At 40.2% G+C, this 125380-nt stretch overlaps 3 protein-coding genes across 3 annotated transcripts; 1 reads left to right on the top strand and 2 right to left on the bottom strand.

Moving 5' to 3' along the window:
* Positions 1-37939: 37939 nt before the first annotated feature.
* On the top strand, positions 37940-42494 carry f9a (coagulation factor IXa). The gene is made up of 8 exons (XM_053323770.1): positions 37940-38086; positions 38320-38489; positions 38570-38594; positions 38928-39041; positions 39478-39612; positions 39713-40038; positions 41164-41287; positions 41491-42494. Exons 1-8 carry the CDS (start codon positions 37981-37983, stop codon positions 42078-42080), a joined length of 1590 nt encoding a protein of 529 aa, XP_053179745.1. The 5' UTR covers positions 37940-37980; the 3' UTR covers positions 42081-42494.
* A 1977-nt stretch (positions 42495-44471) lies between these two features.
* Positions 44472-65324, bottom strand: mcf2a (MCF.2 cell line derived transforming sequence a). The gene is made up of 30 exons (XM_053323384.1): positions 65206-65324; positions 60267-60335; positions 60036-60150; positions 59565-59655; positions 57894-58013; positions 57333-57449; positions 57014-57163; positions 56735-56850; positions 56434-56548; positions 55997-56116; positions 55726-55917; positions 55449-55640; positions 54925-55096; positions 53405-53481; positions 53204-53289; positions 53014-53080; positions 52798-52913; positions 51935-52004; positions 51743-51835; positions 51204-51296; positions 50757-50882; positions 50366-50587; positions 48663-48755; positions 48404-48482; positions 48035-48098; positions 46622-46722; positions 46117-46226; positions 45404-45516; positions 45051-45154; positions 44472-44948 (listed from the first exon to the last, which is right to left on the bottom strand). The coding sequence occupies exons 1-30, from the start codon at positions 65318-65320 to the stop codon at positions 44908-44910; spliced, it is 3339 nt and encodes a 1112-aa protein (XP_053179359.1). The 5' UTR covers positions 65321-65324; the 3' UTR covers positions 44472-44907.
* A 1316-nt stretch (positions 65325-66640) lies between these two features.
* Positions 66641-108166, bottom strand: atp11c (ATPase phospholipid transporting 11C). Its single transcript, XM_053323922.1, has 30 exons — positions 107649-108166; positions 92744-92863; positions 91190-91279; positions 86263-86343; positions 85008-85115; positions 84156-84284; positions 83737-83825; positions 83154-83204; positions 82660-82724; positions 82485-82566; positions 82248-82398; positions 81348-81545; positions 80073-80243; positions 79428-79633; positions 79169-79240; positions 78996-79069; positions 78801-78904; positions 78513-78694; positions 77570-77836; positions 77165-77342; positions 76962-77064; positions 76704-76849; positions 76337-76396; positions 75521-75648; positions 74973-75108; positions 74821-74886; positions 74561-74664; positions 74275-74431; positions 69800-69831; positions 66641-69520 (listed from the first exon to the last, which is right to left on the bottom strand). The coding sequence occupies exons 1-30, from the start codon at positions 107673-107675 to the stop codon at positions 69484-69486; spliced, it is 3414 nt and encodes a 1137-aa protein (XP_053179897.1). The 5' UTR covers positions 107676-108166; the 3' UTR covers positions 66641-69483.
* Between the last annotated feature and the right edge of the window lie 17214 nt (positions 108167-125380).

The raw sequence follows: 125380 nt of genomic DNA, 5'->3' as shown, positions 1-125380 counted from the left end.
AACACTGAACTGCTTCACAATGTGGCAGATAATTGCCATGACAACATCCATGGGTTGGCTGGAGTAGAAACATGTTGCAATATTACAGAAATCTGTCAAATGAGGCCGTTTTTCCCCATGGGATACAGGCTATTAGTGCAGTCGATACCTGTTTAATGAGGAACAATTGTAACAATTAAACATTAACTGCTACATCGGAGTTAACTGCCTTGATGCCTACATTGTTGAGTAGACGGTGAGTGGTCTTCACCTGCAGATTAGTGTCAGAGTTGATTCTCTTCAAAATACAGTTACCCATCATTCAAAACAAACAACAATGAATTAGTATGCGTGTCAGGATCCATATGCTGTTAGTGGAAGAAAAATGTGTGTACTGTTAACTTGAATTTTGCAAAACAAATCATAGATGACCCTTCAATAAACACTCCTGCTGCTCCTCTGCAGTAAATATCCTTGTCAACTACACTATGGTAGGCTTTGTTAAATATTTGATGGCTATATACATGTATGTGCAGCAAAGTGTCATTTGCAGCAAGTCTGGCTTTGGCTCAATCACTGCAAAATGCATTTGTACTGTATTTTACTGGCAACAAATTTAAAGCAATGACAAAAGACAAAAGTTTGTTAATGTTTCATTTAAAAATGGCACTCAGCATACAGAGGCCTAAAAATACTAAATAATAAAAATATTGAAAAAATTCCTACTGCTCTATTATGTTTTAATCTACAGTAATAAATACTACCCAAAGTAAAAGCAATGCACTTTACTGTAAAAACACAGCACTTATTTTATATCTCAGCACAGCCCTTTTGTAAAGATAATAGGCTTTTTAGTCAGCTTCATAGGTCAGTTTGCACTAACAGCAATGCCCTTTTGTTTCAACACAAAACCTAGCAGCACACTAGAAACAAATGCCACAGTGCTGCACCAGACCATGGAAAATGGCAATGAGAGAGAGAGATTCTTGATACAGAAACCATTTCCTCATGTTAATATGGTTGTATTTCTACAGGGCCAGATGTCCTATTCAACTGAGATGAAGAGATACTAAGAATAAACTCAATATTCTTGGTCCTTCATAATATTACTGCATGCAAACACATGTGGGGTGCAGCATCTGGATAAGGGTTAGGGGTTAGGGTTTTTTTATTTTAAGAAGGTAAGAAGGTTTATGTTAACCGCATTGTACAAACTTATTATATTAGTTGTATGTTGAGAAAGGTATCGAATGAAATGTCAATCAATTACCTTAATGCTGGGATTCTGTTTGGATCTATAACTAACAAAGAACTGAAGTCCCACCAGCAGTGCTCATGACATTTCAAATGATCTTTGATTCTACAACTAAATGATAGAAATTAAAAAAGAGAAAAAAGAAGGCCAGATGTCCCATTTACACATTGCAGGGCTCCGCTCTGTGAGCTCTGTATGCTCATGTTATAGTTTTATTTCTCATTCTTTAGTTATCCTGATCCTTCTCACAGCTCATACTGATCTCTGTCGAAGCTCATATCTTACGTGTCAATTGACACATCAGCTGTTCACATCACCTGGTCAAGTCTAACCAATAGCACGGTGACACACCTTCATTGTCAGCCTATCATATTGCAGCTGTCTTTTTAAATGTTCTTCCTCTATGCTCAGGTGCTTTCTTGATGCAGATTCCTCAATGCATCACTTCAACTTCATCAGCCCGATCAGTTTCAGCCTCAAGATGACTTTGTTGTGATTTGGCCCGAGATTGATTGATCGAAGTAATCAGCCACCACCACCAGTGTCTAGACTCCATGGGGGATCTATCATGCTGATGCTCAGGACTTTGCCAAATACTTTGACAATACCTAATCATTAATATCATCTGCATAATAAACATTGTTTTACTTCATTCTCTGGTCTCTCCTGATTGAAATACTGTTCTCCATGTGGAAGCCTTAGATCACAACCCTAATTAATGTCAGGGCACTCGGCCTCAGTCATGAAGCAACAATCAACATGCCACCACTGGTGATAGTATGTAGGAGCTTACAAATGTCCAGATCGTGCTCCCAGACTTACAGATGGCGCCTTCTCCACAGTCTATCAAGTTTAAATCTAATGCAGACTGGATTAGCCTTTGTCCTTCATATGGCCTAACCACAAACACTCCATTATGGCCCGAGGCCATAAAACCCAGTGGGACTGTAGTTCAGTGCATAAAGCACCTCTGGTCCAGTGCAATTCCCTGAACTGAACTTTTTCAGCGTAACTCTCGTTACAAGGGTACGTCAAAAATCCATTAGGATCAAGTAGCCATTCTGCACAGTGTGCTTCTCATTCTGACTAGTTTGCAATGACAGTCATTGAGCATAGAAAAACATGAGAGTGGAAGAAGGTATAATTATGGTAATGGTTTGTCATTTGATGATGTACAATACTGTACTCTGGGTCAGCCCAAAGGCAAGGTTTAATAATGTAGGTTGGAAACCAACAAAGGGAGCAGTAGTGGCTTTCAATGACCTTTGCCACTGCTGGCCTGTAGTGTCACTATCCACAGGGGATTGTGGGTAAGCAGCAAGAGATGATGGGAGGTGTCTTTCAGGATAGCACTATTCTGAGAAAGACAGAGGAAGAGGCAGGCAGACTGACTGACAGAGAAAGGCAGAGAAAGACAAGGAGACCTGTAGAAGTTACAGTAAGGGACAGACATGGAAAGAGTCAGCATGCTGACTTCAGTCTCTGCAAACTACAATTAAAGTTTCTTTGTTCTATCTATTGCACATGCAGTTTATAAATATTTGAAAATGCCATGCTTCTTATAAACAAATGACCTTTGGCAGAAAAAGAAGGGCTAAATATAGCACAGTGAGGCTGTTACCACAATGACATAATTCCTTTTCTGCCAAGACGTGGGAACCCACCCTTCCACCTGTCACACCATGGCACCTCGGAGGTCACCCAGAAGTACTACAACCTAAAGACTCAAATACTGCAGGAGCGATCAGGACAGTATCACGCCTTCCACCAACATTCTTCTCATCCTCTACATACCTCCAAGCCTAGTCAGTGGCCTGCCCCCTGACCTCTGCCGTAAACAGGTGGAGTGACACTCTTAAGGAGCAAAACTGTGAACATGGCATTCTAAGGTTGGGAGGCTGGTGATGGCTTAGCAACCAATAAATGCCTTAAATAAATCTGGTTTTGCAGTGCAACAGCTGACCACAACCTTGGGTTTGACAAGTAAAATTGATAGCAGGCTTTGACTGCTGGCAACAAGAGAGCTGAGTTTTACAACAGGCCAGAGGGGCCGTGTGAGCTGATGAGATGGTTGCAATTAGGCTTCTGACCTTGGGGAAATGTATAGAGACAAGAAAAGACATTGTATACTGCATGTAATGCTGGTGTTGAAAGTCAAACACAAAAGTGTTGAACACAAAAGTTATTAACTTATTTTGCTTTCAAAAGCATTTTTCATTGAAAAAATGTATGTATTTTCCTTGTTATTCTCAATTGCGAAAGAGTGAATCCACATTAACTGCAGTCCTCTTTTTATATTGCTAAACCTCCCTGTTAGCCAGGGTAAGGTGTAGACTGCCAACTGTCTCTTCTGACACATATGGACACACATATGATTCCTAAATGGCAACACAAAAATTGCTAGTTGTGTTTGATAGGGTGTCTGGCCAAGATAGAAACAGCCCTGCTGGGCATTTAACCTTTATCAGAGGGGGTGAGAGGTTTCACCGCTGTGCTATCCATGGTGCTGCAAAAAGTATTTAATCCTTTTTTTTTGGAGAGTCTAAATTATTAAGATTTCTTTTCAAATCAACTACTATGTATGAAATATCATTATATGTTTTAGCAAATTGCAGCACCCTCTTTGTGAAAATGTCCTACAAATTACCTTGATGTTACCCAAAACATTTACAGGAAATTGGTTTTAAAACTAAAAGCTGTAAAAAAAAAAATAATAATAATAATAAAACGTAAAAAGTATGTTTTTGGCAACACATGTAAATGTTTGATATAGATCTTGTCCATTAATTTCTTTATCTCATCTTCTTCCTCCACAGCTAGATGTCATTCTTCATGAGAGACACACAAATAGGGAAAGGATAGATATGATCAGCCCTCCGGTCCTCATCTGCACCCATGATCACATGCTCTGTATGTATTTTTCACCAGCAGTTGCAGAGATGAGATATTCACAGGTTAGCCCTCATCACCAACGTCATGATTCACTGACAGAGGCAACAAGAACCACAAGCCGCCTAAATATTGCTTACCCTCCTGCTTACATGTTACATGTTTTAAATTTGTCAAATAAAGAAAGAACAAAATCCCCCCCTCGCAAAAAAAAACATGGCAACATATTTGAAAGTGATCTCTTTTTTTTTGTAATATGAAAGTGAATCTCCAGAAATAGCTTGTTGTCAGCTCCATCCAGTTTAGCTCTCAGTCATGAATAATTCAGCGAAAAATTTACAGGTGAGAATGAGCTCCTCCACATACTGTAGCTCCTCCAGTGCTACATCAGAGGTGACAAAGATGCTGAAACATAACACACTATTCATACTTCCACAGCCGCACCTGACATTAAACACAAGGGCTCAGTCACATCACGTGTGCAGGTGGCACAAAAAAAATGATTAATTCCATGTTTATTTGCCATTTAGATACATGCATGCAGTGCATTTCCAAACATAGAATATATACATAGGCTATAGTAGCCTACATTATGACCTAGATGGGAGAAAGGGGGGCAGCGAGGAGATTTAAACACTGTTCTCTGTCTGCTGTCTCAGTGGAAGTGTAAGGCCCTCCTTCTCCGACACACTTAACCACTTAATGGGGCCTAGTTGGTGTCTGTGTGTGTTTGTGAAAGAGAAAGAGAGAGACGTTAATCCTATCTCCCTTGCCACCAGCAACACGACCACCTCACCAGCTACTAGGCTCAGGCAGAGAGCACGCTCATTAAAGTCAATTGCCCAACACTTGAGCCCCAGTGATTTGACAAGAGACAAGGCTTCACAGAAAATTGCCTGCTGCATTAAGGCATTTAGAAGATGGGCTGAGAGATGCAGGATTCTGAGACCTGCCATACAAGATGAAGGCACACTCATCTGGAATAACTTCAGTTTTGCAAGGTAAGAATGACCAGTTTGAGCTTAAGTGGACTGAGTAAGTGGGGTAGTCTGATCTGGTCTAATCTGGGCCGGGTTGTTCTGGGTCTGTCTGTTGACTGTCCCCTGCTCAGCTCTGCCAGTCTGTACCCAGAGGGCCTGTTATTTTGGGAGCTCAGCTGAGAAGAGATGACAACATCATGGACTGCTTAAGCTGCTTACATTTCCTCAAGCACTCCCAGTGCACCCTGGGAACTACACCCTTGTGTTGCTAGTGTTACTGTTGCTCCACATGCACTGATTGCGCGTGAACAAGCGAAACCTTCAAATAATTTTTTTCTTTTTCGTTATTTGGGCAACAGTCGTATGGAGTGATGTCACATCGAAGCTCGTGACTACCTGATGAATGTGTGGGGATCAAGCAGAGTGCAAAACAGCAGGAAAAGTCAGTGAGGCTTAAAGATGAGGGAATCTCAGAACACTTAAGTGGGTGACACAGCAGTGAGGTGATGGAGGTGATGGAGGGATGAGTGTGTGTGTGTGTGTGTGTGTGTGTGTGTGTGTGTGTGAGAAAGAGAGTTTAATTTATCTGTGCTATAGAGGCCCTTCTCCACAAGTACACTGGCAGGGAGAAAATATCCAGTGTTTAAATCACATGATATTATTCTACATAATAGTTTCTCGTGTTGGGAAGGAGTGTGTTTCTCTTCAAGTATCAAACTCTCATTGCTTTCCTGTTGTTTGACAAAAAAATATCAATTGGAAATAATGTGCAGGAATGCGATGTTCAATTTTTTCCACAGCTTAATTTAAACTTTTGATGCTATTTTAATTGCATGTTCAGCTATGTTGGCTATCACTCATTCTAACTGCCCAGTTCTTTAAAATATATCAGAAACAAATGCTTATCATGTCAATCAAATCACTTGATATGCATCTGAGGTTTGTGATTTTGATGCCAATTTAGTGTATATTATGCCAAGGGAATGTGCCTGCAATCAATGACAAGTAGAAAAAAGAAAAATAAGAGTTTATAGGCGCACTAGCAGTCCAATGTGGCTGTACTTTATCTAAATGCTAATCATTTAAAGTAGCTAACCATGTTCATAATGACAATGCTAACATGCTGATGTTTAGCAGGTATGATGTTTACTATGTTTATAATTTCAATTTAGCTTCTTAGCATGCTAACATGCTACTTCACACTAAATACAAAGTACAGTTGAGGCTGATGGGATTATGTTTTCCATATATTTGGTCACACACCGAACACCTAATGATGAACAAAATTAAAAGTTCTGATACTACTACTGCAAAATATCCATCCAATAGTTGGTGAGACATTTCACTCAAAAACACAAATATGAAGCTATGGCACTAGAGGACAAGTCAAAGGGTCACCATAGTCATTAAGATTGATCTTCAGGGCACTATGGATATTTCCATAGTTTCTACAATATCATGCCATGCCATGCTATGCAGAGCAGATGTAAGTGTTAACAAGGTTCGTGGAGTGAACTTTCAGCCACAGCTGCTTTATTACGTGAGCTGATATTTTAACAGCAGGTATAATGCCTGCATGCCAGGCCCAATCCTTTGCAGCTACTACTGCTCACCCTGCATTCATACAACCAGCCCCGATGCAAACTGCACAAACACGCAACTGTACAAAATCTGGCCGGGGATATTACAAGCTTGTTGGCCACCAGAGTGACATAAAAGTTGGCAACATGAAATCTAAGTGTCACTGAGGGAGGAAGAGGAGCTGTTGAACGGAGTGTTATTCTGAGTGATGTTAAGAGAGTAAGTTAAAAAGAAAGTGATAGAAGTAAAGTAGACAGGCAGAAAGATTTTAAAAAAGGAAGTACTAATGTGCTGCTAGAAGTTGTTTGGAGTGACAACAAAGAAGTAAGTGGTGTGAAGAGGAAGGAAAGATGAGGACAGAAAGTCTAGAAGAGTTTTCTGAGGATTATAGAAGTGGGTGTGTAACTGAGGCACTTATTGAAAAATCAGTGTGGGTTACTTCTTTCTCTCTCAATAAACTATCACTGAAATGCTCTTATGCTCTTAGGAATTATCCCCAAACTTAAACTGTTCATTTTCCAAAACTGCAAGACAAGCTGTTATTCTGAGCAGCTATTAAGTGCTACTTGTGTAACCTCCCATCACCCTGCTGAGGCTGTTAATTTCTTTTTCAAAATTGCCTGGCTAAAGATGGGTTAAATTTGAGGGGAGACAGTGAGATCAGTCGCAGGTTATCTGTGCAGACATTCATCAGCATTCAGACTGCTGTTGGCTCAGACAGCATCCTACAGCACAGCACGCTTCAAAGTGGGAGAGACGGGGAGAAGCGAGAGGAGAGAGAGAGAGAGGCCTCCAGCCAAAATAGTCACATGAAGTAACCTCGCAAGACCTCATGCACGGGCCTCTGCCACGCAAACCCTGTGCATACATACATACATAGCAGTTGCACAGCTCACGCAGGAGGATAATACAACTGTTCAGCATTAACTGGGTGCCACTCACATGTAAAATTTCTCCTACACGTGTAAGAAAACATTCCTGTGTTTACTTTTATTTTGTTTTCTGTTTCATTCTTTTAAATTCTTTTCCCTTTGCACACAGTTTGCTAGAATGGAAAAATGAATCCTATGCAGGCTCACTTTGAGTTCAGTCAATCCAGCAACCATAGATTATCTTTTGCACTGACAAAAAAATGAAATATGGAACCTCAGAAATCAGTAAAATATACAATTATTTGAAAATGATTGTGAGCATGTTTTCATTTAACAGAAGCAACACTGATCTTTAATAATCAGAGAGGTAACTCTGTGTCTCCAGATCCTGAGAATAAGAATAAGCATGAGTAGATTATTGTGTGTGTTGCCACAAACTGTGACTTCATTCACGCTACAATATTCACCCTAGAACACATACATGCAACTGACTGCAAACATTAATTTATATCAAATACAGAATGCACATGAACACACAGAAAGCTTTATCGTGGACTCGGTCAGACATGCAGACACTCACACTTTGTTTACAGTAATGAATTTTAAAAAAGTTAAAATTACCTGCCTGCTCTCCTTCTCCGTCCATGTTGTGTATTAGATAACACGAAGAAGCATGGGCCCCCCTCCCCACAGCCCAACACTACCCAGACAGATGGGAAAGCCATTAGGTCTACACTAGCTCACACAACCCCGGCATCTGAGGGTTTGCTTTTACACGGTCTGAGGTAAAGGTTCAAACACTGACACTTCAAAAGAGAGGCTCAGACTTCCACCAGAGATGTCCTGAGCCGATCATTAGCTTAGTATCAGGACTCTTTGCTGTTAGCACAGAGCAGTGTACAAAGTATTCAGGTAGCATTTAGCTGGCACTGTCTGTCGCTTTCACCAGTTAAAATGGTTGTAACTCAAATGAAAAGATGTGTCATTTAATGGAGATAAATATAAGAATCAGATCAGCCTTTGCATCCAATATTAAAGGACTCGGATTGGGATCGGAGTCAAAATGATCTGGAAATTTGAAAGTTCCTTTCATAAACTAAAACAACAAGCACTGAAGCTAGTCAATCCGATGCTAATAACAAAAACTGACCTGTGAAGTGGCAGGTTATTCTACACCGGGCACAATTGATTGATTCAGTTTGGTTTAGGACATTCAAACCACTCAGAAAAAAATGTAACCTTGTCATTGTTTAATTATAGCAGGTTCTGTTTTTCTCCCCCAGTGGACTTTATGAAGTTTAATCTTTTATGATGAACTGAACTGCTTAAATTCAGACAATTAGACTTGAAAATTGAGAAAGTTTCTGGATGGAAAAGAGTATCAAAATGAACTTAAAAAACTTCTCAAACTACTCCTGCTGCATAATACACTATTCCATTCTCCATCTGGGTGCTCAGTATGTTCCATCCCCAATTTTCCAAAATATGAGTAAATACACTGCTTTAGTGTCCCTTTATTGGCCTCCATAGAGCCATATTTTAGTGAATCTATGAGTCTTTCCAACATACTCAGTATACAGATGGACAATGAAGAAGTGGATTATACTGCAGGATTGTTTTGAGATATTTTAATGAACATTTTACAATGTTTTGTAAACTTTTCCATAATGAAAATTTGCTGCCAATGGAATCTAATTTAAGCTATCCACAGACACTGCTCTTAAAGGGGCAATCTACTAACATTTTAAAGCTAGGTTTCAAGCCTGCAGCTAATGAATGTTTGATAATCAAAAGAAATATGTTGAGCGTAGTATCTCTTACACTAGTGTTCTTACCCAATGAATAATAATATAGTGAATAAGACTCCAATGTGTAACAGCATAGCTCAATTTCTCCTTAAACTTCAAAGCTTCTCAATAGAAAGAAAACCTGTGTTGTCTATATCTGCCACAGGAGCCTTCAGAACACCCACACAACTGCCTGTTAACAAGCCTTAACTGGCTCGATTTAGAGACTTGTGCGATAGCCTCAGCGCTGCCTGTTAGAAAATCTGCCACCAACGGGTCATTTTTCCTCCATATTTCTGCTTTCATCTCTCCTTCAATCAGCAGGCAGGGTGCCGTGACACAACTACTCATTAGTAAGCAGCACTGGGCAGGCGGAGATCGCTTTGCAAAGACAAACAACTTAATTAGTGGCGGCACAGCTTTAATAAGTTCAGCTCAAAATAGTTTGGAAAAGCGGGTGAGAAACATAACATCACCAGCACTGTAATTATGTCTGAGCTTGATTTGAATTTCACATTTTAAAAGGGGAGGGCACCATTTTTGCGGCTGATGTTTATTAGGGCTTTACTGTATTGTTGGTATTCTCCTGGATGTGGTGTCAACAAGCCAGCGAGTGATGCAGCTGTTTATGTATGATTGTTAGCTTTCAGTTATATGACATTTATCTATACTGATATACTGACTATCTACACTAATGTGCACACAGAGAAATCCCCTGAAGTTTTACACCTCGTAGTGAGTGATTGTAAATGTGTAAATTCAAAGGATATTATATATCTGCATGTGAACCCAGATCCTCTGCTGAGTTTGTGTGTGTGTGTGTGTGTGTGTGTGTGTGTGTGTGTGTGTGTGTGTGTGTGTGTGTGTGTGTGTTATTTTATGCCTGTGTTTATACTAAGACTATTAGAAGGAAGAGGGAAAAGAGCTGCACCACATGTATATAATCCTTGCTTTTTATCTGTCTCAATATCTGCTTCATAAGAGAACAAACACAGAGACGATTAAATGAAAATACTTTTGCACCTTGACACACCTACACACACACACATGCAAATATATATATAGTGTGCCAAGGTTTTTAGATTTATTCAGAGCAGGATGAACAGAGTTGGAGCAGCAGTCATCAATTCTACCACAACTTGGGAAAATAACATTTTCCCATCATTCCACTGTCTCTATACTGTAAAACCTAGATCACTCAGGCACGATTTACACATATTTGCACTCCAGCTTTCATTCAATTTGTGCTCGAGATCTGGTGGTAATTAGTGCCTGATGATTAAGGTAGCAGCTAATTATGCAATCAGGGACTTGGACTGCCTTCTAACATGCAGTTCAATGAGATTTCTAACAACAAACTACTGTATAAAGTGGCGATGCTACTTTAGAAATAGAGATGCTAATGGAGATTCCAAAACATTTATGTACAAAGGCCACCGTTCATCTGCACCTGAGAAAAACGTATTTCTCATAGAATTTAAGTAAATTGTAATGCAATAACAGCTATTGTAGATATTTTAAAATAAAATTGAAATGAACGTGCATAATCATTTACAAAAAACACATTTCTTCACCAACAAGCAAGTTGCTTAACTGACAGAATGTAAGTTCATGAGCTCTTTTGATTTGTTTTAATTGATTATTAGGGCTATTGTTTTGTTTGTTTTAGAAGATATTTCATCACGATTGATGACAAAAGTAGTCCTGTTAATTGATTTTCATCATTGCCCAAAATATTACCAGAGATATGATATAGAGAGTTAGCATACTATAAACAATATTGAAAATCATAAAATACTGTGTACACAGTATTGTTTTATTGCACAATCCTAAATAAATGAGATTTCTGAAGAACACACAAGTTTTTCACCCTCACTACAATTTTTCTTCAAAGAGACTTGTTCCACTCTTTAATGTACAGAACCTGCAAACAAGATTAATGTGTGTTTAAATGTTTTAAGTACAATATAATGTTATAACATCAAAAGTATTACACAGGCTTTCGCACACTTGTAAAGTAACATGGTGCCATTAAGTTTAATGAAAAAAACCTGCTGAGCTAGTAGCCTGTCGCAGCGATTAGCGTGTTTGTTTGGATTCGAGCACGGGTCAGGTCACTTGCAGCAGCAGGGTTAGTGGTTATTGCAGAGTAGGCAGGTTGGTTACCCTGAAGGTAAAAGGAACCCAGATACTTCCAAATATGTTATGTGTGTGTGTGTGTGTGTGTGTGTGTGTGTGTGTGTGTGTCTGTGTTGTATGGGTGGTTGGATATCTATGTAATGCTGCGGCCAAGACAGGATGAAGACCCAGAGCCAAAGACAAGAGACCGGTAGAGCAACTCGCAATGAGACTGAGCAGCCATCTGTCCCTCAGAGCTTTACTGCATAGAGCACTGAACACCCACCCACCTCCACAAACATTACATACACACACTATACACAATTTCCACACATTTAGCTGATGGACACAATGTATTTTTACATATTTCACATGTTGTAAGCATCATGCTGAAACACTTCCTGAATGTGCGGGACTGATTACCTCATCATGTCCTGATCTCAACATGAGCACTCAACAGAATCCATGAATGACTGAATGAATAGATGCGGGAATGTGAAATCAATATACTGTATACATATACTTTGTTTGGATGTTAAGAGCTTTGGGCAGTCTACTACCAAAGTGAAAAATGTTGACGCATCACAGCCATTTTCATCTGCACCAAAACATGATGCTGTGTGCAGTCGGGCTATGGTAGAGGATGAATATGCACCATTAGTTTGTTATGGAAGAGTATCAAACTGTCAAGAGGTAACTTTTTTATTTATTGTCTTTAAAATTACAACCCAAAAACAAATAAAATACACAGGGAATAAAGTTCAAAGACCTGACAGACAAGAATAATATTTTCACTTTCCTGTGTCTCACAACAAAGAAGCCATGCAAGTGTTTTTTTTATGAGTGTGATGACTGATTCTGGAGCAAGTGTGAGGACTGCCTCCACACAGTGTTAACAACACATTCTGTTCATCCCACCAAACATGCCTACAGTGTCCAAATACAGTTTCTCAGTGGACACACATATGATATAATGGTTGCCGCGGCATCAATGTGTAAAAGTTACAGTGATATGTCACAGTTGAGAAGCTGAAACCAGAAAATGTTGAAAAATGAGTGAAATAATTAATAGGCTCCCAAAATAGGTGCAGATTAATTTTCTGTCTGGCTTCGATTCGATTGAATAATCATTGCAGGTCTACAGTACTTTGAATCAGAAACCAAGATGTATGCAAATAAACTGTCTACCTGTTATAAGGATGTGCATGTTTTAAAGGGTGCCATGAGCACTAAGGCATGTACAGTAATTATGTGCAAATGAGTGAGTGCATTCGTGTGTCCTTCATTATTCATGCTCCAATGTGAACGTTAGATTTTCAAGTGCATTGAAGTGCATCATGGGCAAGATTACACAATGCTATTTGTGTAGATGCATAAACATGAGTGTCCTCTCTCTAGACAACATAGGTGCAACTCAAGAAGGCAAGAAAAGGAAAGTGAGGGCTATGTGAATCAAACTGTCTGTGTAGATTCTTATGACAAAAACTATGTATATGCACAAACCTAGAAATATGAAAATTGATTATTTTTGCCAGATTTATGAAGCCATGCATACATATGGATCACTCCTTGTGGTACTAGACACGTATGTAAAAGCCTTATTTCACTCAACTCATTCAATTAGCCATAAATGGTTGAAAACACGCCCTTAATCACTCATTTGCATGTCAAAATGCTGCCTGATCCACCAGTCTTTAAACCTAAATAGATTTCCATTCAAATGTAGCAAAAATGTGAACCAACATCCTAGAAAATCAGTATATGAAATGTCAAATTAATGTGTGTTTCCATCTACTGCTGTTATGTAAATATGTGGAGTGGGGTCGTCATGATAAACAGCTGGTGTTGCTAATTTTCCAGTTGTTACCATCTGCAATAGCCCCAGACTACATGGCTATAATATATACATACACATATATAGGGTAGATCCATATATACAACACAATATGCAGCACGGAAAGCACTATGGCAATACACAAACACAAAAGAAAAACAATTCTAATCTGGGCTATAAACAAACACCAGATGCCTCCCATTCTGATTCACAGAGTACAGCTAAATACAGAGAGAGCAAAATCCTGAGATAACACTGGCAGACCAGACAGAGAACACACAAACACACACAGTCACATATAGACATGTACAAACAAACCATCATGTGAAAATGAGGACCCATCTCAGACTTTGTTGTTTAGAGGTCACAGTGTATTCCCCTTCACTGTCAGACATGTTCTAAAGGTTGCCGAGATACGAAAGGTCTTTGTACTATGAATAGTGTAACAAAGCACACAAACACAAGAAATATATAGAATGTGTTGGCGGTGTAATGCCTGGAAACACAACTGACTGCACAGCACACCCTAACACAGAGACATGATACACTGTAATGATCAGAAAGACAGGACTGACTACTCAGCGTTAATGAGTTTTTAGCAGTATTTCGTTTATACCCATGTACTGTGGCTTAGCTGCTGTTTTTAAATGACGAATGATATTCAGAAATAAAACTGCTACAATTACCATTGAAGGTATTACTGAGGTAATCACAGTAAGTGAAGGAATTGAAACAGTTTGATATCTTCTCTGTCCTAATTTTCCACTGTAACCTTTAAGCAAAGCTGAAGTGTTTTGTCGTCATTGCGCGTAACCTTTTCATCTCGCCTACAGCACTGTTCATTTTCTTTATGATGGCCAGTTCTGTTGTCATGGATTACTGTTAGATCACTGACTTCTCTCTCTCTCCCTCTCCCTCTCCCTCTCTCTCTCTCTCTCTCTCCCTCTCTCCCTCTCTCTCTCTCTCTCTCTGTTTCTTTGCATCTCTCTCTTCATCTCTTTATCTTTCCCTCTCTGTACTGCAGTGTATGCAGTGGCTTGTCTCATCTAATTATATTGCAAATGATGTGATTATTCACCACAGAGAATCTCTGATGACATCTGACAAAACAAAAAGAAAAGTTTGTCAGGTAGGAAACTGAAGTCTATCCAAGGGTCTTTTGACTGTGTAAAAAATGTACAGGGTAACTGTATAGTGGATCTTGAATGTTGCCTGTATTTATAACAATAAAACGTAATATTCGCCAGGAAATTACAGTTTTCCTGCCTACAGTGAATTTCAAACTGATTGCAAGCACAAATAGCAAATACTTGGTGATTTGAGACTACTGTATATTGAAAGAATCATTAGTTGTGTGAAAAAGAATGTGTGTTTATGCTTATAGAACATGAGGATTTTTTTTTGTTTTCACTCTTAATGCTGTGACATACTTCTCTGAGTTGCACAGAAGCAAACATGCACACTAGTTTGAAGTCGTTTGCACTGCTGTGGCTTTTGTATTTGTATGGATTTTGATGATAATATTCATGTGTCTTTTTTTCCTTTCTTCATTTTGAAGCTGACTCTCAGCAGGAGTTCTGCATTAAATCAGGAGAGACATTTACACATGTCTTTGCAGACGCACAATGGCAGTCTTAGTCTGGTCAATTCAGAATCGTAGAAGAACGTTTTATATACTACCTGAATCATAATCATAGGATCAAATGTTGAAAATCTCCAATTGGAATCTTCAGTTGAAAAAGTTCCAATTTTGTTTCTATTTGGATTTTGGATTTTCCTTTTGTCTACAACATTTATGAAATCAACTATTGTTTACTGGTGAAATGGATTCAAAAGAGTTACATTTACATTTTTTCATTTGGCTGACGCTTTTATCCACAGTGACTTTGGCAAGACTCAAACCTTAGAGGACAGTGACTCAATAGGAGCTGTCACACAAATGCTCAAGATGCCCAAGAACATGTGCAATGAGAAAGAGTGATAGACAGTATTTTTTTAAATATCAAAGTAATATAATAACATTATGTATATGTACTTATAATTTAATTGTTTTGTTGCAACAAAAAATTCAGCTTTTAGTCTTCTCCTTACAATCTTGATATATTTCACTAGGACACTGTGCAATCATACAGGCAGAAATCTATCACAGAAAAGGCAGCAATATGAATATCCTTTTGCTTCTACAGTGCCAGATAACAACAAACTGAGTGCCATCACACATCAGATGTGAGGTCTCAAAACTATATATAAAGCCAAAATTGTGTAATATGCATATCACATGTTCAAACCCCCAAAACATACACACACACCTCCAACCCCACCCCAGTGGACCACTCATTTACTGTTGCCTTCCCACCTTTTATTTCTAATCTAGTGTGTCTCTCCATACGGTATCTATCTCCCAGGCTCCGAGTGTATGTGTGTGTGTGCATGTGTGCAGGCATTCGCAGCACTGCAGCCCCCCAACGCATCAAGAGCGCATGTTAGGAAGGGACCTTGGTATCCACCCCCTTGTATCCACCCCCTTGTATCCACCCCCACGACTGACGACTCCCGTGCTTATTGGGGCTTTGTTGCCGTGGCAGCGTCTCATTATGTAAATGATGTCTCCCTGATGAGAAGGAGGCAGGCGCAGCCGTGATGTTCGCTGCTCCAGACTGTGTAAAATTGGCTTCAGGGACCAGTGAAGGATTGTTGCTATATTTAGCAGTCTTCTTAACAATGCCTTTCTTCCCTATTCTTTCTAACATCCTCGAAATAGAAAGCCCACTCACATTTAACACTTGCTTCTTCATTTTCCCACAGTGAAATTAGCACACAAACGCATACTAAGGCACACACCAACATTTCAGTTGAGAGGTTTACTACTTCAGGGTTTCATATATTGTGATTTTAACACTTATCTGAATTTCTTTTATCTTCTTTTCCCTGTTGAATATATCACTCTGAATGTATTACCCTTCCATCCTCTGTCCTCATCAATGCTGAATGAATGAGCTTTCTCTGAGGAATGGTACTAATGGCTTTCTGCTTTAAATCAACGTTCATATTCCAGCTCAAGAGAAGCCAATGCTAAGAGCCCCGGTCACTCCAGACATTAAACATGACCTGAAGACATATACAGTGCATATATGTGCCTTCAAATTAGGCACAATTCTTTCTTTTATCCCCTTCTCAGTGTCTAATAGTCATAATAGTCTTTCCGCTTTCTCTGAGGACGTCAATGATCATGTCCATCTTCATAACTGCACTAATGCACACCAATATTTAGTTTGTGATCCTCCTTCTTCCCATCAGCCAGGACACGTGGAAGCTCGAAGCACATGCACTACTTCTTGAATCCTCTGCCACAGTCTCTCGAGACTTTCTACATCTCCAGTCTAATGAAACAGCTATTTTGACTGTGTGACCCAGAGATCAATATGGTCAATAGCATTAACCTCCAGAATGCATGGCAGCAGAAGGTAGCAGGTTCAGTCAAGAACTTAATTAATGAGCAGCAACTGAAATTGCTTACTCTTCCTCATGCTTCCAACTCCTGCCATAGAGTGACTGCATCTTTTGATCTCAACTCGACAGCCTGTTACATAGCAACTCTAAACCTTACTGCATATATTACATGAATGATTTTCATATTCAACTATTAGGCATGATAGCAACAACATTCTTCTCAGTGTCTTTCCAAAATGTTTCAGCTGGATATTATAGCTGGATACACATATAGTTAAGGAATGGTTACGATTTGGCAGGATTAGGGAAAGAGTGAAGTCATTACTTAAGATGTACTAATATTTAATCCCATTTTCCTGAAAAATCCAGCCTAAAATAGGGAAATTTAAAGTTTTGGTAAAGGCAGTCAAATTTATATAAAGAGTGTAAATTACAAAATTCAAAAGCAGTTTTCAGCCAACAGAGGCACTTTAATGATGTGGTGCACCAGCACATTGTTGTTAACGTTCATTTAAAACTACTATATCTTTAAACCTGAACCCGCTGAACCCTCCCCTGCTCATTGTAAATGTGGATATCACTAACTGGAACGTCTGGCTGCAGTTCTGTTTCTGCTTCCACACACGCTACTTGCACGCAATATTGCATGTTAAGGAACAGATTCCAGCGTTTAATTGAACACAGTTAGGCATACCCAGAGCAACATAAGCTGCAAGAAACAATGGGTCAGGCCTTTGAAGCCATTACCAGTCTCCTAAAGATGACCTTGATGTTCCCAATACCTTGTCAGCTCAGGACGTCCCTCCTGCTTTCCACACTGATGCTTCTCCTCTTAGGAAGTGAGTACTGCTGAGGTGGAACACTGATGCAAGCTGATGTGAAGCCCTGTTCATAACTTGCTTGCAAAATGAGCTGCTGGATTGGGCGAGAGCAGGAAATGGGTAATCCTGTTAGCTATTCTCTGCATGCGTGCAGAGGAGATGGTGGTCTGAGGTTCCGGTGTCTTCCTGGTGAATCATCACTACAGACTCCAGGGCTGTGCTCAAAGTTAAGAAACTACCAATCACTGGTCTGCATTCTGTTCATACCACAAACATTTGCCTTAACCATTAACTCTACATTGGTCTGCCTGTAGCTCTTGTTTATTACCACCGGTCCAACCTTATCACCTCCCTTTCTTATATCGCCTTAATCCCCATTATAGTTTTTACCAACTTTAATTAGCTCATGTCCAGAGCAACTGTTAATCCTGAGCATGATTTAAAGTATAGAGTTCAGCAAGTCATAAAACCTTTGTACACTACATGATTTTGAGACCTTGACTTTGCTTGGAAATATTTCACCACATAATGTCCCTCCCTTTAATCTTTAGCAATACACAATAATTCCACCAGGCTCTGTGCCTCTGTTGTCTTGCGATGACGACAGCAACTAATGGTGTCTGCTGTAACCTTAAGATACTTTCTCTTCCCTCATAGCTCTCTGTGATGATTTAGTTGTGCATGAAAAAGACTCAAATCTATAATATATTTATGTTAAGTATGAGTGAGTTACTTCTATGTGTGTGTGTTTGTTATGTTTTCCAAAAGCATATTTGTCTGAATAGTCTGAGAGAAACATGATGAAATTTTCTTGAAGGACTTGCGTCATCCATAAGTACCGCACAGTCCTTCACAAAAATATCCAGTACAAGTTTTCCAGACCTTCAGTGGAGTCTCATTCTGTTTGGAGATAAATGAAGAATGAAGATGACATCTGTGGTATTCAGCTCCTGTGGCACATACTGTACACAGTCTCTCAGGGGGGTGTGAAAGCTTACAGACAAATGAGTCAGTGCTGCCACATGCTCAGTTGAACTGATGAGCTCTTCCCTTTATCTCAGATGGGCTTACAGCATTTGATCGGGGGTGATTCCATTAGCACTCAGAGTTAGACTGTCACACACCTGGCAAAGGTATTATGTGGGGACAAATTAATTCGGTTTGCCATTTGTCATCTCCTCTATACAATAGGTGTAAAAAAGACAATGCCATTACAGTGTGCTCTGTGCAGAGCAGCTATAGAGAGCAGATGAGATAAAGACACACTTAAGAGCCATTTTCTGCTGATGTCATCTTTGTCCAATTTAGAAGATAATAAGCCATTGGAAAAACTGTCATGCTTTTTCTTCCTTGTCCCATTAAACCCCTGAGCAAAGACGAGGACTACTAACCTCGATTTGGCTTCCAGGTATTAGCATTCATAGGACAGTGTTAGTGATGCCCATATAGTTGCTGTCACCGTAAAGCCTTATGTGACATAGTTTTGAATACGCAGGGAGAAGTGATTCCACTTCACTCCCACTGAAATATTCCAGTCATCTGGCCCTATGGAGGGACATCACTTATTGTTATCAAGGCAGTTTGACACACATAACCACAATTATGGAGGATTATCTTTCGATGGGATTAACTACTGTAGCATTGAGTGCATTTCTGAAAGTAACATTGCAGTAATCCAAAAACCCACAGGTAATAATCCCACACCTATTTGTCAGAGTTCTGATCTGCACCATTATATTGATGAAAGAAAATTAGATTATTATCATGAGCCATGTTCAACATCCACGGACCACAGACAAATCCGAAGCAGGCTGCCAGTGTTTGGCCCCAGTAATGTCCAGTTCAATGTTGTCAAAAGAAAAGTTGCATTTTGCGGGGTTTTTGTGAGATAACGCTAAACTGTAATTTACATAACTGTCTCTGCTGCTGTGTCTGCATATTGCAATGTTTGTGAAACAGCTGTGCAATTCAGCAGAGAGACAGATGTTTTTACCATCATGGCCATTTTGTGAACAAAGATTAAAAGCCTACAGCCCCTCTGAGTGATGATATTTGAAGAGGAATACAAATGACTCATGAACGTAGTATCTTCTGAGGGGTATTACCACATTAAGAAGTCACTGACTGAGAGTACGTACGAGAAACCAATGGCATGTGTCAGCTGCTTCTGTGGCATGGCAAATGACTCTCACAGGCCAGCATGTTCCAGTAGGCACTGAGGGAATAGTTCACAAATCCATTCACCTCAGAAGACATGCAGCTCTGTGGATTACCAGCAGCAAGCTGACTAATGCACCAGAGCAGTCAGGTATTTAGAGATTTTAGCGGCAGAACACTTGGTGATGACGTCAGACAGGGCATGATTCCCTTTCAAAGTAAAGAGAAAATGACGGGATGAAAATATCCTGCAGATATTACATCTACAATGAACTGATCGTTACTGAAGCACCTATTCATAACTTTGTTCTCAAAGAAACAAATTGTACAGAATCCCAGAGAACACGACCCAGCCAAGAAGCAGTAGCCAATTGCAACCAATCACAGGGCACCGGTGTCACTCAGAAACCTAAGTTGACAGAGGAATTGAAGAGACGGGCTCCCAACATTCCCAAACACAGATCAGTGTTCAAGTCAGCAATGGAGAGTGGCAGATCTCTGATGTGAGGTGAGCCAGTTTCCTCCAGGCAGTGTGGCCGGATCTGCATCAGTACAAAGAAAGCAACTGACAAGGAATGCAAACACCCAGTGCTTACTTTGAGCAAACTCTTTCAGTTGTGTTGGATGCATTATATGAAATATGGTACTGAATATACTGTAGCTTTTCAGTGAAGTACAGGTTCACATATTTTCCAAGTCTGTCTTAAAGTAATAGATTAAAACAGTTTTTTTTCTTGCTCTTTCTGTTCAACTGGCCATTTAAATATCACTTCCTATTGCACTTTCAATGTAAGTGATGGGGAAAAAATAGGCTAGCCTCATTTTGTTTCAAACTGTATTCTAAGGTCTGAAGCTAATATGAGTCTTCAGCAATTGGGGTTAGTCAAATCAAGAGAATAGCATCCAAAATCCCCCCAGTTCTACAAGAAAACACTGTCAAGAGAAACAAGAAAATGGAATTACATAGGAAAATAATTTAGCTTTGGAGGGTATCCACATGATTTGACAAACTCAAACAAGTTGAATCCTCCCAATGTCCAGTATGAACAGGAGGAATGATTACAGCAAAAAGAAAAAACAACTACCTGTTTTTGTGGATAAATGAAAATTGTGAATCTGGAGTTTAATTTTAACCTGACCAAAATAGTCCTCTAATCTTTCTTTCTAATAAAGAATACGTTAAATCTAAACACTAAGAATCTTGTTTTTGCACTGAAAAAGTCATGATGCATGTGACAAGATTGATATAACTGACTTGAAGTGGTCGTCCAAAAAACTTCACTCTTGAGACTGTATAGCCACTAAGAAGGATATAAAAGAAAAGAGCTTGAACTAAATTTTGTGTGAGTATCTTAGAGAAAGAAATGATTTTAAGCTGACCTTGTCAAATAGCAGGAAATCCTCTGAGCTCACTTGGTTCAAGATTTATTTGGAATCATTTTCCAAAACCGTGGGATTAGAATTTGAGGACCCCCACATGAAAATCTGCTGGCCTACAACAGTATGCGTCTGCAAGTGAAAACTGAATACTCTGTATTGCTGTAACTTGTCAATGTATGCACAGTAGGATGTATACATTGACTTGACAGAGAAAACAGAAATTAGGTGACTTATACCCTGCATACAGTTATGATGTATTTTATATCTTTTCACAGTGGTAACTGTGTTTCTACTTTACTAAAATGCCAGCAATGGCTGACTACTTGTGCATGTACTCTTTCCCCCCACTACATTTATCTATCAAACTTTCAGTGAAAGACGACAATAAAACTTGACAGTGCCATTAAATGGAAAGAATTTAACCCAGAAGGAAGTGTGTGGCTTTGCAGATAAGATTAGAGCAGGTGTCAGTGTTGTGGAGGGCAGAGCTGCATGCATTGTGATTAATGAAGCAGTTCCAAACTCCTCTCTGGGTATCTATTGATTGAGTTCTGTGGCCAGCCTCGCACTGAATTAATCCGCCTGCAAATATGCAAGACTTATGCCTTCGGCTCAGCTCGGACCTGCAATTTCAGGAGGACATGAATCCACCGGCTGACACTCATGACCCAATAGGGGAGTGTGTAAATGCAATGCACTGAAACCAAGTCTGAAGAGAAGGGCATGAGTACAGTAAAATGTATTTGCAAACAGGAAACACATGAAGAAAAGTTCTCATAAAACTAAATGTTGGATTAATTAAACTGAGTATAGCAATATACTGTTATAACATCAACCAGCTAAGGGAGAAACAACTTCTGGGGCAATGCATCAATACAGCCCTGTTAATAAGTGTAAACAAGACTTCATCAAACTGAGTTTCAAAGCCGAGAGAGTGTGAACGTCATGCTTTGAAACATCACTTTGTCTGCACAAGTTAGCTTCACAAGGACAGCGTGAATATAACACAATGTGATTCACTGGTGTTGATCCTGGAGCTCTGCTATACACACATCCCTCCTTCTACCTCACCATGTCTCTCTGTGTCTATGTATGACTACAGGATGAACTATGGCTTTCCGAGCAAGAGAGACAAATTTCTGTCACAAAACTGCAACACAGTATGCAATTCTAACTTTGTCAAATTTGCTGTACAAACATCTGGACAGAACCAAGTGTAAAGCAAGAACGTTATTCGTTCGTAGCTACCTAATCCTGTTTTGGCATTGTACTAATGTCGCCCAGAAGAACTTGCCCAGCAAAGTTGTGAACATGGCCAGCAAAATAATAAGCACTAAGCATGGGCTACAGCACTGGGGGGCAAAAGAACACACATTCTTGTCAACATTATTCTTGCACATTAAAACTTTCTACATGAATACTTCATAGTAGAAAGTAGGCTATTGCATATTCTGTGCTGCATTGTGTCTTATACTAACATTCATTTCTCATATTGTATTTTTATACTTTATAAGCACTGTATGACACTGCAGTCATACCTTGTCAGGCAATGACAGAAAGTGAAAAAATGTCTTTGGCTGCACAGTTTAAATGTCAGTTTTTTAATATGATTACTACTCGGACCACTAAAGAGGAAATATATTAATTCAATATTTTTCTATTTTCAAATAGAAACTTTTGAAAGAGTTTTCTAACCATCAAATTTAATGTCATGTTTTGTCTGCTCTATCCAGAACTGGAATCCGTCCCCACATGCACTGGGTGAGAAGAAGCAACTTGGATGCATCCTTACTATATCAGCATGCTTAAAAAGTCAAAAATATCTGGGGGCGTTTCAACCTCTAGTTTACCTTCAGTGTTTCCAAGATGTACTGTTTTTCCTAAAAGTCCAAAATGATCAGTATAAATGAAAGGAAGTGTGAGTATCGCTGCTGCTCTGAAAAAGCAGGGCAGTCCGAAGCTTCTGTAGGCCAACAGCTTGCAGAAAAAAAGCTGTGGAGATAGCAGGTGGTTCTGGCTTTAACGGACTGTTTCCCTGAAATAATTAGTGGGACAGGTGGTTGCCTATGTTGGCAGGGTCAATACAGATTTTCCCTGCGCAATTCCCTGCTCCGGTGCCATTCAAGTCTCTGATGGAGAGCCGCTGGCACCAAGTGACCCACTCAGTGATGCAGATAGTGAACTGCAGTTTTTTTTTCTGCCCTAAAATTGGAAGGCAGCAGACACACCAGCTTTTGGATTTAGATACTAAACTGTGCTTTGTTGAATCTTCTTGTTTAAAGTAAAGATTTTTTCTGTCTTATCTGGGAGTTTTGGAGATGGTGCTGCCCTAGGGCTCAAATGAGTCAGTCATTCACACATGCCATTGATTTCCAGAGGGAGATGAGAGGGGAAGTTGCGATGGAGGTTAATTTTAGAATCAATTCATATTTTGCTCACTGTATAGTCAGCACAAAATGCCAAGCTGACACCTCCATCCTGTCAGTTGTGTTTTATTTACTTTTAGCGTGATTAGTTTTAGCACATTTAGTTGTCAGGGAACATGTATAAAAGACAGCAATTGCATACAAAGAACAGGGACGCTCTGTACCAGATTTAATTCTGCAGGTCCTGGACAGGTAGAATACTCAAAAGTATGCTCAAAATTATAATAAAATAATTGTTGTCATCTCTAATACAATTAATGCAGCATAATTTAAATAAAAAAGAAGATGACTAAACATAAATGAAAGGTCGATGATGTAATCTTAACCTCAGAATATACTTGAATAAGAACAAGTTTTGACTGTTGCTGTACATTTCTTAAAAAAGTGACTAAAACAAACATGAAATTAAACTTTTTTTTTGTCTTGTAGTCACGGTTGATCGATACAGCAAATTGATGCCAGTAATGAGTTAATACTGCAACAATAAGACGCTTTACATTATACATTGTTAGTATTATCATTATTATTATTATTATTATCATTATTAGTATTATAATTATTATTATTATTATGTGTCCCTTCTGAGTGTGCGCTTACAGTATAATAGCCCATGAAAAGGTAAAACAATCTTATCTCAAAAGTTCATTGTCCATGAATAATTGGCTGCTCATAATTCTGGAAGATGATAACATGAATGGCCTATAAATGAAATAAATGTAAAGGGCAAGTAAATAAAGGTTTCTGTACATGCTGTGTGTAGTACTATCTGTAGTGTCACCATTATTGCATAGTATGTGCCACTTATAGTAACATCAACGTGCAACGTCATCACTTGGAGCAGTGCTGCCAAAATAAGCCAATTAGGTTTATTGATTTGTAGTGAGCACCTTAAACAGAGCCGGAACCTGACAACACTGGAGATCCAATTGAGCTGCTACACTGTAAATAAACAGGAAGGCTGCAATGGGCAAGCTGCCACATTGTAAATACAGGTTGTTATATTACACGCAGGAAAGTCTTGTTTGTACATTGACCATAAACATATCTTCAGGCAATAGAAAGTCATGATTTCTGACTTCAATAAAGACTTCAAAGACAATAGAACAATATAGTATTTTGGAGGGTGAGAACTGTCCCCTATAGAAACAAATTTACTGACGCAATAAAATGCTTCATTATCAAGCACCACATGCTCTATTTATTTATCTATTTTTTTCTTATTGTTTAATAGAGAGCCGAGCATCAAGACGATGATGCTGTAATGTGTGCGCCAGTGCGTAAATTGTCGTGCACATCCCTTGTGTATAGAGCAGGTTACGATGATTAGTCCCGCCAGGTTTCTCTGGCAACCCTGTCTCCGCTCTGTCTCCATGGCAATGGATAGGCAGTTTACTTTCTTTTTTTATGAGAGGTAAAAGGGTCTGATTTTTGTGCACCATATAGGTCATAAACTCGGGCTATACGAGAGCGAAAGGATCCGGCTCCGCGATTAGACAGATGTGGTGAGAATTGTGCGGCTCAGTATGCGGATAAGGTGCGAGCAAGGAAAACAAAGGGACATTTCAACAGGATGCCATTCACACAATGGGACATCCCTGTCAACATGTCAAAATGAATGGTTACTTTTTAGTGTAAATACATATTTTCGTATTCGCAAACTGTGACAACGTGCGACAAAATGAGCCTTCGCTTTGTCTATAATTGCCTCTTTGTGTACGATCACCAAGTCAATGCAAGTAAAGCATGTGATCTCAAAGCAACACATCGTGCAGCATATAGGCCTACAGCAGCACCTGCTTAGATCTTAAACAGCAGTATCCACATGCACCGTGCTGGAGATGGTTCACCATCAGTGGTTGCTTATTGTTTTCAATGACCTCAAAGGGTGATTTTGAGCACCATGCAGGGAATGAATGGGTGCGTGGTTCGCGTCAGAGGAGAAAAAAAACTGTGATTTAGGGGCAAAGCAGTCTTTGTGCATGGAAAGGCTCGCCTTACCCTTGGAAGCATCCTTGTCTTCTTTAGGCTTCGCCACTTTTCCGCTCATAGATCCCAGTTTGGATGTGTAATTCCCGATTTAGACAAGAATCGAAATCCTTTTAATTGCTGACTGTCCTCAATGAAATCCCTACCAAAGGTTCCAGGTGATGAGATAAGGGTTCTGTGAAGAGAGAAATATTTAATCATAATCATATTTTTTCTTTAATAACACAAGAGCAGCGTTTGATGTTAGAGAGGAGGATCAAATGACGAGACAATGGGATGTGGGAAGGTGTTTATCAATCGGATCTCAATGAAAACATCCAACTAGTTATTCTCTATGAACACATTCACACCACAAAGAGCCCATATAATAAACAGCAGGAATCAACCTATAGTGCATGTGTATCTTATCCTTTTCCACTTTGAAAACCACGCTTTAACCTACCTTATCTCCTCCACGTTTTCCGCTACATCAATGCACATTGATGAAAGGAAACGCTCACACCATGAATCCCGTTATGTTGCATACAAAAAAAAATCACGACCCGCTTTACTGTGACAAAGGAGAGGAGCACAAAAAAAGCTGCGAAATGGAGAGCAGGGTTTTGGTTCTTCTTTTTTTTTCCAGGGGGCTTCAGTCAACGTTGAGGAGAAAGAAGTCAAAATACTGGACCGTCCTATCTACAAACCAACCCCTGGAGAAATGCCATCCAGTGTTGCTCTTGCGACCAGGTTTTCTTGTCAGAGGCTTTTTTCCCACTGACGAGCTCTGCTCCTCTAAACGCTCGGCAGGCAGAATCAACAGGATACACAACGTGAGAGCGCCCCCCCCCCCCTCCCCACCACCACCACCACCACACACACACACACACTTTGACTTCAGTATCACAGACACCGTGTTTAAGTTGTGTGGTCGACGTGGTGAAAGTATTAAAACAGGAGGTTGTGTTGCATGGTGCACATCATCTTTGCTGTTGCTCTCATTCAGTTTGCCTTTGCACAGCTCTGCGTTCTCCCATTCACACAAGCTGCAGGCTGCGTATTTCCCTCTCATAAGATCAGTTGTTTTCTTTGGACTTCATGAAGTGCATGAGATGTTTGACTTTTTTGCAACTGAAGGACAACTTGAGGGGAAAAGGGATGAAATAAAACTCGCACTTTGTGGTTTATTATATAGACTGTTGAGTCAGTTTATAGTGGAAAACTTTGTTGCACTTCAGCGGGCCCAGCTTGTAAGAATGATTTATGCTGTCTAGTAAGGTTATGAAGTGTTAAAGCATGGTCTCAATCAATACTACTGTTATGTGAAACAAAATAACTTTGTAATAGTCATATTCGTGAAGATGACAATTTGGTTCAGTAAATGTCACCAAATCAGTCATAACCTTTCTAAAAGTCTATTCTTTGAGATTGCTGCACTTTTTTTTGTCAAAATATCAAATCGAAATCATTTTTATGATATCAGCAAAAATCCTCACACCTTTTTCAAAATTATTAAAACTCATGTAGTCTAACAGTAACATAATTACATTGTTGTTTTTGCACTTGGAAAAAATAGTACTGTATATTGCATATCACTAAGAGAGGTAAGCTTTAGTGTGTCATTATTGTTGTCTTAAGGTTTTCAGCGTTTCTTGCTCAGCCATCTCTGAGATTACTGCTGCCACTCAGTACAATGAAGGTTAATGGAGCTTCATTTGTGAGCACTGAAATTACCCCACCCCCTCCAAAAAACCCTACCATCCTCCTTTCTTTTGATAAACCACAGATTTCTTCAGAAGTGCCTTCCACCTAATGGCATGTGAAAACTTTTGACTGTGACTAGAGAAACTCTAAAATCAAGTTTTATAACAACAAAACAGTTTTTAGGATGTGTACACAAACTGTTGCTTCACAAGGCATCAGTGTAGGAAAAGCTATCTATCATGACCCTTTTTTTCAGTGTTACTATATTGACACTGATAATCGTGTTGACTGAAAATGAAAGCTATTACATGAACAGTAGGTGTTGCTGTCCAGCAATGTCTTTGATTTTCAACATTATTATCATAATTATTAACATTAATATCAGCGAGCTGAAGGTTTGTTTGTGTGACTCAGTGCAATTTACATTTGTGTCTCAACACACAGTCATGCAGGATCCTTACCTTTAAATCTGATAAGGTGAAGCCTAAAAGTGACACGTCATCCCTCATTTGTACTTCCAACAAGTGTCCAGCTCCAAACAGCCTCACTGACCCAAGAAAATCCAAATTGTTTTTAGGCTTCTTAATCCACAAAGGTTACTACACTTACACTACAATAATGAGTAATATTATTTTTCCTTTTTCACTGAGTGGCACCAGTCCAACCCCAGTCCAATCCCAGTCCAATCTTTTTGGGCTTAATGTCACATGTCTTGGCCCTGCAGGTCTGTAGCACTCGGTGGCAGCAGAGGAAAAAGACCTGCTGCTTGAGGGCTACAGGATCTACAGTATATGCTTGCTATTTTTAGAAGAAATTGGACTCCTTTCAAACTTTCTTCACATGCTCAAATCTTCCTGAGACATCTGGGCCACACTGTGGCCTGTTTGGTGTGTTTCAGTCTTTGGCTCTGCCTCAAATGATCAAATCATTATGGTTTTAAAACCACATTTTCTTTGAGTTTAGTATATTATTTCTCTATCTACCTATTACTCCAAACTAAGCGAAATGGATAACTGAAAACATGATGAGGTGCAGTTGTAATCTACAGTATATTGATCTTTTTTAATGTTGCATTGTAATTTTTTCTGTCATGCACCATTATGTGATGATTGAAATATATATAACATCAAACCTAAACAATTTGCAGGCTAAAATAGTTTAATCAAGAAGTTTACAACACAACAACATTGTTTATGCTATTTTATGTACACATTTTTCTTTCAGATCTCTTATTATTGTTGAATAAAAAAGACTAACTATCTTCTAACTTTTGTTTTACACTAATTAAGTAATTCACTCTGTACATCCAGCTTTATTTTAGCCTTAAATTGTATTCTTTAAGTCTTAAATTTATTAATGTCTCTTTGATAAAATAATTTGGTCCTTGTCCATGAGTCTTTTTATGATGATGAATAATGTAGATGTAACCATAATATAAACTAAACCGTAACCTTAAAAATTGAGCCAAAACTTAGTGGAATCCAAACCATATTAGCCATGAAAATCTGTATCACAAGTCATCAAGCTGTATATATTGTTGAGCTAGTAAATGATCATGTACAGACTGAGCAAATGTAGCAGAACACAGGAGGCAGAGGTAGTATGGATGGAAGCGCATTGTTTATCAAAATATATTTTAAATTGTGCATGCATTCCCAAAAATGTACATTTAGGGTTTTAGAGTATGTGCTTAGGTGACAAGACAAGATGTTTACAGAGGAATTGGTGAAATAATATCATGACAAATCTCCCAAAATGGCAGTGACTCCTTCCTTAACTGATGATTTGAGTTAAAGCTCTGGTTCACCAGCAGGGTGTGAGCATGTATGTGGGGAATGAGGTATATGGAGCGAGGGTCAGAGAGAGTGTAAATGTCAAGGGGTTGTGTTCCCACTGTGTCCATGGCCTGTGGCCCCCTTTGACCTTTCCAGCAGGGCATCACACCACAAACTACATTCACCTCCAGCCTGTTTAAAGCACTGCCCTGCAGCCTGGTTAGTACACCACAAACAAATGCTTGACACACACTCTGTCACCCCTGATGTCACATCACAGGCTGTGTCTAACAGTGCCACAGAATAACCCTGAATCACTTCTGTCTGTCTGTCTGCTGATGGCACGATTTCTGCAAGGAAATGCACCATCACCTTAAACTCACATGCACACAGTCAGCAAACCTATGCTGTTTTAGTTTTTCTTTAGTGTCACGTTTCATAATTGTTACACTAATACACATATACCTAACAAGCTCAGCAATGTTAGCTCCAAGATATGCAAACTAGAGAGTACAGTAGATAAAAAGCTGTCAATTACTGATTATCATGTTGTTTTAAAATATTCTATGAAACATCAGTTAAAATGTTGAGGGGCAAGATAATATTTTTTACTATAGGTATTATGAGACAGATATTTATATAAAATGACATAGAGTTGATAATAAGTATACAGTATAAATGTTTTTAAAATGAGATTATTCTGCTTACATGAAAATGTATTCTTAAAGATACACTCATACAGAGTGAGACAGATTTTTGAAGAGAATTTAAGATAGAAAGGAACTGAAGAGATGCAGTCACATGGGTTTCCTATGGATTAGAGATGTAACAATTAGTCAATTAATCAATCAAATTAGCATATATATAATCAAATAATGATTTTCATAATAATTTTCAAATCATTTAAGTAAAAATGCCAAAAACAATGGATTTGAAGCTTTGATGTGTCATATATGGTAGTAAACTGAATATCTTTGGATTTTGAACTGTTGATTGGATAAAACATGACATTTGAAAACACCACCTTGGGGCAAAACAGGCATTTTTCACTATTTTCTGACATGTTGTATTTTATACTAGAATCTCTTCCATGGCTCCCTGTTGTGTATAGAAGCCAGTTTAAAATTCTCATTCTAACTTACAGAGCTTTGCACGGTCAGGCTCCTGCATATGTGATGGGTCTAGTACACCCTCACTCATCAGCTCACTCTCTTAGGTCAAATGTGTCAAACTTGCTGTCTGTCCCAAACCCCCGCCTTAAGACCCATGATGATCAAGCTTTTAAGGTCATGACACCTAAACTGTAAAAAGCTATGCCCCTAGCCTTACAGTCTGTTGATTCTGTGGATTCATTTAAAGAGCACCATACTGGCATTTTATGTTTTTCATTGTGTATTTTTATTGCATATTTTAGTTTTGCGCCTCTATGGAGGCAATAATAATAACATTTACTTAGTTTATAGATCAAACCATTAGAGGAAATCACTGTCGGATTAATTGATAATAAAATAATTGTAAGTTGTGACCCTACTGCAAGTGCTATTGTTTCTTCCAACATTTGTTATCTTTGGGTCTGTTTTTCTTATATTTACTTGAATAATGAGAGGAAAACCCTTATTTTTTCACCAGATTCTTAATAAGCTGATTTAAACTTTTGCCACAGCAATTACTGTATATTACTGATTGCTAATGCCATGATAGTGAGGTCATACACTACATGTAATATAGTATAATCATAATGCACTGTATGCTTGTCATACACACATTAAGCAAAATTAATATATGGTGTTATTTTAGTACTGGATTTAACATGTCATGTTCCAGTGGCTAAGCCTGATTGTGCACAACAAATACTGTGGGCAAAGCAAATTAATTAAAGTTAGAGTATCAGGTTTTACAAATATTCATGCTATTTTGTTAATGCACCCTTCACAATATAGGAATTAGTTAATCACAATTGCAATCACATTATATGTCTTTGATCAGATATATTTTAATGGAAATTATGTACATAAAGCTTCTATATATTTTTAAACCAATTCAGACTCTTGGCTCTACTCACTCTTAAAAAGTATATATTTGTCATAGCAGTCAGTTCAAAATCAATTTGCTACCTCATCTGCACACACAGCTGACTTATAAATCAGTTGCATGGGATGGCATAGTAACACATGGCCAATAGGGAAGGAGCTGTTTGATTTGTAACTTAGCTAGACCGAAAATCACCCAAGGTGATATCTGTAGAGGAGCTGGTGTGAGTGCTGGGAGTAATCAGTCCTAAAATCATACTCTGGGAGAGGTGGTGGAGTGTTGGAGGGTGATTAATGCACCAATATTGTGAAGCAGGGTTATTTGCCTGCCTCTGATTGTAGGTGTTTGCCTGATTCAAGCTCTGAATCTGGCTGATAAGGTAATCAGGTCCTGGTACAGAAATGCTGTTGTCAGTGGATACAGGCTGGAGGTCTTTTTTGAAACGTGCCAGGTGGGATTTTACGCAACAAATGTTTTCTCTCACATACAAGTGAGTGTGCCTCAAGTTTTATTAATCACTGTATGTAATTCACTCTTATTAGAGAACTGCAGATTTACCAGTCATTTAGTTAATATAGGACATGGAAATGATAAAAGTTCGATTTTAAAAATAGTTAGACAGACATAAGATTATACAACACTATGCAGGAGAGGTGACATGCCATAGACCTCAAGCAAGGCAAATACATCTTGATATTAAATTAATATAATGGATAATATCAAACTATTAGCTCATTGATGTGTGTGTGTGTGTGTGTGTGTGTGTGTGTGTGTGTGTGTGTGTGTGTGTGTGTGTGTTCAAAGGCTTGGGCATAAAAGTGATGGATTTAATCAAACATTCATCGTAGGATATTTGCACCTACTAATTTTTTTCGGTGCACTGACCTCAGTCTCAAAGGTCAGAATTGGGTCAGCAAGTTATTTCAAAACTAAAGAGGTCAGGGTCGAAAGGTGCGACATGATGTCGTATTTCTGTCACATCTCCCTTTAACACACCACATAATTGACTTGGCTGCTCCCCAGATTGCATTTTTATATCTCTCATGACACAGAGTCAGGGTATATTTCAGCTGTGGGACAGATGATCTACATGTATTCGGTGCAGTGGAATAACAGCAGCTGATGCTCTGCCAATTACCTCTGGTGGTGAAGTCTTCATCAGGCCGCTGGCAGATGTGTTAATAACACCTGAGGCATGTTTTACTACCTTTAAAGTAATTTCATTTGATTTATTAATATGAAAAATTCATTTGACCCATTTCCACTTAATTTGCTCTGTCCAGTGTAGCTTTTTGCAAACTCATTTTTGACATTAAGCAGGAAAAACAGTGAGCTTCATGGGCACTTTCTGACCAGGAGGGATGGGAGCTCCACTTTTCATTAACGGTGGCTGAACATCCCTGAGCCGGCAGCGCCTGTCAGCTCGGCTGCATCACAGCACACAGAGCCAGAAATGGATTTGAGCTCTTATTTCATAGGAACTCACAATAGTACTGTGTTTCTGGTTTACTGAGTAAGATGGCTAATTACATGTAACCTAAATTTAACCTTATGTTAAACTTTTACCTTGTCACTGGCTCATTATTTATCACACACCCGCAGGTTGTAAACAACTTTGGATAAATACCCATAAATGATGCATTTACAAATGTAGCTAAACTCATGAACTAATTAAACCAAGCATTACTGGGTCACTGACCCATTTAGCTTTACCTTGTTTTATAAGCTCATAAGAGTGAGAATACATCTACTGCTTTTTACTGACATTTTAGTACATAAATTTACTTCAAATAAGAGACTTTTTGATCAGTCAGTTTCTGCAGGATTATACAGGAAGAAATCAATCCACAAAATATGAAATTTAACATGCTAAAATTAAATACTGCTAGACTGTTTACATTTCCAATACGATTACAAGTGCATTATGGGTTTTAAATACCCTTTCTTTGTATGTTTTACTGGCATGATTTCATCTGAAAAGCCTCCAGCAGGATCTATTTAAGACTATTGGACTGTGACTAGTGTTGTGAGCCTCTGAATGCAAACACTGCCTCTCTGTCTTCAGCAAAATATCAAGCCAGTTGTTAAAATGTCAGAGTGTTTGGCTTGGTGCGGACGCATGTGGGCAAGCGGGGGAATGGGTGTGAAACGTCAGGCTTTCAAATTACATAAATGACTGTACTAATTAACAGAGCGAGACTCTCAAATATCACATTAATGTCAATGACTTTATCCAGAGGAGGGGGTGATGGGGGGGCCGCGCTTTGAGGCCTGCAGTGCTTCTTCTTACAGCTCACATCATAGGAGCTCCCTGTGGATATTACTGTACAAGTTCACAAGACTGAAGAGTTGTGAGACACCCAGTAACAGAAGTCTAGATTCAGTTTCTGAGTATCAAACAGTATCATATTTCTCTTTAATTACTGCTACATAACTTATAACTGCCTGCCCCATGTTTCAATACCACAGAAACAGCCATAATAATGATAATGTCAACCATAGTTTCAGAGATGTACTTCACAGAGAAGAAACTGCCCTCTGAAAGTAGTTGAAAAATAGACAATTTCAGACTGAGCTATGAAATAGTCTAGTTATGCTAAATCACAAATTGTCATATTTGCACTTCTGTTTTTGTCCAGTCTTTTAAGCTACGATAAGCTAAATTAAGTGACTGCTGACTATATTTAACTCATATCTGACTTAGCTGACAAATAATACTTCAGAAGCACACACAATCTGTGATGAAACAGATGAATCAGCTTGACAGCAGCTCTTCTTCTTCAGACCGCCAGTGGGCTTATTATCTAAAACTGGCTCAGAGGGGAAAAAATGTGATGTGAGTGCTTGCATGTCACCAAGGATATAAAAAACTTAACTTTGTTCCCTTTCTTTAAATCTATATGGAGAAGCCCACACATGATATTAACATTCACATGTTATGACCCACAGAAGTCCACCATAAAACCTGAAAGGAATAGTTGAACTAATTAAACAGAACTCGCTCCCTGTTGCCCCAAGATATTCTTCTCTTAACATTGCATCATTCAAATGTCACTACAAACTCACCAGCAAAAACAGACAATAAAGTGTCTATGACTTTCTGCAAAGGTTAGAGGCAGCCCAGACACACAACACCCTGATTGAAACAGTATATGCCTTTTGTGAGGTTTTTCCAATTTATCGTTATACTGTAGTTATCAAAATAGCACAGTACTGAAAAATGTTGCAGCAACAATACTGTCTGAGATTTCTACTGTTCATCAACTTGAGAGAGATGTAGTAGGTCGCATTTTAGCCACGCTAGAGTGATGACTCTATGGGTAGAAATGTCGGTCTGTCATTCACTCTGATGGATAGCCATGAAATCTGGTGTGCACATTTTTGTATGTTCTGCTCAGGATGCACTGTGAAAGCTGTCGTGACCGATTGACCACTTTGTTGTAAGACCATCATGATTCAAATGTGTCCAATGTTTTGGTTTATAGCCAAATATCTGCAAAACTAAGACTAAGTCATAACAGTCACAGTCAGCCTCACCTGCAAATGTTAGCATGCTAACACGCTACACTAAGATGGTGAAGTTATACCTGCTGTTGTCATTGTGACCATGTTGTCAAGCAGGTGTTAGCATTTCTCTCAAAACACCACTATGGCTACTGTCACATGCTTGTAGGCTCTGGCTCATCTTTTAATTTGGTTCACGAATTGAACCTTTAAAAGGTGCAGTATGTAGAATTTAAACAGATTAACAGAGAGAAATGGAATATAATATTCAAAAGTATGTTATAATTCATGTACAATAAGAGTCGTGTTTTTGTTGCCTGTTGAACGAATCCTTTATATCTACAGAGGTAGTGGGTCTTCTTCTACCTAGCCCGCCATGGTGCACCATCATGTTTCTACGGTAGTCCAGAATTACAGAACAGAAAACTATCTTTCGAGTGTGACTTTCACATATTCAGCAGGTTTCCTGGCCACCATGGGTTCTCCTACATGCTTGGAAGGGGAGAATGAGGGCAAGGAGATGCAATTTCCAACCTTATCAGAAGATGCCACTAAATCCTACACAGTGGTCAATGAAATATCACAATATCAAATATAAATAATTCAGTTACTGTATTTGTACAGTTTTTCCAAAATTATGCTGTGCAACCACAGGAAGGTTTTACCACAGCAGAATGTAAGCTTTCTGCAAATGACACCGTATCCTAGGTGAAAGACAAGGATTTTTTTAATCTACAAGGCCCTGACTTCACCCCCCACTGTAGTGACTAATCTAATTGGAGCCAACACAGATTCCCAGCTGTGTGGTGCTGCCAAGGTAAGAGAGCAGATGTAGATTTCAGAGAGATCTTCATAAATCAATAGTCAGTCACAGACAGCTTTACTTGCCGTCTATCCGTCTGGGCACTCACACCGTAGTCTTGTTAGTATGCTCAACTCATAATTCATCACCTCAGTGCTGATGGCAAAAACAATTGTTACTATTTTTTCCTGTCCAGCCAATGGGCCTGTATCCACTCTGCTATTAAACTAAGCTAAGAGACTATGTGGTAAGTATGCCATTGGGGTCACAGCCTCTACACAAGGCTTAGAAACAGACTTAGAAATACACTGTGACTAAACAAGGACAGTGCGCAGTTCAGTTCATTGATGTTTTGAACCTTTCAACTTGAATACCTGTGAAAGTGTACACTGAGAAAACTGGTAAAATTATGTTTTTCAAGGCAGAGAGTCTTTTTGCGTCATCAGACCAAATGATAACATCAAGAGTGAACATATAGATGCCAAATAAATTCTTTACTCTGACATTCACCCTTGTGTGGAAATTATTTAGAAGGTCCTCTATTGAGCAGACAGTGTTGATTATTCAAGTATGAATTATTCAGCCTTTTAACGATTCAATGAAATATAAATGACTCCAGTCAATAGTTGCCAACACTCAAGAAGACTTTAGACTCCCTTTGGGGGGATTTCAGAACCAGTGATGGGTTGCATCTTATATGCCCAACCACAAAATGACACCAGAGTTAAATGTTCAGCTGGCATGCTGAATCAGCACAAGATGCACATCACCCTTGCCCACGCATCATCTTTGGTATTGATTGGCAATACTGTGCAATTATGAAATGGTATGGGGGTACCATCTGATGGTACTTGAGGGGTTACATCCCTGTTATTTTGTGTATGTGTGTGTGTGTGTGCTGATTCAAAACATTGCATATAGGATCTATTAATATATAAGTCATGAGGAAAATTGTTATAGGATTTACACCATTAGAATTGTGTAAGATTTGGCACACTGAATGGCTTTCTAGACAAACATATTCCCACCATTCCGTTTTCTTTTACACTTCTTTAACACTTACACAAACTATCTTGGTGTTTTGGATAGTGTTTGAATCCAACTCAAATTAGTCTGAATGTAAAATATAGAGGAGAGTAAAAGAAAGACTGTATTAAATATATCCATATCTCACACATAGCACACCCTAATAAACAGTTTGTCACTTCACTGCTTCTGATACTTGAAGTTGTTTTTTTTCAATAAACATAGATTTGGATTTATTTTTTTCCTCAGCACTGTTGGTAATGCATTCAGTTTCTGCTGCAATAATAAATAATGAGCCACATGATCTCCCCACCTATCTCCATTACTGTCCTGTTGTGTTGTGTTGAATGACTAAGGTGTGTGTACGCCATCTTGTGGTGAAAAGGCCAAAGTGTGTTTTATTAAATCATTTCTTAAGGGGCGCTTTCACACCAACAACAGTTGGTGCGCACTTAACAGTCCATTCGGACCAAAAGCTCTTAGTTCGGTTCGTTTTCGTTGGTGTGAAAGCATCAGTCGCACTCGGGTGTGCACTAAAGACACACTGAGACCTCCAAAGAGAGGTGGTCTCGGTCCGCTTCACTCCGCACCAAATACCGACCTACCGGAAGATGAGGGAACATCAATCGGACCAATCTTGATTCTTTTGCAGGTGTGAACGCGGACCACACCGCAGCCTGTATGCTACATAGTAACAATTTTACTGCCTGGTGCGGACCAAATAATCGAACTAGTGGTATGAAAGCGCCCTAGACATTACACTGTTCTGGGGAGTAGCTACTGCTAAATAGTAAAACCCTCCACCGGCCAAAAAAAGCAAGATTCATCATGAAAAGCATTGCTTCAGTTAACTTCATGTATTGTATTCCACAACCATGATCAGATTAATTTAAGGCTGATATCAGTCAAGATAACGGCATCTATACGAATGTAGTTTAATCTCAGATGTCAAGCAGAGACCAGACCACAGACCATTTAAATTCACAATGGGGAAACATTTAAAGAGACATGTTTAATATCCACATATGTCATAAATAAAGTAAAATATGACCATTCTAATAAAATACATAATTAAAGCTACTGTACATAAACAGAAGAATACATTGTATTATTTTTTCTATTTAAAATCACACAAGTTGACTAAAATGCTTTGTAAAAACTATATTTAACAAGGCAATCCATCTGTGATAACGACATTGAAATAATGCATGTAGTTTGGTTTATGGCTTATTTATAATGATGACAAAATGCCATGTTTTGGTCTGTTGAGTAAATGGTAACAGCTCAGCCTAATGGTTAAGAACTGGAGCATGAAAACAGACCATGGAAGGTTAAAATCAGGGCACACGTTGTCATAGAAACAAAAAGGTTTTTAGGAAACCCGTTGGGAACTTCCTGTGAGCTCTGTTATTGGAGAAGAAAATGTGGATTTAGATTTAACAAGCCCTGTTAACTGGCTAATCTTCCATTCTATCCCACTGCTTGGTAATATACAAATAAGCATGTGTAATAATCTAAAGGAAATTCCCGGAGTCTACTCCCACATGGTAATGTCGACACAGTGAGTCAGAATGTTTTTCTCTGAGCAAACATGCAACTTATTGTGAGTGTACATGTGCAAACACAGTTCTGTACTTTGGAGTGATGGCCGAGTGTGTGTCTGTTGGGATATCACAGCGCTGTCGAATGGCACCAGTCTTTTTGTTTTGCCTGAATTTGCTGTTTTTACACTTTCATCTGGGTACTGGAGGTATTATATGATTCTTTATGACTCTTATAAGTAATTTTTCTGTGATTTTGGGTTTATTTCAGCTGCTGGGCCGACAGTAAGTGGGCTGATAGTACATGTGACGTCTGTTTTATTTACTTTTTCACATACTAAAAGAATATTAATATATTTTTAAAGATTTTGTTATAACTTATAAAGAGAAGAAAGCTACTTAAACATGGACTCTGTAACTTAATTTTCCCTCTGGTCTGTAGGCCCAGTGTTTCTGTCTAGTCAAGCAGCCGACAGGGTTTTACAGAGACACAAACGCTACAACACTGGTGTGTTTGAGGAGCTGCTGGAAGGCAACTTGGAGAGAGAGTGTATAGAGGAAGTATGTGACCTGGAGGAGGCCAGGGAGACATTTGAGGATGATCAAAAGACAGTGCGTGTCATGCTATTTTTTTATTAATTTATACTATCTTGGTTGCCTGAATTTATCACAGGTTTTATTTTGTATTTTAGATGGATTTCTGGGCAGGATATATAGGTAAGAATGTTTAATAACTGACTTCTAAAACACACAGCAGAAATGTTGCAGTGGTAGTTTTGTCCTTTTTTGTCTTATGTGTATGTTTCTTACCATCATTTTCTGACTCCTGACAATATTAACCTGTGTGCATCATATATCATCTTTTCATGGATTTAACACTAGAAAAGATGAGACTTCTGCTTCCAAAGTACTTCATCTTCTTAGACATTTCTCAAGCTTTTGTGTACAGTAAAGATGTTTCTGCTTCATATTTCTTCTGTAAAAACTTTGCTCTAGAAAAAATGATATTAGATGTCTGTATGTTAAGGCACTGTGTCTGGATTTCCTCAGATGGCAACCAGTGTAAATCAAGCCCGTGTCTACACCAGGGTTCATGTAATGACCATCTTGGCCACTACACATGCACATGTCCGTCTGGCTTCACTGGAAGTAACTGTGAGATTGGTAAGCTTGAAAGTTTGAAAATACGATTAAAAGCAATCAAATTTTGATGCTACATAACCCCAATTTGCTGAGAACATGAGATCTGATGAGATCTCAGTTTCACAGAATAAACAGATGCCTGTTTTGTCTGTTTTTTATAAAGGAAATCAATGGCTCATATCCAGCATCAGTTCAGTTTTAGATTCTAAAATTAGATTGTTTTTCTGTTTGGATTTTCTAAAAACAGCAGCCAAGTGCCCTCTCTGTGAGAAGTGACTGCATTTACCAGAACACACTTATATTTGACAGGGCACTAGGTGCCAGTAACCACTCAGATAAATCATTCAGGTTTAACACTTCACATAACAAAAACACAAAAAATAAAACTAAAAATAACTTATATAATGCATGTTGTTGTTTACATGTAATAAAATTATTGGTTTGATTTTTTTCTCAGTGATAGCAAGAAGGTGTGATGTGGACAATGGGGACTGTATGCACTTCTGTGAATCAATGGGAACCTTTGGAGCAAAATGCTCCTGTGCAACAGGATACAGGCTGATGGAAGATGGGGTCAACTGTGAACCAGATGGTAGCGATATATTCTTAATGACATTTCTGATACATATTATAATAATTTCCTTTAATTCCACAGGATGTTTAATATTACTCTACTTTTCTCGCATTACCAGCTGAATTCCCGTGTGGCCGAACTGCTTTGACAACATTAAGTAAGGTATCTTCAAGGTCTCTCCTCCCTAGGGAGAATGCAAGCCTGGACAACACCACTTCACTGACCAACACCACTTCACTGACCAACATCACCACCACTACATCCTCTCCTTCAACTCCAGTCAGTACTACAGAGTCTTTTCCGGCCACAAGTGAGCCTGTAGTAAACCGACCAAGAAAAAAATTGCCATCATGGGTGTACGATGAAGCTAAGCCCCCTGCAGTAACGCCACATAAACGCATTGTAGGCGGTGAAGTGGTTATCCGAGGAGAAATCCCCTGGCAGGTACTGTATTAGGGGTAGGCCTTGTTAATGCATGTGGTTCACTGTTACAGGATTACAAGAGGGAAGATAAAAAGAGCAGTATGTTCAGTTACTTGTACTGTAGTTACTCCATAGACTGTATAAAAACAATGGATAGCCACCATGTCACCCACAGGTTTGTGGACTCGCATTTTGAAGCATCAAGTTTGGCATTTTGACTGTCGCCATCTTAAGTTTTTGAAGCCAGAAATTATGAGAAGTGACCATATTTTGATGAGATGGTGAAGCTGGGAGGGTGCCCATGTTCCCACAACCCTGTGTTTCCCCAGTTTAATAATAAAATAAAGTATTTCATCAGTCTTTCGAGCATTTTCATAGATGAAAATCAACAACACGTTATTAGGGATTGGAATAGCCATAGCTGTGCTGTGGGAATGTAGGGAAACATAGGGCCTAATTTTTAAGAGAGTATTTTTTCTTAGAAATGGGTGAACATAGGGCTGTGGGAACATCTGACCTCACTGTAGGGGCTTGTTTAGCACGGTGCATTTACAGTCTATGATCAACTGTGATAACGCTAAAGCTAATTTTCACTAGCGAGAAACGGACTTAAAACCATTAAAACAAAATAAACTCACCAAAAAACGGAATATCTGAGTCCTTAGAGGATCTTTTAGTACAGCCAAGCGCTGAAGAAGACTATTTTAAGCAACCAAAATGTTACAATTTACTTTCACAATGAATTGACAACTCACCTGTAGACCTGGGGTTCGAACATGGTGGCTACTTGACAATCACAACGGAGCCACGTCCTAAATCATGCCCTATATTAAGAAATTTAAGTTAAATTTGATCATAATTTACAAAATGAACACCATGCTCTACTGAAGAAGACTTGACTAGTGCAAACATACTGTGGTAATAAATCAGGTGAGAAGTAGGGTCACTTCCCTTTAGACCCAGTGGAGTTGCCCCCTGCTGGTTATTAGATAGAATGCAGGTTCAAGGCACTTCTGCATTGGCTTCACCTTTCAGACCAAGGAGTCTATAGGAGATTATTATTAATATTATGATATTATTATAGATTCCTTGTTTCAGACTACTTGCTTGAGATATTGACAGATGTATCCTCCCTTTTCTGTCTAGGTTGGCTTGATAGCGCATCCCAGTGATCATTTGTTCTGCGGGGGCTCAATTCTCAGTGAAAAATGGGTTATCACTGCAGCTCATTGCCTGGTGGAGACACATGGCCCCTTTTTCATCAGAGCAGGTAAGACAGTGGCACAGACTAGTTTTACCTCTGCTGAAGCATGATGGAGTACTGTAGCTCCATATAAGGTTTTGAGTGTTGCAGTTTTCAAGTAATTCTTGTTTATGCTGTCTGCTTTGGGGCACCCTACTTCATGTTTTGTTAGTAGACAATCTATTACCTATCATTGGATTGGCTGATATCTGTGTCCTGTCTACCTGCAGGGGAGCATAATATTTACACCAGAGAGGGCACAGAGCAGGATCATGATGTGTTGGAGCAGCATATACACCCACGCTACAACATCAGTGTAAGCTTGTACAACCATGATATTGCCCTACTGTACCTCAAAAGCCCTATCACCTTCTCCACATCAGTGAGGCCCATCTGCATAGGACCCAAGGCCTTCACTGAAACTCTGACAAGGGAGTCCTCTCCAGCAACAGTCAGTGGCTGGGGTCGAACACGTTTCCTTGGAGCCACAGCTAAAACGCTGCAAAAGGTTGAGGTTCCCTTCACAAGTCGGGTAGAGTGTAAGCGCAGCAGCAGTTCTAGGATCACTCCCTTCATGTTTTGTGCAGGGTACTATAATGAGGCCAAAGATGCCTGTCAAGGAGATAGTGGAGGTCCTCATACAAACAGTATTCATGACACATGGTTCCTGACAGGCATTGTGAGCTGGGGGGAAGAATGTGCAAAGGATGGGAAATATGGCGTATACACCAGGGTGTCCCTGTACTACAGCTGGATACGCCATGTTATGGGAATAACTAAACACAGGTTGGCATTTGATGTGGAAGAACCTGATAATTGAATTTAACAATTCTAGATTTGAAAAATATAACTGGTTTACAGAGGAGTTGTGTCATGTCAAATTAGGTATCCATTTTTGCTTGATGCTGGTTTAAAAATATATAAATATTTTAAAAATCACAAGATGGTTTGACTTGTATGTTCTTAAAAGAATTTGGCCAACAGTTCATCAATCTGATGGTGAAACGCCCAAACAGCTGGTAGGTCATAGATTTAAACTCTGCAACATTCAGTGTGTCTGTACCTGTCAGTGTCCTTTAAAGACACTGCCCAAGTGGCAACTCTTGGATGCAGTTGCTCTAAAAGTGTGCATGTGTGTAAGACAGATATTTAAGAAACCCAATTTGTTCATGTATAATTTACAGTGACTGTATTCCACAATTGCAGAAGGAATAAACAATTATATTGTAGAATGTTTAAGTTTGAAAGACACTTTCATGATTTAATATAATTTAATATTGTGTATTAAACGAATAATGAAGATCAACATGATAACATCAAATTCCTGTCACACCTACAATGCACTGACTGTATACATCAAAACACATCACTCCCATCTGCTGGTAAATAAATGTTTTACAAGCAGTGGTATTCAATAGCAGACACACAAGCAAGAAAGAATTTTCTCACCAAAAACTTCACAAAGAGAAAAATCTGTACAATTTTATTGTTTGAGTGGACGTTCATTAAAACAAGAAAACTGGGGAATTAGATTAAAGCCTGGTGTATAAAAAAGTGTGCAGATTTTCTTTCCAATTATCAAATGTACAGCCTTCTTCTCATATCACCATGTTAAAACAATAACTATTAAACATATTCAGTTATCAAAACAAATCACAATAATTTCAATAAATATTTTATTTTGTTTACTTGATTATTTTAGCAGAAATGATGCTGTACAAAAAACAAAAAGAAAAGTTTAGAACAGTGACAGTCTAACAATACAAACCTGCTCATTGTTGAGGTGCCATGCATTTTCATTTCAAAGAAACATTCAGCAACAAGTTTAGGCTACTTGGCTCAATGGGATACATAATATTTCAAGCAATTGTTTTGTTTGTTTTCCACACTGGAAAATCTGTGCAAAAATCTGCAGCTTTTTGGATTGAAGTTACAACTAAAACCTAATGTTGTCATACAAGCATAAAAGACAAATAAAGGCCGTGTTGTGCAGTCAAGTGTGGCCCATGTAAATATATGGGTACGTAGTTTCATCCGGGGCTGCAGATACCTCACAATATGAAGGAACAACATGACAGCAAAATAAATAAATTAACAACATAGGAAATGTGTAGTGCGAAGCGGCCCCTGCTGCTTTCTAGACTCATTTCCATTTCAAACGCAACGTATCAAAGGCAGCCCTCCGACTGGGGCCTCGATTTGATGTGGTAAATTCATATAAGTCTGCAATCAATATTTAATTAAGCGTTCGACACAGAGCTGGTATATTTCATGTTGGCTGTATGATCCCTTTTAATGGGGAACCCAAGTCTAACTGAACGGTAATGGTAAGGAGGAAACAATCTGCCTTTGTAATGGAGGGGCACACAGACCATCATCACTCTCTCTCCTTCTCTTACCCTACCTCACCTTCACTTCCGTACACCGTGACTGACAGTCGGCTCACAAAAGATCCTGAAGAAAATGAAGGTGTTTGGTGCTCTGTGGCGTGTGCCTCCCATTTGTCTGCAGCACACACTCAGAAATACACTGCCATCAATCTTCATCATGTCTGCCTGTGTCATACATTACCATCACATTACTGACATGTCACCTACTGCCTGCATGGCAGGGGTATGTCTCCCCTGCCTCCCTAACATATCATACACTCAAAAATAAACAAAGGAAATAACAGCATGAATAAGGGGAAATGCAGAGTAATAGAAGTAAAGCAGCAAGCAAAGAACACATTCACTTTTTCTCTCCATTGTCCTTCCACCTTATTAAAGTGCCTGTTCAACATTTGTGAGGTCAGGTTAAAGCATAAACAGAATTTTCAATACTGCAAACAGTACAAGAGAGGAACGACTCCAAAAGAGCAGGAATAAAAAGGCATTATGGCATGGCACATTTTGGCATTTTAACTCCTAGGCCGTACAGAAGAGAGGTGCCTCAAGGAATGAAATATAAGAAAAATACAATGAAGTCATATAATGAAAAAATGTCAACTAACTACACTAAAGATGAAACACCAAGATACAGTAAATGTTAAAAATGATAGCATTTCTGTACAAAACTTTCTGTTTTAAGAAACGTTTCAGGGAAATCCTGGGTAAGCATCCGTTCAGCACACATGGAGACAAACAGAACACACACACACACACACACACACACACACTTTCTTTGAAGATACAGTAATCTCAAGTAATAGCTGGAATGAGAGAGGGTTGAAAAATATTCAGATTGTGAAGTGACCCAGTCCTGCAGCAGAAACCTCACATCCTCACTACATGTGTGTTGTAGATGGAGCCCCAGAACGACAAGACATTGACCACTTATCAGAAAAGAGGAAGACCAAACGGGATCCAGGGATGGGCTACTGATTGTCCAAGAAAGCTTCACAGTTCCTATGCCTTCACTCTCAAAAATCACCATGGAGGCAAATTACTGGCCTGGGAGATCAAAATCTAGAAGAGAAAAGGGTCTGTAGATTCTCACTTTTTTCTTTTTAATGACGGAACTGTGCTGAGGAAAGCAGATGGCACCAGGGAGTGAGGAGTGGGTGGCTGATAGTGCATCAGTTATGAGACAGCTATGGCTCAATCTGTTTCTTCTGCCAGTTCATCATCCACAGGTAGATATTAGATTCACATTCTGTGCTTTCTTCTCTACGGGGAGCTGAGCTTTCTCGTCTTCAGGTTCCCTGGGTCTACAAGGAAAATATACAGACTTTTGAAACGAAAATCAAAGTAAAGAAGTACTATGGCTCAACATTATATTGTCATCTTGGAAGCCAATTCCTTTTCTTTACCCCCTAGTCTGGAGGAGTATCCTCGACTGCTGTCTTCTATAATCAACTGCAGGCTGGCAGCTGGGATGAAGCCCTCTTGTCGCCGACTCAAGTTTTTCACCAGCCTGAAGGATGAAAGGATGAAGAATGGTGTGGAAAGGGTTCAGATAGAGAGGAAAAATGGGGCGAAATTAGATAAATAAATGTACCTGGTCTGAATATATCTATTCAGTAACAAGAAAAAAGCAAAAACATTACCTATACATTTTGTCATTGCTATATGGATTACAGTAGTTAGAGGAATCTCTAAGCCACACTACACTGGTAGTGGCAGTGTACATCACATCATGTGTGTCGACACGCTGGAAACTCACCAGCGGCATTTGTTGTCTTCACACTGCAGTTGGATGACATCTCCACATTTAATGGTGATGCTGTCTGGTCCATTTTGAAGACAGTCAGCCAAGGCCCTGTATCTGCCTGGAGACTACAGAAGGAAAACAGTGAGTCAAAAAATTATTTATATGGATAAGATTATCTTATATAGCATTTTCAAAACAAACTTTACAAAGTCCTTTATATAAACACAAAACATCAAACAGGCAGGAGAGAGGCACAAAATAAGATAACATAAAACAACAAAAGAACAAAACATCAGTTCAGAATGTAGAATTGACACATTTTTCAGTATTTTCAAATGAAAGACTATATTTTATATTGGACATATATCTCAAATGAAAAAAAAAATGGCAAAAAATAGACATGGTTCAAATGCAACACCTAAATTGTGTTATAGAATAAAAATGTCCAGAAGAGATACTAATTGGAACTTGAGTTGAGAGTGTTGTTGTTGTTTGCAAGGTAAAAAATGTACTCTGAAACACAACTTGGATGAGACGTCCATTTGTCCAAGATGTCCAAAGTGCTCAGAAAAATGGAAATTTCAACTGTTTTTGAATACAGATTGCCCTCTATGTAAGTTGTAGATGATTATATAGAAGTAGCTATAACAGTGGTCTAAAAAACCTGGGTGATCTGTCACTTGAAGTATTGTATCTAATGTAATCTAATGTGCATTTGATCTCACCAGTTGTACCAAAACCTCCTCCTCTGTGTCAGATGGGAAGGTGTCCCGACCTCCAGACCACTCCTCCAGACCCTCGCAGATGTCTACCGAGTGATGAGCTCCGGGCCAACCTGACACACACATTACTTTGGCTGTTAAGGGTTTTGATTAATTAATCCAGCAGGAATACTAAACCTAGAAGGTATCATGTAGATACTTAGTAACTATCTCAGAAACATAATGACCCCTTGTCACTTACTGGGCAATTAACAATAACGTTGAATCAAAAGCTAATCTCAGTAGCTTTTTCGCCCAAATTCCTCGATGTACCTGGTTCCACAGGTCAAAGTACACTTGAACTGCTGAGGAGCAAAAGTCAAAGATCTAGTTCAGTTTGGGATTATAAAGAACGTCAGCATCAGCAGTAAAGTATGCTTTGCATCAATTCTCAAAACACTTTCAGTGATTTAGTTACTAAGTATCTACTTGATTGTGGCTGAAATGTGTGAGGATGAGATTTACGCACTCCTGCGGTTTTGCTGGTGTTTAGGGGAGTGTAGCTGGGGATCTGGACTGCTCCTCCCTGACTCAGTGTCCTCTGAGCTCACTGACGCCCTCTGCTGCGTGCTGCAGGGAAAACACATAAAACAAGCTTCACCAAATGCTGTGCAAAGTTAGCAGACATTTTCAGGATAGATGTTATTCTCAACCACACAATCTAGGGTCAGCTCTCACTTCCTGAATCCGATCCACACCTATCAAAGGAGGGGACAATAAAGCTGGCCCCAGATCAGGGTCAAAGAACAACTCTGTCCTGTTATTTCTCACAGAGTCATGACCATTCAGGGACCAGCCAGTCAGCAGGACAGAACACAGAGCAGCCATGTGCAAGCTTCCCAGTAGAGGATGGGAAGTACAGTAGGATTCCACTGAGTGACACAGTGTTAGGCATGTGTTACCATGAGGGAAGATCTGGTCTCGATTTCTCAAGATCCATTTAGATTTTTTCTCTGTATTATTAAACACTGAGTAAGAATGTTTCTGGGGAAAAAAATCTACAGTATATTCATAGATCTCAAAAAACGAGCCCCATCTTAAAAAGAAGCTGTGATGAGTAAATTAAGAAAAATACATGGAATGAAACCAAAATTGATTTTTTTTGTCCTTTGCATTGCATTGCATGCAAAATAGCAAGTTTGATATACAGAAATTTGATCAATTATTTCTTTATACTATGTTAGAAATACTATGCAGGAGCTCCTGGGAAACAAGCCTCTCAACATGGGCGTGAAAAGGGAATGTAGGGGGTCAGTTATGAACCAGAATGGAGGCTATAAAAGGGGTTGTAGGTGACGATCAGTATGCAAACACAGCAGCCTCAGGTTTTTATCTCCAAGCCGGCCAGGAGGATCATGCTAGGGCCAGGTGAATTGAGCCAGGCTGAGTTTACCACTGAGCGTTAGGGCAGGTCAGTGGCGCTGGGGGCGGTGGCGGGGCTGTGGCCGGGGCCGTTGCCGGGGGCTTCGGGGACGGGGGCTCCGGGTACGCAGGCACAGAAACATGTCAGCCGACACAGAGACAAAGTTCAGCCCCGACAGACAGCCCCTCGGAACCCCTCTGGACGGCCGCATGCCCCTGCAGGTGGGGGATGGGAGGAGTGGGGATAGGCAACCAGACAGCAGTGGACAGAGTGGACCCTGCGCCCTTTCTCACACACCGCCACACACAAAGCCTTCTACTAGGGCAACGTGAAATGATATTGTCTCATTCACTCAAGCTGTGATCAGATATGAAAACTCAGCAAATGCAGATAATAGTGTTGTGACTGCATGTGTGTGTTTTGCATAGGACTGTGTGTTCACATGTTTGTGCAACTATTGTCTACAGTCATGCCTTAAAAAAGTGCTGTAAATATCTGTAAGCAATCATAATCACTAACCTCTCAGTAAGTGGTGGAGAAAGCTGCATGTGCTCAACCAATTGGCCATGTTGATACGCTTCATCTGTGAGGAGAGGAGGTCAGTAGTGTAAAGTTTTATTTTCAGAGAAAGATTTCAGTTGATTCTCAGTTGAATATTAACTTGAATTTTAAGCATGGATGTTCATTTATTTACCCTTGGGAACAGTATAGAAGAGCAAAGAGAATATAGGGACAAAGGTCCACTTACTCGCTTCAGTTTTCAACCACAGGGTTAGGGTTATTTCATGCTCTCTGAGGCTTATGAGAGGTGGTTCAAAACTCTGAAGCTATTGATTGGACCTTGAACATAGATTCTCTTCACCCTGTTTACCTGAATTGTTCACAGACCTCTAAGCAGTTTCTGCTGGTTAGTCAGGATTCTGCGCAGTTCATTGAGCCAGGCCATCTTCACCTCCACTGTAGGAGCCTGAGAGACGGCAGAAAGAGGTTTACAACATACAGTAGACTAGCTTCTTCCGTTTGACCTATATTAGCTGTGAATAATGTTGAAAAGGTTACAACTGGAGTAAAAGAGCTGAACTATCAGTGAGATACTGTAGTTTAAACAAATGAAAATGCTGGCATTAAACTTTTTTATACTCCTTACCTGAACCACATACACTTCCTCCCTGCCACTGTACCAGATCTCAAACTTTTTCACATCCCCCTTGACGTTTTCTGTGATCCCCACAGCAGTCATCTGCCAAGAGACATAAACTGTTTACACCGGTGCACGCACAGCATTAAGATGAGCAGCACAAACAGCACATCATACATCAGACTTACATCATGTAACACATCTGTCCTGTCAGAACACAAACATTCACACTCACACAAACACCTCCGCTGCGAGACTGCTTCCTCCCCACATCCTCAATAATAAATCAAGAGCAGCAGCAGCAGCTGTTGGTGTGGCACCAACTGTGACACCCTCCAAACATCAACACATACAACAAAAGACATCCTCAAGGAATATATCAGGTCTGGAGGCCAGCTGGGCAACTTACACATGTTAACTGATGACAACACAGACACCAATATCAACTATGTGCGGCCAGTAGATCGTTCCCATCATTACTCAATGCTCAAACCTGAGCAGGCCATGTCATTGACAGTGATAGGGATTATATCTAAAGAATAGGGAGAGATCTCGGGAGACGAAAACGCGACGATATTTCTCGATTTTGTCTCGCAAAGCTATAATTAAGGGGCGCACCCCAAAAAAAAAAAAAAAGATTATTGGTTTTCTATCGCTCATTTGCACTTCATAATTTGTGATAATTGGATTCTTTATTTAATTTATATTTAGAATTGTTTCTACTCTTTATAATTTACTTTTTAGTATTTGTGATTGTATCTAACCTTTGTATTTATGGTTGTTATTTCCATAATAGTAAATATCCATCTATATTATCCATCTATAAAATATCTATATGGGGAAACCTGCTGCATACTGCATGATAATTATATATTTAGAAAGTAGAACTCAAGTGATTAATTACAAGATGATTAGTTAAAACATTTCAATTCAATTTCCATTTTGTGAATTTCAAATAAAGGAACAGTCATGTATTTCCTCACTGGTTTTCTTAAAAATATAGTTAAAATCTTGTCTCGTCTCGATCTCGTGAACCCAATATCGTGTCTCGTCTCGTGAGCTGAGTGTATCGTCACACCCCTACTAATGAGCTTAAACCAGTGTAAAAGACCATTTCTTAATATTCATACTATATCAGGTAAGAAAAGTATCTATTAATAGCATTGTGTTTTTTTAGCTCTACAGCTATATTCATAATTATTACCTCATATAATAATTTACAGTTGTAAAATTGCAAATTGTGATTTGAAATCATAATAATTTTGAAAATCACATAACTGTAACTTACACATTTATCAAGTCTTTTTGCCCAGTAATGTACACTGTATGCTATGGACACTTCATAGTGCATACATGTTATAGAACCATTCTTTTATTTGGCCAACAATGAGTTTTAGTCTACTTAGAAGGGAGACTTTTACCCATTAAAATGTATATTCATGATATTGAATTAATGTACATGTAAAAAATAAAATACAATTAGTTACAATTTTCTTTGGAGCTGCCGGAAGTTGTAGTATTCTGAAACTGGTAGTCCCTCAAAATAATGCTCATAGCAGCATGGACTACTGGAATAAGTGATCCACTTAGAACATGTTTGATTTTGTTGTTTATAGTCAAAACATATTTATAACATATAGTCACTACTGTTCCAAAAAAACAGGTGTATTCCTCTAAGACAGATACACAGACACAAAAAGACAGAAACTCACCTTGAGACAGTGCTTGAAGCTGTAGGAGGGGGTCTTGTCACATCCATCTCCATGCTCCTCCCTCCGTTTGCAGAACAGCAGAGCTCTCTCATACAAGAAGAGGTGTCTCTGCATTGGCTTGAAGCGAGCAAGCTCCTTCATGCGAGTGGGACCTCTCTTATGGCTGATCCACACACTGAAAGAGCCCTGCATCAGCACACGGCCCAGCTCGCAAATTTCTCCCTGCATATATTGAAAGGAAGGAAGCATTTATGTACAGTAAAAGCCTTTGTTTTCAATAATATAATATACTTTACAACACATTTATCCACATTTAATTCCAGTTTAAAAATTCTGGAGATACTGTACTGCTCCTATCAGTTAAACACAGGTCAGAACAGATTTGGTTCACCTCATATCCTGTGATGGCTATCTGATGCATGGAGTCATTGACTGATTTTAGCAGGTCCAGCATAGCTGTTAGAGCCCCCTGAAGTTCAGAGGTCCCCTCACAATCCGTACTGTATTTCAGCAGCTCCTGAGAACACACACACACACACACACACACACACAAAATAACAGGGATGTAACCCCACAAGTACCATCAAATGCATTTACAACATTTGTCTGCAACTTATTTCTGCAAAAATGATTTTAGTAACTGCAGCCATTTGATGCTTGCTGTTAGATTGAACTAATATAAATAAACTCATCAGCAGCACACTACCTCATATTCTCATGTCAAAAAAGGCATGAAAATCATATTGTAAAATGGACATACTCATACATCATTGTGAATTGTGAATGACTGACTGTGTGTTTGTGTCTGGCTGTCATAGGAAGTCACTCTCTGTCTAACCTTAAGCAGCAGCTGGTATTTGGTGAGGCGTTGGATTGGTTTTAACAGGTAGGAATCCAGACCCAGTTTGTGCTCCAGCTTCTTTTGACACTCCTTCACAAGGGAGACATAAAACCACAATTATTACTGCAAATGAATGTGAAAATATATTTTTTGATTTATTATCAGCTTTGAAACACATTGTAACGAACTCGTTACTGTTGTTGTGTGTTATATGTGTGTGTTATAAATAAGAGAGTTTAAGCCCAGATTCTGTACTGTTAAGTTAAAGTGCTGTTTTTTCCTGAGTGTCTGTGAACGCGTCTCGTGAGTGAGACGCTGCAGCTAGCTTGTAGGTGTGTGTTGTTCGCTTCTGAAAAAGAAGACGGCGGCATTCGTGAGCCTAGTGGACTTTTCTATTAGGCTTTTGTTGTTTTGGCGTTGACTACGGCCCACAGTAGCCTGTGTTACAATCAAGAATAAAGAGCCAGCTGAGCCAGCTAACGTCTCGTAAATGAATCACACTAAATTGCTGATTGAGAGAGAAATCAGAAACTAACCTGAAAGAAGGTACAATCTGAGAATTGTCTCCACAGGGCCTCAGAGCGTGGCTTATTCTGACAGTAGCATTCATACATTTGGAAATTCTCTTTCTGGGGACATAGGGGAGAAACATCGGTTTTAAAAATAATGTTAATAAATCACATACAGACTTAAAGCAAACTACATAATGAAAACATTTATTGTCTCACCCTCTCCAGAAAACATGCTCCCACACTTTCAGGAGTCTCCAGGCATCCTTCCAGGTCCTGAAGAAAAACCCTGGATTCCCCCCAAAAAGGTTTAGAATTTGCACATTCATATATCAAAAGGATCCGTGGAGCTCAGTAGGAGCGCAGACTTGACAGGCAAGAGTGGAGACACTGACACTAAAAAACTCAAGTTTTATGTCGACTACGCCATGTTTACTTTTCAAAGTTAACAACACATTTTGTGATGCTAAACATACAAGCAGAGTTATTAGCATTTTGGGTAAGGTAAGCTTTATAGAGGCAGAAATTTAGTTGGCAAAAAGAGATTCAATGAAATACTCTAGCTGTCAAAACACTAAATCAGGACTCTTTTATGAAGGTTTTGTCAAAGGCTTTTTTTATTCAGGAAATTAAAAAAAAAAAAACATTTTCCCAGATTTAAAGAACAGCAGATTTATAAGGGCAGCATGTAAGATTATTATCATTACAAGAGGATAATTCAGTTCTTGCTATTATAACAATATTACGAAGTGGAAAGAAATGTACTCCTTAAGGACAAATAAACAATCATCATGATGAATTAAGTGTGATGTGAAAAGCAAAGAAACAGCTTGCATACTCCAGGGCTTCAATGTGCACTCAGGATTTATTGCACCATGGTGACGTTTTGAGGACTAGCATACTGCTCTTCATCAGACCACAGTGCTCGAAACGTCACCTTGGTACAATAAATTCAAAGTGCAGCCCTGCAGTGTGTGAGCTGTGTCATTGGTTTTTGGCATTTGGCTCACTTTTAGCCCTCTTCAGTTTGGACGTGCGTGCATACTCTTATCTACATGTGATGTGAACCATTAATGACTTGCCTGCTGTGAAAATTGTAGATCTCAGGCATGTTTCCAAAGAGGATGTCTCTCTTGCTGCGTAGGATTGGGGGCAGAAGCCCAGACAGAGCTGGATTGTCCATCACAGCTCTATAACCCTGCAACATTTAATCCCACATCACACGTCATCAGTTAAGGAGGTGTATGGTGTACAATATAAATTTTGGTGTGACATGAAAAACAAAAACAAATTCTCACCAGCAGCACAGACAACAGCTCCTCTACATAGATTCTCTCTGTCTCTATGAGTTCCCTCATCACATGACTGTGAAACAAACAGGCACAAAGAGAGCCAGAAGGCATTATTACTGCTGAACAAATAGAATCACAAAGTAAACAACATCAGAAGCAGTGAGGATGGACAGTTGGACATATGACTCCTCCTCACCGCTTTAGGAGATCTGGGCTGTCCTCTCCCTCAAGACCATATGACACACAGCTCCGACTCTCCTGGTAGTCGTGAATCACCTCTATCTGAATGCAATACAGATAGACAACACTGACTCTTCCATTTAAACTTCAGAGAATATGTTATTGTAAAAAAACAGAAGAACAAAGAAAGATGATCACACTGTTCTTATTTTCTTACTTTTCTGGCGTTGGGGCTCTTTCGTGATGCCCTCTTCCCGGGAAGAGAGAGATCAAATGTGAACTTCAAACCATCACCTGTAAAAGGCAGATAATCACTAGCTTATTTAAGTGTCATTCAAATACAGTATATTTCCATATGTGAGGCCGACACAGGAGATGGCTCATTTAAAAGCCCATAGTAATTCAAACACATTTTTTATGGCCATGTGCACAGTGTGAACACAATAGCTTTAAAGGGATTTGCTTGCCCTCCCTTTGACCCTTTTCTATTCCTCATAAATTAAAAAATATACAGTACCAGTCAAAAGTTTGGACACACTTTCCCATTCACATCAATGAGAAAGTGTGTCCAAACTTTTGACTGGTAGCCTACTGTATATTAATGAGTCATGATGGACATTTGAGGTAATCAATAATAACAGGTTGCTTCCTCTAAAGAGCCGGGAACCAGCATGCTGGAACCAGTATGTGCAGATCTAAAGCGGCGTTTGGCATGACTGTCAGTGTCCTTTTGATCCTAGCAGCTGAATCCTTACATGATAGTCCAAGCTCCGCTGAGTGTACTGTATGTGAGTGTTTCCCTTGCATGTGCCATGTTACATTCATCAGTGGGACACGTGCCTGTGTGTGCATGCACATGCCTGCATGTATGCATGTTACGGATCAAATCAATCAGAAGTAACCACTTTCCCTTCATCGCCTTTCTTAAATGGCTGTTCCCATGTATCCAGGGGGCCTCAGAGCAGTTCATAGTTGCTTTGACTCTCTTTCTTGTTATTACTCTCATTAGTTTGGCTTTATATGATGAGAAATAAAACCTTAAAGATATGAGTGAACACAGAAAAAAGCTTTTTTCCCTTTACATTCACACATTCTATGGATGGAGATACATTCAATAGAGCAATAGATACATAAAAAAGGCACATAAAGACAGTACATACAGCATTAATTGGGCATTGCTGTACATGGTTATCTTTGTGCAACCTCCCTGGAGATTCAGGGGGAGATGAAGGGTTCTTTAATGTATATGAACCACATATGGCTCTATAGCAGCTATCCTGACTAATAGAGCAGTCAGGTATATCCCAGTGGACTGATTATAGCTTCTGCCCATGTTCAAGCTTGTTTATAAAGGTGGCCTGCTAACCCTACAGCCAGCTCAGAAACACCTAAGGCCTACACAGTGGGACCCTGTGATGTGTTAATTTAACTAGGGTGCCTCAAGGAAAGATGCAAAGGGAGGGGGATTGGTGGCAAGCCATTAGGGCTGAGATGAGACCCCATACTGAGCCTGGGAAACAAGAGGAGGGTTGGTGGGGATTTGGTTGATTTGAAGAAAGCTTACTATACTGTATATGCTACAAACCAAGGTAGCTATCTAAAGACAAATATAATAAATAAATAAATAAATTAAATTATTACAATAAATTATTATTTCTACAAGTGCTCATGAATAAGGTGACACAAAGAATTTTCTTTTGATATACTATTATGTATATATGTGTGTCTATACTGTACCATGCTTAGGGGAGAAGAGTGGGGACTTGGAACGTGGGGGGTTTTCAGGCCTGGGAGCCACTAGTTGGACCGGTCTGACATGTTTATCAGCCAGCTTCCTCAGACAAGCCTGTCGGTTCTGGATCATCTGCTGCACTGCAGCATGCTTCTCAAACGTTTTCCCTATCTGGGCCTGACAGGGAGGGATAATGACAAAGAGGAAATATATTCAATTGTGAATAAAATAGAATAATATCTGCTATTAAGGAAATAAGCAAAAACACATGGAGATGATCAGACACCCTGTCTGGTCAGAGAGTACGGTGTACTTCACAGGTAGGAAGGTACTATACTCAAAAGTAGAAACAAAATAATTAATAAAAACATTAAAACCATAACTACAAACTGAACTAAAACTAAAGAACAAATGCCAAACTCTAAATGTATTTAAACAATTAGTTATAGTACTTATTCAGCCTGTACATGGAAATCTTGGATGTTTTCATATCAACATTTAATGTGAGGTTCCTCATGGAACAGCTGACCTGTAGATTAGTTGTGATGACAGCCTCATACTCCATGGCCAGGATGTCATGTCCTGAGCTCAATATGGATGGCGCCCCCTCCAGGAACCTCTCAATATCCCTCAAAGCAGCCTGGGCCCCCTCCTTAGACTGGAACTTATCTACCAGCTGATTGGCCAGGAGATATGCTCCATCATCACACCAGGTCTGGGCCTGAAGGTGTTGAACACATCAGTAGCACTATAGAGAAGTATGTGGGTCCTGATGTCTATGTGTGTGCAGATGCATGTCTCAATACCTGTCCAAGACACAGCAGCAGCTGGTGTGTTTGCAGAAGACGAGAGTGTTTGGTCTTTAGAGCAGCATTGAGTGTATCACAGTGATGGCGAAGCTCATTGCAGCGCTGCATAATGAGAGCCATGGCATAGTGGTGACCGGCTGATAGCTGGTGCCCATGAAGGATAATGATCTGAGCTCGAGCCATCACCTCCTGATTGGGCCAACAAAGAAACAAGTTAAAAATTATTCACAGGAAATGAGTCATGACAGTTTCACTGGGAAACACTGACCTGTGCATTTGATTCCAGACCGTCCAGCCGTTTAAGAGCCTGCTCTGTTTGAGCAAGAGTGTCTACAGATATGGACAGCTCCCTCTCCTCAGCCATCAGATGCTCCAGACACAACTCCATCTAAAGAGAAAACACACAGCATCAGATGTTCACAAAATAAAATAAAAAAATAGACAAATAGCCTAAAGCCAACCTAGAGCCTACAATGGCCATTACAACTTCACATAAGATCATATATTAAGAAGTGCCCAAAATGAAAAGATATTATCCTCTGAGTAGTTTTAATCTGCTCAGTGATTTCCAATGCAATCTTGTGAACAGTAAAAGACTATAGATTGTAGCCTCATGGTGGCAGTAGAGAAAGGTCATTAGAACATTACAAAACATACAGGCATGCATGAAAGCTTGCATGACAAGCAAATACACGGAGTTCTTACCTCCTGAAAACTTTGTTCATATTTGAGCAACTGCATGTACTGGTGGAGTTTCAAATGATGCTTCTCAAAGTAGCCATCGAAGGCTGACTCCATGTCTCTGAGCTGAGCAAGAAGCCTAAAAAATTGGTCATTTGTTGCCACTGTTAATCATTCAGTTCACATGTTAAATAATCAACAAAAGAAAATCAATTAAAAGATTTACCTCAATTAAAAGGAAAGATATTGAAGCACATTGACATCCAACATACAAATAATACACATTGAATCATATGAGCAATTGAGAAAGAAAAAGGCTATTTACCTTTGTACAGTATCTAAGTCAATCCTCACATCCCAGTGGGAGTCATCCTCTTTCCCAGAGGTTTCCAGGCTTGCAAGAAGATGACGACCCTCCTTTGACACTGATCTGATTGCATCCTATCCAAGGCAGGTTGATTTACATCATGAATGAACAGCATTCAGAAGACTTTTTAAAATATGAGTAGATGTTTCTATCAGAAAGGTAGAAGAAGTAGAAGATGCATATCATTGTGCTTATAAAAATAAATTACTCTCAGATGAAAAATTGTTGAAACGTTACCTTGAGTTTCCTGTATTTGTCAGTGTGAGACTCCAGGAGATGCTCAATGGCTTTTCCCTCATCAGGGAGCTCGGTCTCTGCCAGCTCAGTGCCAAAAGCCTGAAGCATCTGTGCGATGTCTTTGACTGTTACAGCAAAACTTTCAATAGCCTGTAGTGGAAGCAAAGAGCCCATAAAAATACAGGAACATTATAATAACATTACACAGATAATATATTGGACTATGGAGATCGCTATGAGAGAAAAACCTCTAATAGGGAGATGGTACATAATGATACATGCAATTAACTTTGTGTTTCAAAATGTATTTGTAGCCTACCGTTCGTAAAACAATCCAGTCACTGTGACAATAGTCCAAAGTGCCTCCAAACTCCGACGTCAGCTGGTTCTCATCAATGTAGCGCAGCAAGTCTGTGACAGAGCTCAGCATCACCACCTGAACGTGCAAAAACAAATCTGAGACCTCAGGAATAATTAAAATAAAAACTCAGACTTTTGGCAAATTTATGAGAGTTGTACATTCAACTTTTCCTTGTGTTTTTTTTTTTTTTTTTTTACTTTTTAAAGGTCTCTGATGTATCGCCAGAATAAATAAATGAAAAACATTTGACATCTACAAGGACCAGATTTTGAATGTTCATATTTCACAAATGAAGGTACTAAAATCACCTATCCCTAGAATCACCTGGAAATATCTCAGCATACAGTATCTCCGTGTTTATTCTCACAATATTTTAGGAATTTAAAACTAAGGTTTATGTGTGTTCTTAGCTGCATCCAACCACAGAAAGTTTTACTCATGGAGACCAGGGTTGTTAAAAGAATGAGGTGTACCTTGTGATGTGGAACATGTTTGGTAACAGAGGGGGAGCTGCCTTACTGGCATCTTGAGCATGAAGTCCTCTTGGCTGAAGCGAAAGCCAATATCAGTAACAGTGCGATGGAAGAAGCTGGTGGGTCGGAGCACCAAAACCAGGTGGAGGTTCCCAGGGAAGGAAGCCTTAAAGTGTGTGTGTGAGAGGAGGGGGGGGATAAGATTGCGGTGATATTGATGATGCAGCACACAGAAGAGATTTCAGTATGAAATGAAGACCCTATACTTTAAATGACTGCTATATACACATAACATCAGCATTTCCAGCATCAGAACACTCACACAGTGCAGCTTTAGCTTCTTAACTTCTTTCATCTCTTTCTGTGAATGCTGGCACAGAGAGAGATGAAAGTTGAGGAAAAAAGCAGTGACGGGCTCTCATCCTCCATATCTGACAGGAGAGGCTTCAGGTCTTTACTGCTCTGTCACTCCAGTGATTACTGTCAACCTAATGGATCCAAGATTCTGTCACTACACCACTTACCCACATGTCATATGATGCATTTCAGCTTCAGGTCGTTTGAGGTCGGTATCTGACTGTAGAAATGTGGGCATCATGCTCACACAATCACTGTCACATATCAGTTCATCTTTTGTCAAGCCAATGTAATAAGAACTGTAAAAAGCTACTGTGGCATGCCATTATGTACCTCATAGAGTAGAGATAAAAGGCAACATACTTGAATATTTACAATTTTCCCCTAGTTTTAAAATCTCAATTTAACAAGGATTTCTACATTTACATCACACATGCTTCCTATGTATTTTGTGGTTTCCTGCAACACCACCAATGCATTTTCATGTGGCGCAACTTCTGACATTCATTTGTCCTGGACCGACCATGGTCAATAACTCGAGCTTCTGCTTTGAGCATAAACACGCATCAAACCACCACACATCATTCTGACAACCACAACAAAATTGCATGACTAAGCAGAGGTGCGGCTCAGCACCGCAATGCTGCTACACTCTGCAGCCACAGCCAGTACCACTGCCGCATTCACCCTGCCCGCCCAAAAACTTCACCCCAACTCTTCAGTCGGTGAATAAAACTCATCTACATCACGTTACCGGGCTCCTCCGGATCTTTGGCATTCTTCGCCGGTAAAAGTTATCAGCCATGATGTTAGAAGCCATCTCGAGTTAAGTAGAAGTTCCAGCCCCGTCCGTTATAAATCAGTGCCAATGTGCAGCTCCCCTCCGGCTGCCTGACCACAGCCGCAGCGCTGCTGCTGCTGCTGCCTGCTGCCTCTCAGACGGAGGGTGGCAGCGCTGACTGCAATGTTTCCCTCCCGCCACCCTTCCTCCTCATCCTCTCCTCTCCTCAGTGCCCCGCGTCATCACACTGATTTTGCTTACTCATACATTTGCAGCAGTGTGCAAGAGGACATTTAGTGCAGGCAAAATGTTTAGACTACTCTTCAAAATAAGCACAACATAGAAGTACACTTCAATTTATTCAGAAGCAGTAGTTTGATCTTATGGGTGCTGCCTCGATAGCACTGAGGTTTTCAGCACCATGGACAGCAATTTATAAATAAAACTGCCATTCACATTCACACTGCAGTATCTATAATTTATTCACTAGCAATGATGAACATTTGCCCTACACAATCCATTATGTCTTAACAGTAAGAATACTGATGTTGACATTGAAGGATGAAATATGAAACTCACTGCTATCCTGGCAAGTGCAGTTTTGATAGAAGCCCATGTATCCAGTCTTCGGTCTAAAATGATGATAAACTTCACTCCAGGTTGCCTTGTTCTGCAAGCAAAATTTGGCAATTTCATTTAGATGATGTAATTTTGTGCAATCATGAGTTGCAGCTTCCAAACATGAAAATGAGAAAAGATAACTAGGCAAGACTTAGCTGTAATTCCATGTCATTTATTCTGTAGGAGCTTTTTAGCCAAATACATTAATAGTTATTTATAACTTGAATTTCACTGCAATGGCATGTGAATGAAACACCTCAGTTTCAGTTGAAAGTTCCTTGATCTGAGGGGGTTTGGACATAGAGGGCATCAGTAGGACATTTGACACAGTGAGCTAAGGAGCAGTGAAGACCAGCTGTGCTCAGAATACAAGCGCTGGGCTTTTGGTGCACTGCAGGAAGGGAGAGGGATAGATGAAGGAGGACACACCGAGGGATGAGAGTGAGGTATGTGAAGACTTTGGCTAAAGCTTCCTCTGGAATGTCACTGAAAGCTGAGCATTCTGGGAGAGTGATGATGACACTGGAGTCTTCGCCACGGCCCCCTGGGGAGAAAAAGCCATCATGAAAATAAAAATGTAATAAAATATATGTGGCAAGATTTTTTTAAATAGCTGCTATATGATTTTACAAAGGTAATGGTTACATTAAATGACCTCACCTGACAGGTACGCCACCTGTTTCTGTATGTAGCCTCCCACCTCCTTCATGCTCACAGGAACAGTCACCTCTGGAATGAGACATAAAAAATACACAACAGTGGCTCGAAGGAAGACGTGTATACTGCAAAAGAAATTATCTCTAAATGAATCCATAACAAGTAAAAGAATCAGTTTGTGCAGTGTTTTTTGACTCTCTGTGGTCAAAACACTGAAGTGAAGTTCACACTAAATACAAATTGATAAGGTCAGGTGTTCAGGTATTATTTTTTACATCTGACCCACGAAAGGTCACTTCTAATTTAAAAGCTTTTCTGTGGTGACAACCAAACGGTAGCATATAGCCCTCATAAAAAATGATCATATTTAAAGGTAAAACCTGCAAAAATATTATTCAAGAGCTTTATTAAAAACAAAGATGGTCATTTACTGAAATGTAGTCAATTTGAACATCCTCTTTACACAAGCATTAGAACTAAATGTAATGAGTGATAATAATCAGCAGATAGCTTTAATCACTGCATTGAGTGCTAATAAGACTCCATTAAAATGCATTATCTCATTAATTGTACAGCCTCCGAATTGATGTTGGTGTAGTGTTATATTTACCGGAAGATGTAGCCAATAAATACACAAAGTCTTTGTAGAGCAGTCAGTGTAGTTAAGAAGAGGCTTACATGGCCAGTAAAAGGTTTGATAGACATGTTGCGGAGATCTTTCAGTTACAGGACAGCCTCTTTAAAAACATTTTGAGACATTTAAAATAGCAATGTCTTCATCTGCTCTATGCCAACACAGAAATATGGAACATTAAACACAGTACTAAGGTAATAACTTGTAAAAACCAAACAGAATTAAACGTCATGGCCAGTGTGGTTTATGCAATAGATTGGCAGTGTAGTTCCCAACTCATCATTTCCTCATCTATAATGGATATGATACACTAAAAAAATGAACTGGAGCAGAAAGATTAAAAAAAAAAAAAAATTATGAGAGAAGGCAAAAGAAACACAGAGAGGGAAGGATGGAGGTGTTATTTTCCATGTGCACTGAGAGCAGTAATAGTGTCCGTCAGGCTTTCAGGGAGCAAGTAATGAGCTCTATTGGTACCTGCTGAATATTTGATGTGTGTCTGTAACAGAGAAGAGCTGAGCCAAGCCAGACCAGCACAGAACTGGACTGTACATACACACACACACACACAGATGCAGGGTAAAGTTACAGTCATATGCCCTGTGCCACAAGACCTTCTTTAAGTTGAGGCAGGTTTCGAATGGATGTAGTTTAATGTAGATTTTTCATTAGTATAACAGTAATATGCAGGTTTATTATACTGTGAAAAAATATAACTTCATAGAGCAGCTCTGACTGCACTAACTCTGATCTAAAAACAAACCCAGAATACACACACACACACACACTGCAGATCTCTACTGTATTTAATCGAAGGAAGGGCCGCCTGTGCTGCAAACTGCAGTGTGTTTAATAAACTTGCCAGTTTGTGAAGCTAGTGTACTCTCCCTCCATCTTGCCCAACTACCGGGTTCTCCCAAGACTGAGTGAATTTGAAGACACTACAAAATTCTTCTGCCCCATCAATCATGCCTCATGCCTAACATTGCTAAACTAAATTAAAGTAAAGGGAATAAAGGGGTAAAACATGTCAGCTTCTTAAACATGGCCTGTATGTTTAATTTTTACTTTCAATTAAACTGGAAATTTAGGTATTATGACACATTCTACCAAATACAGACAGTTAAATTGAAATTCACAGAAAAGGTGCATAACATAATATAATTATGAAATAAAAAAACTCCTCTGGAGCTCAAATAACCTCTGTTTGTTCTTCTGCTCTAACACGAAGAGAAAGAGTATGTATGAATGGAAAAAGATTTGCTGCCAGTCAAACAGTTCCAGACTCGTAACAATCTTTTCAGTTTGCATACGAGGCTGAAGGTACAGCGTTTATCTGTTGACCAAATAATAATATCTATCAACACTGATTTCATTACACAAAGCTCCTATAAAAAGCAATCACCCTTCTGGGCCTTTTTATGTTTCATTATTGTATGACAATGTGTCACAAGTGATGTTGCGGGAAGTTTTGACAATGGTCAACAACAAAAAACTCATATGTTGGAACAGGATTAGATCTATGTATACAAACTGAAGTGTTAACATTTCATAGGCACTATAAGACATCAAATATTAAGAGGCCAGTCTCTTAAAAATATTAAACCCACATTTTAGATGACAAAAAAATTAAATCCAAACACAGTGAGACTGATTGAGCATGACCTGTTTCTAAATTTCTTTAATTTTTTGAGTTGAGGGTACAGTGCCACGCCTTTCTCACATAGTAAATGTGTGTAAAACATACAGAATGACGGCATAAAGAGGCTGGTTTAACTGTAGTGACTGTAGATACTCAGCATGGATAATGAATTCAGTCTGATCTTGTAGAGACCCCAATAAGCATGTAATCCCTTGCAGAGCAAGAAATCCCCTCTTATACATACAAACATGTTCATAGCACACAGACCTAACCTCATGCTGTTTTTAGGTCATGAGATATTTTGCCAAACAAAGCTTTCAATGCTAAGGGGATTAGACTGGTGGGTGGCTGCATTCTGATAGAAAAGGGTTGAAGGAAATTGTGTATTCCATCATCTGGGATACAAGGAAATGAGATTGGTTCAGACTAGGATGCACTTTAGCCTGGCAAAGACCTGCAATCTTTGGTCAAACACTAATGTGGGCATTTGGTTAGGAGAAATCTGTCACACTGGAACTGTATTTATTTTCAGGTAGCTTTTGAAGTTATTTATGACACATCAAATTATTTTGTGCTGCAGAATATTTTGCTTTTAGTGTGCTATGGCCTATTTTGTGAGGCTTTATGATTCATCGTGATTCACACAGCTTTCTGTTTTATACACTATTTTTTATCAGAGTGTGACATCCACCATATTTCTGTCAATGTAGAGAAACACAAGAAGGTTAAACCTTCTGAAGAAAAATCAAGAAAGAAGTCTACAGTTTAAAGTTTAAATTGAAGCTCTTATAGCAACTGATGCGTCACTGGAGATTGAAGCCCTAAAATTTCATTTACTTGGATTTTATTTATCTTATTTATGCACTTGTTTTTACTTGGAATGTTGAGAGTGAATGTTGGTGTATTTGTGAGACCCACCGAAACAAATTCCAATCGACTATGTCAACATGGCAATAAAGTATTGAATCTTGAATCTTGAAGTTCAAGGGTCCATAAGCAGCTAAATTATTGGTTTGTATGCAGGTCATGAAAGAAGTTCTACTACTGCTCAAGGTGAAAAGTAAATGCTGAGAGCATTAATCAATAAATTGAAAAGTAAGAAATTAAAGAAGCTGAAGTTAGTTTGTAGTTGCATTACTGTGAACGGTTGATGATCCACTATTTGGACTTTAGGGAGATGTAAAACTTTATGTCTTTCCTGTATCTACCATTGCCAGTCTATCAGTGTAAAGAACATTATATTTCTCCATGGTATACTGTACCAGCTGAAATACTTGTTTACAGTTTTACAGAATTTTAAGTGATAAGCAGAAAAACATCAAACCAAAGCTTTGGATTGTGCTTCCCAGGGAGTACAATCTTCTGTTGGGTGATGTCCAACAACAAAGTCATAAGGTTTGGTGTCATGAGTATTGTGCAAATTATGGGTTTACCTTGAAATCCTCACATTTTTTTAATGAGCCAAAGAGAGCTCACCCCTATGGGATAAATGTTCGAACTGGTTTGCTTAAATCAGATATAAAAAGTGACATTCTGTAAGTGTGGATCAGGGAGGGCAATAGCTGGGCTACAGTGTATAAATAATGAAGCATCATCAATGATCAATGATCAATCATCACTTTATGATTTCATGGAGCAGTGTGCACTTTATGTTCACCACTGCATCCGCTATAAGCAGATTAGGACAAACTCCAGAGTACAAGGCTCACATTTCACACAGAGGGAAAAAAACTTCACTTGGTATAAATAGAAAGTCACTGTGGCCTTTTCCTTCGTGTCTCTGTTACCTACACACAGCAGCGCAGGTACAATGAACCCACAGGAGACGTAAAGAGGCAAAGGCCCATCAATTAAACAGTAACTCAAGGCTGCCAAGATCCCCAAATTAATCACATTAGCCTCTGGAGGAAGCCCGTCTATGAAGCTGTCACTCATTTTTTCAAGTAGACACTCAAAATGAAATACATGAGGGTAGCATTGTTTTTTATGTTTTTTTCTTAATGTATCAGCAAAAATATTTCTCATGTTGAATTACCTTTCATTTCCTGTTCTAAATGCAACTAAGCTGATGATAAAGAGTGTAATAAAGTAGGCCTATATTTGACATCTACACTTTGTGACAGTTTATTAGATTCATAATTCAATATAAAATACATCAGACTAACCTGGACACTGAAAGCTGTATTATGTATTCTGAACATACAATTTTTCTTACTAATACATTAGTTGACAGCAGTGGCACACTATTTTCTTCCATCCACTAACCTACAAACCAAAGTCTACAGATATTCAGGCTACAAATTATTACTATGGATAAATATCTATCCGTCTGTGATAGCTTAAAATAGCTGACATAATCCCTGCAATGGCCCACTATTGGAGCAAAGCTGCAGGAACCGCAACATCAATAATAATGACCAGCCTAAGATAGAGGGTGCAGTTCTCCAGTTGCCCAGTGTAATACTTCTTGGAAGTTACACACATGAACACTGTAAATCCAACTAAATGCACTTCTGCTACAGTGCACCTCAGTTTGCTGTGGTGAAAAGACCAATGTGAAATGTAGAAATTGGCTATAGTTTCAGGGCAGATACAGGATAACATTCAAAAGCCTGCTAGTGGCTGCAAGAAGTTAAATGAGGACTGTCAGCATCATGTGTACTCACGCTGCAGTGTACTCTCAAGCTGGGAGCCAGCCTGCAGAAGGCAGCGGTAGCTCTCCATGTCCTCCTTGGACTCTTTTTCCGGCTCTCTATACTCCGGCAGTGAGGCTTGGCCCATTCCCCTTGTCCCAGACAGAGGATCAGTCTTGCAAAACTGCCGCTGTAGTGGGAGGTTTTGACAGTAGTCCAGGCCTCACATCCTCTTCAGAGTCCCACAGCCCTCCATACTGTCTGTATATGGAGGCTGGCAGGAACAACAGGGAAACTTAGGCCCACCTGCCTCTGCAGGTCCCGGGATCCAGATAGGGCAGTTCCCTGAGGCTGCTGCTGGCTTTTCCTGACCTTGAGCTGCATAGAGTGCCTCCACACAAAGCAGCACAGCTACAAGAGAAGACAACCTGCCCACATAAGCAGAAATCAGTGGTATGCTGTCCTGTTGTAGCCCAGACTGGGTGTGATGTGCTTTTACCCTCATACACACTCTATTAACGGCTGCTCTCAGCAGCAGTCAGCTACTTGAACACAAACAGGGTCCAGCTGGCCACTGCTGTCTGTCTTTCTGTTGCCCCTCCCCTCTCCCTCTCTCTCCCTGAGCTGTAGTGCGTCAGCTCTGCACCGAGCAGAGCTCAAGACTCTACTCCTGGCACACCGCCACCCCTCCCAACTTCTCCCTCTCACTTCACACTCCTTCATGCTCCCTTTTGCTGTTTTCTGTGCTTTCAGTACAGTGCTCATGGCACTACAGTGCACATACGCACACACACACACACAGAATAGATCTATTGTAAAAAGAAAATGAAAATCAACCACACCCCCTGGCAACAAGTTTGGCCCATGCGAAGCAAAGCCTTTAACACACAACAATCACATTCAAACAGAAGAACAAATATGAAAGGGTGTCATTGTGTACACACTGATACACTGGGCCTTTCTCAACTCAACTCTGCACTGCTCGACCTACAACTACTCTGAATGGATTCATAATCATTAACAGTGGAGACTAGAGTAGAGAAGAATTACAAGGATTAAAGAAAAAAAAGATTTATGAGCTTGAAGTTATTAAAATAAAGAATTATATGAATTGCTGCTTGCTCTATGCCTAAAATCAGACATGATGCCTAAGAACTTAGTTGTGTATAAATGTATGTAAACCTCCTCTACTCAGTGACTCGCAGTGCGTGATGTTTTCTTGACTTGAGGCCACACATGGAGCAGTAGGAGAGCAGCAGTACTCCAGCTTGATACACAGCCACTCAGCTGATCCAGCTTAGCCTCTCAGCCATCTCATTACTGCACAGCATCTGCTTAGTGTGGTCAAATACACACATAAAAACACACACACCCAACCACCCACACATGCATACATCCTCACATCAGACAGAACCTGTTGACATAACGGCGGGTTTAACAAAGCACAAGGCAGTTTATCTTCAAAACATTCTGCTTTATTACAGAAAATCTTCAGGTTTTGAATATACTAGTTTCAAAGAGGTACATTCAGCTTGGAGGTTTGGAGTGTTGAGGTTGGAGACCTCTGGAAAGGGCTGGAGGGGGTGGGGTGCCCCCACTGCATGATGCAGGGCTGCTGATGTGCCTGAAGGTGTCCACCTCCACCCCTCACCGAAAAGGGACAGCGTCCATAACCACAGAGCCTCGCGTGGGTTTTTTGTTGGGTTTTTTTGTACATTTTGTTTTTCTTATAAAAGTGGCTGGAAAAAGGTTGCATTAAAAATACAATCCATTCTTTTATACTTTTCATTTAGACAGGCAAAACGTTAGATTCCAAGATATTTTTAAGCATCTGAAAATAGCATCTCTGATGTCACTTAAAGGTTTTTCATTTGTTAAACAAAGCAGGCAGCCCCTCTCATTGTGTCCTCTCATGAATCCTCGGCATAGTGCAGTCTGGAGGTAACATGTCACAGAGTAAAGAACAGCCTCATCTCTTTCCTTGCATCAAAAAACAGACCATTTTAGTACAAAATGACACTGAAAGGCATGTACAATTTTCCATTTGTTAAGAACAAATTAACTTATTTCTTAAAATCTCCATTTGGCATTGTGACTGCATGTGCCACTCTACAGTAGATATCATGACACAGATATGTCAAGCTACAGTCAGGAGGCGTCAAATACAAAGATCTAGTACTAGAAAAAGATGGTTATGATTTGACTGTGGATCAGCAAAGTTTAAAAAGATAAAGATAAGATATGTTACCCAAATGCATTTTTTGAACAGGCCAGTGTAACTGATTAGTGACAGGTACTCATTGATTTAAACCACAAGTTAAATCACCCAGAACTATGATGATGAAAGGAGCAACACTGCTGAAGAGGTTCATTTTGGGGGGTTTGAGTGTAGTGGTGGGGGGGCTGCCTGTCTTTGCACATATGACAAAGACTATCAAATGGGATTGGCACAGGCTCACATCAGGGCTGGAGTAATAACACAGGCTAACTGAACTGGCACAAAGCTGACCACTCTCCACGATAAAAAAAGATTTATATAATAAAAATATAACATTTGTGAGTAAAATCACACTTAACAATAAATATGCCAAACAGTATTTGTTTGTAAAAAAAAAAAAGAAGGAAAACAAGATTGCAAAAAGAGTATCTAAAAGTGTTTGAAATCATTGCATGTTTAAATGGAATGTATGAAGCACTACACATAAAAAGTTAAAGGAAGGAACAAAAAGGCTAAAACAGTTCACTCAATCATCCTGTAGGACAGCAGATTTGACCAAAAACAGAAGGAAGGAGATGGAGCGTAAAGCCTCACAGTGGCATTAACTATGGTGAATCAGCAGGTCTGGAGTTGGGATTCTTTATGATCCAATTCCATTCTGCCAGAGACAAATGATGCAAACTAGAAAAAAAAACGTGTAATGAACATAAATACCTCATTTAGGCTTTAGTGCATGTGCGTATTCATTTGTATACATTGTGTGTGGTGTTGTTATTGTGTGTTCCTGACTCTCGTCTATCTGATATGTGCATGTCTGTGTGTGTGCTCCGGTGTATGTTCTTGTGCCTTAGTGACCATCTACGCAATGAGCAAACCAGTTTCCTCGATAGTGCAGGATATGTCTAACCGTACTACATCAACAAGGCTCAAGTAATCCTGGTTTGCATCACACACACAAAACAGGCATTTCTGACCATTCTCATGCAGTAAAGTTGCACGCGTTTAAGTAACATGCAGACACACTGACTTGTCACTCTCAGGTTGCACTTGTGTGGACGGTATCGGATCACATTACATGTCTGTTTCAGACTTTATCTTTTTGGCTTTGAGCAGATACATCTCTAAGCTATATACAGTACAGCACATATATTAATTTTCTCATCTTAATTGGACTCTCTTAAATTATCTCTGAGGTTGGAAGATTTAGGTCATGCTCCAAGCATTGCCAGAATATCCTTTATAACTCTAATCTATTTTTCAATCTCTCATACATACATACTCTTTTGGGATTGAGTAGTGATATGGCTCCGATTTACTTCTCTCCTATATTAGTATTCTATAGTCATTTCAGATTCATTGAAAACAAAGTAATCACGTCGTCAACGAGAAATCAGTTCTAATCGTTCTAATAGTCAGTTTGCTGCACTGAGTCGAACAGAAGTCACATTCAGTAACTTTTCATCGTAAAAAGGTTTGTACCTGTGAATGAGTGAACATATAATCGTTTAAAGAATAACTGTTGAAAAGCGAATAACTGTAAAGTAGAATAACCGTTGAGAATGGGTTTATCATGTCTTATTAAAAACGTTGCTGAATACAGTAACTGAACATCAGTGGAGTGAAGCGTTCTTTTGAGCCTTCTTTTCATGCAGGTGAACTATTCTTGGAGTGGATATTACAACTGCTTGTTAAAACACAGCAGTTGGATAGAGCTACTGACAAGGCAGCCGTGTATGCATTCATCTGTAAGCTAGTCATTTTTTTTTAAAGAAGTAAAAGAAAGGAAAGTCATGCCTGTCATCTGAGTAGATATCTTTAAAAATAATGCAGGGCACTGCTTTGCAGGCATGCGTTGGGGGGTGGGTGGATGGGAGTTTGGGCAGAGAAAGATGGAGGAGAGAGACCCATTTTTATCCTTTTGCCCCAGTCAGTACATCTCTCTCTTTCTTCTGTTTTTTTTTTTTCTTCCTCCTCTTCATTGCCTCTTTGATTTAGATCAGGCATGATGGCAGACAGCTCTGACCTGAAGGGACCCTGAATGTGGCTAACACCACTGTTGTTGCGGGTCCTTGCTGCCTTTCACTCGCGCTCCTTCAGGTGCTTATAGGACAGTGGTGTGACAGCTGCGATCTGAAAAGCACAAGCAGACAGATTTTACTTCAATTTTGTTATTACAAGCTTCTACCAACAAGAGAAAGAGGACGAGACACCTTGAAATCACCCAAAAAACATCACAGAATAAGATGCGATTGGCTACAATAAATCAAACGGCAGCTTCCCCTCCACCAGAGACGAACAACATTTAGTAAAGAAAGCAATCCCCATTTCATCCAAGTTTACTGATCTGTTGAAGCTCAGCAGGGTAATTGGACAGACACAGAATGTTAGGTTTCTTTCCTTTAGGGTTACCTGGATGTTTGTAGGAGGCCATCCTCTGACAGCTGGTGGAGGAATAAAAACACAGGTTAAGCAGCTGTTGCAAAAAGCTAAGTATTATAGTTAAGCATAGATTTCGGTGACCCTGGTCAAAGGGGATGGGGAGGTGTGACATTCAGACCTACCGACAGGAGGTTAACAAAAAAAATGAAAACACACAAAGACAACACAATATCAAGCGCTCTACATTGTGTAGAGAAGCCCTTTGATCTACAAACACCTCCAAGTCATACTGCTGCTTATAAGCCCTAAACTAAAACTGCAGCTCTTTAAGGACGTACTTCACACTGTTCTTCACAACGTTTCAGTTGTAGTGACTTGGTGAGGTCATAGGACTTTACTGTAACTATAATAAATATTTTTTCTTCTTCTTTTTTAAAAATCAAGAGGCCTTTGTTCTCACTAGTTTTGGACTTCTTTTTATGTTACCCTTTATAATGAAATGTTCCAAACTTTTGGACATTTTGGCATAAACCTCTGATGAGTTTATGTCATAAAAAAGTTATCGCAATTAACACTGAATTTAAGAAAAGTCTTATTATTTAAAGGCTGTAAAATGGCCTTTAATATTGTTATTTACAATATCAAGGAATATTAATAAATACATGAATAATTAAATAAATAATATATGAATACACAAAAATATAAACCATAAAAACTGAAATAATCTTGTACATTTTCAAGTTATTTCATCCTCCTTTTCACAATAACTAAGTTCATTACTGTTTTTTATATAATTCCAGAAGTTTTCATTATAAAAAATCCTTTTTAAAAGATTTATTCCCTCTCATCAAAAAGTCTAACGGGGCAGAGCCAGTGTATGATTTGTTGCTTGCTCATTTAGAGCAAAGCAACAACCACAGAGTCACGTAACTGGCTCTCCGTTGTTTGTCTACATTGACAAACACCTGGTGATAGAAAGTGGTCTTGTGAAATAAAAACTATTTTTGTAAAATAACATTGTAAAACAAAAACAGCTGGAAATAAATAAATATGACTTGCAATAAACTCTAAACTTGTATTGTGAAAAGAAGAAGGATTCTATTTAATACTGGACACATTGGGTTTTTTGTCCATGTTTACCTATAAAAAATATTTTAAATATTTTATCATGCAGTGTTTTCATTTATTTTGTAGTCTATCCCCTGTATGTAATGCAGCAGCATTCAGCCTGAGGTTAAGACAGTCAAATCATGCAATGAGCCAAGCTCTCACAAATACATTCATTATTTGGAAAGAGGGCAAGCAGACGGCAACCAGCAACACAACTGTTTGGATGTGCACACAGGAAGAAATGACCGTGACCAGACCACCACGTCACAATCATTACACGAATGTCACACTAGGGAAATTATAATCACCAGCTTTTTTGTTACACACTGAAAGGTAAATAAACCAAAGCAAATTGCCACCAACACCTTCACAAACACACATACACACATTCTTAGTACAAAAAATGAGATGTACTGAAATTAATAACAAAAATTGGCTTTTTAAAAGCACATGCAGACAGTAATATGAGCTTCAAAAGGGAGGCTGAACGGTGCATCTGTATATATACACATATATATATGTTTTGTTTTTTTTTTAAAAGGTTGATGTTTTCAACTGAAGGCCTACAGATGCATTCACATGATAATTAAATGCACCATTGGACCATTTTTACCAAAAAAAAAGAAAAAAAAAAAAGAAAAAAATAAATTGTTGACATGGAATAAGTACATCTCTTCAGCCAGCCAATATCAGCTTACACAACACACACTGGGTCATATTGGATGTTGCCTGTACACCATTAGGCCTTAAACTTGCTTGTTAAGCTCAGAGTTAGGGCTAACAACTGCTGGAGAGGTTGGCTCGGTGGCTGGGGGGAGCGAGACTTTGATTGGCTTAAATGGCCTGAAGGTGGCTGGTACCTGTTTAAATGACAGTATTGGATTCATCTGAAAAGGTTCTCATGAGCAGGGGCCTGGCTGAAGACCGGGGAGACTGGAGGCCCCCCACACTCGACTGAACCGGCTTCTTCTAGAGGGGTGAGGCAAGAGACACCAATGACATCACTACGCTGACAAACACATGCACACTGCCTCACACACACTTAGCTTCTCTCTCCATCCGGTGCTCTCTCTTGCACACACATGTAAACACAGGGAACATACATATACTGTACATACACAGAGACAACTGGGAGACAGGTGGACAATGAAAACCAATCCAGGTGTGTTTTTTCAACATTTCCTCATAATTATAACTTTCAAAAGCCCCAAAAAGGAAAACAATTCACGGTAAAAAGCTGGTCAGACCTCCAAACAAGACCAGCATTTATGACTCTGTTAATTGATCTTGATTCAGATTTAAACGAAGCTTTACACGTTTCTTTAAAGCACGTACGAAATAACACGCACACACACGCACGACAGACAAATGCAGTGGCCTGCAGGGGTTGTGGTAAGTGTCCAGGATGAGGTTGTTGACTTGAGCCTTCATGCAGGTTTAGGTGCTTGGACATGCTGCATTCACCTGACTGGACATGCGGAGGCAGCAGGCATTGGAGCAGCACAGGCAGCTGGGAGGAGACACTGACTGATACAAGTGGACAGACAAGGATGGAAGACTGACTGCACGTTTCAATCATGGACATCCGCTCCTAATCCACACTGCTGGCAGAGTTGGGCACACACCTGCCCACTGACTAACATTCCTCCCAAATAAATATACATAAATGTAAAGAATAGCACTCAAGTCAAGATTTAAAGATGCAGCCTTCCAAGGATAGCATTCCTGATGTAATGATTAATCTAATCTAGTCTATCCAATCCAGTGGGGTCTATAAATAGCCACAGAGGGTAAGGTCGAACAGTGGGAGAGGAAGACACAACAGGTAGGAAACAAGCAAGACTGGCAGAAAGAGAAACTGTGAGAAGAGACTTAAACAAAGAGCTGACAGAAGGAAAAAGAGACCTCAGTCACTCCATGAGAAGCTGTGAGTGCTAGCGGTCTGCGACAACATGAAGATAGTAGATGTCCCCGAGGAAGGAAGGCGATGCTTCATCTTTAGGGAGGCAGGTCCCGAGAGGAAGAGAGAACAAAGGAGACGGTGAGACAGAGTAGGAAGAATGTATTAAAGTGCAAAAGCGAGAGTGCTAGCTCGGAAAACAAAGTTGGAGAGGTGGAAAATAAGTAAAAATAAGGTTAATAAAAGTACTGGACACCGCCTATAGTAACAATGGTCTTCTTTCATTCCACAGTATGCCTCTCAACTGAGAGATACACACTCAAAAATAAAAAAAACAGGAAATGTATACCATATTCATTAATACATACATATATAACTGTTAAGAGTTCCCTCAAATATATGCAAAACATTGGGTTTGGTTTATGACTTCTTCCTAATTAAAAAACATCAAGACATATTAAAAACAATAACCCACCCAAAAGAACAGCACATACCACCAAACATCTCCAGCTGCACAGAAAACACATTTGCTCCATCGGGAGCCAATAAAATGACAAAATATGTCCGGAAAAGTTGCCTTCTGGATGAATTGGGAGGAAGATCACAATGCCCCTCCGAAATGCAATAATACTATAAACCTGCATACAAATTCTTGTGGTCATTTAAGACTAATTGTAGAGGCACAGTGAAATCAAAAATAAAAACATTTTCCAAGTTCTCATTCTGTGTTTCTTTGTTAATTGTTCTGATGAATGAATGTTTCTGTAAACCTTAGAAAAAAAGATTTTTTAAAAATATTTACCTGAGTTTTTTTTTTTTTTTTTTTTGCGGCACAGACGCCTTTATTTAACAGTAGACGGGAAGGGCACAGCAGAGAGGGGGGGTGTGACATGCAGCAAAGGACCTCTGGCTAGGATTCGAACCGGGGTCGGCTGCGTATGTGGCATGTGGTCTAACCACTCGACTACCTGTGCGCCCAACTTAGAAATATTTTGACATCCAAGTAATGCCTATCATAAAGGAAAAAACTTGCTTATGGGTCATCATAGCAGAGTGTCATCATGAGCGAAGTTGTGTGTACTGTTTGAATGTCAGTGGGAAAATAGTTTACAAAAACGCAGCAGAGGTCTAAATGTATTCATTTCTCCATCGTCCTCCTTCTGAACTACGGGTGAGGTGTAGTTGGAGGCTAACACCAACCATCCTCTAGAGTGCTCTATAGCTCTGTATACAAAAAATCATGTCCACTTTGGATTGATTCAACCAAATTTAAATCTTATTTGAATCCCTCTCTTTAAGTATACCCTGTACTCCCTCCAAAATACATCAAGGATGGGCTCAATTAACAACAACCAAACCCTTGATAAAAAAAACTGTTAAAATCTCACAACCAATATATGTTAAGTTAGTGCATCTAAATCTGAGAGATAGAAAGAGCGAGGGGGGGCAAATATAGTAGAGTGCAAAAGTGTGTGTGTTTGTGGGTCAGCTGTACCTGTCGAGAATGGGGGCCGCGGGGCTTGCGGAACACCACAAGTAGGATCTCTGGCAGTAGGCTGAGCAGGATGAGCAAGATGATGACCAGCCAGGCTGACACTGAACTCAGCATGTTGGCAAACACAAAGTACAAACGCTGCTGCTTCAGGAAAGGCCTGCAGGAGAGGAACATGTTGGTTTACATTGGCTGGAAGAGCTACAGGAGATGACTAGCCAAGAACAGAGCTGATGAAAATGAGAAATAAAAAGGTAAACAGCAATAACTGTATATGTTGTTTTCTAACCATATTATTCCTCCCCAGAAGAAGCTGAAGAACACATAGAAGGCCAGTGAGCCCCAGATTACAAAGTGGTTGATCCATGTCCAGTGCCGCGTGTCCAGAGCAAGCTAGAATGGTGAAGAAAAGGGATGTAACACACATGTCAAATACAAAAAAAAAATAATAATAACACCAAAATCAATCTTGTGCAAGACATCTGTCTTGTGAAACAGATCTAATGATACACTCTTAAAAGATAAACAAACAAGAGGGGAGTAATTTACCTTAAGTGTGACAGTAAAGACGAGGACAGTGAAGACAATCGTTCCATATGACCAATTTCCAAAAACCTGAATTTGAAGACACATCAGCGGATGTATTTAGAAGGTAATACGTCATCATATAATTCAATAACCTACTAGGTCAGAGGACAAACCTGGCCATTATCCTGCAGTGCTGGGTTACAGAACAAAAGTCGAACACCAAAGAAGAAGAGCACACCATGGAAGACTCCCAGAAAAGTCCAGTAGAGGAAGGGTCCCCATCGCAACATGGCGTTCTTTGCAATCTCTCTAAAAAAATCATGACAGACAAAGATGCACAGAGCCATTATTGAATGCCTCTTTGCATACAATCTAATCAAAGCACAGAACACTAAACCTACATTTTAATGTCATACATGAAGTCTTCAGCTGCTCCATCACATAGAAGATGTTGATTAGTGACTGAGGTAGATTTCAATTGAATATGTGAAAGTACACAAAAAAGTAAAAGCCTAGCCAAAGCTGGTTCAACGGGATCAAAATGTGTGACTGATAGCTTACTATAATTTTAATTTTTTACAAACACACACTACAATTTCTCTAAATAATGATCCTAGATCTAAATTTTAAAAAAGGGGGAAATCTTAATTTGTATGAATGCTGGTGCTCTTTAATAAAATGGAGCAACATAGCACAGATCTGGGAAAATCCTTAGGTTTACCTGTAGAGGGTAGCATTGTCCAGCAGAACCTCAATGCAGATGTGCTGTTCCAAAAGGCTGTAAGCCAGGATGGGCATAGAGGTGAAGCAGATGTTGTACATCGTCAGATAGGCCGCGTCATACAGGGGCTGGGGAGGATGGGAGCAGGAGGAGGGAGTGAAGGGAAAGGGGTTGGTAAGGAGGAGCAGGAGGGATGGGGCAACCAGGGATTAATATCACGCGAGGACAAAACTCATACACACCATCATACTTGCACATACAATATATCATATAAGCAAGCTTATATTTATCTTTCATTTACTTATGAAAGATCTGAGTAAGGGCCATCTGGCATGAGGAAGAGTAAAATATTCCCCATTACCTTTCACAAGTGGACACACCAATTATTTTTTAAAAGGTAATTAATTACATTAATTAATACATCAATTAACCATTGAGTTCATCACTGTGCTCCAATCTGTAATCTCATCATTTCCCAATCCCAAATTTCCAAAACTTAAGTCACTGTGTTCATAAGAGTGTAGCTATACACACACACAGACATGAACAGATGCCACCATGATTACATAATATCCACATACAATGTACCATGGTGAACAGAGCAGGACACAAGTCTTTCATATCTGTCTGTGAATTACTGTCAGCACATAAAACATGTCAATCAGAGTTCAGACATCCCAAGGACAGTGAGGGAGGGGCAATCTGGGGGAAAGAGTCCGGCATTCAGGAGCACGAGGTGGTGTGGATTCAAGGGATACTGCCTCCTTTCATGTTTAGAACATCTTTGAACCTCAAAGGGCCTCAGGACATACTCACTTGCTGAGAATAGCCGCAGAAGAACTGGTACAAAAATTGAGGTAAGATGAAGCAGAGGTTCTGCAGGCAAAGAAAGAAAGAGCAGGCTCACACTGATGAACAAGCAACAAAGAACATCAAATGTATTCATGTGCTCATCATATAGGTACAGAAAAAATTCAATAGATTGACCGGAGTTCAGGCTAAAAATCTGTTTGTTTTGTTAAGGAAGCAGATACTGCCAAATCTGGCAAATTTAAAACACTTTGCCACGTAATCCTGAAGTCAAGTTTGTTTGGGAAATGCAGACTATGCTGAAACCCACAACATCATCTTAGCATGACTAATGACATGAGGTCAATGTGACAGAAGTGTTAGGTCCTCCTACCTTGTAAAAGAAGTATTGCACCAGGTGAGCAATGCGAACATAGTAGAGATGGCCATGAGCCAACAAAAGTTTCTTGAGATGCTTGAGTTTGGGGATGGCATAATCACTGTTCCTCACTGCCTGCCGTCCCTCTTTACCCTTAATACCTGAAACACCAAGAACAGATATTTATGCACTACCTTCACCAAAATGTTACCTGTCACTCTACTTGGACAGTAATTATAGGTCCTGGGTCAGCTTCAGCATGGGATTTCTTACCAATACCAACATGGGCTTCCAAAATCATGCTGACATCATTGGCACCATCTCCAATGGAAAGGGTGATTGGGCTGCCTTTAGAGTTCTTCACCATTTTTACTATCTAAAGATGGACAGGGGGCAACACAAGTGCTCACTGTAAAATCATGTATTCAAATCTTTAATAAATAAATATTTTCTACATCTCAAATTGATGTTCTGACCTGTGCCTTTTGCAAAGGAGCCATACGGCAGCACAGCACAGATGTGCAGTTTTGACAAATCTGCAGGAAAAGGTTCTTGTAGCGACTGGAGTTGGATTCAGAGGAGGAGTTGAGAACCATCGATAGAGTGGCACCATCTATAATGAAACCATAGTCCTGACTGGTTGAGGACCAAGTCCTGCAAAATGAACAGAAAAATGGTTTAATCATCAGTAAGACTGAGTTTGGTGAAATGAAGCCAATACAAAAAATCACAAGAAAATTAGAAGAGTGCACTCACACCCAGCAACACAACCACAACTACAATAGTATGCAAGATTAGCAGCGGACAGATAAACACACAGACACACACAAGACCATACGCATGATCAGATCATGATCATGAAATGTAATCTATATGCCAACCTGGTGACGCCAGACTTGACTGGTGGTGCATCCTGTACAGCTTTCTTGTGGTATTCAAGCAACAGCTCATGCAATCGTTCCTCACGCCTCTTCGTTCCATCCTCCAGAGTGCGAACAGTTAGCTCCAACAGCTCTGTGCCCCTCTGAAACAATCTACAAGCATAACAGGTGGACTTTGCTGTCTCCATCTTGTCCCCGGTTAGGACCCACACCTTAATTCCTGCCACCTGCAGAGCCTCCATGGTCTCTGCTGCTTCATCTTGAAGCCTGAGGGATAAGAACAAAAAGAAATAAATTGGACATAATATCAATAATGACTATAAAACGATACATGCTTCCTGTTAACATGTTTCTAAATGGTGGATTCTGGAGGAGTACTCTAAGTTAGCCAGAAGATGGCAGTGTGAGCTCACATTCAACACTTCTGAAAAGTGGGACATTTAGCCATCACTACCAGGTCACAGAGGACAAAAGACCACGATTAATCTGGTGACATGTGACAAAGGGAAAGAGGCAGGAAAAAGCTGCTTGAAGTGCTTGAAAGCCCTTACAATGAAGCAGCTACAGGATGTTTACAGTTAGCTTAAACAATGTAATAAAAAACAAATAACTTTATCACAAAATTGCAAAAGGGAGGGGATCTGTCATAGCAACAGTACTATATATTACATGGAATGCAGGAGTGAAACAAAGCTCTAAATGACAGCACCTCCTATAGTATATTTAGATGGTCAGCAATTACTGTGATGTTAACCTGATGCTAGTTTATGACACTATGTTTTTTGCCAGCCTCAGCAAACCTTGACCATCTCTATCAAAGTGTGTTGTGAGATTTCTTGCCTCTTGAATACTTGGCACTTATCTCTAATGAGAGGGAGGGGAGAGGAAGGGCAAAAGCAGCACACAAAATAACAAAATGCAATTATGTTTTCCAACTACCCACCGATCTTCCACAGCAGTAGCTCCTATTAGACTCATGCCGGTCTCCACTTGATTGTAAACAGCCATGAGCTTCTCCTCTCTGTCCTGCAGAGCCAGTCTAGCTTCCCTCAGTCCTGCATCTGCCTGTGCGTACTCCTCTGCAGTGAGACGTTTGTAGGCCACACACAACGTTCTGTAGCCCTCCTGCATAATGAAACACAGTTAAAGCAAGAAAACACAAAATAATCTGCTATTAAATCATTACAATGATTTAAAGATTTGGAAAGACAAAATTGCTTTTGGAACCCACTGTTGCATTACGCTCCACATGCATACGTATCCTTTCAACCTCATCCTGTCTGACACGGGGAAAGATGGAGGAATCTGCTCCCTTACAGAAGAGCAGTGTATCACCTGGACACAAAAACATACACAAATATACATTCACAAATACAGTATTAAATTGCAGTCAATGCAAAAAACTTAACTGTAATCTTATACATACCTGATTTGGATTTGACAATTACACTCATTCGCCTTCTCACTGGGTCAAAGTTCAATACATGAAGCAGGTCATACCTTTAAAGTAGTAACAAAATGAGCCTGTCAATGTGAATATTGAAAAAAATATAAATATGTAGGAAAATGTATAATTGAGTTTTGAAATTAGAGACTTACATTTCAACATCATTGTTCCTGTTGAGAATTTTCATGGTTTTACTTTCAAGGCCTAGAAATGTGAAGCCGTACCTGCAGGTGGCGACAAACCATCACAAATGAGTAATTTCGTACTCAGGGACAGTGTGAATGAATGTAATAAACTGTATGTTATCTAAAATCTTCACATTACACGCTTATCTATATTTAACTGACTCTTAAATTATTCAAACACGTGGTGCCTTAGTGTCTAACTCACTCACGACAGCCCATATCTTACCTCATGGCACCCTTGACCAGAGCAACCTCATCAGGTGAAGAGGCTATAAACCCTCTCTGCTTCTCCGCTGGATGAAGTACCTCTCCATCTACCCCTAAGCCATCCACCTGATCCATCAGTCCATCCCTTTGGTCCTGCTCTGTTGACTCCTTCACCTGGACTGTGTGGCACAGACACAGGGCACGTAGAAACAGCTCTTCCTTCTCCTGATGACACAACATGAATGTGGATTAGTACAATAAATTAACTTAATTTTACAAAAATTAATTATTTAACCATCTGCTTTATAAATTCACTTTTAAATGGTGTATCAACATTTTTACTTGCACTACTTTGCAGCCACACACAGAGTCATATACAAAAGCTGGACTTGGAGTTGTAAAGACTTACAACTATTTGTCTAAATTGACTTCTTATAAACATATATGTTGGAGTGTAACCATCTGTAAAGTGTAATCAGGTGCTCATGTCAAGAGAACACAGCCACTCTGCTCCCTCTCCATGTTGAGTGCATACGTTGACATGTCAAGGAGACCGTACGCAGGTGACCTGTGAAGGGTCTTTCTGAGCAACCAGCTATGTAATGGCCATATGTTGCTGCTTGTGTGACTTTTATAACAGATGGAGGGACACCACAACACTCACCCTGCCAGCTTTCTGCTGTAGTTTGCTCACAGGTCCATCTGTGACACAGAATACGTCCAAGTCCGAGCTCGTGTCGCTGTACTTGTACTGGAAGCCGTCGATGCAGCACTCTATGAACTCCATGTTATTCTGAGTGAGGGTACCCGTCTTGTCCGTGAAGACATACTCCACCTGTGGGTATTATGATAAAAGACCATGACTCTCTCAAACCCATAAAAAATTCAGTTGCCCATTTGATAGACAACAATAAGATTGAGCAATTACTCCCTCTAAGAATTACACTGCATTAATCAGATTTATGAAGCATCACCTTTAATTGAAGTAATCATCTGGAAAACCAAGTGTGACTCATTTCTGACTGCAGAGTTAGAAATGCCATAAAGAAAAAAACACAGAAGTCAGAACAGCGCAGGTCTGGTGTAATTATTAGGAGCTCATATTCTACAGTAGTGCTGCACAGATTAGTCTCAAGACCACATTTTGATCAGTTCTTGTCTTAGACTCACTTTTAACTGTAGATTGTACTAAAATTTTAATATTTTACTACAAATAATTTAGAAATGGTGTTTGTGAAGCAAAGCAAATGTGATGATGAGAAGCTTTTTTCCATGAATTATGGACTGTCTTTCACTAATAATGAACCATAACTTTACTGCATCAGAGCTGAGTACTTTGGTGTACAATTTAGTTTCTTTTACATTTTAAATAATAACATTTCTGTCCAGCAGTAATGTTTATTTAATGTATTCATATCATTTATTTATTATTTATTTGTTTTGAGTTTTTCCAAAGTCAGTGAATTATAAGGCACTAGTTCTTGTACAGTATGTCTTCTTGTAAAAAACTCTACTGTCAAAACTGCTGTAAATCTGCTGTTTTCAGTGTGTTTGCAATGTTTGTTTTGTATTTAATGTCTGATAATTTTCAACATATTTATGTAATTATTAAAATAGTTTAGTGCACCAAGATTATTTTGACACAGATAATCATATTGTAAAGTTTTCACATTGGGGGATACCTATATACATTGCTGCAAGCCATTTATTCAACAAGCAAGTCATTATACTGTTGGATAATATTAACTTTTTCAGGCCAATTCAATAGTTTCCAGGATATTTTGATCAGTCTTTCCCAACCTTTTTAAATCTGGAAAGATATGAATGTGCTTTCCAGGTGTTTCAGAAAACAGAAACCCTGAGTTTGAAGAAAGCAGTTCCCTCATGACATGCATTTATTGAATTCAAATATTGTTTGATATTTGTCCATCAACCTCACCTGTCCCAGCTCCTCATTGAGGTCTGAAGTGTTGACCAGTGCTCCTTCCTGGATTTCAGGGTCAAAAAAATCCTTGTCCCAGGCAATGAAAAAGGATCCCAGAAACTTCTGCATCTCAACCGTCACATACATGGATACCGGAATGATGAAGTTGAAGAGCACCATGAAGGACAGGAAGTCGGTGAACATCTTTAGATACTGTTGGGGGTAAAGGAGAACGCAAATTTAAAACGTACCTTATTTTGTCATCCTGCATTGATGGGCTGGTGATCTATCACAGTCTGACTGCACTGTAATATATGTTCATAACATGAATTGCGTGCCTCAGTAAAGTATCAGTAGTCCTAGAGTATCCAGACAACAAATATGAAGACATGATGGCCATTGCAATATTGAATCTCGATGTTCACAGCTCATTGAAGCCTAGGGCATCGGGTTAACAGCCAATGAAATGGACCATGTCACAATGTAGGTCTGTGGTGGTCATTTTGCAGCGAGGAGATTTACTAGAGTGGAGCAGAGGAGACTAGGGCTTATAAAACACTTTAATACGATGGATGGAGCTGTGCCCTTTTAAGTTACAACTGCAATCATAAGTTAAGTATTTACTGAGCGCTTCTAGTTACAATAATATTTGCTATACATGATGATATACTGATGCTGTGATAGATCATTTCCCGAGCAGCTCTACAGACATACGTCACTGCTGTGACGGCCCCGAGCCGGGTCATGACACTACAGATATTTAATTTTTACAATGTGCATGATACATAGTACTGATATAAGAAAAGGTCACATTTTTGGACTGTGCTTTCTATAACATCAATGTAATGTTGTAGGTTATTGTGGCGTCTTTGTACCCATCAGGTACTTAGGTCATGGTTCACCATTTGTACTCACCAGATAGGTGTCCTTCTCTCTCTGCGTTTTCTCATTGTACCAAGGCTCGTCCTGCCCAGGCTTGCTCTGCCACACGTACTTAAGAGTAGTGCACACCAGGGCCTTGCTCACCAATATACAAAGGTAAACCAGAAGGAAGGCATTGATGGACCTGAAAATAAAAGAAATCAAATATGTGAGGACCAGAGGTATGTCATATATTTGAGGTTTTGTTTACACCTTTTTCTCTTAACTTACTTCTCCACAGCTGAGCGTTTCTGAGACTTGCCCTGGTAGTTAAGAGCCATTTTTGTTTCCATGCCAGTGTAAACTGCAACACCTTAAAAAGAAAAGAGGAAGGATCTGCTTTTTAAATACTGAACTATCTTCACTAATATTAATAAACTAATGCCATCAATACCGTTTAACTCACCATAGATTTTCTGGGTGTTCTTTAAAGTTGCCCCTTTCAGCAGTAGGTTTTCTGGGCCCAAAGACCTGCACAATTACATCAGTACATCAAACAGTTCAGTCACATAGCAGCTGTGTAATCCACACACTCCTCCATTCTCTAAATGGAAAGCTGGCAGCCAAGCTGGCATTCACTCTAAAATACGCAGAGACAGTACACACTATGACTGCAGTCTGGGCTTACATCAGCTCCACTTTTCCTGAGAAGGACACTGGCATTTGTTTATATGGCCATTACAAAGCAGTCACTGATAAATGCCTGTGGCAGTGGTTTGGAAGGAGTGGCTGAAGCTGTGCCAGCCTGTTTTCATTTTAATGCTTGTCTGCAATAAAAGGATCAATGAAATAATGATTTGTTGGTGATGCAAAGGGAAACAAATGAGTGCTTAAGCAACTCTGTTTTGATTTTGCTCTCACTTAAAGTGAGCTGAGATGTTTGTGCAATAGTGCCCTCACCTTACTGCTGGCTCCAGATTGCTTTTGTAGATGTGCATACGACCGACAAACCTACAACAAGAATACATAAACACTTAGAATATGAGGTCATTTGTAAAAATGTATAAAAAGCATGTGTGATGTTTGTTTTGCATATTATTCAATCTTTCTATACTAGAGTGGATTTGAAGTTGGGGTATCAAATATATGCAGAGTTAATTTATTTTTTTAAACTGTAAGTACTCATTGACCTGAAATCAGGAGCAGAGGTTTGCGAGCCAGCTAATTACAGATGGTTAGCAAGCGGCACTCTGTCAGTTATATTGACTCTGAATAGTAAGCATCTGGCACTATGACTTACTTAGCATGTCTCAACCACCACTTTGATCTGTGGCTAAATGACAATATTCCTACGCTTTGTTGATTGCCCCCACTAATGAGTAATTATCAATTCTGAGAATAAAACTGCTTGAATTTGACCATGATTTCTTGAGAATTTCAGGACATTTTCCACTAGCAGTTGAGTTAATCCATTGCCCAACAAACCGCAAGCAATGCATGCTTGTAGTGTAAATCTGTTGGGGCCACATGATGAAGTGCCTACTTGTAAAGGTCAGGCTGTGGCTGTTCACACTCGATGGTGGCATTGAGAGATTCCAGATCCTTCTCTGTGTCTGGCACTGTGTAGTGTGTCTGGACAAGTGGAAGAGGCAGAGAAAGAGAGAGAGAGACAGAGTATGAGCGCTGACTGGCTGAGGTCAAGTGTTCATTTTAGCCTCCTCACACATAGGCACCACAGGAAAATAGGAAGACAGGCACTGTGACTCACACTTGAGCACAAAAAGGCACCAACATATATTTATGAGGACAGATTTTCTTCCCATGCAACAGGTTCCAATGTACAAGCCAATACAGGTAGGAAATTGCAAGAATCGTTAAAAGATTTCCCTTCTTTTAATCGTACTAAGCAAAAAAGGCAACAAAAAAAAATCAAAAGAATTAAAAAATCGAGGCCCACATTACCTTATGGTTGGACTCTCCATCCAGACTTGCTGTGGTAACAAAACATGTATCATCATCTCGGCTAGATTGCAGCAGTATTAAATCACAGGGAAAGGTCTCATCTTCCTCCACCTCCACAACATCTCCAACCTGGTCAAAGAAACACAACCAAAAACTATTTTTAATACTTTCCACGGTTGTTTTTCCCACACTTTCTAGGTACCAGATCAGCAGGATTCAGCACAGGCCAGGAAGTGACAAAGATTTGAACAATCACAGATAAAAGGTGGTTTAAGTAATTTTTTACCACTAGGGAGCAGAAGGACTACGAAATAAACACATACAAATTACCAATTTCAATATTCTGTGGCTAATGTGTTCTCAAACAAGCTGCCTACTTACATACATAAGAGCATAAATGGAGCAACACCAGACACGTTTTAGTTCAATGTTCACTTACCTTTCAGGTCTAGTGAGAAAAGACATCTGTCTCTCTTTGGCTTGCTAAATGTTTACTTTAACTCTAGTCCATTTTACAGCAGGAGGTAGCTTATAGTTATATTGTCTGAGCTCCTGTGCTGAGAGCAGCTGCCCACAGTTTAAGGTCTTTGAAAATACTACAAGGCCTGCAGTGGACAGATAAAAATATATTGAAAGTAAAACACCTGCACACAACATCCTGGAACATTTGTTACCATTTGTTACTCCCGTGTTTAAACATCTGAAGCATTTACACAGGCAGAGCACATTCTCCCATGTGCATACATTCCAAACACAGTCATGCCAACCTGCCAGCAGTTTCACTGAGGCCATGTCTCTAAGGAAATGTTTATTTCTCTGGATTGCAGCTAAGATGTAGCTGCTGAAAGGTACCTTAATCTTCTCACTCTCCTTCGGTATCCTCAGACCGCCCTCTAGCACTTTCACTGGGTACTTATTCACCTCATTGTCAGCCTTGTGCCGTAACCAGTCCTCATAGCCCTAAGGTGACATATCAATATCAGAATTGTATTATTTGCTAGTACAGGAAAAAAAATACAAAAACATTTTTGTGACATTTCAACCGATGGATCAGTAGCAGCTCACAAAATAACATAAGTATTCTACTGATATGTAGGATAGGTTCATCAGGATCTCTCACCCATCAAGGGAAGTAAGATATAAAGAAAGTTATGTATGTGCAGTATAATAATTACATTTACTACTGCATAATTATGTGCATAAGAGTGCCTGCAGCAGCAGAATGGGATAGTGATTGTCCAGCACTTGGAACAGTATACCATGAAATAATACTGAGTAGGATAAAAATATCATTCCTGGGGCTGCAGCAGTATAAAGGCACAAAGCCTAGAGTAGACTTCTTAAGTACTTTTAAGATAGTGATGGAGATGGGAGATGGTGCAGAGATGCAGCGGGTAAAGAGGGAAACCAGAGTATGTGCCAAGGTGGCACTTGAGCCAGAAAACGGGATCACAGGGAAAAGTGATAGGAGGAGAGAGAAAGTCTTGTTGAGTGATGCAGGGAAATGATGCCAGGTAGATGAAAAGGGGGAGAAGAGGGAGGAGAAGCATTCCATGGATGGTCAGTTGAACTATACAGTTCCCCTCAATCTGACTATGAAAGTCAGGCAGCCTGCCGTGGTGTCCTACTTCAAAGCCTGGCTGAAGGCGGTCCAGCGCTATCAGTGCGTCCCATATATTTTCATAAGGAAGTCCACCCACTATTGTGCATTTCAAAGCCGCCACAGTAGACTAGCTAAAAAGCCATTCCTAAACAATACATCTAAGGCTGGGACATGGAAGCAACAGAGTCAAAGAAACAGGCACTCCCCTTGATAATTTGTATCTCTGTAATAGACTTGCTCTCTCTTTCTCCATTTGCTCACACTCCCAGAGAGCCCATTTCCTCCCCAATCACAATTCACCAGCAGAGCATATTAACATAAAACCCAAGAGAGCATTAGTCATGTACTTTATACAAAAATCACAGCAAGGGAGCTATGAAGGCAGAGGGACTCATGTTACATGGAGAGAGAGGAAGGATATAATGTGAGAGACAATGAGAAAATTAGGAACAAGGCAATGGAAATCACAATCACCCTCATCAGCCTCATTAGGCAGTGTCTTACCTGCTTGATAGCGGTCACTGTAATCACAAAAAATAAGGGTAGGCCACTGGTGACTGGGCTGGTGGGGGTGTCCACTATCACCTGTTAGAAGCGGGGCAAACAAACACATCAGAGAAATTGAATGTTAACACTCAACGACAAACATCTGCCCTTCAAACTGAGCAGAAGAGACACTATACATCTCTACGAAGGCCATACTGCACCACATGTATATGTGGTTTAGAAAATGGGGTCACCCCTTTAAATGCAGGGTGTAGTCTGTTTCTGTAAAGGCTATTCTATACTTCTATGTTGGATCGACGTCAAGCCGACAGCGTACCTACACAGAGCTCTCTGCGTCAGCGTGAAGCCCTACACTGTCCCCTGACGTGCAACTTGCTAAACAACTTTCACTTCTTTCAAGCACATTTTCACTTGAAATAAGTAGCTCAATCTGCTGTGGAGCAAGTTTGTTTAAAAAATAAGAAGTGGCCACTACACAGAAAATAAAGTGTGAAGTTGTCTGTGTCATATCTGGGAAGGGACTAGAGACACCATTCAGGTTAATTGCACCGCGACAAAACATGACACGATGGAGAGACGCAGAACTACGAAAGGTGCACGATGGCGTCGGGGCACCGGCGTAGTTACAGCGTGGAGGTTACGTAGAAGCATAAATCAACCTTAAGGCATTACTACTGTTCCCCAAATTTGGTCATCAGTAAGGCACGTGGGTGATATTTACATTTTGGAAGTGAAGAATGGAGGTTCTGGACCATGGGACTTTTAATCAGGTGGGCCAGGGACAGAGTGCTTAATCTGCAGGCATGCCAGAGCTTCTGTTTCTGCCAAGGCAGGAGAGAGGGCCAACACAAAGCTTTGCTGGACTCACCTTACCTGTTTGAGCTTTGTGTGAGCGTGTGTGTGAGCGTGTGTGTGAGCGTGCGTGTGTGTGTGTGTGTGTGTGTGTGTGTGTGTGTGTGTGTGTGTGTGTGTGTGTGTGTGTGTGTGTGTGTGTGTGTGTGTGTGTGTGTGTGTAGTGACAATAAGTATAGGACCAGTGATCAGGTAATCCCCAACAGCCAACCACCTGACCAAAGCTCCCAGCTAAAACCCCAACACAAAAATGGCCCTGTGTGTTTGCATGGCCCTTAAAACCATCACACCCGGTATTTCTGATGCCGGTTTCCCCCTGAGCCAGAGTGCGCATTACAGCACGCAGCGACGCGACACATCCAGCTCGTCTGTATTCTGACCGGGAGCATTACAAGCTGTCAGATAGACATTAGCTCAAGTAAGAGCAGGAGATGGGTTTTGAAGCAGTCTCCGGTGTTTTCCCTCACCTGTGCTCTGATTGAGAATGAAATAGACCCGCTGATCGCTCGGTAATCACCACAAACACAAACACACAGACACATTGTGTACCCATACGACAGCAGAGCTACTAGCCTACCCAAGCTTTACTGTGATTACAATTAACTGGCGGATAAATCAATTACGAGGCAGAGATGGACTAGTGCACATCGACCATTTGGAGAAGTGCAGATTCAGAGGAGAGTCTGCATTATATTTGTAGTCGTTGGCGATTCCAGTGAGACAGAAGAGAAAGTAATAATTCTGCCGCAGTAGCCTCAGGTGTAGAGAGCTAGAGGCGAGCCTGTTCAATGCTTCAGACCAAGAGAGTGTACATGAGCATGACATATGGGGCTCTGTGTTTAAAACTCATTACAACAGGGCACATTCCTCTGGTCTGTGTTGCTTGTAGATTAATGAATACCTCTTGGGAGAGTCTTAGTTTGGTCATGTTAGCCTTCAATGTTTGGCGTGATAAGGTTCTCAAAGGTTAACAGCACAGATGTGAAAACATTAGAGAAAGGTAACAGAGCTTCTTTATTTTTGCCTAGAATAAAATCAACAGTGAACTCTTCTTCTCTATGTTTGGATTGAAGGCTGATTACAGACAACTGCAGGAAGGACTGAGGACATCATGTCCCTCTAATGCGTCAGCCAGATGGTCAAACTTGAAAAAAGGGCGATCACAGCACAAAGTGAGCACACTACAAAGCCAACTTTCAGCCTAAATGTTGTTTGATTTGTCTTTGCCACTTCAATGACAAGTTTGATGGCAACTGTTCAATAGAGGACTATAAAAAGAGACAGTATCTGTTGTTCAAACAGGGACTAAAAAAACTGTTCATCTGTCTCTACTATACAATGTAAAATCAGACTTAACAGGTTTCATAGCAACGGTATCAAGGACACCAACCATTTGGGAAAAGGTAAGGGTTCAAATTAAGTAATAACGTAAAACCAATGCAACATCCCCACCAAACTTCCACATGGCCAAATACTTTTCCTCCTCTGCACCAAATGCAAAGACAAAAATCTTAGCAATAGGAGTGAACTGTGTGCTGATGCTGATGTGCTGGTGTGATATCAGAGCAGCAGAGCGGAGCAGCACAAAGCCCTTCATCTGAGCCAGGAAGTGTGTCAGAGTGAGTGACAGCCAGCAGGTCCCCGGGGGCCCAGGGCAACGCTGTGGGCCCTAGCGTCCTCCTACTCCTTTCACCCTCTTGTTCTCCCTTTCTCTCTCTCTCTCCCACCCGTTCTCGCTTGTTACTCCCATCACCGTTTCTCTTACTTTCTCACTCTATTCCCATTCGATCAAATTCAAGCAAAGACATGCAAGGCTATTTATAGGAGAGTGGTGCTTTTTTATCAGCCTGTGTCTATTTGTGGCACTCAGAAGCACAGAGGGCTTCCTGGCTCCTGACGTCAGCAGTGCAGCGCTGCAGAGAGATGGGAGGGTGGGGAGGGTGGGGGGGGTGGGTAGCGAGGGAAAGGGAAAGGGAAAGGCAAAAAGAGGATAGGCAGAGTTGGAGGATGCATGACATTTGGCAGTCGGTAGAGTATTTGCATGAAGCCTCTCAGGGGAAGTGAAAAGGTTTATTTCCATCTGAGAGCTGCAACTGCAAAATGAGTGCACGCAGGGTCTGTGTACCTGTCCCTCTCTCTCTCTCTCTCTCTGATATAATAGCAGGCTGCACGGGAAAACTGAGTGCTTCGGATAAGGAACCCCTCAAGAGAGGCTGGATTAGTGGAGAAACGCCAACCACGCTGCAGCCTGGGTAAACACCGTCAGCAAACCCAGGACACCCACTGAGTCATACATCGCAAGCGCAGCCACATACACATACATGCAATGCATTCACACTCCAACAAACATTCTCCACTGCACACAACACACTCTGATAATCCTGCTGCATACACGCAGCATTACGCAATTTGTGTGAATGATGCAAACACGCTTGATGGTATACTCCCACATAAGTGTACTGCATTAGCTCACGATAATTTCACGCATTTGCTCACAACTGTTCAAAATTCACCACTTGTGTCTATTAGCTGAGGATGATATGGAGTCCTACCAGACAATAAAGAAAGAAATAAAGGCTGGAGTGTCAACTGTGGAAACAGGGGCTGGTGTGGGGTAAACGGTGTAATTGATCTGCAATTGACTTGATAATTATAGAATTACTTTACACAGAGATATGTCCCGATTTAGTACAGCGCTGGGCTTCTGGAAGCTGTCACTCTGTGAAGTCATTCAGTCAGTATGTGACTGGAGAAAGTACATCACTCCAGAGCAGGTCCAACACCAGCACCTGTTTACACTAGAGGGATGTTAGCAGCTATGGTTTAGGTTATGTCTGCAGGGAAAGACATTTTAGGTGGATTAGAAAAGGAAGGTGATGGAAGAGAAAGAACAGATGGAGGCGACAAATGCTCTTTTCTTTATGATCTCCACTCTCATGAGGAGAGAAGTGAGAAGAGGAGAAGGGTCACTTAAGAGTGCAGAGCAGGGGAATGAGAATGCTAGTCATTGCATTTTAGTCAGCGCTCTTGGCCAGCTGACAGTTTCCACTTATGAGCAGAGAGCAGCACACACAACGCTAGTTAACAATGACTAGTACACAAACACAGTTCTGAGACCATGTAACACGACAACCTTGTGATTAAACTGAAGAGTAAAGTTTGCGTGATATTTTTTTTTCTTTACAGAAATAAACAGTGTGAGCAACAGATAACAAAACTGCATTTCAAAATACATTGCTCAAGCCTGAAGGGGAAGCTACAGTAATTTCACACCTCTTAAAACATGCAAACAATTCACACAACAAGTCATACTTCCTCACGTCTTTTCATACATGTATCATGTACACTACTGCAAATGTTTTAGGTGCATCAGATATTCAGATTTTATTATCCATAATGCAATACCATCAGGGAGTCGTCTGACTAGTTCCAAATTTATTCTGAAACAAACATACAACCACCAGAGTCACAAAAGAGCTATCTTCAGATGACAAGAAGAACAAGAAGTCCTGCAACAGATGATATGGCCGCCCCAGAGTCCTGATTTCAACATTATGGAGTCGGTCTGGGATTACATGAGGAGAATGAAGCAACTGAGACGCTTAAATCCACAGAAGAATTGTGGCAAGACATATGATTAATCTACCTGCCAAACAAGTGTACAAGAGAACAAGAGAACTGGTGCTGTTTTAAAGTTTAAGTTATACCAAATATTGATTATATTTACGTTTCTACTGTTTGCTGCATTCTGTATGAAGTTAATTAATAAATACAGACCATTCATGGCATTACTTTTGAAAGTATCCTCACTTTACTTTTAGTGCCTAAAACTTTTGCACCGAATTGCAAGGGTATGAGTGAATGCAGGAATGTTGAATGAGACATATTGACCAATTCAGAGTGATTTAACTTCCCAGTGTTAGTCTGAAAGGGTCAGATGTGCACACCCAGGACCTGACTACATGAACTTGTTTCACAAAGTCACATTACAAAACATACAATTTGTCATTATTTATTTAGAAAATGGAATCAACTTTGTGTGGTTTGGCACACTGACAAAGCCTGTCCTTACCTGCACCAGGAAGATGATAAGGAAGTAGAAATTGGCAATTCTTCTAAACTGTTCAAACAGGTTCTTTGGTAGAAAGTTCCACACGGTATACTGCAGAGGGAAAAAGAAAAACATGCATGTACTGTAAGTCAAACAGAAACAAAGTCTCTGTGGTGTCAGAGCTGTTATTTGATGCTTCTCTTTGTGGTGTTATTTCCCAATTCAAGCAGGACTTCTCTCAACTTAGAGCTGGAGGTTTGAGAAAGGTTTGGCATGGGGAGAGACATTAAAAGCAGTCAATATTAACAAGCTCTTGCATGTGTGTATTCTGTCTGAACAGGGGAAGGGGAAAGAGGAAAGGCAACTTCAATAGCTTGGAGTCTGTCTTCTTGGTACATCCTAGAGAAATAACTCTTAAGGGAACACAAGTATTGCATTGATTCAGATTAGAGATTTATTTCCTTAATTCAGCTTCCCTTGAATAGAGAGCCAATGAACTTATCAAGTTGGCAACTGTTTCTGTGTCTTTTGTTAGTTTTGAAGTGGCCGTGACTGCTGATACTATCAGGGCTGAAGCAACACTTATCTGCTTAAATCCCTATGAGACAGCTCAACAATACCCTGCTGTTAACTTTGTACCGCACAACAAAGTACGAGGGTGAAAAACACAAACACATAGGGATTCCAGGCACACACACTGACACACGTTCACACTCACGCACACATGCAATAAGCCGCTGTTTATGAAGGGGAATGTCTGCATGGGGAGAGTGTTGAAATGCAGCCGCAGCAGAATGGCCCATCTCATTTTGCCAGAGAGAAAAGAGAGTGAAAGTAATGAGAAAAGGGAGGTGGGAGGGGGGGGGGGGGGTGAGGGTGGCTGAGTGCGATGGTGCAGCAGCAAGTAGAGCAGGGGAGAAGAGGTGGAGATTGGTCATTGCAGAGTGCAAAAGCAACAGGATGATGGAGGGCAGAGGCATGGAGGAGCATAAACACTTACAGCCGGGTAATTAAAGACTGTTTACCCTGATGTACTGGCAGGAGGCAATTGATTAGCCCATCCTCACTGGGACCCTCTGCACCACTATAAATCCCACTGCCGTCTTACTCTCACTCTGCTTTCCTCTCCCCATCATATCCGTAAGCCAGCACCTGCATGAGCCAGCCGCTGACACAGGACTGTGGGGCAAGATTTAAGGGGGTGGGGGGTGGGGAGGGGGAGTCTATCAGAGCCCAGGGGGGGAAACCACTGAATTGCCCACCCTGCCAGTACATTATAGCAGCCATGTATTTCAGTGCTCCCCTGACAGACAAATAATCGCCTTCTGTTGGGAGTGAAGACAAGCATGTGGAGAGGCAGTGGGAGAAGGGATAAAGAAAGGAAAACACGGGAATGTTCGGGAGTCAGGACGGTGCAAGAGTTCATTTCGTATTCCAAGTGTTAGATAAGGAATGCCCAAGGGCAGGTGCAACATAATACAGAGAGGAGCTGAGAAACAAACCGAGGAGTATGAATTTAATTTGGTCTACGGCAGGACTGAAACCCTGGCGTATGCATGTGAATGTGCTTCTTACCTTGGAGGACACAATCCTGTTATCACAGAACTTGGGTGGGATGAAAGCTTCGGTGGCAGAACACTGCCGATGACCAATATAGATAGTCCTACTGTCTACTCTTCTCTCATCACGGCCGAGCTGGAAGAGGAAGCAGTGGAGAGGGGAAGAGATAAAAAGACAAAAAGGGAAAGGGAAGACATGACATAAAGTAATTTAAGACATGGAACAATCCCAATTGAATTAAGCCCATAACTAAAATGATCATCATACAGGAAACAAGAATTATCTACGGATAAAAGAGATTAGACCCTCCCATATGAGGCATGGTGATTGTAGAATTAATCAACGAAAACAAAAGAGCTATTTTACTGAGTGTACTGTTGAGATGGAGCAAATCCACAATGATCACAAAGGATTTGTTGTGGCCATAAAAAAAAAAAAATCAAATCTGGTAAGGCCCACATTCCACCCAGAGGTCAGGAATTAAGAGATTACAGTTTCTACCGTGGTGCAGAAAATTAAAAAATCTTAAAAGCATTCTCCTGGAAAACTGTGTAACACAAGCCAATAATTCAGAGAGGGGACAAAGGAAAAGTATGACAAGGGTCAACAGGCAAAATTAGTAACTGTGCAGGGACTATAACTTAATTTCTTCACTCCCAGGTGGTCACTCATCGATGATAAATGAGTAATAACTGTGGGCAGCCAGGAGAAAAGATGCTGTGCTCAGATTTATAGGCTGAACTGACTTGCAGTAATGCAGATGGCAGTGTATGCAGTCTAATGTATGAAAGATGGAAAAAAAACAAGTGAGACACGCTGGAGACACGCTGGTCCCCCCCCCCCCCCCTCCAAACATGAGGTGGCCTGGGCATTCCTCTTCCATAAAAGGCAGGTAGGATGAATCACAATGCAAGGCAGGGAAGCCAGGTTGTAGTCATGACCTTGGCTTTCCTGGAGCTCTGCTTACGAGCATTTAAAAAATAAAATTATACCAGAAATTATGACGAAGAAAGGAAGTGAGTACACCCAAACAATCGAAGTGATTATTTGTCAGAGGGGACTTCTACTTCTATTTAGTTTTTTTTGTTTTAAAATCAAAAATTTCCACACTGTGTAGAACTGAGTGTGTAAGATAACCTGAGGCTTCTTACCTAAGAGTAGAGATGTTGATACACCACTTTCTTTTTTGGCTCATGCACTGTTTAATTATGTTGTCCTACATAGGTTATATTGTATATCAATGAATCAATCTACAACAACAACAATAATAATAATAATAATAATAATAGTGGCTAAGAGACAGCATTTCATGTGGATCAGTCATGCCTGATCAGTTTCAGGTCAGTATCAGTATTACTCCAGTATTTCATATAAGTGCATCACTACCATTTAGATAGACTGGTTTCTTTTAAATGGGGCATTTAATTGCAACAGCTGCACACCAATCAGAGGAGGCCAAGTATAGCCTACCACTGACCACATAGGCTGAAGAAACATGATGGTATCACCAAACCACTGAAAAACATCCAGCAAAGCAAAAAGCTGATGGAGGTTTATAAGAGAGCCACAGATACAGCTTTTTTAGTCACCACTGCAAAAACAAGTTATTAATGCTTACACATATACAAACATTACTCATCAATGTTGTCTGGTTGTTCTTCTAACTCAAATGTTATGATATTATAATATGAAGTGTTGAGCAGCCGACGAGTGAGAAATTCAAGACAATGCATTATTTTAACGCCATGGCAGACTTATAATCAGGCTGATCATGAGCCTGACGGTGCTTTTTTTCTTTTCTTTTTTTTTTGGGGGGGGGGGGGGGGGGGGGTTCACACGGGACTGAAGGAGGCTCTGACCTGCTGGAGTTTGAAGGTCGAAAAAAATAGTTTGCACAACAATGTTGACATATTAAGGCCCAGTTTTTACTCAAGCACTTTCTTTGTGTGTGTGTGTGTGTGTGTGTGTGTGTGTGTGTGTGTGTGTGTGTGTGTGTGTGTGTGTGACAGCGAACACCTGAACAATCACACTTTTAAGCAAGCATGTCAACATCAAGTTTAAACTTGTAATTTGCTATTTTGTGATCCAAACCAATCTTCCACTTTTCCCACAGTTCCAGCGCCAAGGTTTAAATTACGTTCTAGCAATGGGAAATGGCTTTCAATGAAGCATCTCTTCACCACTGTGACGCATTTAAGCAAATGTAACTCAATCAGCAAGTTTGTGCATGCTTGAAGAATTCATTTTTAATCGACGCTGGGCTTTGACCAAGTACTACAGTTGAACATTACATTATATTACAGTGTAAGAATGTATGCATATCTTTGTTTATTGTTCTATACAGTTTTTTTTTTTTTTTTTTTTTAAAGTTTAGCTTTGTTTAAGCATGGGATTGAAATTTGACAACCACGGTAAACAGCTCTAAGAGCAACTTGTGAAACAAATATATATGTTTTGTACTTGTTTATTAATGTTGCATACTTTCTATTGATGTGACACTAAATAATCTAAGGTAAATACATTATTTTTAATTACCAATTAACACTCAGAATCAGCCTCTGCAGAATAAACTGGTACCATTCTCAGCGTTCTTTTTCGCCTCTGATGGTGAAAAACATGATCCAAATTAAGACTTCTACACACACAGTTTTTTTTTACGTGGTTATGTTCTCTGCACAAGCACAAGTTGTACAGCTATTACTGTGCCTGTAAATTATTAAAGGTCATGCAGGCAGGGGATCTGCTTTAGCTCATATAAATGCCAGCAACATGTGGGTTGAGGGGACACATTACCATGAACATCTGATCCTGGAGCATTGCCAGCAAATGTGTGAATTACGTCTGCCACCTGGACAGAAAGTTGCCCAAAGTCTGTTTCTGACAAGCAGGTAGATCAGAGAATAGACTTGAACACTTGGGGGCCTAATTTATGCATGTGAGAACAAAAACATAGCCTACATACAGTAAGTCCAGTTTATGCAATCACTTGCTTCTCGTTGATGGTCAAATTGCTCATTCTAATTTGGAAATATTTCCCCATCTTCTCTCCAGTTCTGACTGAAACTGTTAGCCAACAGGCTTAGCGATGTTCTGTTCACACCTCAGTATGGGTGTCAAATCTACCATCTCCTTCCTGCTCAGCACACTCTGACACTCCTTCAGTAGGACCGGACGGACCAGGCTGCCAGAGGATGCAGGGGGAGCAATAGGGAGGGAGTGGGAGGAAGAAAGAGTGCAAGAGGGAGGAAGTATAACAGGATCCAAGGACAAGAGTACATCTAGGTTTTCTATATCAAACAACAACAACGAACCCCCAGGAGGAGCAAGAGGCCAAGAACACCTCCATGATCTGCCCTTGTTCATTTATTTGAATCAGATGCAGTGTTTCCTGGCAATTATCCCTCCTCTCTGTACTCTGAAAATGTAATCTACAAATATAAAAGTAGCATTTCAGATTTGCAATACTGCAAATCACCAATATAACATTAGAGAACAATGTAGGGCCAGAAAAAGCAATCATGTACAAAGCGCTGTGCAGACAAAATAAAAAAATGCAACTCAGGAACAATTTACAAACCAAATTAGCCTCCAGTCAAAGCACCACAGGAAAGGGCTCTGGCTTGTTCTTCAGGGTTACATGTGAGACAATCAACAGTATTAGTTGTCGACTTCTGAAAGTGCCAATCTTTCACCTGTGCCCATCGCCTTAGGACTGATCACGAACAAGAGCCAAACTAACACATACAGTTTCAAGGTCATGGTCTTATCAGATAAACAAACACCAGTTTTGATGTAGACTAAACTGAACACTGTTTCTGAAAAGCCATAACACAATAAGAAATGTTGGCACCTCAGCACACATAATTCATGAAAATGAGATCCTGTATAAAATGAGGAAGTAGTCAATGTCCTGGGGTCCTAAAGATAAGGAAGGAACTATTGAAAGGCCATTGATTTGGTGGCGATTTCACTGTTAAATATAATGAGGGTCAGACCATAGTGCCCACTTCATTTTTGAGCAGTTACGTGTCCGCAATGCTTAACTCCAATATAGTGAGCTAAAGGCCACACAAAAATGCTAATGTAAGGGAAAATAACGCTGATTTCATTATCTTAGCCTCATTGTCAAAGGTTAAACAAAGCCATTCAATGACAATGATGTTATAAAGTAAAAGCAAAAGTGGCCAAGAGTCATGTATGTCAATATTAAACAGTAGATTCTTCCTCAGCTGCAAAACGTGAACAGCGATCAATAAAGCAAACATCCAATGCTCAATTGAGCTGAGATGTAATTGCTCAGTCAGAAATAAATGGTGCATTAGAAAAATTGAGAGTGCCTGAAACTTTACATTAAATTACACTCTAAATTAAATTATGCACACATTGTGAAATGAGCAGAGGCTGGGACAGGCGGGGAAAGGTGCTCCACTGAGAGCCGGGGGAAATATAAGGCTGCATTCAGTGACTGCCAACCTCCCAGTGATGACTCGGGTCTGATGATGCTGTCCTGTCACACCATCTCACTATTCAATGACTATCCGCTTTGTCACAATCTGCACGCTGTTGGTTGAACAGATGCGTACAGAGTAAACCTATACAATCTATTGTTACCATAACAGTACAAATTCACAGCACAACCTTTGTCAAATCTGTAAAAAACATATGAATGATTTCATATCATTTTAAGTACTTTCTGATGCTGTAGTCTGTGTTGTTGTATTAAAGATGGTGCATCATCTCAGTTTGGAAACCTGTCAGCTCCACTAATGTAAGTAGGCTGGAGCTCTTCTGCAGATTAGTGGGTCAGTGCATCTCTTCAACCACAGAGCAAACCCCACTCTGTCAAACATAATCAACTTAACACCACTACATGCACTATGAGGCTTGTGGTAATGAAGTCAGTATAATACTATGTAGTCTGTAACTTAGTCATTTTCATTATCAACAAATCTGCTGGTTATTCATTAGTTAATGCACTAATCGTTTATTCTATAAAATGTCAGAAGACAGAGGAAACAATTCCCATCAGTTTTCCAGTTTGATCAACTAATCGATTGTTGCCATAAGACGCCTAAAAAACTATCGTAATCCAGAAGTAGAGTCAAAGGAATTGGATTTACTGGCTTTATTCTTTAAGACATTTCACCACATGCCTCTCATCTAATAGGCTTCTTAAGTGCTCCTCACTGGTGAGTAGTCCATTACACTTTAATCTCTTTTGGGTGGTTACATACAGTCACGCATATTCCTCACCAGCCCTCATCAACATCTGTGTCATGCAAAAATAAAGCTGCACATCACAGTTTACACAGTGCTTTGACATACATATAAACATATTGCCATTTATGGACTGCACGTGAAACAGAGGAGTGTGCTGGCTTTTAGAGCTGCTGTGGACCGCCAAGTGGGGTCTGAGCTTATTATTAATGTTTAACTGAAGTGTGGCTCAGGCAGCATACATATGGACTGTATCTCCAGGCAAGGTTAGGATTAGGGTTACAGTATCAAGCAAGTTAATTTGACTAGTATTCATTTGCAAACAGCAAATAAAGATGTTACCGTCATGTATAGAAGAAAAAAAGGCTAGTGACAGCAGGTGTGCCAATGGTACAATGAGTATTATTTACTCTGACACAAATGGATTTTGTGGTCAAACAAAATCGATGCAGTAATATTTTCTAACAAAAGTGCTGAAGCAAACTGAAAAAAGTAAGCCCGAAACAATCGGTTCAGAATCAGAAGACCAGTCTGCTGCTGTGGTTTTGTACAATCAGTACAAGGGACAAAAACAACAAGCTCAGTCAGTAAGGAATGTAAGAGCTGTGCCATTAAGCTTAAAAAAAATCCACTTACAAAATCTACTTAAACACATTTAATGAGGTGTGAGGGAGCTGTGTGAATAAGTGTGAGCACGGGGGACCCTATGCTTGCACTTCTTTATGTCCTGCGTGTGTACTAATAGCTCTGTGCACTACACTGAGAACGACAGGTTTGTTGTAAACTCTGTGTTCCTGTTTGACCTTGGTATCTGCTTCATGTAATTCCCTGAGCAAAAAAACGAACCATGCTCTGTAAGACTAAGAATAACAGGAAAAGGAAGGCTGTGCGTGTGTCTCGCTCCTCGGTCGCATTCAACAACTTAACAACTGCTCCGCTTGCATCTTATCTATGCTATCAGGTTTTATGATGTTGCTTCAAGTTAAGTGGCTTCATCACGGGTCAGCCTTATCAGTCATTTAGTGTAGTACTTTATAATCATCTTCTTTTTTTCCCCTCTCACCACGTAGAGGAGAAACCTTAAGAGGAAAAAGCCCCAAGAGAGGATCTATTACATTAGAGCAGGTCTAGGCCTCAGCAAGAAATGTATTGTGAGTGAGTGAAGGAATAAATGCCTTGACTTAAGCAAACCATTTCAAGAATGTTGATGACAACAGTATAAACAGCCTGACTGCAACATAAAGTTTCAATTATGACAGGCTGAATAGTGCTGAGTGATCAATGTTTGAATACAAGGAGAACGATCCACACGTTGAATCAGTGCTGTTATCCACTGCAGTACCCTATCTAGTACTCACCTCCCTTTTATTCTCTCACTCTCTCTTTTTGGTCAGCCCACTTGCCTGTCCTCTTCCAGCATGCTCACTCTGCCGCTAATTGTAACTCTCTGAGTTTTGATTACACATCCAAGTGCTCACTGCATTGGCTACACCGAATTTACAGAGTCCACATTACCGTCTGAAGTCAATATAGCACAAATACACATTAACATCAAACCTGAATTAACCGTTTGTCAATGTCACTGCAAGGACTTTAATAAACAGCCTTCTTAGTACACATATTTCATATGGGCTGATTTGTCTAAATTCTACACAAAGACCTTTTGTCGTGTAATTATTATCACAGAAAACTGTGCTCAGATTTTTTGATATTTTCTTCACAAGCTCTGTTAGTATATCCTCACCATATCTAAATATCAAAGATATGTGGCTATAGTTTGTCAATGGTTTTATCACTTTTGGCACTTTATGAAAAGCTATGATAACAAATCTTCTGCTTTTATTTGGAGAAGTAATGTTTTGCTCATGTACTAATTCTGAAATTACTCATTTGTTTAAAACCACTGTGTTACAGATATTAGTCACCCTCCTTCCTTAAAATGAGTGGCTTAACACTACAAATAAAAAAAAGCCAACGGACAAACAAATTCAATTGACAATGCACTTAGTAAAAAGTTCAAAAACACTCTGGACAGGTAAGAAAAGAATTACCAGACTTACTGTTAACATTGCTGTTGCCAAAGTTTCCAATTTCTTCAATTTCCATGCACTCTGTGACAGCAGTAATGAGTAGCATTTTGATGGTTAAACAGATTTGGGCGCAAAGTAGGAAACCATAATGTATAGCGATTAAATGACCAAACATACCATGTCTCAAAACAAATCCACATTAATAGCGTATTATTAAATTAGTAATACTAAATCAATGAAAAGCAGAGCCATTATCCCATAGTGAAACAGGAGTTACCTCCATCATGGATTCACCAACACTTGCCTACGGCATAGTATAAAGACCCCATGTCAGAGGCTACAGTCTCCTCTGTCCACTTTTTGAACACAGTGATGAATAGCCTCACAGAGTCATAATCGTCCAACTTGAGCTGAGGGCTGATCCTAAGGAGCTGTTGTGGATAGGCAACAGCTCATTGTTCTACTAGCATCCCTGCAGCTGTACGAGACACAGAGTGTACTGTACCACAGGCTGGTACTGGCCTACATTACACTGTGTCCCTCGACAATGGGGAGGAGGGGAAAATCGTCGAGACCTCGCAGTGGGAGCTGCTTCCTCAATCATTTGGTAGCCTCAAAAAGCCACAGATATTGTGCTAGCTACTTTTGCAACGCCTGTGGTGTACAGACAACTTGTCAAATATCTCATGTGGACATTTTGTGACTATATGACAGTTGGCCATAGCATGTGAGACCGTTCCCCTGACTGAAAACTGAATGGCTCATTGGTTTCTGTTTTCAGTACACTGTGAATGTACATCAGTGTTGAAGGCATGTTTACCAGCAGGAAACATCTAAGCAAGTCACACAATGCTGACAGAGGTCTGAGTTATCTGTGTGTATGACACACACTGTTCCTCAAAACAGAAGCTTAAACTGAATAAAGGACAAGGAAGTAGCCTAACCGTCACCCAACAAACCTGTAAACAAGTTTTATATTCACTGGGCAAGTTACTTTTTAACTGGCTTACGCTCTCAAAGCATTAATTTACTAAGGCTTTGGTTTTAAGATTATATGTTACTCCACCTCCTCCTGCTTGAACTTTGTCCCCATAGCTACTGTACCATGCTCTAGACAAGTCAGCTCCCAAAGTATTAGAGAAAATGACAAAAGTGAATTATTTTCAAGGGTTCTAACATAGGAAATCTCCACACTTAATGTTTTAAGACCAGGAAAAGTGAGCACATTTTGAGCTGCAGCCTTGTCACACTTTAATCTATAATTAAAGAGAATGTAAAGTAGTGAAGCCATAAATGGAGTATGTTTTTTCCAGCCAAGTGCACATAGTCTCTCTACTGTTTTTGTGTGTGACAAATCACCAGATTCAGCTACTCAGATGAAGGTGTTTGATCCAGCTGGGGTTTTTTCTGTGTTGTGTACAGGTTGTAACTTAACTAAACTCTCCCCTCACCCACCATGGCTGGCAGAACGCCATACAATACTAACAAAAAGGAATTTACAGTTTATACCTGAATGCTGACAAGCTTTTAAAAAAATCTCCATCTCAGCTACAGCCCTTCTGATGACATTATCTTTAATAATATATGAGGCTACACTGGCTGTAATTGCTATTCAATTAATTATCGTCAGACACTGCAGAGGGGAGCAATGAGACTAATGACAAAGCTCAATGTGGTTCTTGTCTTCCTCTGCTCAGAGGACATAGTTGATTTGGGTTTGGGTTTTTTCACCAAGTATTCCCTCCCACCAAACTGTTACCACATTAAAAAGCCTCATTTTTCTCACTGCGACTGAGAAACACTACCCGCCTAGCTGGGAGTTTGCGGTTGAGATAATCATTGTAGGCTGTTGCTTTAACCTAGGTATGTGTGTGTGTGTGTGTGGGAGGGGACATGTTCATATGTCTTCCAGCAGTGGTTAAATCCTCACATGGGCTTTGCTGCTGTTCTTCTTCTCCGTGTCAGTAAGTACCCTATCATTTCAGGTGACAATGAAAAAACTGGGATGATGAAACATCAAGAGGTGGCGTCGTCTCTCCTCCTCCCTCCATGCTCAGACACAGTGAGACATAGACACACACACACACACACAAAAAAAACATCCCCCCACACATCTCAGCATTCTCTTCACATCTCACTGCGAATGCTCTGTGGGTAATGCTGGAGCTGAAGCATGGCACAGAAAATCTGTGGATGAGCCTTTATACATATATGGATGACGAGGATGCATTTTGAGTGCCACTAGCCTGGTGCGGATACGTGGGTCAGGAAAGGGTGGAGCGATGTGAAGAGAATTCAAAATAAATGAAGCAACCTGAATTATTTAGAGGTACAAACTGAGAATTCAACCTAGCTTTTAAAAGGAAGTGGAAGACTGCCACAAAAAGCCATCCGCGGTCACCTGACCCACCCACTCTGATGTTAATCACCACAGAAACCCTGAAGGAGTCCGTCCATTAGGTAAGCACAGTAGAGAAAGAGATGGGAGAGGTGCAAAGAGGCTACAGGTCCGCCCCCTGGTTTCACTCCAGTTTGAGTCACGCATGGCTCTCCGGACTCCCCCACTACATTTTATCACCCTGCTATCCCACAGACGGCTGCTTATTCTTTTACACCGCCTCCCTCCCCACACTAAATATATTTATTATCCTGCTGTGTGTTGCAGATGAGCTCCTTTGGCTGCGTTTCCATTACTGGGCAGAGTGCAGGAGAACAGACGGAGAGAGGAAGGAAGAGAAAGAGATGAGAGTAAGCAATTCTGTTCGCCAGGCAGCGCGCAGTGCAAGACTCATGGCGGAAAAACTGAGCACAGCTCTAATCAATACGCATCTCTCCTAATCAAACAGGCCTAATAAATCAAATGGCCCAACATGCCTTGTATGGTATGTAGCCTTCAGATGCAGTCTTACCTTAACTGCTTACACAAGAATGACAACTCTGTTCAGGGACTCATCAGTTAATAAAAGCCCTTAATGTTTCCAACAGGTGCTACTGGCTGTTCACAGACAAGAGCATAAAAGCAAGACTGATCTGAATGCAATATAACTAATACATGTAGAGCATTATGAAACATGGTAGATAATGCAGCAAAACCACAATACAGTAATGAAAAAAGCATGAGGTACATTTGACGTTAATGAGTATTTATAATACTACAAATCAGACTCCCAGTATTTGCAGTTCAGATCAAAGTACTGTATTGTACAGCAGCAGGTTAAATAGCTTCCTCTTTGATTGTGGAACAAACAGACTCCAGGGAGAGTGATAAAACATATGTGACATTCACTTATTGTTTGAATAATTGAAAAAATGAGTCCCTAATGGAGAAAATTCACATGGACGTCCCTTCAAGACAGAACAATAACTGAGAACGTCAGTGTAGATTTTGGTACTCAACTTGCTGAAAGTTGACATCAAAAAACAGAAACATGGTGGACAAAGTAAATGTTTGGTTGATGGCAAGAAAATTTAATTTTAATTACTTCAAATATTGCAAATAAAATGTTTTCTCACATGTAATTCGTAATATGTATTAGGTGGTAACTGTTAGTTGCAATGCGATGCTTGTTCGAAACATGCCTGATCATTGTTTGGCCTCCAGCCGCTACTTCAATGCATAATTAACACATTTGATATGAGGTGTGAAGAAGTGTACACAAGCAACATGAAAGAAACTAACATTCTGTTATACACAGATGTTACAAATAATAGTAAATAGCATGTTATTTTCCCTTAAAATAAGGGCTGCATTTAAAAATATAATAATGTTATTGAAATAAAAAGGATCAGATCGTTCCTGTTTTCTTTGCCTTCAGTTTGTATTTGAGTGGGTATATTTGCTCAAATGAGAAGTGCTTTGTTGGAAGTGGAACAATCTCCACAGTCTTGGAGCACTGGAGACAAACTGGTTTTGAACATGCCGTGGAAAGTATTTCCTTCGTTTTATGTGTATTACTATAGGATTGTATATTGTGGGTTCTCAGCACTTCCATAAAACGGATGACCTACACTCAGCCATGTACAAGAGAAATACGAAGGACATACAAACATTAACACAAGTATTTTAGTTTATATTGCATTTTAGGGAATGTACTTGTGCAGCAACAAGTCTGGCACTAAATACAACACATCATCTTTGTAGCGTCCATGTTGTTACAATTACATTACAACTTAAAAGCTCATCAACACACTGATGTCAGAAGAATGACTTCTAGACTCTGGAAAATAGGATCATCTGAGGACACACATGAAGGCAGCAAACGCCTCTGAACGTATACCCAACCTTGTGTTTCACATTAGTAAAAAAGTGTGTTTGTGTGTATAGCTTGCATGTGTGTCAACACACTCTGCACTTACTTGTGTTTCTGAGTGCGTACGTGAATGCAGGTTTGTGTGTGCAGCTCAGACCTGCGGGTGCTCTTTGCTGACCTGAGATACAGGTCTGCAGAGCCCGGGGGCTTCCAAACACATCTGACATGCAAGCCTTCAATCCTTCACTCATAACAACATCTCCTGCCAGGCAAGGGCCTGCGTACTACTGCTAGGGTCACAGTCGAATAGAGATAAATCTGAGACAGGCAAACCTCGGTGCATCATCCTGCAGCAGTAAGGGCAGAAGGGTGAGGGGGAAAACCCCCACTGAGGAAAAGGAGAACCACAGTGGTGTTGCACTCTGGGCAAACAAACCTGTGTATTAAAGGTGGTGTCAGAAAATGTTTGATGACTCACTTTGTAGGACTAAAATCACAATTGAATTTGCATGATAGGGAACTAACACTTAACTCCCACCTACTTTAAACTAGATTTCCCTCAAAACATGTATGAAGTCACAAGAAAAAGAAAAACACTCACAGTATCAAAAGAAAAATGTTCTACGCATGAGAAAATAAATGTGTAAATGTCATCATGACTGTAACATTTATCAGTCAGCATATATACCAGGGCGTGAACACATAGGCTAGAATCTCTTTGTCAACATAAGAGTACATTTTCAAACGGCAGTTTAAAATGCTACTCAGGACAAAATACCGGTACATTACAATATTTAATCTTAAGCCTTGTGGGGTTAATTGCAAAATAAAAACCAACACGACATTTCACACAGGAAATGTGGACTGCAGCTGTGGAACAGCTCAGATAACTTCACACTTCTCCCTTCTTAACTTACTAATTATTAATTTAGTTACCAATCAATTTTCAGTTCACCAGTCAGTGGTTTCATCTATAAAAAAAACAGAAAATGTCCCTCACATGTGCCACAGTCCACATCTTCAACGAAAAGTCTACGAAAACTACGAAAAGCAGAAAATCTTTGCATTTGAAAAGCTGGAACTAGCAAATATTAGGCAATTATTCTTAACAAATTACTTTAATGATTGATTGATTATGAAAATTGTTGTTAATGAATCTGTTATACAATAAATGACCAATTGTCAACACTAAGCCCTATTGTTATATAAGCCTGACACAAAGCAATTCAGTTAGAGTCAGCGTGACCATTTCCTGCCTTTGTGCACGGAGTAAGAGCACCTGTCGAGCTTCCATCCTCTAACTGGGTTGTGCTGGGCTGGACCGTTTTACAGAAGCTTGTGTGTACTTCACTAAGCAGGAGTATTAGCTGCTGCAACAGAGTCAAAATATAGAGCAGAAATTTCACACGTGTGATTTCTACTGATTTAGTGAGTAGGCGGAGGCCTACTGGTAACCATGGTGCAAAAATCGCCTTGGCAATGGTGTTTTCATGCATCTCCTGTGTTCTCAATGAATACTATCACATTTCTGCCAGGCTCCACCTCTCACAGATCACACTGCTCCCTTCAAGGGCTTGAACGAACATCAAAGGCAACACTGTGATTCTGCATTCCTGTCAGAGCATTACAACCTCTGGAGCTTCCCCCCCTCTTGAAAAAAAAGCCCAGGCCCACTCACAGTCACCCCCCACTCTCACAGCCATCTTTAATGATTTTCCAAAGACATATTCAGGGTTTAGTGGCACAATGTATCATAGTGGGGGAGTCAAGTGATGCATACAAGGCCTTCTCAGTTGCATTTTGGTATGAGCAGTCACTCTCTTCCCCCCTCTCCTTCTCTCTCCTCATGATGCACATGTACTTCCCATGGGCAAGGGGAGGGTGTGTGAACTGGGAGCCAGAGAGCCCGCGCCTGAGATAACGGCGCTGTGTGCATCAGTGACAGTGTGGCTGGCTGCTCCGCACAAAATATTATTTACAGCTCACACTGAAGAGAAATTACAGCAGCAATCCTCTCCAGAAGCAAGAAAATCAGCTGACCTGGCAACACTTAGAGAGAGGCCAGGAGGAGGGTCAGGCACTATAATTATTATATTGCTTCTCCTTATTCACTGTCGATATCTATACTGCTCACATAGCCTGTGGGGGATACAACCCACTGGTGACAACAGGTTACTGGTGCATAAGGGGATGATAAAGAGGCAGTAAAGACAGCTTAGCATTTATAAACCTGGCCTTGCAGATAGTTACTCCACTTTCAACTAGACCACTCATGACTGATTAATTTGGGAGAAGGGCAATGAAACCAATGGATGAACTTTAAAAGGGTAAGAATTAAATTGACCTATCTCAAAATATGATGTCAAAGCAGTTCACGCTGGCAAAATACCAACTCTTAATATTGAACAAAAGCTGGACACAAAGTAGTATTAGAGCAGAAAGCAACTGTAGCAAAACGCAAAACTTAGGCATCCTGTCAGGGGCTTCAACCCACATTTATTTTCATTATCAATTAATCAGTTAGCTATTCATCCTATGGAAATCCCATCACTAGTTTTGAGAGGCTAAGGTGACAACTTCTCTTATTTTGTCTGAGCAAGGATCGAAAATCCAAAAAAATATTCCATTCAAAGGGGTATGAAACTATGAAAACTCTACATTGTTTGCAGTTTGGTTAATTAATTGACATGATTATCAAAATAGTTGTTGATTCATTTCCATGTTCACTGACCAATCGTAACATGAAGGTTTATACACATTTTGAAGTATGGCTTTGTGCCTCATAACAGAGTATATTTTTGGCATTTGGGTCTCCAGAGAAAAGGAGCCCATGTCTGTAGAGACAGGTGAGTAAATTGAGCTTTAGCCACGAGGCTTAATTCAACCTATAAGAGTACACACAGGTGGGACCTCAACCCTGTTCATGGGTTGTACAGTTTGTACAGTTGAGAATAAGGCAAGTTGGCGGAAACCAAAAATGACTTCTAAAAATACCCATTTGTCTCTCTCTCTCTCTGTGTGTGTGTGTGTGTGTGTGTGTGTGTGTGTGTGACCAAAACTGTAGTTTAATGACAGAGTGGAGCTCGTACCAACTTACATCTGTCGTGACTTCCTGACTGGCAAGAACTTACATAGCAGTTAGCTAACTGGCCAAAAATGCAACTTAAAGGAGCTTACTTAACAACAGCATGTCATTAAGTGAGACATCAGCTGTTTCGTCTTGTCATTCAGTGTGAAGTAACTGGTTGTCAGAAGCCAGGACTCTCAGGAATTTACGGCGAAAATACCAAGAGGAACTTGCATTATTTCAGGGTCATAATCACAGCAGTTAAAACGCTAGCCGGATCGGCATGACGCCAGAAGCTAACAGTGTGTGTGTCTGTGTGTATGTGGGTGTGTAATATTGATATCAGGCACACATACCAAACGGTTGATTCTTCTCCGTAGCATCTTCTTGTGTATCTTCTTGGATTTAGCAATAGTGATGAACTCTTCTGATTCAACAGACGCCTCCGGGCTCCTTTTAAGCTCCTCCGGTGGAATAACTTTACATGTATGTTAGTTAACCTGCTATCTCCTTAGCTATCTATTCTCTACTCTAACGTTAGTTCTAGCTATATGAAATGCCGCAGCGACGCTACATCGTTTCCATTTTGTTTGATTTCGGTATCTTCCCACCATTCGCATTATCTCCCCCCTTGAATATTTTCCGCGTTGCAGTGTACTAGTCTCGGGTCCCTCTGCCCAGGGCTGAAACAGTCCCTGACATTTCGCTCTGTACCCTGTTGCTGAGACTCATGCAAATCATTGGTCGTTCTCAAGTCTGCCTCCTCGCTGACTCAGAAACTGCCGCCGACACACTATCAACTAACTTCTCTTAATCAATCCCCGCGCACAGGTCGCCTCACCTCCCTGTCAAACAATTTTCACTCCAGCACCCAGCAGCAGCCCACAGACGTTCCCACGTTCACAAGCTCCACCCGGCGAAGGTGCGGCGAGTTTCACCCACACTGCATTATGGGTAGTGTAGTCCAAGGTTCTACTACAACCGTCCCTCTTTTTTCTACATGGTCTTTAACAGGGGTGTCATTCAACTCATTTTGATTTCAAGGGCCACATACAACCCAATTTGATCTCAAGTGGGCCGGACCAGTAAAAGCATTGCATAATAACCTACAAATAATATATAGGCCTAATATATAGGCTATTATAACTTTACTATAATAAACCATCTATTTACTTAAGAAGAATGAGTGCAATTTCAACAATATTGTCTGTTTTTTTGTCATGTTATTTTGCACAGAAGCTGCTGATTGACAACATTTTGCACTTGAATATATGTTTTTAATAATATATGTATTGTTTTTTCAGATGATTGTATTCATAGTCAATGTGGAGGAAAAAAAACTTCTGAAGCAGCAGAAAAATTGGAATTACTTTTCTTTAATTTTCATACTTTGCAAAGTTATCCAGTGGGCCGGATTGGACCCCTTGGTGGGCTGGTTATGGCCCACGGGCCGTACGTTTGATACCCCTGGTCTATAATGACATGGAGAGGTGTTAATTTGTGACTGAGCTCTGAGGATCACAGATAATTTAATAGAAGTCTCTTCTCTGGGTAGACTGTGCACAGGGGATTTTCTAACCAAACCTTATAATAGAATGATACATAACAAGCTTTAGCTGGGTATTATACAATATCTCAGCCTTAGATGCAGCTGTTTTGGAAAAAAAATATACCAGACATTTTTTCTAAATAACTTAAAACATGATACTAACAACAAAGGAAGTATACACTAAACTCACATTAATACCACATTGAAACAGAACGTACATTCAACCTCAGAAATCTTAGCTTTATAGTCTGCTAACACATAGTCTAACATTTTATCCACCTCATGCTTGACAGTCGGTTTTCCAGGCCTTAGAGAAGGAGGTTTTCTGAAATAATGAAAAATGACAAATTAACATCTTTATCATTTTTATTAGAGAATGTTTTCCAAAAAATCACGTAACACTGACAATTACTATTAAAGTAAAACTATTAGGGTGTCTCAAAGACAATTCATGAACTACCATGACATAAATGATCATTAAGAGATTATCCTGGGTAATGAGCTGATACTGGATCAGGGACTTGCCCATGGACATTTAACTGCTTTCTGACTCCTGTGCAGTTAAAGGTCGAAGGTTAACATATCATTTATTTTATTTTTTGGTAAACATCCTTAACACAGTGGATGGAGACACTGACACAAGAGGATGTCCTGCTTTCTGCTCACTTAACAGGAAACACTGTAGTTTGGGGAATACTATTACAGTGAATTAAGTTATCCAAGACTGCCAACCTTTTAACTTGCTTGCCAAAAATCACATTTGCTTGAAAGGTCTCAGTTTTTGCTATGGGCTTATTGTGACAGGGAGATTACCATGTGACCTTTGGTAGACTAAATAGTTTGGGTTTATCACAAGGTCTAGCGTGCAGATGTGGTGAAAACTCATGCCATTGTAGGACAAATTCAAATGTAGAAATGCTAAACATGCTAAAATCCTGTGAAAAAGGGAACAGAGGAGAACTACTACTCCATCCAGAACTAGCAACTTCTCAATTCTTGTGATGTGTCACAGACCATCCTGAGAGCTATAGGAATAGAGATTATCTTAAAAAATTTGAAAGAAAATTAGATGCATAAGTCAACTTTCACTACAGGAGGGTTGGGTCACACCATGGTCGCTTCTAGGAAAACTGTTATGTTCTATGATGTGTTGCTGGGGTGTTTCTAAAAGCTATCATTTTGAGTCATAAAATTGTAAAAGCTTGTATTAAAGCATTATCTTCGAACGTTTAACCTAAATGCAAAGTGAAAACAAAACAAGGTTCAGTCTAAATGCTGTGGGTTTAAGTGCATGTAGTTCATAAACAGAAAAGTAACACCCTTCCTAGAAGCTAATGTGTATTTGTTTGTGTCATAGCATGTGTGACCTTAGTAGTAATTTGCATGTGGCTACAGATTTGCACTTCTTCTTTGTGACCTCCATGTTAGAAATTAAAGTTGGCCATTTTGAAAACTGAGTGGTGTAGGAGAGTAAGTGTAGTTATGTTGCATATAACTTTCAGATATAATTAATCCGCAATTGTAATTACAGTGCAACCGCACCGGCTAAGTACCTGCAGTACACCATGTACATTGCAGCACTGTAACCACTAAACTTTTCATGATAATATATACATAAGGCATGTATATAGTCTACAAAATGTGAGTTTACAGTCTGCAGATCTATCATGAGTGTTGTGTATTATAGTGATGCCAAAATGCTAAAGGATTTTCTGGGTGTTTTAGAGAATGCTGTCAACCAAGTGTATTTTCTGCAGACTAAGATATGATTTTTTTTTTTTTTTTTTTAACATTGTCATAATTAGATTTAGACCATTAAAAGCAAAAATGTAGGAGGCAGAAAAATGTGATGATTGCAAAAGAGGAAGTATCTGTCATATCACACCAATGCCAATTATAGATGCATGGCTGTTAGTTGGATTCTATCGCCCCCATGTGGCCAAAGGGACAAAACATTTTATTTTGTTTTACTAGTATCTTGAGAATAGTCGCCTATTTTTCCCTTTAGTCCTTTTCAGAAAATGTAAACAAATTTCATCCACAGTGTAGTTAAAGTGACTAGAATCAAGAAGGGTGAAGCTGTTTGCATAAATGTATAGGAATGAGATACCATATAAAACTGAAATCTATGGTACTAGTTGGTGAAACAACAGAATGTAGCAATTCTGTGGTTGTAATATTTTCAATGATTGTATTTTGTGTTAGTGTGTTTTGTTTGTCATCTGTCTGTTTTTTGTTGCACTGAATGTATCTTGTCATTCCTCTGCTGTTATGTAGTGTTATATGTTGAGACCCCCTTGAAAACGAGATGGTGCATCTCAAGGGGTTTATCATAAATTTGAACTATATAAACACAGACAGTATATAACATGCAAACAGGTGACAAATTAAAGGAAAAACCGGTACAGGCCTGGATACTTGATCACTACAGTGAGGGGATCCAGTAGCTTTGTTATGCTGTGAGGGGCATTTTGCTGACAGTTTGGGTCTGCTTCAGAGGAAAGGGTCACTACAAATGATGAAACATTTCTATTCTGATGGGAGTGGTCTCTTCCAGGATGAAAATGCCCCCATTCATAGGGCACTAGGGGTCACTGATTCATTTGATGAGTTTGAAAATTATGTTAATCATATGCAATTTTGGACTAATGTGACAGAAACTTCACCACCATCATCAAAACACCAAATAAGGGAATATCCTTTGGAAGAATGGCTTTCATTCCTCCAGTGCAGTTCAGAGATGATAGACATCAATAACAAGGCGCAATGAAGCTGTTCTGGTGTCAAACATCTTACTAAAATACCTCATGTTGGTTTTTATTTTAGTAATTTTTCAACCTTGTGTATAAACTGTATGTTGCATTTAACCTTGTGCTGATTCAGAGATGGAATTCTGTCTGGGTTATTTGAACAAGAGGAACATTTTTCCATGAGTAACTAAATAAATACATACATTAAAGATACTGAAAAAAAACATGAAACAAAAAAAGCAGAGACGTGTACTGTTCATACATGATTAAAAATTATTTTATGATAACTTGGCCACTTGTAGTTTCATTCTGTGCATGTATGTCAATGGTGCAAATGCTCATTAACTGGTTGATGTAATTCAATACATGTCCACACAGTGGCAGCCTAGTAACATCAATGAGACATCACAAACCTGTTGCACTGAGGAGATAAAACTAGAGCAGGCTGCAAAGGTAAATACAGTTTGTCTGAAGTTCCATTTTAATGAAGTTCACTGCAGTCAGAAACATTTGATTTTTGTATTATTTTTGAGGAATTAATTATTATTGAAAGTGCTGATACAGACTTAAAATCAAATAATGAGTTGAACTTGTGCCATCTGCATTATCAAAGCATTTATGAGTGCTGGTCTCAAAAAGGCTGGGTTAGATAAGATTTGAGAATAAGCATGCTTATTTGAACACAGAATATACATAATAAAATATATAACAAAAAAGTTTTATTCATGTTAAAGAAGAATGACTAATTAAAATAAAAACATGTCTTGTGTTTCAGTACGGTCAGCTGTGTGCTAGTAATAAAAATGTAATCAGTATCACAAAGCAATAGCATGAAATTTATAATGAAAGTAAAGGTCAAGAGATTATGTAGCATTATGTAGAGATAATAAGATTTTTTTGTTTGTTTTCCTTCTGTTTCTCCTCATTGTAAGTATTTGTTTTAATACTGATGAGTTAAATACTAGCAAATATATTTCAGAAACACTTTACACATGGATTTATTAGAGAGTAACAGATGTCTCCAGATAAAATCATACATTTTTCAATATCTGAATTATATCAGAGAGATATATCTGATATCCAGAGAGAGCTGCTGCTTCTGTGTTCTCGTTCTGGGTAAAGTGTACAGTAGCTGCTGAATTTAGTGGGCATTCCTTTACTGGTTCTTCCCCAGTGTGTCTCATTCGTAGTTCTGAATTTAAACTGACAGCCCCTGTGGAGGAGTTGGGAGACTTCCCCAGCCATCTGTCTTAGAGCAGCCCCCCTTTGACACCCCCTTCCCTCCCTCCATGCATCCCTCATTCCCACACTGGGCCTTTGTCAGCAGTTCCTGTCCCTGGACTAGGCGTGGCGTGCGCAGAGGCTGGGGCGACCGTGGGTGCTTTCAGAGGCACCTGCAGATAGGACAAAGGGCCAAGGGTGCTGAGGCTGAAGACAGATTGATGCTTTGTGCGCTGGGACTGGAGAGAGGGAGAGAGAGCAAGAGCGAGAGAGAGAGCGAGAGAGAGAGAGAGAGAGAGAGAGAGAGAGAGAGGGAGAGAGGGTAGTGGGGGATAGTTAGCTGAGAAGTTTTCAGGGAGAGGATTTTCTGGGGACCAGGGGTGGGTTGGGGTGAAGGGGGAGGTCTGTCACTCCAGTCTGTGTGAGTCCAAGCTTTGGAGGACCCAGAGAGATTGACAGCTTTTGTGGACTGCATCTCTGCACAATGGTCGTGCTTTAATGGGCGGTGAAGCTAGAGAAGAGCTTTGGGGAAGGTTTGGAGGGGAGGTGGTGCTTGGTAGTGGTTGCGATGGTGGTGGTGGAGGTGGTGGTGGTGTGGGGAAACTAAGGGATGGGGGGGGGGGGGGTGCAAAGGCTTTACTGCTTTGCTTGGTGGGGACCAATTCATGGGTATTCAGTCCAAGGCTCGTTATTCACTGAATGCATCCAGTGGAGGAATGCAGCAGCATCAATTAGAATGTGTTAGCAGATAGCAACGCAGGGAAGAAAAACCTTTCTCTCCCTTTTGCTCACAGGACAACACAGTGCCACTATAGGAGGTGTCAGAGCCACAAAGCCTTTTTTGTGGGTCTCTCTCCATTACATTACCAGTGCAATATGTAAGGTGGGGACTCTTTTGATTTAAATTAAGTGGAAAAAACACTAAATCCTATTTTTATTCAGCAGGGATAATGGTGTTATACTCTATAAAGGTCTTTAACTACTTATCTGTGGCTTAAAATCTTCCCCAGCTCCCTTTTCACTCCACCTCAGTGTCTTACTCTCATTGGGGGCATTAAATTTATTCAATGGTGCAGGGTCAAAGACAGACTGTTAAACAGAGTTGCTTGTAGCCTTAACTGCCGCATCACTTCTAATTGTGTATCAGTGGGTCAGTGGTTTGTTGTGTTGTCCCCCTGTAAGAAAGGAAGAGCGGATATGAATTTAAACAGTATCTTGTAAGGCATTGTTTGGAGTGGGCTCAGGCCACCACTTCACGCTCAGAGGGCCTTTTAGAAAAAGAGTTTTTTTTCTCTATAACTTTCAAGACAGTGATATAAAAGAAGAGGAAGGAGTGGAAAACACTTTGATGGTGATCACATGTCAGGGTTGACACACCATTCTGTTTTTTGAATGTAGAGAGGCCAGCCGTGCATGCCTTTCGAACTAATTAGGCTGCACTTAATTGAATGCATTTTCAGGTTGCACACAGCAAACACATTCAGTATTTGAAAACAATGAAAATAGCTTTAATTTCAATCAGCAATGTCCCTTACATTTCCCCCCACTACCAAATTTCTGATTCATGTTACTTGTGGGAGATTTAGAAAACAGACTTCAGGAAGGGAAAAGGGTTATTCTGCCCTGAAAAACTTGAACAAACTGATTTTTAAGTTTTCCATCCATGCACTCAGCATCCATTTTATCTCCAATTTCCTTGCTTTTAACACAAGATGATGCAGATGGCATGTGTGGTGAAATGGAATTGGGGATTTTTCTTCTCCTTAGGTTTAATGAGAACTAACTGGCAGGAACCTCTTGTAGAAAGGTGTAGATTTCAATATGAGCAATTATGCTTCATTTGAAGTCAAATGAGCCAAATTTGCATCCTCTGAAAAGGGAACCAGAGTTAAACTGTATGAAAAGTGCAGTAAATTGGGGCAAACATCGCAACGTGCAGAAATGCATCTCCGCTGTAATTGTGTAATTGTAGAAGAGCTCTAAATGCACAGCCCAATTAAACTTGCTTCTCTGCAAGGCAAAGAATTGGCAGGTTATTATGCAGGAAAGTATCAGCACATTTAAATAGCTGCCTCCTTCATGGGTGGGGATGGAGGGTGGGATCATTTGCAGTAAAATGGAATATCTGATCAAATATGGACAGATGTCTTCATACATGTGGAGCGGCTGTGAATTGGATTGGAAGAGGCAGGATAGATGGATGGCCTCCTCTAAGAGATAGAGCTTCCTGCCCCTGAGTACTGAGGGGGCACAAGAGGAAGAGGGTGAGAGAGGGGGAAGGTTAGGCTCTCAGTGGGGGGAGACATTTCCCTGAAACACCAGTTGATGGGTTTCTCCCACAAAGGGTGGAGTGACGCAGTCTGCACTACTGCAGAACAGCCTGGTCTCTGTCTGGATTAGGCCCTGCAGCACACAAAGGGGAGCTCAAGTAAACGGTTCATGAATGTTGATTAATTGATGCCATTTTTTGCAGTGTGCCATGGAGATTTAGTGGGTATGGGTGCATGAGGGAGGTTGTGTGTAAGCAGAGGGAACTGTGGTCTGAGGCTGGAAATGTGTATTTGTGGGTGCATTTTTCAGATATGGAAATCTTTAATGGTTCGCCCATAGATCACAAACTGACACAAGTTTGATTCATACTCCTGCAGAGATTCCTTAATCTCTTTGACTTCAATGAGTACAACAGTTTGCCAATGAAAAGTTCTAAGAGCTCAATCAAGCTGGCACGCTGTGACTATCTTTGGTCTCTGTGTGCTTTGACTCCTGATGGTGTTGTCAGTCGTGCCCAGCTGGCACAGTGAGTAGCTCAGGTGGCAGAGGCAGCGAGGAGGTTCCCACGATGGGGTTTAGGGGTACAGGTGTCCTGGGAGAATGAGGGTGGCCCGGGGGAAGGAGGGGCGAAGCACTGGCCCATAGCCCACCTCAATGGAGGGATCCCAGGGGCCAACTCAATAGCCTGGGTTCCACTTGATGGAGAGAGAAAGGAACGTTTCAGCCGCTGCCCAGCAGGAAAGATCTGGTTGTGGGAGACCTCTTTCAGGACTCACTGTTTGTCTGAAGGCTGTCACAGCAGATGAGTACTCAGCAAACAGCGTGAACAAGGATTTGAACCAGAAAACCAACAGAGCCTTGACAATATTGTGATTGGGCCTTGTCTCTTTAGAGGGGGCTGAAAGCCGAATTGAGAGCAGTAACAAGTGCACATTCAGAGCAGGACGGGGATGCCTTTGGGTTCTGTTTTATGGTTTTGAGGCCTGTATGTGGTGGATAAAGCAAAATCATGTTAATCTCCCCTTTCTCTCATCTAAAAGCAAAATGGGAGTGAACCTGTGGCACTTTAATGCTCTAACCAAAGTCTTACAAAGTCATTGTTCAGTCTTGTAAAGTCAAACGTGAATGAGACCTCTGCAGTCTCTTGACCCAAGACAGAAGACAAGTTGAACTATTCTTTAGAAAATGCAAATAGAAGCACTACAAAAAACATTACACAGAGTTTGTTTTTGTTATTTTCTCCTATTCTTGTGCACTTTTCAAAAAGATTATCAAAAGAAACTGATTTGGACACCATATACACAGTACTTTACTGAGGATACGGTTAATTTTGTTTTGAAGCTTTCCAAGGTTTTTTCATTGTTCCTGCAATTAAAGCTGATGGTGTGTGTAAGATTCATAGTGAGGGACCACATTGGTGGGGGACTAAAAAAAAGCCTATAAAACATACAGCATAGTTTTATTCTCCATGACACATATACCAGTATCCTCATGCACAAATCTCAAATATACATTCAGGCAAACCTGCATGCTTACTCATTGTGACTCACACACACAGTCACGCACCTTTGAACTGTCACCTGGTTTCTACCCAAAAAAAGGATTAGATGGGAAACCGCAGCCCATTCCATTGAAGAACAGGGGAGGGGAGTGGAACCTATTATGAATGCCCTAAATATTACTGTGCAAAGGCACTTTTGCTAAATAAATGCTTCTAATTTTGAGGATGAGTAACACTTTGAGATATATACATTCAAAAAACCAAAAAACAAATACTGGTGCATTTCTTTTTATCTTGTGGTTGTAAAATCAGCTTTGTTCATTTAAAACCACTGTGTTTCTCAAACCAACAGGTATGATCATATTTATCCATCAGCCACTGACAACAAACAGAATGAGGAGTGGGAATCAGTAAAATCAGATTACACATAAAACAAACTGATTATATGCTTGAGTTTTGTTTCCCCTCTGACTTTGTATACATTTATCGACCTATTTATCCATTTGATGGTGAGTGAGAGGGGCACACAAAGAGCAATGTTGTCTCTTGGAGGAGTTGGGCTAACTTTGAAGGTTTCTGAAGAGAGAGGCTTGTGATGGAATGGGCCGGGAAGGACTGTGACTTCTCCATTGAGAGTGGAGGGGCACGCTGGATTAGCTTGATTTGCCTGTGAATGGGCGCTCTCCATTATTCTTGTTAGGGAGCTGTCACATCGAATTGAGAAAGTGAAAACCTCCTTTTATCAACCTTTTCCAAGTGAAACTGAACAGGCAATCAATAACTGAATTCAGGCCCAGGGGAAAGTCAAGCAGAATGATATGGGGCTGTTATAAAGGGGGTATTTGTCAAATTGCTAATGGGAAAAAGCGGATAACTGGCGTAATTTTGGCTGCAGATGCTGTTGAGTATAACAGAAAACTGAAAATAAAGAAGTGAAGTCATTGCACTTCTAATAAAATTAGGTTCTAAGGACCATTTAGTACTAGTAATAGAATGGTAATTATAATTGTATTAAAACAATACAACAACAGCTAGTAATCCTGCTATTACTACCACTAGTACCCCTACAACTACCACTAATACTTCTAATAATCATAATATGTGGTAATGATCCAGATTTTAATTTTTGGGAGCGAAACAAATGCTACAAAAATATTAGCTTTAATAGATCCTTTTTAATGGCCTTTTTCATTTTGAAACTAAAACAAAAAATAAGAAAGAAACACAGCACACCACAAAAGTATCACTTTCCTACTTTTAAAAGCTAAAAGTCAAAATACATTGGAGAGAGTTTTAAGAAATGAACAGTACATAAAGATTTTAGCATTAAAGGCACTTTTATTTGACTTCATATTTATCACAATATTATAATGATCATTTTGCAAAGGGTTCAATACAACCCAACCACTGTTACAAGGCCAAACAATCGGGACTGGTTCACTTTTTATTATACGAATGTCACCATATTGTTTTGGAGTTTCATTATATTGACCTTATTGTGCCATTGTGCTTGTTCTGACACCATGATAATGCCTGAATACAGAGGGAATTATGCTCTGTATAAATAGATCCCATAGTCAAGGATCGCTTCAATTATCCCTCTACACATTGACAACATGGACAGAATAAAAACTAAAGCCTTAGTCCAAGCTGGTCTCAAGGCACTCTTCAAACATTGTTTTGGCTATTGTTCGAGGGGCAGAGGAACATCATCAGCATCAATGGCAACAGAGGAAAGAAATACATTCATCTGATACATTAACCTTGTTTATACAATCAAAGTATTCATTGAGAGAAAATAAAGAAAATTAAAGGAAAATTATATAGAACTATAAATTAAATCTCCTGTTTGTATGCTTTTTAATAACCACTATATAGATGCCAGTTTAATGTCTCTTTAATAAATAGTTCTTATATATTATGTGTTACATATTCTGTTTTAAACGTTTAAATTATGTGTTTACACAGTATTTCTATCACATGAAATTGCACGTATCATTATGGTGGAGGGCTTTCTGCACATCCAAACCATTAATCAACAAATTTTCTCATATAACCGCTCCCAGTTTTTACGCTGGATGGAGAAAATGAATCGGATCATTTGGCCTCATCAATCAATTTGGTAATTGATGTCTTAATCGTTATACAGTTAATTGAGCACCTTGATTGTTGCCTGTCATTGTTCAAAGTACTCAGATACATTGCCTCGCAACTAGCCTGCTGCAGTTTTGGGGGAAATTAGAACAAAAGAGATTAATAGTGTTTCCATACAATTTTTTATATCACATTTCTAAATATTTAGAAAACATTACAAAGCAAAAAAAAAAAATCTTTTTACAAAGTGTTTCTTTGCACGTCTCATAAATTTGCAGCTATTATGGAAAAAGTAACAAAAATAATGATATAATGTTGAGTGCTCTGTTCCTGCCAGGATATGTGAGGTTTTCATCAGCGTAATTGTCATCCATCCATCTTCTGTGCACAGTGAGTTGATAACAGCCTATGAAAAATGACTCATAGCTATAATGAGTGTCTCACCTGTGAGTGGTAAGAAAGGTTCACAGTCCTCCATGGAACAGCAATTCTCCATTTATTCCACTCCACTGTCTTTTCTCCACCTCATATACCCCTTTACCTTCAAATTTTCACGAAACAAATCCCTTTTTTTCTCAATGCAACCAGTCATGACATTGGTTAAACACTAAAGGCCCCAGGCTAGGCAAGAGAAGCTGCAGAGGCCATATAGACAGACACTGCTATCCTCTAGCAGAGGATAGGTGTAGAATAGCAGTTTGGGCTTGTAGGGACTGTGGGGAAAGAGTCCTTAATTGAGTTACAGAATACTTTAATTACGACTGTTTCCCACATTCCTGCTCTTAACGCTTCACACACAATATAAGCCACCAAGGGAAAAAAAAACCCACCCAGTTCCAGCCCCAGAGTGCAGCTGCGAGGCAATCAGCATCAAGCACCCCTGCATCTGTGTACAAACAATCCCACAGCTGCTGGCATTGATACTGTATATGCAGAGAAGAGCACAGAAAGCCCAGGTTGACCCTAGGGTGCCAGTATCACCTTTAAGACCATGACCTATTCATCTGGTAGATATTTGTGACACCTATGAACGCTCTCCCTGTTTACAATTTTAAATGAGCTCTCATTTTACCACATTGTGTGCTCTTTGTATAAATGCTGTATAAATGTTTGTATCATTACAGAAAAGGATGGAAACCGAAATCATTAGGTGCCTGCTGTTGCACATGTCTAAAACATAAACTCCCACTTACCCTAAATATTCTATTCACATAAGTGTAATTTGGCACCTCTTTAAGGGCTAGTTACAAGAGAAGGAAGCAGTCTATCCACAAAAGGTTTGAAGCGTTCTCACTCTAACCGCTTAAAATAAAGTTTCCCTCTTTTTCCTCTTCAGTGGCTTTAACACTGGAAATCTTATCAACACTATTTAAAGTTATCATAAATATTCTGCATCAACTTCTTTAAGTTCTACATTGAAGCTATGTTATCCAACCTTAGATTTCATGGTTTTATCACTGCACCATTCTATAAAATGGAAATATTCTAGATGTAAATTTTATAATTTTCTACACATTTCCTCAAATAGTGGATTCCCAAATAAAATGTTCTTTACTTTAGGATGTAATTTAAAACTCTGTGGATTTGAACAAAGTTTGGGTGCACAGAAGTTTTGTACATACTGAGCCACTTCCAGGTCAGTGGAATTTAAGGTTTTAAGGTCTAGAATAATTTGTGCATGTATTGTTTCTCACCTGCAGCTCTACAAATGTAATGTAATGTAAATAGATTTAATTTTAGTAGAAGAACGCATGTGTTTGCAGTTGGTTTGGGGATATCTGTGTCTGTGTGGGGTGAATGTGTGTGAATGAAAATATGAGTGGGCTAGCATGAGTGAGTGGGCCCATTCCGAGAACAGCGTGACTGAGAGGGCCACTGTGGGATAGAGGAAAGATGGAGGATGACTTTATGACACTAAGGGGACAGGATCAGGAGCAGAAAAAGAGAGGGCTTGGTGGAGATGGAGGTGGTGTGGGGAGAGGGGCAGCCCTAGCTGTCAGCTCTGAGGGGCTGCTGGAAGACTCAGCGGGAGCCCAGCTTGGCCCCCGGGATGCCTTGTCACCACGGCGAGGCCCTGGAATGCACCAACACACAATGAGCTCCTGGGGCTCAGAGGGCACTCCGATTTGATAACCACATTAAAGTCCTAGCAACATCTGTTGGGGTGCAAGAGAAAGGCCTACTGGCAGGCTTTAACCCCCCGAAACTGGGATCATTAACCCTCAGCCCTGTGAGAGAAGGGGGACAACAGCCCTCTATTTGTCAGCCGCCCTGCACAGGGTTGCAGGGGCTAATATTTTACCAAAAACAGCGTGAGAAGAGAAACGGCCCTGGGCACCATGGAGAGCGCTCCCTCACACTTTACACACACACACACACACACACACACACACACACACACACACACACACAAACAAACACACACACACACACACACACACACACACACACACACACACACACACACAGTAGCAGGAAAGTACAGTCTGTTATACTTAAACTCACAAAATAACATTTGCATAGCCTACAAAGTAGAGGCTTTATGAGCGTGTCGCTGATTTACATGATATTGATCAAACAGCTGCTCTTGCTTTAGTTACTTTAGTTAGCATTATGCGCATAATTCCATAAGTGATTATTAATACTAATCTTGCTTCTTCATGACAATGACCACAAAACTTGAAAAACAGAACATATAAAGGACATATGGCCATTACCATAATGTCATATGTAACACATTAATGTATACACAGAGATGTGTTGGTGTTATTTCCCCCTCTTATTTCTTAATGTGTGATTAGAGGCGAGGGGCGAATTTGATCGGGGATGGAAAAATAACAGGTGTCCTGTCACAAAGACACGTTTCAGGCTCCAGGATGCTCTGGTGCTTCGTGGGTCAGCGCCAAGCCTCATCCACCTCCACAGGTTTCAAAGCGAAGGCCACCTCTCTGTAATGAATAATTAAGGAAACAAAAGACCCCAGAGGATTGAGAGGGTGTGGGGGTGTGGGGGAGGGTGTGGAGTGCCTAATGCAACAAGACCAGATGCAGTGAGGAGAGCTGAGGTTTTTGCCCCTGCGCTTCATAGAAAACATCACCCTAAATGTATTCCCTGGAGATGAGGGTCTGCAGGAGGTGCCCCCGATGCACAGGGTCCTCAAGTGCCTCCACACAAGTAATCCCATTCACTGCAGCTCATTACATGGGCAATTAAGGGCTGGGGTGGAGGAGTAGGGTGGAGTGGGGGGGCAATGGCAAAGAAGTGTGTATGTGCATGTGTGTGTAAGTGCATGAGGGGGGCGGAGGCCCATCATTGGGTCGATTTTGAAGAATCGAAACCCCCCCATCAATCCAGTCCCCCCCCCTCCCACCATCGCCCTCACTCGCTGAATCACCCCCTCCCACTCCTTCACCTGGGCTGGGTCTCTGTGGACACCTGCCTCTCCTAATGAAGATCCATAGCTTCATTTCCATTTCTGGAGTCATATCAGAGACTGCCAAGCACAAAACAGGCCTGTTTCCTCTGAGGCTTGGAGAGCCGGATAGAATGACACAGCTAAGTGCTCTGGCAGAGCAGGGCAGCTGCGCAGCCTGAAAATGGGATTTGGTTGGGGGTTCTGAAGTGGGGGGCTCGGATGGAGAGGACCTGATGTTTGGATTGGCCACAATGGCAGCCGTGTGCTACCTCAGCAAGCTCCTTGGCACTAATGAGGCTTTCTGCAGAGATGGAGGAGGAGAGGAGAGGGCCTGAGGAGGTGAAGAGGAGAACAGAGGAGGAGGGTACCACTACACACCTACCTCACACACCACTCTTACCCTCCTCTGTTCATAACAGCTATGCTCTTAAAGATACACACCAAACTCTTAAAGACACACACCAACGATATTCTGTAATACACACACACACACACACACACACACACACACACACATACACACACACACACACACACACACACACACACACACACACACACACAGGTGTCAAGACTCAAATAACCATCCTTGGGTCACTTGATATTTCCACCTTACATTCAGGAAACTTATAGTTACAGCAAAACACACCTGCTAGTTGTGTCAGGCTGGCATGAACTGTGTTTTTAGTGCATTGTAATACTTAAAATATAACTTATATATATATTAACAGTTGAGTAGAGGTGTTAATTATTGTTTATCTAACATATCAACATGTCTTCAATGAAAAAACATTTGACAAAAAGAGGATTACTTATGAGTAAATCTTTAACCAAGAAACTTGATGATTTTCACACTCAAGTTTCAAAATGAGGTCATCAAAAGTTGCCTAAACTTAAATTTTTTATACAATTAATATGAATCATCAACACCAGCCCTGAGTTCCCCCACCCTGGACTGTTTTACCCCTGTGCAGCGAGCGCGTGTGTGTCTTTCAATACAGTGGTCGAGGCTGTGCTTGTTAACATGTTCTAGCTCACTGACTCCTCTCAGCACCCGGGGGAAGGGCCTCAGTGTTGAGCCAGGTGAGGAAGAGGAAGAGGAAAGAGAGAAGGAAAAAAAAAACAAACAAGGTGACACCTCAGCCATATCACAGCTGCCTGCTTCTGTGATAGACCTGAAAGATGTCCTGAACGACCACCCAGCTCATTTTATTCAGTCAACAAACTTGGAAAAAATGTCAAGTCAAGATTAGATGATAAAGTGGTACTGGGAATAAATGACAGTACATCATCAAAAGGAATAATATCTTTATCATCTGAGAAAGAAAACAAGAAAACTGCTAAAACTTGTTTGAGAGGAGGCACAAACAAATTAAGTGACACAAATGCATGCACCAGAAGCAGATGAAAGTGACAAATGAAAGCCAGTTTTAAGGCAAAGTTTTAATCCTTCTATTTCAACACATAGTTTTTATAACACAAAGTGAACCAAAAAACTCAAGGGGTAAATGTGGCCATGACTAGCAATAAGATGTGAAGGAAAGACAAAATACATTTGTCAAAATGTAAATCTCCTGGGGCAACCATGTAAAAAAGCAGGTCAGAGCATGAGGCCAAAAGATGACCTGTTAGTGTGTGTGCAGGGGTGGAGCCTGAAGGGGAGGACGGAGGGCATTAGGTGAGGATTGTGTATGGTGTCATTTTGCGGGCCCCTCTGCACTCACCTGGAACAGAGCACTTCCCCTCCATGAGTCTTATCAGTTCCCAGAGGAAATACCTGCTGCAGGTAAACACGACCCTGCGACCCTTTGGCTATCCACTCTCAGCTGCCCCTGTCCTTGTCCTGGTGCCCGTCTCGGTCTAAATGCAAGGATTAGCTCTATCACAAGCCCTAACGCCCAGCTCTGAGCCTAAACTGTGCACACAGCCCTGAATGTGCGTTCAGACCAGGTTCTCTGACAGCCCTGTGGCCCCAACCACCTTAGATGTTGTTCTTCATGCACCAGTGAGGAAACCTTTTTCCCCTCCTTCTCCTCCTCCTCCATCTCCGCATCCCTCTGTCTCAAATTTAATCTTATCTACTTATCACCAGGTGTAACCAAATATCCCTCTTATCAACCGAGGTGTCATCAGCTCTGTTTTGCATTGTCAGAGGAGTGATTTATCCAAGGAAACTGAATATAAATAATATGTCATATGTCACAATTGCGTGGCATTTATGATGAAAGTTAGCTTCATTAGAGTTTGAGAAATATGATGAATTTTCAAAGTGATCACATTAAAGAATGATTGTAATTAAATGGAGACGTAGTCTACTTTTAATGACTTTGGAGTGTAATTAATCCCTCTACAGTATCTATAACAGAGTTTCTAATAAATGTGGGGGTGGTGATTTATTTTTAATTACATCCTTAAGAATTTTGAAATAAGAGTTTTTCTCTGAAAAATGACATAGTCAGTGATCATAACGGAGCAAATGCCACACCCTGCTCAAATGACACATACATTTGCATACAATTCGACACACAAATAAATATGTATACATGTATGTCAGACACTGTTGTTGGTTACTAAAATGTTTAAATAGCTGCAGAATGATAAAGATGGAAAATAAGACTCCCTAAGATTGCTAAACAAAAACCTTGGCTTTCTTATTTATTCACAGTGACAAAAATAGGCAGAATTTACCACAACATAAAAAGGAAATGTGAGTGGTGTGTGTTTGAACTTGTTATTCTGGCAGCTATATTGCTGGGAAGATGAGGAGGGCGGGGCGGCCGCTGCTGATACTTCCCAAAAGGGAACCATCTCCCAAGGGACAGCTGGCCCTGTTAGAAGGAGGAAGAATTCCCACAATCCTATGTCTGCCTTCAGGGTAGAGAGCCGGGCCACAAGGCGCTGTCTGCTCGGCCCATCATGGTCACCCCGCCCACTCTAGCAACACACACCTCCCCACCACTTCCCCCACAGGGTCAGGGTTACTCTCTCACCCCTGAGCCACCTACATCCCCCTCTCCCTCTCCCAATCCCCCTGCCCCACCTCCACTGTCACCTGAGCCACACAGGTAAATGCTTGACTTTATTTGATGGATGCGGTTTCCCACGGCGACAGTGATGTACGCAGGGCCAGAAACCCCTCCTCCCCTCCCTGTGGTGGAGTCTGGAGCTAGAGTGGTGATTTTGTGTTGATAACCTCCTTGGCACACCCCTTTTCGGCTGGGGCGAGGGAAACTGGAGAGGACAAGACATCCTGTGTGACGCACCTGAGTGTACGCCTCATCAGACTG

This window comes from Scomber japonicus, chromosome 8 (genome assembly GCF_027409825.1).
Source record: "Scomber japonicus isolate fScoJap1 chromosome 8, fScoJap1.pri, whole genome shotgun sequence".
In the NCBI taxonomy this organism is placed as follows: Eukaryota; Metazoa; Chordata; class Actinopteri; order Scombriformes; family Scombridae; genus Scomber; species Scomber japonicus.
This window is presented reverse-complemented; position numbering and strand designations above follow the sequence as displayed.

Coding starts and splice junctions, on each gene's coding strand:
- f9a (XM_053323770.1), top strand. CDS start 37,981: ATGGCCGAGTGTGTGTCTGTTGGGATATCACAGCGCTGTCGAATGGCA. Junction 39,613..39,712: donor GGTCAACTGTGAACCAGATG/GTAGCGATATAT, acceptor TCGCATTACCAG/CTGAATTCCCGTGTGGCCGA. Junction 41,288..41,490: donor CCCCTTTTTCATCAGAGCAG/GTAAGACAGTGG, acceptor GTCTACCTGCAG/GGGAGCATAATATTTACACC.
- mcf2a (XM_053323384.1), bottom strand. CDS start 65,320: ATGGGCCAAGCCTCACTGCCGGAGTATAGAGAGCCGGAAAAAGAGTCC. Junction 52,914..53,013: donor AGCTGTTGTCTGTGCTGCTG/GTGAGAATTTGT, acceptor TAAATGTTGCAG/GGTTATAGAGCTGTGATGGA. Junction 45,155..45,403: donor GAAGACAACAAATGCCGCTG/GTGAGTTTCCAG, acceptor TTCATCCTTCAG/GCTGGTGAAAAACTTGAGTC.
- atp11c (XM_053323922.1), bottom strand. CDS start 107,675: ATGCTACGGAGAAGAATCAACCGTTTG. Junction 91,280..92,743: donor ACAGGATTGTGTCCTCCAAG/GTAAGAAGCACA, acceptor TTCCCTCTGCAG/TATACCGTGTGGAACTTTCT. Junction 77,065..77,164: donor CTCCTTTGCAAAAGGCACAG/GTCAGAACATCA, acceptor GTCCATCTTTAG/ATAGTAAAAATGGTGAAGAA.